At 36.0% G+C, this 144,179-nt stretch overlaps 6 protein-coding genes and 1 long non-coding RNA gene across 12 annotated transcripts in view; 4 read left to right on the top strand and 3 right to left on the bottom strand.

Annotated features, from left to right (window-relative positions):
* The first annotated feature begins 30,646 nt into the window (after positions 1–30,646).
* On the top strand, positions 30,647–50,283 carry LOC112050818 (uncharacterized). 5 transcript variants are annotated; one of them, XR_002887187.2, is made up of 5 exons: positions 30,647–30,990; positions 46,062–46,165; positions 46,987–47,040; positions 48,240–48,389; positions 49,499–50,283. It is a non-coding gene; the product is annotated as an uncharacterized LOC112050818 (long non-coding RNA). The 5 variants fall into 5 exon arrangements; XR_008250963.1 differs by lacking the exon at positions 30,647–30,990 and adding an exon at positions 45,526–45,547; XR_008250962.1 differs by lacking the exon at positions 30,647–30,990 and adding an exon at positions 45,743–45,766.
* A 13,141-nt stretch (positions 50,284–63,424) lies between these two features.
* LOC112050815 (zinc finger protein 426-like) lies at positions 63,425–66,691 on the top strand. The gene is made up of 4 exons (XM_024089170.2): positions 63,425–63,781; positions 64,315–64,398; positions 65,003–65,088; positions 66,431–66,691. The coding sequence occupies exons 1-4, from the start codon at positions 63,532–63,534 to the stop codon at positions 66,689–66,691; spliced, it is 681 nt and encodes a 226-aa protein (XP_023944938.2). The 5' UTR covers positions 63,425–63,531.
* Positions 66,692–67,651: 960 nt separating this feature from the next.
* LOC112050817 (pseudouridylate synthase 7 homolog) lies at positions 67,652–76,252 on the bottom strand. Its single transcript, XM_024089174.2, has 11 exons — positions 75,742–76,252; positions 75,168–75,384; positions 74,714–74,855; positions 74,314–74,434; positions 71,526–71,714; positions 71,286–71,460; positions 70,404–70,583; positions 69,775–69,913; positions 69,104–69,422; positions 68,404–68,555; positions 67,652–68,046 (listed from the first exon to the last, which is right to left on the bottom strand). Exons 1-11 carry the CDS (start codon positions 75,993–75,995, stop codon positions 67,673–67,675), a joined length of 2,262 nt encoding a protein of 753 aa, XP_023944942.2. The 5' UTR covers positions 75,996–76,252; the 3' UTR covers positions 67,652–67,672.
* A 669-nt stretch (positions 76,253–76,921) lies between these two features.
* On the bottom strand, positions 76,922–78,986 carry LOC112050816 (late histone H2A.2.2). 2 transcript variants are annotated; one of them, XM_024089172.2, is made up of 3 exons: positions 78,834–78,986; positions 78,554–78,761; positions 76,922–78,004 (listed from the first exon to the last, which is right to left on the bottom strand). In XM_024089172.2, exons 1-3 carry the CDS (start codon positions 78,853–78,855, stop codon positions 77,815–77,817), a joined length of 420 nt encoding a protein of 139 aa, XP_023944940.2. In that variant the 5' UTR covers positions 78,856–78,986; the 3' UTR covers positions 76,922–77,814. The 2 variants fall into 2 exon arrangements, with proteins under 2 accessions (XP_023944940.2, XP_052738390.1); XM_052882430.1 differs by having other exon boundaries at positions 78,843–78,986.
* Positions 78,987–79,986: 1,000 nt separating this feature from the next.
* LOC112045766 (uncharacterized) lies at positions 79,987–91,507 on the bottom strand. Its single transcript, XM_052882429.1, has 4 exons — positions 90,966–91,507; positions 88,735–88,845; positions 87,986–88,171; positions 79,987–87,613 (listed from the first exon to the last, which is right to left on the bottom strand). Exons 1-4 carry the CDS (start codon positions 91,182–91,184, stop codon positions 86,807–86,809), a joined length of 1,323 nt encoding a protein of 440 aa, XP_052738389.1. The 5' UTR covers positions 91,185–91,507; the 3' UTR covers positions 79,987–86,806.
* Positions 91,508–104,223: 12,716 nt separating this feature from the next.
* Positions 104,224–106,858, top strand: LOC112045755 (THAP domain-containing protein 5). The gene is made up of 3 exons (XM_024082065.2): positions 104,224–104,405; positions 104,914–105,094; positions 106,134–106,858. The coding sequence occupies exons 1-3, from the start codon at positions 104,326–104,328 to the stop codon at positions 106,389–106,391; spliced, it is 519 nt and encodes a 172-aa protein (XP_023937833.1). The 5' UTR covers positions 104,224–104,325; the 3' UTR covers positions 106,392–106,858.
* Positions 106,859–108,295: 1,437 nt separating this feature from the next.
* Positions 108,296–144,179, top strand: part of LOC112045770 (uncharacterized) — a 128,821-nt gene continuing 92,937 nt past the window's right edge. The window contains exon 1 of the mRNA XM_024082086.2: positions 108,296–108,794. Coding sequence (XP_023937854.2) covers positions 108,650–108,794 — 145 coding nt within the window. The 5' untranslated portion in view covers positions 108,296–108,649. The remainder of the gene's footprint in view (positions 108,795–144,179) is intronic.

Below are 144,179 nucleotides of genomic sequence, written 5' to 3'. Positions count from 1 at the left end.
ATAGTCGATCTCGGTATCTTGGTGACCGTCGGTTCTACCGTGAAATTTGGGTTAAAATCTTTATACAAAACACGTTACATGGATAAGGATGACTGGACAGATGTACCTATTGTATAAAAGCAGCTTCATGTTCCAGTTTTCATCAAACTAATGGTTACATTATTTGGCTACATCTCATGGAGTCCAAGCTTATGTTTACAAGTCAGGCTCAAAAACAAAAAGATATTGAGGTTTTCTCCCTAAGTGTTTTCAAGCATCAGTCATGTAGTTGAAAGAAGTGGAGTATTTAGTAGAGACTTGAAATAATGCTGTGTCGAGACAATTATAAAGCCGTCGGCCTAAGCTGTCAAGGTCTATGTCATGTAATAAATCTATTAAACATTGAAAAGATAGTATTGTTTGGTACTTGTGTTTGGATACATTCTAGTGCATTAAAAAGCTCATTCCAAAGACGAAATTACCGCGTATAACCAAACTGTTGTCATATTCAGACATTGTCATAAATACGAAAGAGAAATTAATTTTTTGCTTATTATACCTACATAAATATAAAAATATTCACAATTCTGAAAACTTGCTTCAAATCCTGTTTTCCCAAAAAAAAAAGAGTTTGCACAAGCTTTATGAAACATATTACATATTGGCTTATTAAAAGCCGTATTCGTAGTTGTCTATCATCAAACGAAGTTCATTCGGGAATATCCTATCAATTGAATTTTTTATGTTTTGTTCACCTGTTAATCGAATATTTTTTATCAGGAAAACCCGCATAAATATTACGTAACTACTTAATAGAGAACATCCTCCTTCCTCGAAGTGGGTTGAAAATAAAGAGACATTCGAATCACCAATTCGTCAGGCCCACGTAACCTATAAAGCACATAAAGTTTGAAGAAAACCACAATGATAATAAATCTAAAGCCGCACGTACAACACGCTACCGGGTACCGAGTACTGAGTACCAGCACATCACCAGAGGCCGCTCATCGCGCATTTTAAGTATCTGCAATTGTTTCGGTTGGGAACCGTTAAAGTGACCACTTGCTACGTGACGCTATCTTGATTTGTATTTACCGACGGTTACTGGATCGCTGTTTGTGTATCATTTTAGCGAATACACAGTTCTTAACTGTACACATGGCATTTGTCTGCAACCATGCCTTAAAAGTTCACGGTGCAGTCTATAGTGGAACGCGTTTACCTAAAAATTCATTCATATAGTTATGATTTAAATGTTTTTCTTATTTAATTATAAGTTATCCCTTGACTGACATCTAATAAAAGTATTAAATGACTATGCAGTATGATTAGGTAATAGGTACTTACTTACTAAGTGTTAAATAGCTTCGAATTATTTTGTTGAAGTGTTTTGGTCAGGAATTGCTAAAAATGGTAGAGATGTTACGTTATTCTGTTTAGATATATTATAGTTAAGATCCGACGGCTCATTCGCCAATAATGGAATGTACCTACAACAGGAGATCACTTCACTCGTAATTTCTTTCTTTTGGTGACAACCTTTTATGGTTAATAAAATAACATAAAAACAATAGGTAATTATATTTTTTATATGTTTAAAAAAAATATATTTAATAAAACAACGCTTGACGACCAATTTTAATTTGGTATAAGTATCTCCAGCTTTTCATCGCTTATTTTCAAATATTCAAATGAGGGTAGAAATAAAATCCGTGTCGGTGGACACTCGGAAACTTTTCAATTTACCAACGGACACGGAATATATTACGAGGCGTCAAGATGGATATTAATAAATGCGAAATTAAAAACAAACCGGGGGAAGGCGAGCGGAAACTTTTAAAAAATTACCGCAATATATTCAAAAAAAATTGTTAAAACGATGCATCGAGCCGTCAGTTATAATGACGACGGAAATATAATTAAAAATTTTTTTCGAAAACTTGGACAGTGTTTTATTTTCGGTATTTCTTTATAAAAAAATTGTGCAGAAGTTACTGTAAGTTCTTAAAAATGGAGATGTGTATATTTATATAAAATATTAATACGTTTATTATACTTTATAATCCATACATAAGAAAGTTGTGTTAGTTACACTATTTATAACTCAAGAACGGCTGTACTGATTTTGCTGAAAATTTATAGGTAGCTTAGAACCAGGAGTCGAACATGGGATACTTGGGTTAGGGGAAGGGTTTCACGCGGGCGTCCGCTAGTATTTTTATAATTAAAAGTATATCAGCCAAATTCATTAATCAGTTTGATTTTCACATCACAATATTGGGTACATTACAGGAGTACCGAGCATCTAAGTATTTACAATTTATTAAAATAACTACATACAGAGAGCAGTAGGTTTTTAGTAGTAAAAATGTGTAAATTACAAAACTTTGCAAACATTTCCAGTTTCACGTCGCAACCTCAAAAGCAACTACTATTTAAAAACACCGAAAAGTTATCAGTTCATCCTCTCGTCGAGAGAGGTCGCTACTAATTACCGAGGCGACCCCAACGCAATTAGCATAGCCTTTGATTCTGGCTTAAGTAAGCTTTTTTGTTAAATCTCCTTAATTTCCTCGGCGAATTTACGAGACACGAAATTTTCCTCTTTGCGAACGGTTCAGAAATCATGAATATGTACATTAGTTTAGTGCGGTTTCAAAGCAACTTCGCTGTGACACCAACCCGCCTAAACACGCTCCGTAGGTGCTGTTTAACTTTAACAACAAACCTAATATATGTACCATTTTATCATTATTTGTTACGTTAGGAATTTTCAGTCTTATTATTATGTTTTATTATATTTTTTAGATATCTAATTTTTTGTCGCTTTGTATTTTGACCTTTTACAAGGAAGATCATTAGTCGCAAATAACAGAAATAGTAGATAATTAATAAAAATAAGAAATGTGGCAGCACAAAAAATGTCGGAATGTGTCTATCTTAGACTTGGTCTCATGTTTTATGAGAACAAGACGTTGGCGACACTAGCCTTGCATACTTCACTCAAAGTACCAATTTTTTTTAGTCTTTACAGGTTAGCCCTTGACTACAATCTCATCTAATGGTAAGTGATGATGCAATCTAAAATGAAAGGGGGCCAACTTGTTAGGAAGGATGGAAGGAGGATGAAAATCCACACTCCTTTCGATTTCTACACGACATCGTACCGAAATGCAAATCGCTTGGCGGTAGATCTTTGCCAGTAAGGTGGTAAAAAAAAAAAAATTGTTTTTATTTGGCCCGAAAACTTGAATGTATAACATATCCTTTCCCGTTTTTATAGAAAGAAAATCTATAGTTAGCCATTAATATCAGGCTGATGATGATTTTAAATTGAATTTACATAAAAAACTACGCAATCTCAAATTCACCCAAAAAGCAAACGCAATGCAAATCTAAAGACATTAGCGCGTAAGATAAGAAACGGGATTAAACGTCTTCTTTGTACGGTTGTATGCAAATCATTCCGTTAACTGTTGCCAGCTCTTTGATGCTTCTAATTTCTACATTTCCTTATCCCTTCTAACGTTTTGGTAATTTGCGGTATCAGATACGTAATGTTCTTTTTATGGTTCTGTTGATGAGCAATCTAATATGAATAGGATTAATTTATTTTCCGTCTATGTCACCGTTGTGACCATGTGTTTAAAGTATTACATTTTTATAATAATGAAAGAAGTTGAAATACTCTCTTCGAAACTGCGACAAAATTCAAAATTCTATTGTTACATTTTTAACACTCGCAAGAGCTACATCTCCAACATGGTTAAATTTTAATGAAACGACGTTACAGGTTATGTTAAATTAATAACCTTATTAGATAATAAGGTTATTAATTTAACATTATCGTAAAAATGCACAAGCAGAAATGTAACATCACTGCCAGTTGATGTCTCGTAGTAACTCATGATTTAAATCGTTCACATATTCGTATGTAGGTATACCTTGCAGGAGAAAGAAGAATCCTCGCGTTGATTGTTTGCCGTTTCATCATCATTAGTCTAATTTTGACAGTCTCCGTAGCGCAGTGGTATACGCGGTGCATTTACAAGAAGGAAGTCCTGGGCTCGATCCCCGACTGGGCCGATTTAGGTTTTCTTAATTAGTCCAGGTCTGGCTAGTGGAAGACTTCAGCCGTGGCTAGTTACTACCCAAAGACGTATCGCCAAGCGATTTAGCGTTCCGGTACGATGTCCTGTAGAAACCGAAATGGTTGTGGATTTTCATCCTACGCCTAATAAGTTAGCTCGCTGTCATCTAAGATTGCATTATCAGATACCATCCGGTGAGATTGTAGTCAAGGGCTAACATGTAAAGAATAAAAAAAAAAGTTTGATAACCAGGTATTCCTTCTTGGGTACAAAACGGTGATTTGGAGTTTAGACCCACTGTATCCCTGCAATTCGAGTTTAAGATGTTAATATTTTACTCTGTACTGAATACTCTCAGATGTTAATGATAATGCCGGGACCGACGGCTTAACTTCCTTTGCGTGACGAGCTGCTACTAATAATTTATATTGACAACCTGACTCAAGACTCAAACCCAGAACCTGATAATCCAAAACGAGCATAAAACAGCACTGGCCAAACGAGGTAAATGTTTTTAAGTGATCGAAAAACTACGTAGCTGACTACACATCAGGTGCAAAGCTAAACATCTACTTATATTATTGGCCACAATCGATTTTATCTTATCATCGGGAAAAAACGTTCAACTTATTCATACAATGCAGCAGTAGCCCGCGCACAATGGTTCGCCACCCTCGCACATTTTATCAATAACCGCGACCAGAAAAACGAACGCATTGATAATAATATAACTTGTCAAGTGGCTTTAACAGCGTGTGTGATAGGGTTCCGTACACGCGATTATAAAAATATTTATTAACATAACAAAGCCGCATTTGTAGAATTTGAATTCATTTGTTAAATGCTATTTAAAACTTGAAATACCGAAATTAATATTTCGCGCTGTTTTAGCCCAGCCGTGATAGCCCAGTGGACCTCTGCCTCCGATTCCGGAGGGTGTGGGTTCGAATCCGGCCCGGGGCATGCACCTCCAACTTTTCAGTTGTGTGCATATTAAGAAATTAAACATCACGTGTCTTAAACGGTGAAGGAAAACATCGTGAGGAAACCTGCATACCAGAGAATTTTCTTATTTCTCTGTGTTTGTGAAGTCTGCCTATTCGCATTGGGCCAGCGTGGTGGACTATTGGCTTAACCCCTCTCACTTTGAGAGGAGACTCGAGCTCAGCAGTGAGGTTGATAACGAACGAAAGCTGTTTTAGGACTAACGAAGTAGGTACGGAAGTAAACACAATTAGATGATTTATTCGATTTAAATTATTTTTTCATAATAGGTAGGTATTATTTTTTTGTATTTTTAGTAATATTATTGTTTAATTCTGCCATAAAGCAACATTGCTGCGTTTAGATTTGAAGAGTATAGTTCTGTATACGATAAAGGCACAAAATGCGTTAACAACCAAAAGACGGGTACCGGGCAGCACATTATTGAATATGTCTCATATCAAATGCTGCTTCTTGTTTACACTGTTAAAAGATGATTTTCCCACTTAAAATCAGGTGAACTAATTCCTTAATTCTTCATGTAGGTACTAGTCGCATGAACAGCTAATTATATATGACATAACAAAGAACACAAACCTGTAAGTGATTGTTTGACAAAGGAACCCTAAACAAACCGGCAATAACAATAAAACATAACGGGCATTGAAGTCGCCGGGACTCTATAAATTTCCTTTATTTTCTTACCCTGGCCAATGTCCAGGGCAAAGTATCCAGGGTGCATATCAAGCAGCTGTCTAATTCTGGACCAAGATGGATTGGGCGCGTAATTTATCACGCATCCGCTAGTTTTGTTTGGGAGCCTGTTTATTGAATAACATATTATATCTACTATTCTCCGTTAACCACGCCGAGTGCTACCTTATTGAAAACTTCCCGAATCATCCTTAATATTATTACGGACTGCTGTTTCTTGTCAAGTGGTTTTTTATTCATATGTTTTGGGTCATGTTCGGGCTATTCGATATTTTATCGCCACCCGCGTGTGCTTTTATAGAAATGTAATCCTAATGGGCGATCACTTTAGTTTTTCTCATCGTTGTAGTGCCAAACCTAAGAATTTTGTCATTTTAATTAGATATTATGCAAGCACAATAGGTAATCGAACATTACTTATAGTAAGACGAATTTTAATTTGAAAGTAGGTACTAATTTTGAAAAAATGTAGGTATTAAAATTCAACTTGATTTTTTTTCCATAAAAGAAGTTCCCATAAAATGTTTCTAATTTAATACTCCTAGTTTCTGAAGTATATATAATAATATAACTTATATCTCATACAACGGGAAACTTGATGAAAAGCTCGCTAATGTGCATTCTGTGTAAACAAAGAAAGTTACGATTATAAAAATAAAACTAACGCCATGTATGGTAGTAGGTACCTACTACTATACATAGCGTTAGTAAATATATATATTCGTAGTAAATAGTACTCAGATAGGTACATTACACATACATACATTACATACATACAGTATATATTGGAAATATCAAATAACGTTATAATATTAACAAAACAACGTCCGGAAAATGACGCTAGATATTTAAAAGGCCATAAACAAACTGCTTTGATCAATGTACCGTGCGCTGCCCCCCAAGCTCAGCGCTGTATAAATAACCGTCGGATCCCTCCGAACTAGTCGTTTGAAGTCTTCTCACTTTTGCACTTTTATTGGAATTTTAAAGTGCTGGAACAACATCGCAATTTCCTACCTACGGGGCTATTTATTTACCTTTAAACATTTTGGGGATGTTTATGTATGTAGTACTATAATGTATGTAAAGGTAATGTTTATGTATGTAGTACTATAATGTATGTAAAGGTAAATAATGTAGTAAAACTTTAATTAATTTCTCGGTAATTTATATTTTAGTATCTAGATTTATAAATAGTAGATTCGTTCGCTTTACATTGCTAAGTAGATTGACATCAATTTATTATTTTATCATTTGGATATATGTAGGAACCTCGCGTTTATTAGTAGGTAGTAGTTGTAATGATCGATGATACATTTATACACCACAATTTATTTCATTGGGAAAATATTACTTTACACATTATTTTTCGAACATACTTTACAATTATTTTATTATTATATCTATTTGCGATAAACCTCAAAAGCTGAAAAAAAATAAGGTGAAAATATACATATGAGTAATGAAATTTTACATACAAGCAATATACCTCGTTAGGTCTGATACAGTAGGCAGTAATTGTTGAGATGGTGCGTATTTTGAGGAGGCTCCTATTCTGGAGCTTAAACTTTAGCTCAAGCTCCGTGACTGAAAAGCAGGTTTTTTTTAATATTTTCTTTAGTAGGTAGTTATATGTAATATGTTTTATTTTGTAATAAAAAGAAAGAAAGAGTAGATTTATATTTAACGTAGATAATATTTTTAAATCATGAATATCAGCTCATCTTACAATTTCATAATATTTATTAAAATATGCACAAAATCTGCAGCTAGAACAACCGTTTAATTAAAGCAAACGACGTGCAAACTGTAGCCGCGCAAAATACCGCTGTATTTTCCTTTATCAAACCATTCTTTCTTTAATCTGCGCGCACTGTTGCCAAATTTTCCTAAGAAAACCCCGCCGAAGCCTCATTACTGCAGGTCATCAGTATGCATAATGAATGAGGTGAGCGCCATCTAGCGGCGCGAGGCGGAACTAAATAATGGTAAAGAAAATAGCCAAGATTGATTACTGCGCGCCGGTGAATGATGGCCGATCCAATGAGACGAGAGATTTGGGTTTAATAATATTTTGTTTGCTGATTGTTTATTGATAATAAGGCTTATTTTGGATCTACATATCAGCTTACATACCTATATTAAAGGCTATGTCATTCAAAAAGCTTAAAGCTTTTTTACCCGGCAAGAATTTTAACTGTTTAACCTTTTTTTACAAACAGAATTTTAAATTTTAAAAATATTAATCAGTTATTTTAAAATCTAAGCGGTTGCGGAGCCAAAAAATAAATTCAATTTGGCTGATGCCCTTGTAAGTCTGTTTTCGTCCGAAAGAAACTTAATATTGTTATATTAAGTGCGTAACGAATTATAAAACAAACAAAACATTTACAGATTTACTCCCTTGTCCCCAAGAAAACATAATTAAATCGCAAATTTATCATAACGACGACATAACCGCGGCCATTACTGCGATGTCGCTACAGTGTCTCCCTTCGTCTTCACCAAAAATAACAATTGAATGCACTTGAAAAACAACACCTTACACCCAATTTCTAGCACATAAGGTTTAATTTACATTGGCAGTAGTAAAACTGAGGGTATTTTGTTTGTCGGGTTATACATAAGGGGACTATAAGTAACAGGCGAGAGATGTCGCTAGTAGTCGATTTATCACCGCTCTCGTGACAAGTGGCCTGACTGCGACAGACGCCAAGAAGATGCTTTTTACTGCCCACCTACAAGTTTCGGGGCTTGGGCGCGCATAATTTTAGAGGTCGCGACTGTATAAAGCAATGCCGGATTGTCGAGGGGATAAAATAGTTTCTGACGTCTGTTTCTTGATTTTATAAATCTAACTCGCACAAAATAAAACTGTTATAAAAATCTTAAGCCTTAAATTTTTTACTCGTACATACGATCTGGCCTGTTTAAATCGGAATAGATCCAAAGGAGATGGTCCAAAATTGTATGGAGCCCAAGATCAGTCATTGTACCCAGGCGGAAATAAAAGAAAATGTTTTTTTAACTATTTTTAGTTATACGAATTTACTTTAATTCTTTCGAAATAATATTCATTATCTTCCAAGAAATGCAGCACTATTAAGGATAATAATGGCGGATTGATGACGTTTTCAATGCAGTAGTCGATTTGACGTTTGCTTTCAATTGTCATGTCATAGTTGCTGTATGGGCGCCATCTTGATATAACTAAAAAACTTGGGTATTAATTTTATTTATTTCTTTTTATTTAGTTAGATTTATTCACTTAATTCGATTTTAATAACAACCTTGTATTTTTTAAATTTTAATTATACGGAGTACAGTTAGAGTGGACCTAAAATGGACCATCTCCTTTGTTCAGAAGTAGCTAAAGGTTCCTACCTACTAACTTAATATTTCTTGTAACAAACTTTCAAAATTAGTCAAAAATATGTTTATAAACGTGGGCAGGTAGACCCAAATAAGGAGGAGTAGAAAGACAGTAGATACCTATACTGACAGACAGTAGAAAATGTAACAATTGCAAGGCACTTTTTTCATTGTAATGTCAATTTAAAAATACAAACAAAATCATCGGAGGATACAACAGTGTGAAACGTATGTTGAAGGCCCGAGTGGCGGATTCGCCGATTTTACGCGGAGAAAAGCAAAATACTTAAATTAACAAGTCAGTATCGCAATGTCTAATCAATATTGCAAGTTAAAGGAAAGCTTGTAAAAGACGAAACATTTGTACGCTTCCATAGCTATTTCCACAGGCACAGATCTCACATCGGCCTCGGTCTCGTCTCATTGAGATACAGTGACCTGGGGAAAATCGCGCCACCCACATTATCATTTCCCTCCCCTCCACTCCCCTCCATTAATGTAATTGCGCCACCGGCCGCACTTTTGTCGGGAAATTAATTAACTTTATCTGACTGGTCGTGCGGAAAGATTTTATTGCAGTTTTACTTAATAAATTGGCGGCTGTTGTTATCATATGTTGTTGTGATACCCACTTACAGGCATACCATAAGGGCACACAGGGATCTTGGCAAAAGCCCTGACGAGACCCTAAAGGCCAATACGACGATGCTTATTTATTTTCTGCAGTCAAGTTGGTATTGAAATTGTTTCCACGACAATGATCTTGACAACACAATTATCTGTACACAGTATCTTCGCTGACTTTGAGGAGCTCTCGATACCTTCATCTGCTGGTCGTTGATTATAAGTACAAGCGTCACCCCTCTATAGAGATGGTCCATCCCAATGTTCTTTTAAGTCTAGGACTTTCCTCTGAGAGAGCTAGCTCAAAACCCTGTCAATAATACGTTCCTATCTTACATCGTTGCAGTTACTTGACTATCGAAGTAGAAAAATAAAACCTGTGTTAATTAAAGTGCTCAGAAGTCAAACAAACCTTATTTTTTAAGGGATCCTAATAGTTAATTTAGAAGTTATTTTAGTGAGCGATGAGAATGAGGTTTCAACGAAAACTTGTAAAGCCGAGCCATGAATCTGTTCAGCTGGAGGCAGCCGAGGCATGAATAATCATGGAAAACCGCGGACTTTCATTAGCTGTCGCTGGGCCGCAGATATTTGTGTTACCGCCACTTTTACCGTCGCACGGAATATTAATGTTCTGAAAAGGTTATCGTTTAAGCAAAGGGTACCTATCTACCTATTCCTTCATTTAAATTTGATTTTGACTTACGATTCCGGTACTGTAAGTAAACTTCTGCATCTTTGGACCAATGGTTAGGCAAGCGGCTTCAAATAATGAGGACCTGAGAAGTTGTGTAATAATAGTAATAGGTAATTTAACGTTGTTCATAAAAGTGTCCATCCAATAGCCATTTTAGGAGACATGCAAATTTTGCCGCGTCTGTAATTTATTTCCTATTTGTAAATAAAATTATTTTTTTTCTTTATTTTAAGAGATTTCAGTCTAACCGACACAATCCCGCCAACCCACATGGGAACAGCGTGGTGCATCTAAACTTGTAATGCTTTAGGTACACTATTTTTTTTATTAACTATAAGAAGGGAGGCGTGCCGCCTGACCCATTCAAAAGGGTTTGACAATTAAGAATAACAAAGTCAAGGTGCTGTTTGAGATGAGAATTTTCTAGCAATTCTGATTTCAGGATATCCAATATAAGGAAATTATTTTAGAAAGTCATTCCAATTAAGACTATAAATAAAAATATTTAAAAAAATATTAGGGAAGTACCATATTAGGGAAGTATTGTATTAGGAGAGTCCATGCGGTTGCATTTCATGAGGTAGGTATAGTTTATGGTCACATTTTGTAATTTATTTTAACCTCCGATGCAAAAAGTGGGGTGCTATAAATTTGACGTGTCTGTCTGTCAGTCTGTCTGTGGCACCATAGATCTCGAACGAATGAAGCGATTTCAATTTAGTTTCTTTTGTATAAAATGTGACTTATGGGCGAGTGTTCTTAAATATGTTTGGAGAAAATCACTTGAGCCGTTTACAAGTAAAGGGAGTTGAAAGTGGGGAAGAATAACCGATTGTCTGCAAATACTCGAGTGGAGTCTCAAATGAAAGCGCACTGAAAAAAAATATTGATGACTTGATCGAGAGTGTAATTAATAATTTCAAGACTTTCGAAGGGTTTTCAAAATTATCAATTTTATATTATCATATTGTCACTGTATAATCATTAAAAACAGTTATGTTAATATTAAATCCCGGGCACCATCCAATTGTTCCGTATTTCAGTAAGTAGGTATAAAATGGCGAGAGAAAGAAAGGTTTTATTAGCTTTTGGTTTCAGTTTCAGGAAGTATGTGCACATAGCTCGCTGTATACCGCACCGCGAGCGGGGGCGGATACGACCCGGCACTTCGTAGCTAACGGCCAGGGACAAGTCGAGAAACATTACTCGCAACCTACCTACCTAGTAAGGTACCCAATGGCGTGCATCAAGTTGTTGATCAGGGTATGCACAAGTAAGACCATTTAACCAAACTGGGAAAATTTGCATTGAATGAACTTTAACGAAACATTTTTTAGGGTATTAATTCTTGTATGAAGTGCACGCCTCTGAAGGTACCTACACCAGAATGTGACTTATTTCAGTATTTTACATGCCTATTTGATTTGATTGAAGAACCCTGACTGAGTTTCAACAAACTAAGCTCTTCTCAGTCGCGTTTGGAACCCTCGTAGCTATAAGTTTTCGGCTTCGCTTATCACTGTAACAACATACTTACACTGGCATTTTAAAATTTGGCATATGAATTTCAAAATTATTAGAAAACAGATTAACAGAAAATGATCAGTTGCAAATACTGAAAAATGTTCTTGTTCAGATTTAGTTTGTTTCAAGTGTGGATGTGAGACATTAATTAATTAGTCTACATAGTCTAATCAGTTAAATAGTCTGATGACATACGGATACGAGACTTGGTCGCTAACTATGGGCCTAATAAGAAGGCTCAAAGTCACTCAGCGGGCGATGGAGCGAGCTATGCTTGGGGTTTCTACCTATCGAATCAGAAATGAGGAGATCCGCAGACGAACTAAAGTCAGTGATATAGCTCAGGCAGTGGGCAGGCCACACAGTTCGAAGAGCCGATGGACGTTGGGGTCCCAAGGTGCTGGAATGGCGACCCAGAACCGGAAAGCGCAGTGTTGGTCGACCCCTAGGTGGACCGAAGACATCAAGCGAGTCGCAGGGAGCCGTTGGATGCTGGCGGCTCGAGACCTTTTTGTTTGGAAGTCCATGCAAGAGGCCTATATCCAGCAGTGGACGTCCATCGGCCTACAATGATGATGAATTAGTCTATAGACTGGGAATCGGATCTCAGAACCTAGACCAGGAGAATTTCAGTCATGTCTTTCGTAACAAAACTTTGAAAACCATGGAGCTTTTGATAACTTTTAATAAGTAATTACCATCATTATTAAAAAATAATTGAAAAGCAGTATTTACTTTTTTATTAGGTACCTACTTACTACATTTCCAGGTTCTCTAATTTTAAATATTATTATTTTTTAATAGCTTGTTGCAAAAATGACGATTAAATGAAATATAAAAGAAATATTTTCTTTTGATCAGCAGAAAACTACCTATAAAAGGTACTTAATCTAAAATCTCGTTTTAAGATTTCTATGAAATACATAAATTAGGTACCTAAGTAAGTAAATACCTACACGACAACGTGAAAAGTGTCAAATAATTCAATTCCTATCACTGTATAAAATATTATATAGAAAATAATTTAAAAAGCACAAGAAATTAAAAACACCCTTCGATTTTAAAATTAATTCAACATCTACACAAACCTAAAAAAAACATTTAAGTTTCTATTTAAAAAATAAATTCTATCCATTTTCTTCAATTTTTATCTCAAAAATAACACATCGCAACACAAAGTACACAGAGCCCCTACCCACGGACACCTCCCACGCAATCGTAACCCCCCCCCCCCCCCCCCACCTCTCCCACCCCCGGCCGAGAACACTCCAGATCCCAATTGTTCATGTATGAATTCACCACATTAGGAGTCAAGTAGGATAAAAACAGGACGCGGGGAGAAAGCTTTGAAAAATATCCGAGCATTGAGCGATATTCTTAAGTTCCTTTTTATTTCTGCCACTGAAATAAAGGGCGGATGTAAAAATAAAGGACAGATGTCCGTCAGCCTTCGCCAGCAGGCGGATAAGATCAGCTGACGCGATGGATGCGGTGGTTGCGGCGATGCTTGCGACGAGCGGTTATCGCGATCGCTGGCGCAAAAACTATAAACTAAGTAGGTGAAGCCTGATTACGACCACGAAGGCTATTTTTAGAAATGCGCGTCTTTAGAGTTCCGTGCCTCAAAAGATAAAAAATGGAACTCTTGATCGTATTTGTTGTTTGTTCGTCTGGCTGTCTGTCCGTCCGTCTGCCTGTCTGTTAAGATCGAGAACCTTTATCTCGGGAACGCGTGATGGTTGAAATTAAAACCTATATCATATATAACCACTGATATGTATAATTATACAACTCACACAGCGTTAAATCGAGGTCCCACACCTAAATAAGTACGAGAGTGTATGTTTTTTCCTAATTTAATGTAATACTTAGAATCGGATAGCTCTAGGTATGCCTATTTAACCCAACCTATCATGATTACGTGTTTTTAAATATATTTTAAAAAGGAACTATGGAACGAAAAGCACTTGCAAGTTGTTTCGACTTATAAAATACACAATTATAAACTATCATTGCCACTTCAGTTGTGGAACTGATGTATAAAATAACAACAAAAAACACTTCTTTACTTTAAATTAACGTTATGACCAAAACTAGAAAAAAAAGCAAAAATAAATTTTGAACAAAGAGCTATATTCTTTTTGCCCCGTAAAAACCCATACGTTTTCCATACCAACCCACTTGAAGTCCGCTCAGAATAAGGATAAAGACATAAACCCTACAATAAAGCCTTATTACACCTTCCAACCTAATTAAATTGAATATCTCATATTCACTCCGCAGGAGTGTATTATGGTAATTCTCCCTTTTACGTGTTTTTCCTTTTATACATTGATATAAACCATCTCAAAGATACTTAGTTACTGTTCTCATTTTCAAATCCAGTTTATTACATTAGTAACAAAAACCTTAAATTATTTGTTAAATATAATTTGATTTTGACTCGAATTACGTAGTGTAGTGTATTAAACTAAATATTATTAAGTGAAATTTTGATAGGTAACGATTGTGTAACGAAGTGTTTGAAAAAATAATCTTTGGAATCCCCATTAAACGTACATGTTTTTAAGCCAGATTTACAACATTGCAATAGTTTTCAATGTGAAAAATGTTCCGTTAAAAGTACATACAAAAAAAAACGCTAGACATAAAAAAAGTAATTAGTCCCGTTCTTTTAGAAAAAAAATAGTTTTCAGTAGAAAATTTGAAAGAATTGAACTTTGATTACTTGATACAACTATTCAAAAATAATAACCAAGTATAAAATCAACGCCTAAGTAATTTTTCAGCACATGTTATGACTAACCTGCATCGAAGGCAAGGATTTTTGAATTTTGTACAAAAATCAATATTGCGTTATATTAATAGACCTTGATGTTAGCTATCACCTTGCAAATATATCGTAAAGTTTACGGGACATCCTGTATATATTGGGTAATATAGTCCGGTAAGACGAGTTGGGCAACTGTAATGTCTAAGGTAAAGTTTCTGTAAATAAATAAAAAAAAATATTTGAGAGATACCTTCATAAACATCTAGAAAATTTATAAAAAGAAATTCCTTTAAATTTATTGAAATTCTAGATGAAATTAAATAAATAATTAAGAACAGTCGACATTTCATTTGTGACTGCAAATCTTGGCAATAATATATCAACGGCCACTCTATTTATCTGGGATCGTGAAGAATAGATTTCACGAAGTGTATATTTATTGTATTGAAATCGATCCAAAAATGCATAAAACACTAGGGTTTTTTCCCAAAATAGAAGGTTACTGACTGGGTAAACAATATGTATGAGCTCTTTGCTCCTGACACGTGATATATGCTTCTTATAAACCTTGTTGGTTTCCTATTTAAAATTGAAATTTTGAAATCTGTCAACGCTTGAAAAACAACAGCTGTATCGCTGCATAATTTCGATGAATTCATTGATTTTGTTGTGTAACTAAGTTCAAACTTCTTATTCAATTATTCACCTAAGGATTTGACGTTTCTTTTTTCACGTTTTTTTTTTCTTCTGTTAAATCTGATAAATATATATTCAGATTATTTTAACAATGTATTATTTTAACAATTAATTTGCAGTTCATAGATGCAAAAAATGTACTGCCTAGCAGGAGAACTCATTCATCATTATCAACCCATATTCAGCTCACTGCTGAGCTCGAGTCTCCTCTCTCAGAATGAGAGGGGCTAGGCCAATAGTCCACAATGCGGATTGACAGACTTGACACTCACAGAGAATTAAGAAAATTCTCAGGTATGCAGGTTTCCTCATGATGTTTTCCTTCACCGTTTGAGACACGTGTTATTTACTTCTTAAAATGCACACAACTGAAAAGTTGGAGGTGCATGCCCCGGACCGGATCCAAACCCACACCTTCCGGAATCGGATGCAGAGGTCATATTCACTGGGCTATCACGGGATCACATGGGAGAACTCATTAGAAAACCTAAATTGGAAAAGCTTTATCCATTTTGTGTAATTCAAAATCAAAAAAATCAAAAATCATTTATTTCAAGTAGGCTCAGTTTACAAGCACTTTTGACACGCCAGTTGACTATTTGTAAAGATTTTACCATGAATGAAAAATTTGCAGGATGGATACCCACAGCGTCAATCGGCCGTCAAATTTCGAACAGCACCTGCTACTGCTACATACAAGTCAGTTGGGTCGGATAAGCCACTTGGAAAATTCCCTTGCGGCCGGGTGTCAGATGTCACACCTGGTTTTCCAGTTTTCCAGTTTCCCGGCCGCGGCCGTCAGCCGAATAAAATTGAAATGCAAATCCCGCTCTGTCCGATATAAGCCGCGGGCCCCCGTCGTTGTTTTGATTGTATTAATTAAAACTCGGCGCTCAACTTTCAAGATTAACACCTCTTCTTTTCTTTCATTAACAGCCTCCATATTCATGCCCTCCGACACTGAAATAACCGCGGGGAAGGATTACACACCTCTGTTGTTCTAATACTTTGGAAGTTTGTCAAAAATTATCTTCTTTACGAAAGGTGTAAGAGAATTACGCCTTTTCTAGGGCACTTTTGAAGGTATACATTGTTGCTAACCGAATATGTCCTACAGTCGATTTTTGAATGAATTTAAATGTTTATTATATCTTAGAAGATTGAGTGATTGACCAGATGAGAGGAAGGTCTGAAAAATATATTCAAATCTATGAACGGCAAAGCATGAAAGCGGCTACCCAAGATTCAATAGCCAAGTGCTATCCCGCAATGCTATCAACCAACAAAAGTGTTGATACATCGCATCATACATCATAGTAACCACGACCACTTCACCACGAGTGCACGGCTAAGGCTAAGGCTAAGAATATTTAACATCGACAATGGCCTATAGTTACTCGTATATCTTGTCAGTAAAGTTCCCCAAGTGATTGAACGTTTCGATACAAACCTGTCAGAAATACATGACATGTATCAGACCCCTTATGAAAAGAGTCCATCTTTAAAATGAGAAAATCTTTGCGTGAAAATAATGTTAAATTTATTGTTTTTAGGCAAAACAAACCGAGCCGAATTTTGCAAATAAAAATCTCTTACAAAAAGACCAAGTTGGGAACTAAAAGTCCTCCATGAATACCAAATTCGGCAGCCAGACAGTTTAACTCCTGAAATATAACCGCGCAACGGCTGAAATTTACATGAAACATTTTAATATCGCTCACCTGGTCTTTCTCTCACGCAATAAAACCACCAGAAACGTTGAATTTGATGCCTCAGGAAACCAGTTTACGGAACAACTTCCAAAACTGAGTAAGCGCCGTAGTTTATGATGATACTTTAGAAGAGAAGCCATGTATCGTTGGGATGTAACTGGCATATACCTAAAACGAATGACGCCATAAATATGAATCAAGAAAAAGTAAAATTACCTTCTACAGCCACAGAATATACTTACATTACATAATTTCTGGATATTCTTATGTATTGTAATCGTATAGTCGTTATGTGCCACAAAAAGTAGGCATAAGCACATACTATAATGACTTTTTAATTTTGAAGGAATTCATTTTGATAATGAGGATGTATTTTTAAATAACTTTTAAGGCTCCCTTAAAGTGTGATAATATAATGTAATTAATTTTAATAAATGGTAAATAAATATAAAATTTATTCTGTTTCTGTTATAAGTACTGATGAATAAGCATTGAATGAATAAATATTCTTTTCTTTACATTGAATTCTATTGTCGATATACTCGTATTTCATTAACAGCTTTGTAATATTACTTAACTGATTTAAAACAGATTTTAAGTATTTTTTGTTAAAACGCTTTTCCTGATGAGTGAAAACCTCATATAAGTTTGATTTGATGATAAATATGAAATGATCATAATTATCTCTAGATAAATCATGAGTTAAAACTTAAAAAAAAATGGTATTTCTGATTTACCCTGAAACAATTAATCGTTGTCACCATCTTATCCTTACCTTTTACTTTTATGTATTCTGTCCATAAATAAATAATTTATTGGATGATGCTAAAAACCAAATTTGAATGAAGGATATTTTAATTTTATTATTTCCTTCTTCATACCGTTGGATATTACGATTTAGTGCAGGGACAAGGTTGGAAGTGCAAAGATATGAACAGATTGAAGCAACTCATTGTCATGTATTGCTGCACGCGCTGTGATCCCTGCTCAACCTCACATTATGGTGCCCGGGCGTGATGGCTCGTCGATACCATTACATATCTATAAATATCGTGCTAATGTTCGCTTCACTGAAACAAGCTATAATTTGATAAATACATATTTATTAAGGTTATACATGTAGCAACCTTAATAAAAATAGAAAAGAAGTACTTCTATATTAGAAGGACTTCTTTTCTAAATCGGCTGTAATGTTTTTTTGTCTTGTCAACAACAGGTGAAATCGTAGTCAAGCATTATTATTAGTTACTTTTGTTGTTTGATTGACAAATGACAAAAGAAAATAAATGATAAAACCGAAACCAGCTAAGGTTTTAACAAAACAACCCCAAGCACCTTGCATTATAATATACCGAATTTTAGCAGGAGATATAATGCAAAACTGTGTGCATGAAAATATACTTCTCATTAATATAAATATATTACCTATTCCTTCACATAGTCTGATGGGACGACAGACCAACTCGACTGAAAAGAAATCAGACTCAGTAGCATATAACTTCGTCATTTCGTTGAGAGAAAAACAAAATGCACGGATCGGGTCGTACGTCCACATTTGCCGGCGTCACCCGCGTCAGCTCCTGTCACATCTCGGCTCTCGACTCAATGTATGCACATAGCTTACGACGAGGACACTCCGGACACACTCGTGTCCAAAATGTGCCAACACTATTATTTCAGCTTCTTGATTTTTCCCCCACAACATAACAGGAATAATAATGATATAAACCTCATGTGATATGAGTTACAAAACTAGTAAAAACTGTAGTAGATATTACTTCTGGCAATGTTCTAAATGATACATACAGTCTATTTAAATATTTTGTAATACTTTTTGTCGTTGATTTGAGAATTCACTCAGCCTATTTTAACGACGCACTGCAGGGCCAAGCCCTTCACTGAACATTTCTTAGAAAGAAAGAAAGCTCAGTACTAGTTCCATGACCCGACCCAATCCTTTATAGCGGATGAAAGGTAATCAATCAACTGACACCTGCGATCCTTGCTAAGGCGGGAAGGGTTATAGAGTACGGATTTACGAGTAGGTACTTAACGGATGGAAATCTTGGAGTTCGTTTGCAGTTTCTAATATGTACTAGCATAGAATGCAATGTATGAAGAACTAGTGGACAACAAAAAGTTTTCAGAACAAATATTATTTCAAACAATCTGTTTTAAATTATTTAAGTGCATCATCAATATCAACCAATTTTAACTGACTACAGAGCCAGGTCTTCTTCCTTAAAGGAGAGGAAATATAGAGCTTAGACCCAAAACACTGTACCAATACAGGTTGGCACGGTTAGGGTATATGTGACGCTAATGATTTTATCAGAATTTTTCAGACTCCGAGGTAACAGGGGTGTAACAATACAAGCTTCCCAACTCCAAGTACACAATTGAACTTATTAAACCTAAAAAAGCACCACAACATTATTAAATCAATTCAATTTGCTACAAGTCAAAGATTCGGCAAAAATATTTGCTCATCTTTTTGCCAAGTTCGGCGACTTCGGCAAACCTTTGCTCGGAATTAAAATACTTGTAGAACAAACGCTTAAGCTAACAGACGCAATTAGATCAAACAAGGAACGAACGGCAGAAGACGGGCAAATCAAATAGAAACAATATCCCTATCGAGTCCTCCGCACGTCCCGCATCGGGCATTACTTATGCATGCAGCAGAGAAAATATTACAAGGTTTTAATGAAAGAAATATTAATTTCGAGGTAAGTTTTCTTTCGGTCGCTGCGGGGTCGAAATTAAGTTGGCTCCGTAAATACTTCGGAGTTTGCAGCGCTTCGCGTCGCTGGCTTTTGTAATATTTTACGGTTCAAACTCGTTAGTTTTAAAATCTTGTGCCGTGGTTAGGAGATACTGAAACTTTGCCAGCAAGACGTACAATCTAATCAAGTTATAGAACGAGAGCTGGGATAGCCAGACATACCGTGTTTACCTACAACAAATGGTAAGGAATTACGAGTAGGTATGGGCCTATGGAGGAGCATTGACAAACTTTCTGCATTCACAAAATGAGGTATCGGAGGCTTGCAGTCCATTACGTCTATATTTATTTACTAACTGATCCGGAAAATGTAATACTGCTATATATTTTTTTCATACAAAAATACTAAAATTGCGACTATATATTCTCATATCTACTTTACCACAAGGATCTTTACTTGGAAAATTCCTCAGTGACTGTTTGAAAGTCTTCGAACAGTGCATGTTGCCAGCGAACCTACCGATCTGTGACTTGCTAACGATGAGTCTCTTATAAAGGTTCAGACTCAGAGTCACTCAACGGGCAATTGAGCGAGCTATGCTCACAGTATCTCTGAGTGATCGAGTCTGAAATTAAGAAAACCGAAGAAGAACTAAATTCACCGACATAGCTCAACGAGTCGTGAAGCAATAAAGCACATAGTTCGGAGAGTCGATAGATCATGAGGTCCCAATGTGCTGGAATGCGACCCTGCATTAGATTGCTCGCTGATGATCGACCCCTATTAGGTAGACCGTGGACACAGTAGATATATAAGTGTGCCGTGGAGTTTCAAAGCCGTTACAGGACCTTTGTTCAGGAGTGGACGTACGTCGGATGATATGATGATGATCGAAACTTAGCATACCTGGAACAAGGAAGTGTGATGTCAGAAGAGCTATTATTATGTAGCACTATAAATATAAATAAGTAAGGAAAACTGCAATAAGTAGACACATAAATATTAATCTAGTTGCGAGGCAAGCAGCGCTGTTAACAAGGCATCAAACGGAGGTAATCTAAAAGAGAATAATGTCGACGCACTTTATTCAAATTCAGCGTCGGGAAGCAGTTCAAGTGGAAAAAATATGAATATGATTTCCGCGTTTACTCGCTGCGAGGAACTTTGCGCCAAATGAAGCATATTTCGAGCCATAACACTCGCATTATTCAAAAAACTTCTTAAAGCCGCCCATTCGATGACTGCGAGTTTGTTATTTTCGAGACACGACTGTCTAAGAATTGCATTTGTTATATCACACTAAAATGTTTTTTTGTCGCTATTTTTATTTTAACGGCAGAATGAACTTAAATAAAAGAAAAATAGCATACCAATAGGTAGAGATTAAAAAAAATGGAGAGATGTAGGGGTAATCGTCCCAGATCTTAAAACGAGGTTTTCTTGCAGTAAATTTAATTGCCACGTTAGATACCTGTGACCTAGTGATCTAGGTATCTAGGATAGGATAGATAGGTAGGTATCTAGGATAGAACAAAATGTTAAAAAATAATAAAGAAAAATAACCGTATCGTATAAAAACTTATATAATCTTACAGTATTAAGTTGGAAAGAGTATGGTACAACAGCTCAGTAAAGCTCAAACAATAGTCTTATTTTCCTGCTGCCTGCCTGCTAAATACTATTATTTTCTAACTAATATGGCATTTCTGTTACCATGACTTTAACATTATTTATACACCAATTATTCAGAACACTGTTAATACACTAAAATTAAAATAGATTTTTTTAGATTTTTAAATTTAATCGTATTGTAACATTTTTTTAAAAATTTTGTCCGCAAAGTCGCACGGTGAATGCGAGGTTTTATTCAAAGTATTTCTTAAGAACACTCCGAGAGGGAAGCACCTCAACTTTTATATACATTTGGAGCTAAATGAAGTGAAACTGTCTTGCAGATGTTGAAAAAAGTTATTTTTTACGCTCGCGGGGCGAAAGATTTGCATAAGGGCCGGTCGGCGCTGGATTACCATTTACTATGGCTTTTATTACATTTACGGGTATTTTGTTATTTCTATTGTTTATTCTTCTACTTGAAGAACAAGAAGAGTAACCACGTACTTGTGGCAAAGGTGATAAGCATAGAAACGAAGTGCCAGCAATGTTACATTATATTGGTTTTTTGACGGTAATCCATAATTTATTTTAGGAATATTTTCAAATTGTTGGAGTTTTGTACGGTGTGTGCGACACACCGAAAGATCATGGTTTTTTTCCTACTTAAGACTCAAGGTAGACAGCAAAAAAAGTTGATTTGCATTTTACTCAAAAAAGTATAGGCTTCTTCTACGTAAACGCGCCTCAATCCTGACCTTTTTGATCTTCATATCTAGCGTAAAAAGAAAGGATACATATGCTATTTTTTAACGGAGACAAATTGCTATTCCTCTGTATAGCATTCTCACTTAGCACGACTAAAGTCAAGCCATACATAGACTACGCGACAATACCTTCAAAGAGTTAAAACAACTCCTTAATAACAGACGCACTTACAAGTACCTCCTTCGTATAAAATATCGCGCCCCCCGCGCGGAAATGATGTATTTGAGAGGAAAACACTCAAATTATTCAAATGAATGCGCCGCGGACGCGAACCAGCGTCGCTCGCGCCGCGCGTCTCGACGAGTCTCCCATTACGCCATACGTACCTATTGTATTGATCAAGGACGTGCATTTTAATGGACGCCGCTTGTTTAATAAATAACTTTGATTACTTTTGAGGAGTCAGTAATGCCACGTAATTCTGTAGTTTCAATAGAGAGGCGATGATTTCATTTCAAGCTTGGGCTAAATTTTTAGCTCATGACTGGTCTGCCGGTACAAATCATTTGTAGCTTGTTTTGTTACCATCATATGAGTTAAGACGTAAGTGGTTTAATGACCGGTATGATGCCGCGTAGTACTTTTTTCAAGTTTCTGGCTATCGTTTTGAACTGCATCGTCACAAGACAACAATCAAAGGCTCACCTGTAATTGAATAAAAGAAAACATTTAATAAATTGAAGTCTCAATAGCTCCAAGGTTAAATATCACCTAAAGTAATAGCTTCCAGTACGTAGGTACAGTAGACGAATATTTTGGGGGTGCTTTATAAGACGTCGTTCGGTATCTAGTCAAATATAGATCCGTGGTCTCGATCGTTTCAATCAATTCCACGTTTTTATTCGTCGTTTTGACTTTGAAATAATACGCGGTGTTAGCTCATTTGTAAATGGTAATTTTGTGACATTGGTTTTTTATATCGTCTACAGCACAACCTCGCTGAAACCCTGAAAATGGTTTGTTTATCAACCGACTTTCAAAAAGTAAGATTTATTCGACCAAAGTTTGTTTCCATGTCCATGACAATGTAGATAATATCACATCAATCAGCCAATGGAGTCCACTGCAGGACTTGGGCCTTCTGTAGGGGCTTCCAGTCATCACGGTCGTCAATACATACAGTAGGGGTGGACCAACAGTCAACACTCCGCTATCTCATGTGTGCATCTCTAATAGATTGATTCACTACAATTATACATTCTTAACTCTATTAAACACATAAAAAATCTTTTTTTTTTGGAAAAATATGTATTTTATCCGATAAATATGAAGCAAAATCTATGTGTTGTTCAAGACTTAACTTAAACTAAATCTGAAAATTGCGTTAAAAGGTCGTTAATGAGATCAAAAGAATAACGCTAAAATAATAGACAGCCAAGATGTTTTTGCTAAAAGCTTGATTTAAAAATATCTTGGATTCCATTCCAAATTGGGTCAAATTAGAATTATGCAATTACTGTAATTGATCTAGTCTAATTCTAGGGTTTGACCGTTGCTACTCTTTAACCACTGGTAAGAGACGTAGGTACTCTTATCTTTGTAGAAACGGTCCATGCCGTACTCTTTCCAAGTTCTTTGCGACTATCTTAGACTGCATCATCACTTAACATCAGGTGATGCCAAGAGTTCACTTGTCAATGACACTCGCCACTCGCGCCTCACCTCGCAAGACGGTTTGAATCTGTGTTCCAATTTGTCTGCGAGCCTCTCCACACAGAATACGTCACAAAGGTAATGATCTCGTTAGTGTATCACCTCTCCGAAGAAGCTGTAACGCCACGAGTCCCGACCTGTGGGGAGGGACCCCATAGACATTTACATACCGACGGCGAACGAGATTAAGTGAGAGGAAAAAATGGTAACGAGCTTTAGAAAACAAAGCTTACAAACTGTTAATTAATTAACAATTTAAATGAAAAACATTTACGTTTCATAAAAAAAAATGCGGTCTGGGACGGAGACTCCGCGTCAACTTCATATTCCAAATTAAATATAAAATTATCATTAATCAATTCAAATAAACAAACAATCAAATGTTTGTTTGTTTGAGTTGAATAGGCTCTGAAACTACTGGACCGATTTGAAAAATTCTTTCACCATGAGCATTCTACATTAGGCCTGATGAACATAGGCTACAAGTATTTTATCCCCGTATTCCCACGGGAAAGGGGATAACGCCAGTAAAACCGCTAGTGTTTTAAATAAATACTTTGTAAACAATCCTTACTGGTACATAGACATTGAAGATTCTTTCAAGAAAATATATAAAACCTCCAAACAGTTTCTTTTGCTTCTTCTCTTACACTACCACCTACTTGGTACCTACGGTGTATATACTATAGATATACGATATATATAGAGTACGTAAATAACCGCAAAAAGTGATCCAAATTTAGCAACTCCACTGATCACACACATGCACAATTTTGTGTTTACTTACATTACATATTCATGTATATATACTTTTTACACTTCTTATGCTCGACATTATAGACGATATTTAGGTATTATGTGTTTAAATAGCTTTCGTTGTTTAATAAGCGACTAAATGAAATTAAGACAATTAAGCACATTTGTCCGCCTCAGTTTTGATGCGCTAGTGCCCTATCTCTAGTATAAAATATCGTTGGTCTTGAACCTCAAAACCTGCAAGCTTACAAAGCACGCTTAATGCAAACTATAATTGTCAATTTTATAAAAGCTGTCAATTCTATAATAAAGCTCATGTAACACGGTAATAACTAGTACAGGAGGCAGAGCTTCAACCATAATTGTGATGTGAAGTTTTGATAAATAAAGATTTATTATTATTTATAAAAAAAAAGTTAAAGCTTGTCAGTCTATGCCTCTAGCATAGATATTAAGTATCTACCTACCTATGGCTGACATATTTTAAGCCTTCATAAAATGAGGAATGCCTAGCGATCGTAGGTCTTAGCCCATTGTTAAGCCTTTAAAATGTAGGGAATTATTAGAATTGGGAATTTTGTATACGTTTTAAGGCTTACTTACTGATATTCCTCATTATACGAAATCTGCGGCCTCCTCTCACGGAGGTTCGTTCCGCTTTATTTGGCGGCGATATTTTCCGCCAACATCCATCATTCGCGATAAGCTGCGACCTACACAATATAAAGGTAACAGACCACCTACGATACTGTATATACGCAAGAAAGAAGATAACAGAAAATATTAATATTACTTTGGTATCGTTTTTAAAGCCTAGTTATAATTAACAGATCTCGATTATAACACAAATGATCCACTTGATGGGAAGTGTAAAACCATCGCATACAAACCCAACACTTTGAAAGGCCTACATAGAGCACAACTTAAGTACAAAGTGCTGCCGTCCATCAACTTAGGTGTAGGTGTTGTAGGTGTTAATACCTTGCCGTCAGTTGATAATGTAGTAAGGAGCGGAGCACATCAGCAATGAACTTTGGGGCAGGGATGTACTTCCCTGAAAAGTCATGGTACCTAATTAGATAGGTCTAGTATGTATGAAAACTTAAAATTCTGTAAGTTGTAGTAAGCAATAAAAAATATTATTTTATGGTAGTTTTAAATCAAAATTGGTACGGACAGTCTTGAGCTTTTTAATTGATTTAACTAACTAACAAACATCTTCTTAAGCAGTTGTTTCAGTCTTGGGAACGATACCTACTATTCAAAAATAACTAAGTTCTTAAACCACATCTTGATGGCATAAATGAATTATAAGAAGCCTAATTAATAAGGTATAATTAAAGTTTACTTATTCGAAGACCACATTACAGGTAAGTAATACAGCAATAAAAATAAGTGGACGTAATAACACAAAAGCGAATGGCCGTCATTCCACATACGAGTACCTAAAACCACAATATCCACGAGAGCCGCGTATTTATCCAGTTTATGGACAGAGTAAACTGGAATAGACAACAATAAAATTATTCCAATAACAACCAGCCAATTCCATTAAACGAGACGAAATCAATTCGGACGGACAATTCAATTTGGTGGGTTTTATCTTAATCAGGGAGTTGGTAAAAATGGCGGGACAAACAAGACGGTGTAGTTAATTCCCCCGCGCATACATTAGACGTTATTTGTTTTTGCTACATTAACATTTTTATGACTAAAGTGAGGTATCGCCCGCTTGCCACGCCGAGTGCGTCGCCAATAAATGCTTCGTTGTTGTGCGTGGTGGCATTTTAATGGCTGTAATGGGATGGCAGTCGATAAGCTTATGTACACCGGTGTGTAACAAAGGTGCCAAACTATATGGTAACTTGTCATCAGATCAAATGGCTCTCTTGGACTTTTTTTTACTAAGTAAGCGTGAAATAACAGCCTTGTAGGTCTTGTGGTTAACCTCTTCATCTCCAGATTCCATTAAGATCCAAATCTCTAGTCCTGCTAGTGCTTTGAAATATTGGAATTTTCGATCTAAATATAAGGCCGAAGTTGGGAAGTCGGTGGTGGAATTCATTACATCATCATCATCCCCCCGTTGCGGAAGGCACCGAAATCATCCGTCAAAATCATTAGGTAGGTACAAATATATTATCTAATAGCGATCGCCACATTATCAAACTTAAACTTAAAATCCACCCAAAGAAAAAAGACCAGCTAGTGTACCCACAAAATAAGCTGATTGATGATTATGATTGAAATAAAACTTATACATACCTTAATGATATGATGATAATGATATGACGTATTATATCATGTGACTGTCTTAATATTGATTGTTGAATGCAAATATTAATTGATGCGTAATAGCTGCAAGATAAAAAAGTCCGATTCATATCCGCGAAGACTAGTGTTCAATCCGCGCGCATGAATCATGATTCCTGGCCCTGACAGCTTAGTTTAAAGTGGTCTAAAGGAAAATAAATTAATATTTTTGTACTACAAAATATACTTTATATTTATTATCTACGTATCATAAAAAAATATCTAATATGAATTCATAAAAAGCACGTAATATTTATAATATAAATTATCATAAACACTATCTATTTTAAAACAGGATTAAGCTTTTCATAGAAAGTCAAAAGTTTTGGACGTTTGTGTACAACGAGAAGTGAAGGTGATCTTATAAAATGTACATAAAATATGAGCACACACACAAAGGGGTCCACTGCATAAGCTCCAGCACCGAAAATGTCCGTAAAATTGAGTTTCTGAAAGCATTTAAGTCCCAAAAATCACGTTACGAACTTAGCGCCTTTGCAATCTTCCGCATACATTAGTGAGGTGTGGCGGAACTAAAGCGAGCGCTCGGAGAGCTGCCGGAGCAAACTGTGGAGAAATTGTTCTCCATGTGGAGAATGTGGATGAAGATATTGGAGAAAATATTACTTCGGTTTATCTCCAAATAAATGATTTCATTAGGTAATTATTAAACGTTTCATATTTAAATTGCTGAATGTATTATGTAAACGCATAACTTTAGGACGTTTAAATTAAAAATTAAAATCGTTGTGATCAGGTTATATAAGAATTCAAAAATGTTTTCTTTTTTCATATCTTCACTGCATAACTAATAATTCCCATTCTTTCAGCTCACCACTACTACTACTACTTCTAAAAATAATATAAAAAAATCATTCTTGAATAATTTTAAGCTAACATTCAGACTTCAGACAGACAGACATCTGACGGGTCCGTTAATTTAATTCAAACAGAACCTACTTTTTGTTTTGATATAAGATAAATAAAGAAACTCAGAAAACCACAAAATATATTTATGTATTTATGTACCTCATTGAAGAAGGTACGTCATGAAATTTCCCACCAGCTCCGCAGGTAAGGAGACTAAAACAAAATCATTATTCAAATCCCCTGAATAATGTTTTCAGAAATCGGGACAGAGTTTCCAGTCGTTTTTGAATTTTAATATGGCACAGTAACAAGTTCCGAGTTGTCAAAGGAAATCAGCGCGCTGTGCTCGCGAGTGAAACGGACTTCAGGTAATTGCGTTTCTTTACACCGTCTCTTACAGGTAGACTTGATGTTCCATTTATAACTAGCGACCGATCCCGGCTTCTAACGCGCTTTTTACTAGTCCATGTTAAAACCTTTACATTGTACACGGATGTGTAACATCCTACCAAAACTTCATATATATACGTATAAAAGTGGCTAAAAACTCTGTATGTTCTGTATAACCTGCGATTGGTTTCCGTAACTGTCAAAGCGTAACTTGACTGGGTCCGCCAGTAAGATCGTACACTATAATAGATACATTTAAAATAAGCAGAGCATATGACGCGCCTCATTTTCTTCTGAAGTCCTATTTAAAATGCAGGAAATAAATATTTTTGTCAATGTCACGTTTGTTGCTCTATCGCGTACGACAAAACCTTTTTATTAAATATTAGTTCGATTAGATGACATTCGGAGTTAAAAAAGACTTTCTAACGGGGGTCCCCCGACTACGTGTTTATTTTCAAAAAATGATGAAATACGAAATACAAAATGTTGTATTGTATTTATACTATTTATACCGACCTTAGGTCCAATGTCCGGTCCGCTCTTGTGTTAGGCACCGATCAGCGGCGCGTGATCAAAGGACGGCTAGTGGCCGCCGTAATTAGCACCTTCACTGACGATCGATATCTATTGGAGCCGCTCGCTTTCTAAGGAAAATATTGAAAAGTTGGAAAACTTGCTCCTCTAATGAATTACTGATTCAACGGAAAAACTTCTACAGAATACTGAGGAATGTGTCCTGGATTTGTTATATTCTGTTTCGGTTGGTGAAATTCTTTTTCACGGACCTATATTTAACTAGATGCCCCACACCATCCATCGAAGCGTTTCTTAAATGTTTGAGCCACCCTTTTTCGCTCTTCTTCCTTTCCGTCCTTTTAAAGGTGTTCAATCGAATGAAGTAACGATAGGTTTTTTTCATACATATCAATAATAAGTATTTTGTATTATGGGTCAATTGAAATGGTTTTTATTATGTACTTTGAAATTACTAAACAAATCTCGTAACATCATCATAGATAAATAGCATGAAAATTAATTCCAAATCATGTGTGGGTCCAATTTGGTTTAGCAAAGCTTTTAATTTCCTTATGATAAGAGAGAAAATATAGGCTTTTAATGAGCTGATGATTAACTTTTATGTTTTAAGTGAACCACTTATTTGAATTACATTTGTTTTTATTTTAACAGTAAGTAGAAATACTACTCTGCGAACGAGCGACATTGTAATTTCTTCGAGGAATGGTAATTTCTCGCTCTTTTGATAATAAAAAGAGGAAACTTCGTAAACGAATACAGTGCGCAGCTGATTGACTTTACTTCTTAGAGTATCGAGGGAGAAGTTTAACAAATATAAAACTGAAAACTCAGGGAAGATTTGGAGCATTTACAATATGCTAAATGTGGTAGTAGGTACACTGGTAGGTGTAATATTAAAGGTGGTGGCTCCCCAGGTGAGGGACCCGTGTAGTTCCCATTCCCGCAGTAACACAAAAATATAATTATAGGCAATGTTACTCGCTGTTAATGTAATTTTTAAATCGTGAAACGTGAAAGCCTAACAAAGTCACTTTTGCATATGTTACGAGTAGGTTATCTATAATGGAAGATCTATAATGGAGATGGAGAATGGAGACAGTTACTTATGTTGGTCAAAGAAAATTACATCTTGAAATTTTTTTTTTACCAACGAATGGTATCAGACTTTGGATCGAAACCAACAAGAGGGTATATGGGGCTCAGGAAGAGATTACGATTTCGTTGTAAGAGAGATGTGTCGACAGATCATTTCGCAGCTAAGTAGCAGCCGAGAAAGACCACCCGACGAGCAGCGGCCGGCGGTCACTCGGTCATTACTGCCCTCGCTCTATGAAATATTTATGACGACTCCCATAATAACGCCGGCGACGATATCATTATACTTTGTGATGGGGGTGTCGGGAGGGGCGGAATTTGTGAGCGCTCCTTACCATTGCAAAATCGCAATCTCGAACGCTTCAACGCAGGAGCGCTCTCGCCCGAAACTTTCAAAGATTTCCGGCGCAGGTAAATTGTAAATATCTAAATGTGATCCACTCGCGGATGTTTGCCTGATGCGGATTTCAAATTTAAAATCGCTCTGGAGCCATCGGCGGGGCTGTGCGCAGACGCGGCCCCCCGGATCGCCCATATTAACTTGTTAATTAGGTCCATAATACGACTTGCAGATGAGCTACAGAGTTGTGAAGTTGAATACATAAAAAGCCCTTTTTCAGCGAAGGCATGCATCGCGGCGCGGCAGTATCGCCGGGAGCCCGGGCGGCGAGCCTATATCGTATTTCGTGCGTCCCACCATCCACCAGAAGTTTGCCTGTTCATAAATAAACGCGAACGGTATTCAACAGCCCTTGGTGCTGTATGCATAACGAATTTGAAGGAGGCAAACTTGGAGGCTCTGCTGACTGGGATGGAGTATAAAATTCAGTAACAACATGGTGGAGGTTTTCATTCGACGGCTCGCTGTCGGTGAAGACATAGCTCCGTCATGCTAATTAGTACGCGCTAATTAACGAGTGACGCGTCGACTGCCGGTCAGTGGTCCACTGAGACTCGTCCGCGAGTGCTTGGAGGATAGTTATGGAAATGAGTTGCGAATTTGTGGCCGCGAGTGGCGAATGAAGTGCAATTTTGTTGAGTGCTTTGTGCAATGGAGCGCTCGCGAGATGGAGTTGCGGTGTGGGCGGCCATCTTGCGACGTGTGAGTACAACAAGCCGCTAGGTGGCGTGCGTGGCGTCGTAACAATAACATGGCGGATTCGACTGCTTACTTTTGAATATTTTTGCATTTCATTTCATTTTCCTTACTGAAAACGAACTGTAATATACAATGTAAGATTAAAATAAATTATAGGACTTGATTGCTTAATTTATTTGCCTTACGCACTTTGTTCATAAGAAGTGTTTCTTTTTTAATTATTCTTTATAATCGTTGGCACCATAATGCTTTGGTTTGAAATATTTTTTGTGATACTTCAGTACAAGCTTTTCTACAGATAGTCAAAGACTTTTCTTGGAATTGTGTTTTTTTTGTGGATAATCTAAACAAAGAATGAATCACAAGAGTACTTACTGCCGCATCTTTTGCCTGTTACTCATCACTGCTACCATCGCTACATGTATTCTGTGCCATTGCTACCCAGAGAACTTCTAACGTTATAACAATAGAGGAAAATAATAAGCAGTGTTTTAATATTGTTCAGATAAATTATACATAATTTATTTTTACTGTCCATTTACTTATGAACTAGGACTTGTTCTGAACTATTAGGTTTAGGTAGGTAAATAAGTCTTTCACGTTCGAGAACCACCATAGTAGACCTACTGATTTTTTCAAGTTTACATTAGTTACTTATTATCTACTTAAACCTATTTTTAAGTTTACTTGAATTTTTTCGATGAAAATGTTAAGTAAGTTGAAACAATCAATATCTATTGTGCATATCACTATTGTGCGGCTAACATTACCGAACCCCTCTTAACGTGTGTTCAACTTACACTGCCATCTCACCTGCATATGTATCTCGGTGTACCATTCATATATTAATCAATCACTATATCGTTTTACATCGTATTTTTGTTTTTGCAACATGTATTTTCAACGAAAACATAATTACCGTCCTTTACGTAAAATTACATCAGTATAGTAGTAGTGGAAGTAGCAAGTATAACCTAACGTTATTTTTACAAAAAAAAACTGGCTTTGTTGAAATATTTATGTCAGATGATTGTTAAAACAAAACATCATTACCATTTGATGTCAAATGGCATAGTCAAGGTATTTCGTCGAAATAACTGTGTTAGATGATAACAAAAACGAAAATAATTACGACGAAAATCGATGTAGTGACTCATTGTTTGAATGGTACACTGAGATACGTAATAAGGCCGCTGATGCTAAGTGACGATGCTATCTAAGATGGAAGCGAGCTTACTTGTGCAAGCATCGGCTAAATCCCTTAGCGGTACGTCTTTGCCGGTAGGGTGGTTATCTACTAACCACGACGGATGCCTACCACCAAACCAGATCAGAGTCAAATTGGAAATTGGAAATTAAGTATAAAATCCTAAAGTGACTCATGCTGGGAATCGTACCCATGACCACTCTGTTGAGAACCGTATCACTACCAACTAAATGCTTTCGGTCGAAAATAATGTCACAGTGTTAGTTGCCATACTCCTCTAGCCGGTCGGACAAAAATCGCACAAGCCGTTTCATCGACTTTTAGATTTTATTTTGTATATCTATCTATCTAGTTTTCATATCTTTAACGGCCGTTTTCAATAACCTATCTATCTGTCATTCGAATACTAAAGTTAAGAAAATCTATCTTTTTATTCTTATCCTGCTTTTCAATAACCTACTGACAGATAGTTTGACTATGTAAAGATATTAGTTTGACTGTTACTGATAATCAAGGATAGCTATCTATCTGTAATCTTGGGTAGGTTATTGAAAACGGCCGTAAGTCATAAAGGTGGATACCCAAATTTTTTAAATAGCTACTTAAGGCAAAAAACAACGTTTACTCGGTTACACATTGTTCGTATAAATATAGGTAAGTACATATTTCAATCCCTATGACGTACGTACTCGTAGTTAAGTTATTTATATCGGCATATTTATGAAAATCTGTGTGACACGGCTCGCGCTGACACTCGCGTTGACACGTCATTTTCTGCGCCGCTGACGCCATACACGAATTTGGTTATCGTTCGCTTCAAGTAGGGACGTCACACACAGCACTCCGCACTCCGCACTCCGCACTCCCGCACTGTGAACAGCGCTTCAACTGGGAATACGAGATTATTTAGATAAAACAACCTGTACTCGTAGTTCGAAGGTAGTTCTAGTTCTGACGTGTGTTTTGCTTATGGACGTATAATTTTAGGAGTAAACGTGACTGTTCTTAGTAGACATTAAAGATTTTGCAGACAGTCAGTAAGCTGCAATTACGACTTTTGTGCCGGAAAATTCTTTCAATGTAATAATAGTACGAGCATCTTCCGATTGGGTTACAGGACTATAAAGAAATTTATCCAGAGTGACTGGTTTGTTTTGAGCATAATCTTTTCGATTCACAGATAATTTAAATATTTAACAGAGCTGAAACACACGTTAAGTTTATTAAAACCCTCTTTGGGTCAAAATAAACAACCTTAATAAGACGATCCAAAAGTTGCATCCTAAGATACTATATGAAAACTTGTAACAAAGTCATACCTTACAAGGTTTTTTTATAATTTTAAGTATATTTTTGTTTGAAAAGGCGTTCTGTATCAAGCTGCATGAGTTGAGCCGTTTATTATAGCTGCTACAGTAAGAAATACTGCGTTAGGTTAATACACCAAAGCTTCCAATCTGAGGCATCAACTGTGCCACGGATTGAAAACCTTACGTGTAGATGTGTAGTATACGTATATAATTTCACCGACAACCATGCCCTTCAACCGAAACACATCATCTACATACTTATAACAAACGTCATCTATTCCACTGAAACAAAAACACAAACAATTCAAATTATCTCTCGCTATAGGTAAACACCAGTAACACATAAATAACTTTTCATTTCAGTGTTCAACGCAAGGCAATTTATCTTAATAATGATTTATATTCATCTCTTATTATTTCACACGATTTTGTATTTATCTTTAATAATAAAAAATGTATTTATGTGCGAATCTTATTACATACTCGAACTAGTTCTAGTCGCTACCGCATAAATTGTCTACTTTTTCAAAGACAATACACAGTTTCAGAAACAATGATCAATGATCTAAAAATATTGATAAAAAAATTAGTAATATTTTAATTTCTTTTTATAGTTCAAACTAAATAGAAAACCATTCAAATTCTCAGGGCTTATAAAGAATACTGTTGTCTTGATGGTCCAGTGGTTTTGGATCATGAGGTACTGGGTTCGAATCCTGGGTCTGGGTTTTGAGATACTTCTTTCTTCTAAGTAATTTTCAGTTTATATTCTCAACTCGGAGTTGAGAAGTTGGTGGTGCTAAATACACGCCTCGAAGAACACGTTAAGCCGTCGGTCCCGGTCATTATCATGCCGGCGTTAGAATCGGCTAATAATGATGATGGTGATAAAGAATACATAACGCATAACTCTTAAGGTGATATTGTAGTCAAGGGCTAACTTGTAGAGAATAAAAAAAATCTAATGTGCTAGAAATTTAACCATGAAAGTTTAGTAGATATGCAAACAAAATCAAAATACAAAATCTACTTGAAAATCGACCCATTAATTTTGAATCCCACCCATCATAAAACCTCAATTAACAAACAGGTAAAACATTTTAAAATTTATGTTTTTGCTTTATGTTCTACTAATGTAAACAATGTTTAATCGATTGAAAACTTAAACAGCAATTATCTGCAGTCGTTGTTATTTTGATCAGACTTTCAGAAAGCGAACCGATTAACATTCGTTACGATCTAATCGTTTGTATCTTACTAGTTATAAGTTGTAACTAAATGTCTTTACTGGTATTTAACCGGATGGAAATTATCTTTATGATTTAATACTATGTAGCTACAATGTTTGAATTGGGTATACCTTACATACTCGTAAATAAAACAAAGTCGGCGAGTTAGTTACGTCATTTAGATATAACTCATGAACGACTAATAAACGTAATTGCACAACAATTTTGCGATAATTTTGTGACATTTGTGCACATAAACAAATTTAATTCTGGAATAGCATAGGTATGAGCAACTTTTTTCGTTTTATCACAGAATACATTGGTTTTATCCCAAAATTTTTTCGGGGAATGCAATTAAGCTGGTGTAGTCGTGTAGTAAAAAATATCTACCCGTAGTTATTAACAAAACCTTAACTATCCAGCAGGCTAATTCACTATCTTTGAAATTGATATTCTATGTAACAAATGTCATCAGGTGCCTACTGGTGGATATCATACATTTCTCAATTGATTTGATGTTTGTTTTAATAGTTTGATAATAAAGATCAAAACAGTATCATCATGTCATTATTATCAATAGGTCATCATGTCATTATACCAGGCTTGTTAGAAATTATGATAGGAGTATATTTTAAAAAGTTAGCTTCATTTAGTTAAGGAAAAAAATATATTATGAAGTAATGTTGAAAGTCGAGATAAACACAACAAAAGAGTCCAAACAAATGCTAATTCGCTAACAACTAAACATTTTGGTAGAGGTTCTTACAAATACAAAATGGGGTACACTCATTTACAAATAAATGTTAAACGTACATTTTGAGAACGTACGTTATTAATTGAAAAATCTAAAGTTATTATGGGATTATCTAGTGGAACACGGCTGTTATATAAATATGTACTTATAAAAGTGTGGGCGTTGGGTTTAGAAATATACAGCCGTCAAAAAATATAGCAGTTACTATATACATACCGAATAATTATCAAATAGGTAATTACTGTCAAATGTCTCATATATATTATTTTGTATGTATATAAGACACTTAAAAATCACAACCCTCCCGTTCCCAGGGAAATACCGGGATGAAAAATATTTACTCCTTATAAAACTACTACTACTACTACTAAAGATGAGGTTTTCAGAAAATACAACGTGATGTACCCGAGTATTTTTGGCTCGCGATTCGAACTACAAATCCTCAAATGTAGATAGCATATAGGTACATAAGTATTAATAAAATTAATACAATAATATTTCTAAACTAAATTATTTCGTGAATTTTTGTCGTGAAAACTAAATCAAAGAAAAGTGCGCCCCTAAATTGTCCGCGCGTATATTTTCATTTGTCCCGACGCATCTGCGTTTCACGAGTTTTGAAAAAACACAAAAAGGAGGAAACTCGGCGGAAGGGATCGTACCCACCCCGGGGATGTTTATTGTTTTAGATACGGACATATTTTATTTACTAAGTGGCTACTTTGAATAAAAATGCGGTTCGGTGTCGTTAAAAAGTACAAAATGCGAAAGTAGCGTAACCTACCTATTGCTGGAGATTTATACGCCAGCGCCGTGGATACGTTCCAACGAGATACATTTAAAAAAAATCTACTTTATTGATTTCTTCAAAACTTGTAATTGTAGTGAAGTGGACCTTTGCTTTATATATAGGTATATATTTATAGTTGCGAGAAGTACACTAATAACCCATGATCATCATCACTAACAGCCGATGGACGTCCAGTGCTGGACATAGGCTTCTTGCATGGACTTCCAAACACAACAGTCATGCAACCCGTTTAATTTCGTCAATCCAGCCCAGCTAGTGGGAGGTTGACCAACACTTTCCGATGTGGGGTCGCCAATCCAGCACTTTGGAACCCCAACGTTCATAGAAGAACTATGTACACTTATAACCCGCGCAAACAAAAAAAGTTCTGAGTTCTGCATTCCGCTGTCCAAGATCTATGTAATGTTCTTAACTTTCTAGCACCGCACGGGCAAAAAGGTGTGTACAAGAACTGTAATTAGTACAAGACAAAATTATGTCAATTAACGATCAATCAATCAAAAAGAATAACTTTACTACTTGCTATTTCCACTACCATTTTACTAATGCCAGTTATTTATTTGATGACTACGCAGCTGACATAATATTTCGATTGTTCTACACTTTGCCTCAGTCCTGCGAGCTGATGGTATGAAAAATCTTGAAGTAGACAATTGGTTGCATCTAGTTGATTATTGTTATCATAATATCTCATCAACCAGCATATTTTTGCTGGTCCGTGTGAAACCACAATAATATTATTTTTGAAATATAAAATCAGTATTTCAAATTAATCGAACTTCAGCTGTTGATTTGGGTTTTTTCAAATTTTCTTTTTTTCTTAACCGCTTCAAAACGAAGCAAACCAAATCATTATCGACTTTTATAGAGTAACAGACATTAATTACCTAATTATAACACAAAAACTGACTGCCTTAAAGACATGGCCGTCAAACTACTGGAAAATGAAAAATTAGCATACTCGTACCTCCTTTCCACTTAATTAGCACTTAAGATAAAGAAATTAAAATCGCTTAACTCAGATGAAGTCATATGGACATCCATTACTTTTTATATTTGAAAAGGTTCTTGAGTTTTTTATGTCAACGTGGAGTGAGGTTAAAAAGCACAAAATGGTAAAGTGGCGTACTCAGTGAAGATTTATTTGGGCAGAACCTTTATCTCGAGTCTGCGCTGCGGAGCGCTCCTCGCATGCTAATGTAGGCGCGGGTACACGCTTCTGTTTATCTCGGTACAAATTGTGTTCAACTACTTACTTCAAGTCTGGAACTGGAAAGTCGGTGGTGGTCAGACCTCCTACCTTAGGAAATTACGATAAGCAGTCATGCAGTTGAGACCATGGCGGCTTTATAAAGTATTAGGTTCATATTCAAGTAGGTACCTACCTTCTCACTACAGCCGACGCCCAGCGGATAGTGTTGCCTGGTGTCTGGATAAAGCCGGACACAGTTAGGTTTTTCTATTCCGTGACCGGCCAAATAAACGGTGTCCTGTTTGTACGGCTTTTGTTAGGCGTTGCATTTAACAAACGAGCGAACGACAAGCGGTAACGTAACGTAACGTATGGGAACGGTAATAATCATAAATGCTTGATTTTACATGAAAAAAATGTCATCCCTATTATTAGTGGTGTACACAAAATCCTCATTAATGTAGGCTGTCTGGCCTTTTTACCCAAATGTCAAGCCAAAGTGACTGGACTGTCTGACTGACTGATTTTAATTTCGGCGACCTGGCAACCCTACCCGCGGATCTTATCCGCGTAGTTTCCGTTTGTGTGGGGATAAATGGCGTGGGAAAATGTGGGAATTCGGCATACGACATTCACAAATAACGATACTTTCTAGTGGAAAAATAATTTTTCAAAATCGATTTTGACTCCCCCCCCCCCCCCCATTTAACTTAACTTAATCACTTAAAAGAGGCCTATGTCCAGCAGTGGCCATCAGCCATCGTACATATCACACCAGCAGTGGATGTACATCCACTGCTGGTGTGATATGTACCATGGCTGATGATGATGAAGTACCTATAGATAAAGCGTATTATTTCACTATTTACTTTAGAATAATTAGAGAAATCATGTTCCAAGTCACCAGATAGCTTTAAATCAACCCTTCGAAGATCTCCGTTGATTGAATTATAAAGGTCTCCATAATGACATACGTATGAGCTGTACGTACCTGTGGTAGGACCATGGGCTGACAACTTTTACAGCTTTGATAAAATCACGAAAGTCTGACAGTTACAGGCTCTCAGACCATTCATTTTGTGGAATCTGCTACCGTAGTTGTCGTTGGCAACCTTTACGACTAATTGTTGGTATACTTCATTAGGTACTTAACAGGAGATCAGCGTATCTTCGCATGGTTATCGACATTTTTGGATGGTTGTTACCACCGTACATGTTCAATTTCAACTAAATAAAGCCCTTATTTGGGCTTCAGACTTAAATTAATTTATCAGAACAAAAAGTCTTCACCAGGCGTTTCTGGATTATCGGACAACGTATTTCCCAATGTTCAACCTTAACAAAACCATGTATGCGACAAAACAGGTCCTAGGCTTTGCTTTGTCAGCGAAACCCGTATGAATTTCTGTAGGTAGGTACCTACATATAGTAAAGCGGTAAAGTTTATGGGCTTATGAATTGGAAGGGGTACCAAATTCTGGATCTACTGAACCAATTTGGAAAATTCTATTACCAACAGAAAACCACGTTATTTTTGAGTTTAAAGTTACGAGAATATTATATCTCCTTGTTTCCACGGGAACGTGAACTATGCTAATAAAACCACGGGTGTCACCCATAACCATAGAATACATAGATAATAGTACAAGTAACGTAATTTGTGTGTGTGAAAACATGACCAGTGACCATAGATTAGTGATCCTTGACATATCTTCTTAAAGTCGTGTGTAAAAATCTAACATTCTAATTATTATTATTTGTGGTAACGGGTAGGTACCAGTCCTTCAGTGTTGTGGGAATCGGGTTTTTTTTTGTTTTCAGTTACATCTATCAGTAATCAGTCGTTTGACTATAAACTGTATTTTTCATAGAGAGATGATGATTCATTCAGAGAATGTTTCAAGTTAAAGGTCATTAAGCGACTCTTCGTGTTATGGTCCTTTTATCTGGCGGAAGTATTGTGTGGTGGACAGTACCACCACACAATTCTTCCACAGTGGATCGATCTAGCCCTTTTGGTCTTACCAGGCGTGATTAGCAAGAAAGACTATTTGTGTGTTCTTGCAGTCTGTGTTTGTATTTTATGGCGTTTTCTGTTATTTCTTCTGTGACACTCGGCATTTCAAGATACTTATGCATGTCTTCTTTTTTGGTGAACCAGGGGGCGTTTAGTATGTGCGGAATACTAGGTTCTGGTATCTCTAGAGTATTTAAATATTGGATTGACTGTGCCCCACAGCTCCAAGCCACACGTCGGTGTTTTTTTAATAGCAAACAATGCTCAAGTTTTAAAAGCTTGAACATGAAAATAGCTCGAAACAGCAGCAAGTTATTGGACAATTGCATCACTTAGACTATCTGGAGGATAGTGGCAACAATTGCACAAGTCGGGCGACATGGCCATCAGCATCACACAAATAGTATCGTCGGGCGATAGCGGCGTCGTGAGCCGATCGCACGATAGTCACGGCCACGCGGCGGTTTTGCAAACAATTGATACAGGCGGCGCACATTTCAATATTTAAATCGCCTCTCATATGAGATAAAAACGCCGTGCGCTGTAAAATATTTGTACGTTTTAATATACGTTGGCGGCTTAACTGAAGTCGATGAAAATAAAATATTTATCTGGATATTTTTTTACTCTTTTAAAAAGACGCGCTAATACAATAAATATAATATTTAATCTCTCCAGTCCTTTCCTCATGACTGGGGATCGTGATCAATCCTTGACCAATCCGTGAATAATCTATTGCTGTACCATGTTCCTCCATTCTGATAGCACTATAGGCGCGAGTTTCCTTTAAAGTAGATTCGACCTGGTTGGAGATCTGGTCATTGGACGTTTATCGTAATCAATACTAATATTATAAAGCTGAAGAGTTTGTTTGTTTGAACGCGCAAATCTCAGGAACTACTGGTCAGATTTGAAAAATTCTTTCAGTGTTAGTTAGCCGATTTATCGAGGACCTGGACTTTGCTCGGTGTTTTTCTCTCTACCACGCGATGGACCCGGTACCTGCACGGTGAATCCATGGAATGCTAAGATATTCGTCTCATTAAATAATGGCTACTATGAAGAGAGCTAGACCTAAAGTCTACCACCTTGGCCCAATGCGTAAAGGCGTAGCTAGATAACCAAGGGCCCTGGTGCTATAGGCTATATTTTATCCCCGTATTCTTAAAGGAACACGACCGCGGGACGTCAGCTAGTCGTTATAATATGCCTATTGCTTCAAAATTTGCTATAAGTTAGGAAATCCGATAATGAACAGACGCTTGTATCGTTTATAATATAGATGTAGATCTCGGCTAGTAAAACAAACATCGTCCTGTAAGTGGCGCACCGTGGGAGCGCGCCCGCGGCGGCGCATTACGTGCCGACTGCTACGAGCAGTTGCTCACTGACAGATCACCGACAATCAGCCTGACGATCGTTCCCACTGTGGAGCAGTGGCGTGCACAAGGCTTGTAACTAGGGTAGGCTCCGTACAAATCGTACAAAATGAGAAATTCCTCCTCCAATACAGGTACGAAATGAATTCTCAGGGTATACATTGCGTTTATGCATCTATGCACTCCACTCCACTGCTGAGGAGCTCCTTATTTAATCTTTACAACTTAGTATATTAGGTACCAGTATATACCACTCTAAAGGTTTGTATTATTTATATATAAACGCAGTCTCTTTGTCTGCAAGTGGCGCGGCCATCTTGTTGGGGCCAGCGAGATAAATTTAATAATCCTGTCTTAAGACAAACTTCTCCCGCCCCCTCCCCTCCCGCGAAAATGTTACTACTTGCTGAAATGTTGCAACACCATCCACAGATGAGCCAACACAGACACAAACCACCTTTATTGTAGTTTCATAAATATACTAGCAGACCCCCGCAGTTACTCGCTGGTAATGAAGGTTTCCATTTTTATAATCGTTCCAATATTTTGGGAACTTATTCTTGACAAAAAGTAATAGTAGTTTAGAATAGCAACAGACGTGCGACGGTTTTCTTAATTGGTCCAGGTCTGGCTGGTGGGAATCTTCGGCCGTGGCTAGTTTTACTAGGATTCCGGTACGATGTCGTGTAGAAACCGCCCGTTTTCATCTTTAATTGCATCATCACTTACCATCAGGTGAGATTGTAGTCAAGAGCTGACTTGTAAAAAATATAGAAAACTGCCAATAAGGCTCATCGTTATTGGCAGTTTTCTATATTTTTGTACAATAAATCTCATTATTATACATTTTAAATTTGAAATCATTGAAAGGGATGCATTTTTAACACTACATGCGTAAGATGATACTATTAAAGTAATATTTTTTAACTATTATTTAAGCCTATTCAGGTCAGGTTTGTTGCAAGCTTGTGCAGTAGGAAAATTGGAAATGGGGTTACGTAGCAAATGAGGCTTTGTAAAAAGAAGTTACAAAAAGTGAGGTCTGAGCACTCTGTAGATGCAAACATCCACTGCCTAGCCTGACGACTCATTAGTTTACGAGCGATTACGAACCTGTGTTCGAGAAGGAATTTTCTATTTTGTACAATTCATTAAATAAATAGGTGTCTACTCGTATGATTTGATTTTGGTAAGACTTCAGAAGCTACTAGACCTTCTTATTCTTTCTCTAATGGGAAGCTACATTATCAGCGAGTACCATCAGCTACATATCTTCTTATTCCCACGGGAATAGGAATAACACAAGCACAACCACGGGGAGTCTACTAGTATGTAGGTACATATAATCTTTATATAGGTTCATAAATGGTATGCGAAAGGTTACTCATCACTAAATCTCGAAAACCACTTGACGCACAAAGATGAAATTTGGCAGGGAGGTAGTTTACTGTTACTAAATGACCACTAAGAACGGATTTTGCAAGAAGGCTAGACTAAGGACACAGTCGCGGGCGTCCGCCAGTATGTATGTTCAGATTGACTGGAACCATGTTAAAGTAATGCGACAAGTTGGCACGTCTGTAGGCGCTTATCGCAAAGAAGTATTACAAACGTCCACCCTCCCTTTTACCACCCGGGAAGGTGTTATATAACAGGGTAGTCTCCCCGGGGCGTGGTGCGAACAAGGCGTGGCCTGCCCCTGTGGGCGTGGCTTGAAATAAGTAACTTTTCTAGTTTGCCGTATTTGATAAAATAAATTGCTTTTCAAGTTAATGTTGCTGATAGCCAGGAGTGCCCATCTATCTATATAGGTATGTTATGTCTATATATATATTATAGAACTGTAAGGGGTCTATGAAGGTACCTACATATTGCACACAATGTCGAGTTGTGTGTTCAGGAACTGTAAAAACTGTATATGAATATAATATAATGGAATTAAACATAAAATTGTGCATGTAAGCACTCGCTCAATGGAGTAACTAGGTACATTCTGATCACTTTTTGCGATGATTTTATAGGCACGTAACATATCTATATTATAAAATATCGTTGCGTTAAACCATCATTACCTTCCATAGATGGGTCCTATAATAAGGGGAAAAATTTTCAACTTTATTATACAACCATCAAAATTTTACCTATTTTTAATTCGAATTACCTACCTACGTATAAGTGAAAACTAACATTCAATTCATTGTAACTAGCCTAAATTTACAGGATAGAAAAAAAATTAACATGAAAATTTTATTACAGAGTAGGAATTTTGGGCTGAAAGAAACGGGTTCATTATTTAATTGTTTAATATTGTGTTAAAAGTAATTTCTGGAATGATTTAAATGTACCTAACTAATATAATATTTTGCATGCCGATCGGGCGTGATACATAACAGATTGTATTTATTTGTTAAGACCTTGTAAACTTTATCAGCAAATAAAGGATTTGATTTGATTTGATTTGGGTCAGATTTGGTTAGCGACTTTTCTTTTTGCCTATTGTGATATGTCGTGGATTCCCGTTTTTGAGGTAGGTACCAATTGGACGGGAGGATGCTATCTGTCATCATAACTGGATCCCTAGTTCTTAGTCTCAGGTACTTATTTTTGTTGTTCGCAAATCTTCATGCAACCTTTCTCCGCACCAAGATTGCCCTGAAAAAGTCTAAACAGATTTTGAGTTTTGAGTAAAACTCTGCATACCTACAATGTTTTAGTAGGTTTATTTTTTTTTGTGTATTAATAATGGATTAAATGCAAATACATCACCTAATTATCTAAAACAATCAAATTAATATAATCAATTTGACGAAACGAAACGAAACAGGTCCAGGTCTGGCTGGTGGAAGACTCGGCCGTGGCTAGTTACCACCATACCGATAAAGACTTACGGACAAGCGATTTAGCGTTCCGGTACGATGTCGGTAAAAACCGAAATGGCTGTGGATGTTCAATGTTCATCCTACCTACCTACGAGTATAACAAGTTAGCCCACTTCCATCTTATATCATGATCTCATCATGACTTACCACCAGGTGAGATTGCAGTCAAGGGATAACTTGTACCAAGAACCAAGGAATAAAAAATTGTCTTTAAATCACACCAAACCACTGGACGGATCAGGCTGAAATTTGGCATGCAGATAGATGTTATGACGTAGGCATCCGCTAAGAAATGATTTTGATCAATTCTATCCCAAAGGGATAAAATAGGGGATGAAAGTTTGTATGAAACTGTCAATTTTGCGGCGATTTGTCTGAAATTTGGAATGAAAATAGATTTTACTCTGGATTAACACATAGGCTACTTTTCATCCAGGAAAACTCCATGGTTCCCGCGGGGTTTGTGAAAAACTGAATTCCAAGCGGACGAAGTCGCCATCTGGTATTTAACTAACCTTGACCCCTATCTCATCCAATATTTAGTGAACATGCAATTTATGATGGAAACGGGCCTACTTGGTACAAGTTTATTGTACCCAATAGGTAGGTACCTCTACGCGGCATCGTACCGGAACGCTAAATCACTTGGCGATACGTCTTTGCTGGTACGGTGCCACAGCTGATGCCTACCACCAGATCGGGACCTCAGTCAATTTAGGAAATATAAAATCCTAAATAACCAGAGTTGTGAATCGAACCCAGGACTTTTCCTGTCTGTGGACTCTGTTGAGATCCACAGAACTGCCATCTGCGACAGAATACTAACAAATAGAATAACATAACTGCGTCTAAAATAGATTTTAAATAGAAAATATTAAAATTGTGGGTAATTTGAAATAAGTTTACATATGTAATTGATGCCTGTGTCCTAATTCGCGATAAATTAGTGATTTTTCTTAGAAGTTAAAGATTTTCGAAGTTAAAGCTTGAGTTTTCAAACGCCTGTATCTCGTTTACACAATGATACGAGCATTGGCAACTTCATATTTAAAAAAAAAATTGGTAAATGTGGGTAGTTTCTACAAGTTTCGCGTCGACGTGCGTTTGTAAAGATCAAAACAATCGCTCTAAAATTAAAATGTGGTAAGTGGCATTGATGAACAATTAATTATTAACTTTAAATTATTCACAACAGTTAGTAAATAAGAATTCAGTAGTGGTCATAGCTTCTATTGTTAACTATGGCTAAATAATAATAACAAAATAATATGTTATCAATACGATCCGAATATATGTAATATAATTGAAGGGGAACGGGAACAGTATATTTTAAACGTAAAAAAAATTAAAGAGTAGTATGTGCTATATTGTTTATTGCTGCAGTTCATTGAATATTATTAGTGATTGGTTTAAACTAATATTGTAAATAAGTAAGATTTAATTGGTTGTTTATTTATTACGAATCAACTCAAAAACTAGTGGACCAATTTTTCAAATTTATTTTACCATTAGATAGCCGACCGCCTATCTTGACCCAAGTAATATAGGCTGTATTTTATCCCTTTATTCCCACGGGACCTACAGTGAAAAAGCGGGAGGAGCGCGAGCTAATTATATCATAAATGACACTTAAGTTTAAGAAATTATTGTCATACTTTACTTTAATTCATAATTTACTTTTAATTCAAATCAGTTACATCGTTTTTGTCTAACGTAGACCTATCTATTGGTATAAAAATCGCGGAGAGGCCGCGCTCGGCGTATTCTGCGATAGATGCGAGGGTGAGTTCTTCTCATTACACTTCTTACTGTTCCTCTCTCCGCCATTTTGTCTTCAAATATTAGTTTCCACCACGTGTTTCCATTTTTGACTGTTTTCAAATTACTTTGTCAATTGCGTTGACTATGTTTTTACATTACTTATCTCTTTTTGTTCATTTTTTGGAATTATCAAGTGAATTTGAAATTTGAAATTGAAAACTTTCCGCCATTTTGTAAAATGTTTGTGTGCCACGTGTCTTCATTGAGTTTTTAGTAGATTTTTACAGATATTTTGCTGTTTTTATTAAATATTAAATTTAATGAACTCGGTTAAAGCAAAAAATTTTAAACGACAATACTTTTTAAATTATTTTTTTATATTATTATCGTGTAATGGTGATTCCTGTTGGTTTCATTGTTTGTAAATGTTTTGTAGATACGTTTTTAATTTATCGTTTTTTCTTCTTATAACGCAGGCTTTTAATTTCTTTTAGGGTTTTAAAGCATGGTATAAATATACATTTGAACTTCGTAGGTGGCGACTGGCGATCCACTGGCGGTATTGTTCTTGCTGACGTAGATGAGTGAAAACATCAAGAAGAAGCCACTCCTAGCGTGATTTGCTGTCGGACGCGGGGGGTAAGTTTCTTTCAAGACTTCAGCTACTGTTCTTCTCTCCGCCATTTTGTCTTCAAATATTAGTATCCACTAAACACGTGTTTCAGTTTTTGACTGTTTCAATTGCGTTGACTAGGTTTTCATCGGTTTTTTGATTACTTATCTCTTAGAATTATGAAATGTTTCATTCGCTCATCCGCCATTTTGTCATAACCTCCACTAGCCACGTGTTTCAATTTGCGTTTTAACTGTTTTATTTGTTTTTATAATTTAATTTCACATAATGCTTTAATAGATCCCCTACTTATTGTACATTCTTTTTCTTTTTTTAATTTATTGTTCGCGTTTGCACTTGCGTCGTCCCGCCATTTTGTAAAGTGTGAGTGCCACGTGGTTTTTTTATCGTTCAGTAGAAGTTAGTTGTTATTTTGTATTTTTATTATCTAATATAAGATTCTATTAACTCCGCTAAAATGCATATTTTAAATCGGCAATAATTTCTTAATAGATTTTATTTTATAAAATAAAAAAAAGCTAGAAGTATCACTATAGTGTATAAGTATCACCATAAATTGTGTTTTATTATTTTTAGTAGATGCGTATTTATAATTTTACTTATAGTTTTTTTCTACTATACAAATCAAATCATACTGGGTACGCGCATCATTTCATCTTAGCTAAACGATATTAGTATTTTTTTAATTTTGAATTTCAACCTATTGAGATCTCATTTTGTTTAGTTTAGGTTAAGAAATTACCTGGCGTATATTGTTTTTCGGAATTCCCACTACTTTTAACGTTATCTTGTATCTTTAGTTTTTAATTATTATTTTCTATTACAGTGAACCATCGCCCCCGCGTCCCGTGAACAATTCTGCACTGTACTTCAGTTTAGAGTAAGTTTTTATTTTTGCTAATTATTACGCCTTTATAATTTTCTTATTTATAATAATTAATATTTTTTAAACGGACGTTGTTGATAGGATTTAACTTTTTTCATGTTTTTTTTTAATTTCCGACTTCAATCAAACAAGCTTTTTATTTAATGGAACATAATCTTCTAATATTACTAATATTATAAAGCTGAAGAGTTTGTTTGTTTGTTTGTTTGTTTGTTTGATTGATCGCGCTAATCAGGAATTACTGGTCCGATTAGAAAAATTCTTTCAGTGTTAGATAGCCCATTTATCGAGGAAGGCTATAGGCTATATATTATTTCCGTATTCCTACAGGAATCGCGCGGGTGAAACCGCACGGCGTCAACTAGTCCTCTAATAATCATAATCATTATGGATCTAATAGTATAATTGCTTAGTGTCCTAGCATACAGACCACAGCTACAAAACACCGCCACCTACCTCATATCTATAATTTTTATAAATTTTTTATTGTCTTGCCGCGCACTGCCGGTGACGCCGGTGGGCGCCACACACTACAAAACGCCGCTTCTAGCTTTAGTTTGACTCCTGTGTACAGTCACACTAAGCGGTACGTCTTTGGTTAGGATTCTTTTTTTAAATTCTTTACAGGTTAGTCCTTGACTACAATCTCACCTGATAAGTGATGATGCAGTCTAAGATGGAAGCGGGCTAACTTGTTAGGAGGAGGAAAAATGACGTATCATCTACAACATTAAGTTTGGGGACACCTCTACTCGTACTCCCATCAATCGCATGCTTATTACTTACTGGTGTTCTGCAGCTTTACTGTGTCCAGCATTTTTTTATTCTTATAAGTTGACTTGGCCACAGTCTCACCTGATAGTAAGTGATGATGCAATCTAAGATGGAAGCAGGCTAACTTGTTAGGAGGAGGATGAAAATCCACACTTCTTTTGGTTTCTACACGGCATCGTACCGGAACGCTAAATCGCTTAGCGGTACGTCTTTGCCAGTAGGGTGGTAACTAGCCACGGCCGCAGCCACTAGCCAGACCTGGACCAATTAAGAAAAACTCAATCTGCCCAGCGGAACCCAGGACCTCCGTTTTGTAAATCCACCGCGCATACAACTGCGCCACGGAGGTTGTTAAGGATGGTAGGATAGGATGGTGAGGAGCCACAACCGATGCCTAGCAAACAATGGTGTTGTTGCAGGATGCCTCACGCGATGTTTTCTCCACCTCATGCCGCCCTGGCCGCCGGCGTAGCGTCCGCCACGCCGCTCGGTCGCACCGGCATCGTCAGCTGCCGCTGGCTCCGCTCCCAGCGAGCGGCGCACAGAGGGCCCGCTTCATTTATACTTAGGTGAGTATTCCACTTCACTGTTTGTGACTGCCATTTCTATCTCAGAACAGCAGTTACTGTGTACTATTCAAATAAAAAATCAATCACTAAGTACTTCGATTTTAGGGTTTAGTGGGAGGGGGGGAGGTTGTTAGGATACCTTCCAAACCCCCATTCGCACGAGAGTTTTAAACGAACGTTAAAAAAAAGTTTAAATATGCAATGCATTCCCGAGTATATGTTCACACGACAGCGTTTTTTAAAACACGGACGCTATTTTTCGAGGAGTGTTCCATTTTCAAGTTTGGGCATTGGAAATGGACCTTCATTTAACTTCATACTATTTGAATATATATATTTGAACGCTTTTTTAACGTCCGTTTAAAAAGCTCTCGTGCGAATGAGGGCTTTATAATTTTGCCATGTCTATCCATGAGTCTGTCCATGCTTAGCTTCAAACTGTTACTACTTGGAAGCTGTTGTTTAGCATGAGTATGAACTATGAACATCAAAAATGTCGACAAAGACAAATAAAATGTTGAAAAATATTTTTAGGGTACCTCACCTACAGCTTTTTGTATGTGGCGACTTCAATGCAGACATCTTAGAAAATAGTGTATAAACCTATTGGTTAATACATCCTATTGGTTACTAAATCTATTTAAAACGTATAATTTATTAAATATTTATCAAATGCATGTAGTGGAGATGATTTTTGCTGTGTCCAGTTTTTTTTTTTCTTATAAGTTGACTTGACCACATTCTCACCTGATAATAAGTGATGATGCAATCTAAGATGGAAGCGGGCTTACCTGTTAGGTGTAGGATAAAAATCCACACAACTTTCGATATCTACACTACATCATACCGGAACGCTTAATCGCTTAATACGCCTATGCCGATAGGGTGGTAACTAGGCACAGCCGAAGCCTCCCGCCAGCCAGACCTGGGCCAATTGAGAAAACCTCAATCAGCCCAGCCGGGGATCGAACCCAGGACCTCCGTCTTGTAAATCCACCGCGTGCACCACTGCGCCATGGGAGCAGCGTGGTGGGTCAAAGCTCTAATCCCTTTTAAACACTGATGACGATGATTATATGGTATATTAATTTGTATTTATTTTGTTCCAGATATTAACACTTTTTCCTGAACATGATAAAATTAGTTATACCTAACATAATGCACCTACATCACATTATGTTAAATACTTGTTACACTTAATAATATAGTTTAATTACGAATTCACTTCATTAAAAACTTTTTTAAAACGTACACATAAACCCGAACATGATGCATAATATTAAGTTTAGTAAAATAGTTTTTAATTTTTTTATTTTTATATTTAGGAACAAAGTAACTTTTGTTGTTTAGTTATACGTATAACTGTACTACACGCTGTTACTGAAAATTACACTTTGATATTGCTGTTACTTATTCATTTGGTGAATGATTGTTTGCGACAATAAATTGCGATAACTTCTTCATTCATAACTCTTCAATCACATCCATGGTTAAAATGATATTGTTGGTTCATTTTGATGCTACGAAACACATTGAATGTTTCGTTCGAGATAGTAGCGTAGAATAAGTTTTTGTTTTTGTGTTACAGATTGCACACTTTTGCTTATATTTTTGTTTTTTTTTTATAGTTCTACAAGTTTTTTTTTGCCCAGCTACTGGTATATTATGTTAGTTGTTAGTTTCTACTAGTTTTAATTTTACTTTTTGTTTTTTTGTAGGACGTTCGCATCTTTGAATAGCAACGGATTACTTTTTTGTGTGACAAATTTTATTAAGTTAATTTTTGTTATACTTATTATAGATCGTAAGTGCCTTTCGCAATTAGCTTATACCCAACACAGCTAATTGTTCACTCATTTTTTTTCAAGCCGCTAATAAACTTTTCATATATTAATCTGATATTTTATTTTCTACACTTCATACTCAGACCAATTACAGAAGGACCTATATCGCACGTCACGAACAAAATTGTCTGTCATATTCTGAAGAAAACGAGCATAGATTTAGTATATATCTTATACTAAACTAGAAATTTTTGCCCGTTTTTTACACAATTCAATTACACAAAAAGGTATTTTTACGAAGCTCTTTAACCGACGAACACGATTACAACTATTTAACATCAATACTATAGAGACAGTTTCTATAATCGTATTAGATCGTTGATCATATACTTTGACAGAAAAGTAACGTCTAGCGAGGCAGGTCCTATACAATAATTGGTCTGAGACTTCATACAATGGTCAACGAGCCATTATTTGAACCCTTTACTTTTCAGTCGTAGAGAGCTGTGATAGCCCGGTGGATATGACCTCTGCCTCCGATTCCGGTGGGTGTGGGTTCGAATCCGGTCCGGGTCATGCACCTCCAACTTTTCAGTTGTGTGCATTTTAAGAAATTAAATATCACGTGTCTCAATCGGTGAAGGAAAACATCGTGAGGAAACCTGCATACCAAAGAATTATCTCAATTCTCTGCGTGTGTGAAGTCTGCCAATCCGCAGTGGGCCAGCGTGGTGGACTATTGGCCTAACCCCTCTCATTCTGAGAGGAGACTCGAGCTCAGCAGTGAGCCGAATATGGGTTGATGACGACTTTTCAGTCCAGAGATTTTAGTTTTTTTTGACAGTTACCTAAATACTACCCAAGTTAAGCCGAATTTACATTTGTCTGATGTGTGGTGTCGTGACGCATCAGAACATAATCGGTATTAATCATTTTATATAGCAGCGTTTATACCTACAGATATGTGTTGTGACATGTCGTGATGGCTTCTGATGTGCCACATACAAAACGTATGATAGCGATTCCATTCTGACGTGTACACGACACGTCAGACAAATATAAATCCAGCTTTAGTTAGGTGCATAAGTTAACTATATCGCTTGACAATTAGCGAGCGAAGGTGCCTCCACTTCAGTTTCAAGAAGTTGATAACTTCTAAGTTATTTGTCTGTTGTTGTAATTGTTCTGTTAGACCTTAGTTAGATTAGTCGGTAAGTACATCACGTGACAGTGGTTTTTCCTTTCTGCATCCAATTAGCTCAATATTGTCAACGAAATAACGATAATTAACGTCGTTTCATTGAAATAGCCATGTTATATGATCGCAGAAACAAAAATCACTGCCACTTGATACAATGGCATAAAAATTGTACACCGAGATAACTTAATTACATGTTGGTCCGAGACGAATTCAAAACAAACTCGGTCCAGGTAAGTTTAATTTTTGTAATCACTATTACATTTTTTTTTTAATCCAAGTACCAGCCTAGTCATATAGTCCATTTAATTTCCAAGGTTTTTCATTGTTACATTCTTTACAAAGGAAAGTAAATTTCCTTCCTTACTTTTACATTACTTACTAAAAATGTTCCATTAGTTTGTTGTGACAAAATCCTTGAACTTATTGTTAGTCTAACGGGCGGGGATCGAACTCACAACCTCTAGGTGTTGAGTCCTTTCACCTTGGACCTATTAAGGCTTCATTATCATTTAGGTACATCATGTTTTTTTTATGTTTGCCACGAAAGTTTCACATTCGAGCAGCGTCCGTATCCTCACTCCTACAACATAATATATCTAGTTATTAATAACGAGACCTGATACACTACTCGTAGGTAATGCTATTACTTATATTCTGTGCCTTTACCTAATCATTAAAATTAGCTAGCAATGATGATAAAATAACTCATGTGACGTGATACAGGAATCGAACCTGGTTCACATCGAACCACAACGCTTATGCGCGCTCCAAAGTAAGCTCCACGGGCACTTTGATCCCGATTCCCGGATATTGAGTCCCTTTTGATCGCTTCACACTGCCTGCTTTTATGTATTATCTGACGCCCAGCGGTTTCACCCGCGTAGATCCCGTTCCCGTGAGAATACAGGGATAAAATATAGCCTATGACTATCACGAATAACAAGGCTTTCTAGAGGTATAAGTGTTTTTAAATCGGTTCAGTTAATTCAGAGATTACCCTCTACAAGACCACGATCTTTACTGCTTTACCTCTATAACTATGCAATATTTGTCTACCTAGATATAGATTATAATAGGTATTATACTTACAGAATTAGGTATCTATTTATGATCATTAAAGACAAGAGTGGCTACAAAATGCCTATTTTGTAGCCAAAGTACACAGCCAACGTGTATTGCTTTCCATGAGGCATTCTAACTAGCATAAAAATATCTTCAGAAACTGTAGTCTCATTGTTATCAACCTACACTTAACGGCCTACCACAGGGCCAGGTCCCCTCCTTATAGAAGAGATGATATATTTATAGCTTGGCAAGTTCGTTCATGACACTCCTTTGATATGCGGGCGACGAGGGGAAAGACTGAGCGGGTGTGAAATCGTGCGTGCGGGGAAGTGAGGTGCATCAGTCGTGGGTTTTTTATTCATCGCTACACGCCCCCAGCCCGCGCGGACCATCGGAAGTTCTACAAACGAAATTGCCAAGCTTTAAAAAACCACCGCACTCCAAAGCAACTTTTAACGACACATCAGATATTTATACGATCTTTTTATACTAATCTATTCCTTCAAGGTACAACACGATTAAATTACCTTCCTATTTAATCCTAACCTAAAACCACGTAGTGCGGGCCGATCCTTATTCTACTAACTCCTAAACACGGCCGCTGTCCCTCGCAGATATTTAAATGAGGATCATCTGTTACTTTACGCTTTTTGCGCCATCTTGCCGCCCGCCCCCCCAGATCACGCGCGCGTGGCGGGCGCCACCTAGCACAGGGTGCCTCCACTTCAGTTTCAAGATGTTTTAGATAACTTCTAACTCTTAAGTGGCACTTATATGCTAATTTGCTATGCTAATTTCTTACTTTATCGTTATTAACGCCATCTATGAAATTTTTAGCCAAGTATTCGTAAGCAATAGGTATGACGTAGCATAGGTACGAAGATAAAAAAATAGACAATCAAATCCTGAATTTATTGAACAACTTATTGTCGTTATTTAATTTGACAATCTGCGTACGAGCGAACGAAATTTTTAAAAAACAAATTGTTAATTTTAAATCACCTATGTTGTAGGTAACTTTAAAGTCAGAAATAAAAAACACTGAATAGGTTGTAAGCTTACCTAATTAATTAATTCAACAAAAATACTTAGCAGCGAGTAAAGTTTTGAATTGTACTTCGATCAAAATATCTGGCAACACTCAAACAGAACATAAACAGGTAGCTACGGGACACGATTAGAATAAAACATTAGCATAGAGACAAGTTTAGACAGGACAGGTACAAATGCGGAGCCGATGTAAATTGAAATGAGCTGGTGAATTAAAAAATAAATCAAAAGAGGATTTTTCCCGACGCGTCGACGGCGCGAAATTGGAAAATGTACCGCGCGGCGGTGAGCTGGCACCGACTCCATTGTCGCGCACGATACGAGATAATCCCAAAGTCACTGAGCTGTCAAAGTGAATGGATTGGGAATCATAAATCCCAAAACCCAAGTAAAAATGGTTACCTAACAAATAAATAGTTGAATTTACATTGTTCATAGAACCGTTCACACGACGTTAAAACTTACTGCAAAAAAAGGAAAAATATAAATGTGGACAAGACCTTGCAAAGTAAGCCTTATTGCTAAAAGCAATCAACAGACAAACTCTGATGTCTGGAGAGAGAAACTTGGAAAAAGTAAGCGGAACGTTACAACAATCTTAATCAGGTATACTTATCTTGAAAATAAAATGAAAATATACTTACAACACCGAAAACGCTACCTAATACGATATTCAAGATCTAATAAAACAGTAGGTACATTATGGGTTATTCCTAGTTTCTACAACAATATTAAACACTATAAACAGACAGAAAATGGTCGTGTACAATGAAACTTTAAACGGAATTTCTCGCGGACGAAATCACGGACATCCGCTGTCAATTTGAATGAAAATCTCGCAGTATAACGAGCACGCGCCGCCGACAAGATAATAAGAATGTCCCCGTACATATTAAAGCGTCGTACAGACTGTAATACAAACCTCATTTAAATAAACATGATGAAATTGAAAGAAATGCGCGGGGAGAGTTCTACTGGTATAAAACAACGAAATATTATATGAGGCGAAGTTATGATTAATATTAAATTTTTTGCTAGTAAAGTTACGTTATCAACTGTCTTAAAACATGCAATTTTGTCTTCTATCAATATAGGTACATTATACATAAAAACCAGCCAAGTGCAAGTAGGACTTGTTAACAGAGGGTTTTTATGTTTTTATACAAAGTGGGTAATTCAAATAATTCCGACTATTCATGTAACATACGCCTTTATCGATCTTTGCATTTTAAAATACGTAATCGTAGTGTTAAGACTGTCGATATCGACGAGATATCGCTTCTGGCACCCCGCACTTCACTAGTAAGCGACTTCATGATATTTATCAATGTGTAAGTTTGGCTAGATCATAATATAAGGATGCGATTTATGGGACACAATTTAAGATCTATTTACAAAAGAAATATTTATAAGAAATATATCATATTTTAGAATTTTAAAACACAATATGTTCCTTTTCCTTAAAGAATATAACTCTTATGAGTTATGGGAAATACTTCCGAGCACCCATTATAATAATTTTGTCTTAAACCGAAAACTATTGATCATAAATATTAATGTAGGTACAGTTTTCAGATATTATTTTGTTAGTAGGTACTTGTAGTACCTAAGCACTGCAAAGTATAACACTGTCATCGGTACCTACCTACCTATTTTTTTTTATTTTATAGTTATTTTGTTTGTTATTTTTTAGGTTTCTCCTAATTTTCGCACAATACTTCAGCAGTGCAAAGAATGATCTATCTAATTAAGATCTATCTTTTAATAAAAATAATAATCTTACTTAGATAGATACCTCTGCTTTTCACCAAGTATGATTTCGAGTTGAATAATTGGGTTAATTTAGCAAAGCAACAAGCAGGTAGAACCTAATGGCCTAAGATTCTTTGTGGCCAGACCTTCGTCATTAAGGTTTTTTTTTATTAAATGACAATGACCTAATAACCTAAGGGATCTCACCTAATGTTAAGTGACGATGCAATCTAAGATGGAAGCGAGCTAACGTGGAAGAGTTATAAGTTTATTCTACCCATATTATCTACATCTCACAGTTTCTTCGCAGCCTCATACTGGAATGCTAAATCTCTTGGTGGTACGTCTTTAGGGTGGTAGCTAGCCACGGCCAATTTCTACTACCAGACCGAACCTGAGATAGTAAAATCCTAAGCTGACCCGAGTTGGGAATCGAACCCAGGATCTTTCTGTTGAGAACCACTACCAAGTGCAGAGAGGTAGTCAAATTATAGATCAAAAAAAGAGATTAGGTGAGAGATCCACCCTTGATTTGACTATAAGATGTTAATGATTATGACCATGCATTCTAATTCACTGTCTTTGACGTATGCTAGTTGACATATACGAAATTGAGATATAGGTCGAAATTCTATCTAAGAGTGTCATCCGGTGGATATCACACAGTAGGTAAATGACATATAAAATGATATATCAATTGATTTGATGTTTTTTTGAATAGGTTGATACTAAAGACTAAAATGGTGAATAGGCCCGCTGGATCGTACTTTTCGAACACAGGGAGTAACAACAACTACCCACAAATCCGGGCTAATATTGAATGTTTCTTGAAAGTAACAATAGCTCAATGATTCAAAGCCACATGGGCTAAAGATTGGACGAAGGAGGCAGTATACCTACAAGAAACAATATCGAGAAAACCTCTTTTAATTAAAAACCGGAGCGGTGGAAAACTAAAACTCATTTCGAAATGACAATCTTGAAACATCAAAGTAACTTCGAGGGAGACCATAGTAGTTACGTGGAGGCAATAAAAGTGGATAAAAACGAGCTGGGTGGGCGTGGCCTGCGGTGGGCGGGGCCGGTGGGCGGCGCGCGGGGCGGGCTGAGGAAACCATGTCAAGAGGCTTTTAGCGATATTTGTTTTTCATTCCGATTGTATTTACTGGACTCCGTTCGAGATAAAATTTTGCGGACATATTATTTGCTTTTGCTCGGTTTTATTTTGCTGGTGGATTGTTTTTGTTACCTACTCGAATGTCGTTTCTTTCAATTTATATTTTCAGTTTGAAGATTGTGTGTCGACGGTTTTGGGAGAAGTTATTAGCGAGGACATACATGTCTAACAGATTTAGTTAATTACATTTTTACCCGATTACGGATGGTAGATACTTATACACACTTAGGTACACACCCACAAAAGAACACAGAACATCCCTGCTGGCCCAGTGCTTTCTAGCTAAGATAGCTTGCAGGTCCTAAGTTCGAGTTTTAGATCGGGCTATAAATATTGAGCTTTTATATTTATAAGGAAATACGTACTCTTGCAGTATTAGCCTGAAGTTGGGAACTTGGTGATGTTACAACTCCGTGCCTTGAAGAACACGTTTAGCTGTCAGTAACGATCATTATCATTCTCAAAGTCCGGCCGCTCAGTGATTTTTTGAATCACCCCAATTCCGCCAACCCGCATTGGAGTAGCGTGCAGGGTCCAATCTTCAACTTCCTTCCCCTGTGGAAAGAGGCTTGACTCTGTAGTGGGCTTTAAAAAGACGCTGATGATAAGGTACTTACCGAAATAAAAAACAAATTTAAAAGGTAAAAGATTTGAACTGAAATATTGAGCTTTTCTTATTTCAAATATTGTAACTGAACTTACACGGAGCCAGTGTGTCAACTAAACATAAGTAGGTAGGTACTCGTTTCTCAATAAAAAAGTCCATTTGAAATTTATTGTAATAGGTTTATAGACCAAAATAGTCAATAGGCCAGCAGGTTATAATTATTAATATAGGTAGGTACATAAATGTTGCAGAATAAAAATGGTCAGCTGATGTATCGGTGAAGATGTAAAAAATTAAAACACATTTCAGTTAATGATAAAGAACTTTTATTGAGTGATTTGTTTTCAATTGAGTGATTTGTTTCATTTTGCCCATGCTAAGTTAAATATTTTAGCCTTCATAAAATGAGGTAGACTGACTATCGCAGGCAGGTTCTACATCAAAAAACAGTTCTAAATATGAATAGCCAGTGAAGGCAATATCGTCGGCAAATTGGTCCGTTCGACCCCCGCGTCCGCCGATAGCGCCGAGCGTCCACAAAGCGTCCCCCCCCCCCTGGACGCCTCGCGCTGAGATATCAAAAAATACATCCGGCCGGCCCCGCCGCTTTATTAAGAATACATTTACGGATCCACCATGATTTTGTGTTATGAGCGATATGCGGTTTTATGTTGTTTGATCCTTGATTAATTTTTGACTTGATTCCTTATTTTATTGGAATTCATGCTAGTTTTATGTAGACTATGTACTAAATTTTTACATAATTGGATGTCAATATTCACCATCATGCGTGATAGCCCGTTGGATATGACCTCTGCCTTCGATTCCGGAAGGTGTGGGTTCGAATCCGGTCCGGGGCATGCACCTCCAACTTTTCAGTTGTCTGCATTTTAAGAAATTAAATATCACGTGTCTCAAACGGTGAAGGAAAACATCGTGAGGAAACCTGCATACCAGACAATTTTCTTAATTCTCTGCGTGTGTGAAGTCTGCCAATCCGCATTATAGGCCAGCGTGGGTGGACTATTGGCCTAACCCCTCTCATTCTGAGAGGAGACTCGTGCTCAGCAGTGAGCAGAATATGGGTTGATAACGAACGCTCCACCATCAACATCATCATAATTATCAACCGATGGACGTCAGCAAACAACAAGGTTTTGAGCTACCTGCGAGTGAGCGGCTTGCTGGGAGCCATAGCTAGCTCATTTTTGTTGTGACGTTCGATCCGTCCACACCTCTTGTTGGATAATCCTTCATGGATTATTTTTGGATGGACAGGGAGAATGACTTGAGTGGAGAAGGGGAGTGTTAAAAGTCTTTAACCCTACATCCTTCTGTCACAAGTCCGTCACATCACTCAAGGTGATTCTCTGCCATTCGAGGGTTCATTGGTAATATTCTTGGTGGGAATTGTTTGACCTGACAGAATTTCATACAATAATAGTGTTTTGCTTTAAACCCGCTTCTGAAGTCAACCCGTTTTCCGACAAAAGTGTTTCAACTAGCGGACGTCCGCGATCTTGTCCGCAATAGATTCAGTTTTTATAAATTCGAAATACAAAGTATAGTTATAAATAATGCATGTATCTGCAAAGAAATAAATTGATTGATTGATTGATTGATTGATTGATTGATTGATTGATTGCTTGATTGATTGATAGTTTTTTAGGATAAAATCCCATAATCTGCTAGGTTCTATTTCAATTCATGTACCAAAATTCATCTAAATTGGTTCAACGGCTTAGTCATGAAAAGTAACAGATAAACGGACGAACATTTATAATGCTTATATGAAGAATCGCTTCAGCGTGTGTGTTGCGCCGCGCCAATGGTGCTTGGCGCCTATCTTCAGGCTAATGCATTAATGCAGGAGGCGCGCGATCGATGGCGTAATTCCGCCAAATATTGAAAAAGAACTGTTTATTTTATACCGAGGCCCTTTGTTGGAGCGCTTCAAAAGACCTTCGACTTTTATAAAACTTAAATCGTTTTTTGTTTCGGTAAAACTACGAAAACAAATGGTGCTAACTGCTAACAAAAAAACCTCTGGACTGTTACAAGATTCTTAGTATTGAGTTTCGGTAAACTTCGTCCTTTTAGTTATTATTTTAAGTGTATACTCGTATATTACCTTACCTATGCTTTTTTTATTTGACCTATTTATATTTTTATTCGTGTAACAGTGGGAACGACATTAGCCCAACAAAATGGAATCGAACCCAAGGCGCTATAAGTTCGGCCCCGTATCAAACCATTTTATTTTTCTTCTTCTTTCCTATTAATATATAGCAGTCTCTGAGCCCAAAAGTGTATAGTGTCCAGGTCGAGACATGATGGGACGGAGCGACTACTTGTTGGCGTTGCATGTGACTTCTGCTTCGGCAGTGCACTGCAGTCGCCGATCTCTCGGCAGCACTCAACGGCAGTGTCGCCGACGTCTCCGCGGCAGTTGACGGCGGTCGCCGACTGCAGTCGTCGGTAGCAGTTGCCAGCTGCCGTTGGCAACGTGCTGCTCGTGTAAATGTACCCTAAGGCCCAGTGATGGCTCGACAAAGGTCTATTAGAAATCTGTACTCCCGAGTCGCCAGACACTTAGCGTCGTAGCAGATCTTCTCTAGAGATCCTTAATTTTTCGAAAAGTTGCCACGATGTTGTGACTGGTGATTGAGGACATCATTTCTCGTATATTTCCGAAGGAAAATATACTAAGAATAAATACTTAAATACGCTTTGAACGAATTCAATAGTTTTTCGTCGTAGGTACTTACCAGGTAAGTCTTACCTAATAGTAGTTAGGCACGGGTTGACGTTTGTCAGTTGTTTGTCAAGCTTTTATAAAATTACGAAGGTCCGACTGTGACAGGCTCTCCACAGATTCGCATCGTACGTATCGGACGCATCGCATCAAACGGATTTTAATATTCTTAGTATAGAAAGTCACACAAGTGCGTCCACTGATCCGCATCGAACGGATTTTATCTACCGTAAAATTAAAAATCCGTTTGATGCGATGCATCCGATACGTACGATGCTGATTAGTGGACGCCTGCCAGTACCTAAAGAGTATGTTTAGTACCTACCTAACCGTGTTTCGAATACACGGCTGACTAACGTAAGAAGTCATTGACTGTATGGAGCAGCGTCCTAAATTTTTTTGTTAAAAAAATTAGCTCGAAGAACTTTTATCTTAGTTCCCAACCAAACAATAGGTAGTACAAGTAGATACGGAAAATAAATAAAAGTGCAGAAGCGAGGTAAAGTTAAACAAGCTCTCTTAACAAGAGGAAAGAAAAGTAAATCCGATTTGCGAACGCATTTGAATAAGACGGAATTTCAATCGGAAGCACTTTTTGTTTTTATTTTTTTGTTCTCGCTACGCTTTACAATTTGCATCCTACATTGCAGTTCTTTGCAGAGAATTCGTTCGTATAGGATCTTATCTAGGTACATGTTTTTATAAGTTTTTAGCTAGTGGGAGGCTTCGGCCGTGGCTACCGTGGTTACCTACCACCGGCAAAGACGTCCCGTCAAGCGATTTAGCGTTCCGGTACGATGGCGTGTAGATTCCGAAAGAGGTGTGGATCTTCATCCTACTACTACCAAGTAACCAACTAGGTACCAAGCCCGCTTCAATTTTAGGTTGACCCACTTTCATCTTAGGTTTATCATTGTAGTCAAGGGCTAACTTGTAAAAAAACAAAAGGTATAGGCAATATACCAACTGCCTCATTTGTCCAGTGACACTTACTCGTATATGATCGAATCACGATGTCGAGGAATCAATTCTCAGCAAAGAGTTGGTAGGTAAATGGCGACTGGTACAACACACCCGTGTCTTGAAGAGCACGTTAAGTTGTAGTGGTTATTACAAAGTCATTATCATCCTAGAGTCCACCAACGCCTATTGGAACAGCGTGAAACTGGAACAGCATGGTGGGTCTAAACTCCTCTCCTATACCTACCTACCTCAGGATATGGATATGATAAGGGCCTAGTTGATTAGTGGGCCATATATAATAATATCCATATATCATAATAGGCTGTATACTAAAATATGCTGTTCGGGTAGGGCGGTACAGAGTAATGACGGTCGTTCATCACCGGCACCACAATGAAACTGCGACGTCATCGCCGAAAGCGACCGCAATTTCTGAAATTACTCCATCGTTACTTTTAGTGAAATGAAAGTCGTTACTAAAGTATCAACCAATATACTCAGGATCATAGATCATATACCTACTAATATTTCTTCAGGATTAGCGCTTTTACTCATGAGTAAAACATTAAAACTGACGTATCGGGCCTCGCGCAGTGTAGGGTTCCGCAGATCAATGCTGACCTGGTGGTTTTGCTTGGTCGACTAAAAAAAATATATAATTAAATTTCTATCGATAACTCTTACATTTTTTTAGAAATTTTATAAGTAACTATAGGTACTTCATTTTAATTAGGTAGGTAATACAAAAGTAAAGTTTCCGATGCAAAGACCTCGAATGCTATTTCAAATTCCCTTCACATCACTAACGAGCCAACGCCCCCCAGTTCCACCTTCGTAGTTTTTGTTACGAATACTGTGTTAAAATATGTGAAATCCACATAATATAACGTGGTTTTTTATTGTTGAAAGAATTTTAAAAATCGGTACAGTAGTTCCAGAGATTACCACCTTACAAATTTTACCTACTTTATTTTGACCCTACAGATCACCTTCGTGGGTATCATCAAAACAAGAAGTTGTAAGCATCTAGTAGGCAACATTGCAGCCTGTTACTTAGGAATATAAATCTATAGCAACAATGTAGGTAGCCTAAGTAGGTACCTACTCATTACGAACTTGAGTATGTCAGAAAAGAAGTTTTCGGCTTCAGATTTGAGGTGCAACACCATCAACTCAACTCCAGACTGAATTTATTTTTCTTGATATAAATAAGTACCTACTGAATATTAGTTTCACCCAGGACTCGAACCCCGGAAATCCTAATCCGAAGCTAACTACTGGACCAACGAGGCAAATTTTCCATTTTACACAGCAATACTCCAATAACCATAAGTAAACAACACAACACCATGAGCTTTCAGGGGGTAGGTAATCGGAAATTTGTCCCATTGTATCGCCACAATACCGGCGGTACAATACAAAATACAACATAGATATCGCCGCCTATCTGTTCACAAAGCTTCAATACAAACATTTTGATGCCTCGTCACCTCTATAACCGATTACGTTTTCTTGAATACAGCACAACGAATACGGAATCTTATGGATGTGCCGCCTCTTTTCTTCGAATGTTCTAACTACTATTGCAGTGTTATTTAGCCAGACTCAACACGGTTTGTACTATAAATCTGTGAGTACTTACAAGGTATACCTAATATGTACTTATCAATTTTAAAAAACTTGTAAAGTATAGTAGGTAGGTAGTCTGCGTTAAAAACGACAAATACTGAGTTCTGAAATCCTTCAAAACTATCGGATCATATGCGGCTTCGTATCGAAAGTCCCTAGGTTTGAGTCCTTAGTCGGGCTTTGAAAAATTGACCCTTCAAGTAATTCTCAGTAGTCCTGACCAGAGTTGGGGAGTTAGTGGTATTAAATAGGTACCTACATTGACTCGGAGAACAATAATTATTATCATGAAGGTTAAACGGTCCCGCTCATTATTATCATTAACGTTTGATAATGGACAAATTATTACCCTAGGTCCGCAAAACGTGGTAGGACCATATCGCTTATCTGACCTATTTTATCGAAGAAGGCTTGTATAGTCAACAAATAGAATAATGGTGATGAAACTGAATGAAGAATATTATAGCTGATAATGGAGATGAACAACTTTGTTTTGCTACTTTCAGTATTTACAAAATGTACCGTTTCTTTCTTACATCCGTGTAATTTACGCAAAAAATTGTCAAATCACGTCGATTAGTGGCCGGTGCTCTACATAACTCATTGTTACCTGCCCACAATGCTCCAAACGATGCTCGACATCGCGTTACACAATTCAATACTGGGCGATATAACATCGTCATTTGTACGCGTCAACCCTTGGCGCTATTTAAGGGCGAATACGAAAAAAACTGATCAGTTATTTATGGAAATTCGGAAGGAAATCACATTTTCCTAAGGAGGAATATATTGTGTTCGAATTTTAGGTTCAATTCTATCAGAACAGCGAACTGAAACCGTCTCTGAATCTCAAAAATCTAAATTTCAAACTTCTTAAAATATTGACTAAGATAAATAGCATCACACTATTTTTCCAAAAAGATTTCCAAGATACTAAAGTGTTTAAGTGTTACAATAAAACTGGGAATAAATCATAATCTTTCAGTGGATAGTGGAAATTATTTCAGTCAAACTTTTATTATTTAGAAAAACTAAAAATAATCTAAAAAAACAAGGATCCTAGACACTAAAGCTGCCTTTGGTACATAAGAATCCACAACAAACGAATTCCAACTTTAATGAAATTCGCGTAACATTTATTTAGACAAATAACTCAAATATGAATCCACAAATAGAACCTTTAGATCTCTCAATCAAGAACAAATCCAAAAAAATGGTAAATGTAATAGATTTCAACTTCCTCGCCGGTCTGAACGATCATCTAGTGAAGCTGTACGAACGCACCAACCAAGTCGACAGTAAAGTGTGTGTGCCGCGGGCGAGTGTGAAGACTGTCCTGCCTTGCCAAGTCTGTTTGAAAACCTTCGACCGGCCTTCCTTGTTGAAGCGACACATGAGAACCCATACAGGTATTTCATGTTCGAGAAGTATGCACGACTTCTCTAATGTAGATTTGACCGTAACGGACAATCCCCAAGTTAGGAATACGTCCTACAAGGTCACCCTTGCCAACTATACCGCACCAGCAACGATATCAACAAAGCAGCTGCTTAAAGACCTAAATGACGTTGGTGGTACCACATAAACTCATAATATAAACTCCTTCACAAAGTGTTTTTATTATCATTTTAATTTTTTAACGGTTCACAACGCTAGGCATCTCAACATATAAGAGAAGTGATATAGAACTTATATCCACCAACCACCACATACCTACACGACACGTAACTCAAAAGCTGGTAGGCGGACTTAACGTGGTAATCTTTGACACTATCAGAATCAGAAGATATTATTAAGCTGACAGATTCTTACAAGATAAAAGCACAACATTATATAGCCTGACCCAGGATCCGATCCCACATCTGTTAGCAATTGAACCAAGGAAGCAGTTCCGACTCAGTTCCAAGAGTTTGACTGTACCTACAAAAACAATTGGTTCCAGGTGAGAAGCCCCACATCTGCAACGTGTGCAGCAAAGGCTTCAGCACTTCCAGCTCGCTCAACACGCACCGCAGGATACACACAGGTACGAATAGGTTACCCAAGTAACTTAGCTTTGTGACCTAAAAGGTTTATTGACAAAGATTAGCATCATTATCAGCCGATGCTGGACATCGTGTAAAGGCTTCCTAACACCACGGTCTTCTGTCAGAATCCAGCGGCTGACAAAGATGCTTAGAAGAAATGGCCAATTGTCAGCCAAAAGATAGCAGAATCTTTTGCGTCTTTCCATCCAAATATAAGATTCCCATAGAAACATGATAAAAGACCGTCTCTTGACAAGCGGTTGGTAGTTGGCACCCTCAAACTAGAACGACGACTTCAGGGTGCCTAGAGGGAGTTTTCAATATTTTCATACTGTTACTATCGCGTTAACATAAACGCGAATTTATATAGAATTGGAACAGTTGTGCAGTAGTAGTTGTGCAATAGATGGCGCTGTTTCAATTCCTTAGAAAATCGCGTTACGTCAACGCAATCGTCACAGTATCAAACTGCCACTAGGCCCTCTGGAAAGTGGCTGACATCGATTGGATATAAAAAGCCAATAATACAAAATATAGTAAAATATGGATGAATGATGATGAAACTGAGCTATTAGAAGTGGATTAAGTAATGAATATTTGCAGGTGAAAAGCCGCACAAGTGTCCCGAATGCGGGAAGTGCTTCACGGCCAGCTCCAACCTGTACTACCACCGCATGACGCACACCAAGGTACACTTTACTTCAAACCGTTATACAAGGTGCTGGGAAGTATTTCCCATAACTTCAAGGTTTTCACGAGTCCACTTACAGGAGCCGAACTGTATAGCTAACTAATATTTTATTAACTAAAAAATAAAAACCTTTTATGTTTTCACATAAAGTAATTCGAATAATTCTGACTATTCATGTAACACACGCCTATACCTAATAAAGAAGGAATGCATTGCATTATAAATACGTAAAACGTCATAATTATAAGGATGCGTATATGAAACATATTATTTTAAGACACATCTACACAATATATTCCTTGAACTTTTTAATTAATTTTAATTTTTAATTAATAACCCCAAGTAATGGGAAATACTCCTTAGCACCCTGTATACACTGCTGGACGCCCGCGACTACGTCCGAGAAAAAATCGATGTTTAACGTATGTTTTAATTTAAAATACGCCAGCACTTCAGAAACGCATTGTTAAATTATTTAGAGCGATATACTATGTGACTGAGCATCTTAAACCGACGGTCTCGGTTATTATCAATAGCATCTGATAGTGATCGTTAATGAATTTAACATTTAATTAGGGTACGCATTATACATACATAGAAATTGTACAAAAAGGAAAATTCCTTCTTTATTACAGGTTCTTAAGGATAAGCAGGGCATTTTTACATCTATAATGTGCACGCCACTCCTAACTTTTAAGCCCGCCAACCTGCATTGGAGCAGCGTGGTGGGTCTAAGAACCACATCCAGTCTCCTATAAGGAAAGAGGCCCACTTTTTATAATGGGCCGTTAAAATAGGCTGATAATGATGATATGTATGTATGTTATTGAAGCAAAACTTCTTCATGCAAGCTTGACTTGGGGAGCAAGTTGATGAATGCTTTACGAAAAGTGTGATCGGGCGCTGTGAACAGGTTTTCAATGTTTTCATACTGTGACGATCGCGTAACCGTAAACGCAAATTTCTACGGAATTGTAATTACGCCATCTATCAGCACTACTGCATAACTGTTTAAATTCTTAAGAAATTCGCGTTAATGGTTACGCGATAGTCACATTATGAAAACATTAAAACCTGCCACCCAGACGTTGAGAGGGAGAGCCAAAGAACTTTTACTTCAGTCGTATTGTCTAAAGCGTACTCGTTTATAAACTAGCTGACGCCGCGCGGTAATATCTAGCCCATAGCCTTCCTCGATAAATGGATATCTAACTCTGAAAGAATTTTTCAAATCGGACCAGTAGTTCCTGAGATTAACGCGTACAATCAAACAAACTCTTCAGCTTTATAATATTAGGTATATATATATAGAGATTTCATAATAGTGTATCATATTCCAGAACAAGCCCCACAAATGCTCGTGGTGCCCACGTTCCTTCCCCACTCCGGGCGAACTTCGCGCGCACACCGCCGCGCACGCTCGACCACTCGACGGATTACTCGCCCGACCGCTCGACGGTTTAATCGCCCGACCGCTCGACGGACGGATCGCTCGACCGCTCGACGGAATGGTCGCGCACGGCCGAGAACTGTGGCCGAATCCGCCCGTGTGTCCGAGGATTAGGTTCAGACAACCGCGTCATTATGTTAGCTATGATTGATAACACATTGTAGATAAGATTGGTATTCTATTTTTAACCGACTTCGAAAGGAGAAGGTTCTCAATTCGATGCGTATGTTTATTTTTAATGTTTGTTACTTCATATGATAAAGGTTTGCTTTTGTTAAGGAGTGCGGACACCTTTTTGTGTAATAGTAAAGGAGCGTCAGCAAATATAGATTCACGGTTAAAGGATCCAATGCCGAAAGGTCATGGGTTCGACCCTCGCCCGTGGAACTATTGGGACTATTGTTGTATTGTGAAACAACGGTTTGTAAGCATTTTAAAGTCTGCATCTTCTTTGTATAACTCCAATAACTTTAACATGCGTTGGTTTGCTGACCCTCTTTTCGTTTCACAATCGTGCAAAAATATAAATTATTATTATTTGCAGTTCACAATTTGTGTTAAATTTTGTCGCTTTGCATATTTGCATTCAAATCATGTACCATCTTAAACTGCATCACTTACCATCAGGTGAGATTCCAGTTATGATATTTTAATATGCACAATTTACATGTTGAAGCCACCAACCATATTTGTATATTTTTTATAACTATTCCTGATTGACCTCCTATAATAAAAGGACGCACAATCATGTAGAAAATTTCACTTAAAAACTGGCCAATTTTGCTTTGACAGTTTTAGAATTATTGGTAAAGAAAATAATACCTTTAAATATAGTCCAATATTCAATAAAATCCAAAATTCAGAGCAAATTCAACCTTAAAGATTGAGTTTAAGGTTGAATTTGCAAATGCGACTACTTGAATTGAGTGCCAAGAAGTTGTGTTTGGCACTTATTAAGTGGGGACGTTTTTTGGTCGCTGATTGTGCATCCACTTTTTAATAGGAGATCGATGCTATTCCTCCTAAAATAATCTCTCAAATTCTAATAATTCATGCTCAAATATGTACAGAAAAAAATAATGAAAACTAGACTAATACAAAAACAATGAAATAAATAAAAACTTGTTTTATTCTAACTATCATTCTGTTTAGTTCTCTTAACCTCTACTCCTTCATCTTCTTCATCTAACTTTCTTTTCTCCACTCCACTGTCTTCTTCATTAGCCTCTTCTTCGCACGGCTCTTCGTTGACATCTACCGAAGCACTTTGGTCATCATTTTGATCAGATTGATCATGATCTTTGTCAGGTTGGTCATGATTTTGGTCAGCTTGGTCATTGCTTTTTGCGGGCGTGTTTTTGTCGTCCTTCTTTTTCTTGTAGTAGTTGTTTTGCAAGGCTTGGCTGTCGCCGGAGGTGTCGACCTTCAGCAGTTCCCGCAGCGCCATGGTGGCGTACGAGCTGGGCCGGAGGGACATCGTGAGGAGGACGGCCTTGTACTCGCCATCTGGGAACAACATATTTATGATAGTAGATAAAAATCGTAACATTTTCCATAGTTATATATCCAGGGTAACGTATAGCGATTCCTTTAAAAGGTCATTAGCTATCAAATCGTACTATATATATCGTATCTGGGGCAAAAATGTACAGATTTAAAAAAAAAGAGGCTTTTCTTTTTTTTTAAGAAATATGGGTTACTCTACTTCAAAGTAGATTATAAAATAAAACTTAATAAGGAGAGGAGACTCGTGCCAATTCGCATTGGGCCAGCATGGTAAACTGTTAGCCTAATCGCTCTCATTCTGAGAGGAGATTCGTGCTCAATAGCGAGCAGCCGATTATGGTTTGTGAATGATGATACCTTGTCTGATGCCGGTAGTAGTTCTCCCCTCCAGCTCGTCCACGTCGGACAGCAGCAGGTCGGCGAAGGGCTCGGAGTAGCGCACGCTCCGCCACTGCATGTCGGCGGGGCGCGCCGCTATGTGCCGGTACCCTCCGCACATGCTGTAGCTCCTGCAACACACACCGTGTACACGGACAGCTAGAGCAGGCGATGGCAGCTGTCACCGGCCGGATCGACAGGATCACAGCGCGAATCGTAAAGCAAGTGTGGTGGGCGGCATCCGTGGAGTTCCACAGGGTGTGCGCCGCCTGCGTGGAAAAGGGGGTTTTCCCCGACGTGTGAAAGGATGTCAGGCTTATTCCTCCCAATGTTCGGGAAGATTTTAGAACGCGTCATGCTCATTTGCGCGCCGCAGATCACTAGTATCTTCCTGGATATACCTCGTCTCGTCGGAAGCAAACGGGGTTCAAGAAGGCAGCCCGGGAACACGCGAAGAGGAAGTACCGAGCCCCCCAATCCCACTGATTCGGCCCGAATGATTGTGAATTCGGAGGGGCCATGAGAGGTGGTGGGTTGTACCAATAAAAGCCCAACGCGGCTAAAAAAGTTTTGACTTTCATAAATGTAAATATTCAGAAAAGGCCTCAGATGCTATAATTACGCCACTGACTGATTTACTCGCTATAGTATTAGTTTTATATAAACAACTTTTACTCACTTGTATTTATGTTTCATGTCTAACTTGAGTTCATCTTTCGTCAGCAGCTGTTTGTAGTAGTCCTCCATGTTGGGCGGGTACTGCACGCTGTACCCCGGCAGCGGCAGCACCACGTCGAAGATACTGTATCTGCCGCTGTCGCAATCCTCTTGGGTTAAAACTTTTACCGGGATCATCGTTTTGGATTTGGGTCTCTTGTCTGTGGCTTTGACTTCTTTCTTGTCCGTGTCCGGTTTATCCTCTGTGGTTTTCTTTTCGGCGTCATTTTGGTCTGCGTTGCTCTGATTCTCTTCGTCGTCCGAATCTTCTTGTAAACTATCTGGAAAATTTTATCAAGTCATTATCGTTACTAATATAGCCTATTTATCTGCACTATTATATATTTTTAGCAGACTCAGAAGTGGATTGCAAAAACAAGAAAACCAATGTCGAACAAAGGAAATAAGACCCAAGAATGGCAGAGAATGACCTTGAGTGGAGTCACGAACTTGTGATCGTTGTATGTAGGGTTAAGGGGCCCCTTGACAGTTAACTAACACTCTCCTTTTCCACACACGTCACTCTCTCCACTTATCCCAAAATCACCTATGAAGGATTATCCAACAAAAGGTGTGGACGGTATGGACAGATCAGGGACTGGTACGAGTGCACGTACAGTCAGAGCTGCGTACCGTCCTCGACGTCGGCGAGCGGCACGAGGTCGCCGGGCGCGGGCTGGCGGGCGAACCGCTTGAGGCGCTCGGACGCCACGCGGTTCCAGATCAGGGACTGGTACGAGTGCACGTACAACAGGCGAGCGTTGCGCGCCACCTGCAATATCAGTCAAAATAATGAACCTCTTCGTATATAACTTAGTTTATATGGGATATGAAACGGTTATAAACATACATGCACACGTCGCGCCGCCGAGAGCTCATTCAAGCCTACGCGCACAGACGCAATCTTTAATTAAAAATTTAAAATGCTTATTTATGGTCATCATTTGTTGCCGTTCGCATTACCACTGAGGTCAGTTAGGGCGAGAACATAATGTATATGCTGTATCTGTTGGTTCACCTTGTGGTTCATATAGATAAAGTCAGTTTATTTCATACAAAATTAGATAGTAAAGCTTAATATGTTTATAGTTAAAGTAAATATTCTTAAAATTTGACACATATTAATTGTATGTTTTAGTACATTTATTACATGTCAAAATGAAGAATATGTACTCTAAAAAAATAGTTTATTAACACTCTTAAAATATGGACGGCAATATATGTTGACTGCACCTCTGCCTATAGAATAAAGAATCGCGAACCTGGTCCATGGCGCCGATGAGGTCGTTCTCGTTCTGCGCCAGCGCCCGCAGCAGGCGCGCCTCGGTGGGCGGCGCGTCTCTCGGCAAGGCGTGCGCCGCGGCGTACGCGTTCACCGTGTGGAACAGGTGCAGCGCGTGCGCCATGGGGCCCGGCCGCTTGCTCAGGATAAACCTTATTGCCTGAAAAATATAATCTTTCATATGAAAAATATAAATAACTAACTGGGACTAAGTATGACGTGACGGGTAGCAGCGACAGTGATTGTACTATCATTTTGTGGTAGAAGAACACCTCGAGCAGGTCCCAGAACTTGTGACCTTGGGTGTAGGTTCAAGGGACCCCTTTAGAGTGCATCAACACACACCTCCTGTATCCGGCATGTTCTCCATGCCCACACTAAACAACATATGACATTATCAATAATTACAACACAAAACAATATTGCACAAAATCACTAATGCGACTAGCAGCATGACGGTGTTCACGCTGCCTAACAAAGAACTGAACTCAAGTCATCAAGCCTTTTATTTATACTATCACTGTTGCAACAACTTCGTACAAATACCTCCTTTTTATAATAATAATGAATGTTAATACCACCCGTACTCGAGCAACTCGTAACATCAAGTTGCCTTGGTCACTTATCGCGACAATATTTGCAAAGTTTGCATAACATGTCACTTCTTCGTTCGAAGTATTTGCCGTTTGGCCATACACATCGCTATATTAGTGAATTATCGCGATTCCAAAGGACCAGGAATTCATGCATTATTTTCCTTGAGACATTTATAAAAAGGCAACAAGACAGTTGAATTGGAATTTGTCGCCAAACATTAAGGATAAGATTTCCCCTGCAAAAGTGCATGCACATATCAACTCACTTCCCTAAAGTTCCCCTGCAGTAGTTTCCTCCCGATGACGTAAGTGGGCACGTCGACGCGCGTGCCGAAGCGCTGCAGGCCGTAGTAGTTGATGTAGCCGCGCTCGCGCAGCAGCTCGCACGCCGCGTCCACGCACTCGTCGGCTGCCGTCACGTTGCGCAGGCAGATGCGGAACCTGACACCACAATCGTAACATTTATTGAAGCCTCAGTTTCAGGCTGGCTTCTGTTCAATACTCACTGGTTGCCCTTCAGCATGCCGAGCGACAGGTTGGTGTCGCTGAAGCTGTAGTTGCCCACTCGTATGTCGCGCAAGTCGGAGCATGCGGCGGATATCTTGCGCGGGTCGAACTTGCGGAGGCTGAACCACTGCGTTGTTTTCGCTCGACGATCCTTCGTGCCCGCGTAGCCGAGTAGAGAAGGCCTTACACTGTGGTGAACAAAACTTTTAAAAGAATGTTGAGTCGATTTTACCTGGCAGATGTATATAGGTTATTATTTCCAGCTTTGATATATTACTAAGCTGCAATATCGCAATAATTAAAGTAATTTTTTTCAGTTATTTGTATGTATTATTCTTTGTCATGCTCATTGGGCGTGTATAAACCATGAGATGAAGTGTACGAAACCTGCCAGCTCAACGAGAACTCCGCCACTCTTGAAGAAGAGAGTCTAGCTTTTGGCGCAGACTAAGTCGCATAAACACGATCTTCCACCTTTAGTGCCTCATGAATCTCGTTATTCTTTATAAACCACGGAACACCACAGATCCTTCTCAAAATTAGGTTTTGGGTCCTTTGCAGGATGGATATGTTAGAGTTACTGGAACTTCCCCAGAGCTCGATCCCATACATCCAGACCGGCTTCAATAGTACCTTATATAGCAAGAGTTTGTTATCAATGGATAGTTTGCTATTCCGGCCTGCTATCCAGTGTATGTTCTTGTATCGTAAGTTAACCTCTTGTCTCTTTGTTTTGATATGGTGGTGCCAAGTCAAACGCCTATCAAGGTGCAATCCCAGGTATTTGACACTCTCTTTATGTGGAAGCTCAATTCCATTTAGGAATACAGGAGGACAGTTTTCTTTACGCAGCGTAAAAGTGACTTGCACAGACTTGGAAGTGCTGACATTTATTTTATTTGCATGAAGCCATTTGGATATTGCTTCTAAGCCTTTTTGAAGTGACCTTGAAGCAATTGCAGGGTCTTTGTCGCTAGATAGAACCGCAGTGTCGTCGGCAAATGTAGCAGTTGTAACCCCTTTCACCTCTGGAAGATCTGATGTGTATAAGGTATACAACACAGGCCCTAAAACTGAACCCTGCGGAACTCCAGCCTTTATTTCATAAAATTTAGATGTTACATCTATTTCCTTTACCTGGAACAATCGCTCTGATAGATAGGACTTCAGTAACAAGTAATAACTATGAGGGATATGTGTTTTTATTTTATACTAGCGGACGCCCGCGACTTCGTCCGCGTAAATTTCGATGTTAACTTTACTACTACCCCTACCCTACCCTACCCCTACCGTACCCTACAACTACCCTATCACTACCCCAACACTACCCTACCCAACCCCTACATCTACCCTACCCCTACCCTACCCTAACCCTACCCCTACCTTACCTACACCCTACCCCCATCCTACCCCTACCCTCCCCGTACCCTATCCCTTTCCTACCCCTATCCCACCCGTACCCCTATCTCACGCCTATCCTACCCCTACCCTACCACTTCCCTATCCTACCCGTACCTCTACCCTACCACTACCCTACTTCTACCCCTACCCTACCACTACCCTAAACCCGGCCCTAAACCTACCCTACCCGTACACTATGACCAAGAGAAATAGAGACTTCTATGCTAATAATATAAAGAGGTAAAGTTCGTGTGGTTGTAGGAGGTAATCTCTGGATCTACTGGACCGATTTGAAAGTTTGTTTTACCAATAGAAAGCTACGTTATTTGCGAGTGTCATAGGCTATGTTTGATTCCCATATTCACACAGGAACGGGAACTACGTAATTGAAAGCGCGGGGCGTCATGTAGCGGGATTTCTGCGTCTTTTAGAAATTTTGTATTATCTCCGAAACTATTTAACTAATTAACATACTATAAAGGGCAAATCTTATCTCCATAATATCCTTGTGATTATTAAATAATTTATTTTGATAAGGATTTAAGTTAAGTAGCATAAATAATGACGCAAACCTAAGTATATAAAATTAATAATTTTTAAAAAACAAAAGGTACTATATCTGCTAATATATAGAAGATAGATATATGGTGTCGCGAACTTTTTTGTAGAACTTTTAAAGATACATAAAGCCTCCAAACATTAATTTCAATTTTACACAATAGTTAAGGCAGCGCATGCGAATAAGTCTGTTTAAGAAGATTTTCAGTCCGACCTGTATGACAAAAACTGTGATAACTCGGCTAATATATATGATACCAATATAAAATATAGCCTATAGCACTCCCCGATAATGTAGCATTCTACTGGTGAAAGAATTTTTAAAATCGGACCAGTACTTCCGAAGATTACCCCATTTAAAAAATGTGACAAACTTACAAACTTACAAACTTTACCTCTTTATAATATTAGTATAGATATAGATAACAGACCATCATGCCAGACTCGATCAAAGGCTTGTTGGACATCGAGAAAAACTGATGAGCAATATTCTTTATTTTCTAATGTTTCTCTTACTTTATTGCAAACCCTATGTACCTGTTCAACAGTAGAGTGTTGCTGCCGAAATCCGAATTGATGGTTTGGTATTGCATCATTGGCATTTAATATTGGTAAAATTCTTCGCAAGAGAAGTTTCTCAAATAATTTTGAAAGAATCGGCAGCAAACTGATTGGTCTGTAGGAAGTGATTTCAGTAGGCTGTTTTCCAGGTTTTGGTATCATTAGTATTTGTGATACTTTCCATAGTTTCCAACACTAAATTATTGCAGAATAAATTGGAACAAAAAATAAAAAAATTATAATATTAGTATAGATTTGAATACTTACTGCATTCTTAACCGCTCGCCGATGCGTGACGCTGCCTCCATAGTGTCACAGTTCTCTTTGTAAACTATAAAGTAGACATACTCTGCCGGCCACACCCACTTCACCCTATTATCTATGCGAACTAAAAATGTAAAACAATATTTCATTATTTAAGTTAAAGGATGCAGGGCCACAGAACACCACTGCACTTTATTTAATTTTTAATATGTGGTATTCTAACATCTAGTTTTGCAACTTGGTCTGCTTTTTCTGTATTAGAAGTGGATAGCCTATTGCGTGTGTCATCAACCCATGACCTCGAGAGTATAGAGACAGGCTCCTTTTACCATGGAGTCATTGAGGCTTAATTAATTTAATATAATTTACAGCATGAGCTAAATAGAACCATAACAATTGTTACCTCCTTTCCGATATTTGTCAAAAGTGACATACTTCTTGTCTTCTACGGTGATAGTGCTACCAACAATGCTGCCACCAAATGCTTTCTTGACAGCGTCATGTATTTTGGTTCTCTGTTCTTTCGTCATTCCTGTCACATCAACCTGAAAAGGCAAGTTATAAAGAGATAATAAAAACCTTGTAAAGAGCTTAAAAGTGAATGTTAAGTCTGTATGTTAAGTCAAAGATAATGGAAATTCTAGAATAGTGTCCAAAAGGTTTTATTTTAATGATGGTTAATTTGAACATTCAATACAAATTTTAACTGATTTTTTTGGAGTTTCGTCAACAAACTTGCCAAGCTATAATATAGAATTTGCTGCAGTTCTAGTGAGGCCAAGGTCTTTAGTGCTAGGCCTACAGATGTGCTCAGTGACCTAATTTAAAAACAAATTAAACATTTTTTTAAAACCTACTTGTACTTTCTCCACATGTTCAGCATTTGTAGATATAGCAACTTTGTTGATTCTGTCCCAGGTCTCCATGGGCAAAATCTCTGGGTTATACTTGTTGAGCAACAGATCCTCATCGTCCACTGCATCATCAACAGTTGGCACTTCAGGTGTTGAGAGATCAGTCAATTTTGCCACCTTGCCTTTTTCATTTATTTCTGACACTTGGAAATCTGAAAATCTAAGGGTTTTTACTCATTAGACTATGATACGAAATATCAGTGAAGATAGATAATTATAAAATACTGTAGGATGGTTTAATGACATAAATGCTATATACTATATTATTTTTGAGAAAAACACAGTCCTCAAAAACCACACAATAAAAATTAAAAGGTCTAATAAACAAAGTACACAATTAGTTTTACATGTAGAAGAAATAGATCTATATGTGGTAAAAAGGCATGGTGGTTTTCCTCTGACCACCATTTGATTGATCCATCTTTCGAAACATAAACAGTCAGGTGAGTCTTGCTGACAATAACAACTTATTGCCACTCCTAAGCCAATCCATCCATCAGTCCAGTTATTCACATACCTGGCCTTTATGATTCCATTGAAACCTTCATGGTCGTTAATATACTCGGTGACTCCTATGGCTTGCTCAGAGAGACGCTTACTGGGAGCATTGACATTCACTCGTTTTCGCTGAAGCCACTGTTGATTTTGCTCCGGTCTCCCGAAGATCGGTCTGTTCCAAGGACCCTCAAAACCGCGGGAATTACCGCCGCGAGGCCAAAATCCCCGCCCACGATTTCCACGACCACGTCCTCCTCGGAATTTACCGCGCATATCTTGGCTTTTCTTTACTTTAAAGCTTTACGTGTTCAAAACACTAACCTAACCTATAAAGTCACGGCGGCTTGCTACGATTGCAATTAATTGGTTAAAAAATTAATTTATTTATTAAGAAAAACACTATGATCTAAATTTAAATTATTAATGAAATCTTACAAGATTTATGTGCTTTTCTGCTAATTTATATTCAAATAAAAATATTAAATTTAATTTAAAATTTAAACTTTTGACAGTTGACAGTTGACATGACACTGACACCTCAAGTTGTGTTTCAACTTTCAATTATTTTAGAATTTACGGTCTTGGACACCAGTCTTACTATATAAGATTTTTTTTCAAAAATGTTTTTTGAATGTGACATGACCAATATAGTCAGGGATCCGTAGATCATTTTGTACAACTGCTATCAAGTTAATTTTTCTCAAGTTTCATCTCGTTAATAACAGTAAGAGTGGTCGGACTCATCACCGAGGGGTGGTGGTTCGATCCTCGTCGCGTTGGTCTATCGTCGTACCCACTCCTAATATAGTTTTTCCCCCCGACTGGTTGGAGGGGAATGGGAGTATTAGTCCGGGATCCGTAGAACATTTTTTACAACTGATTACTATCAAGTAAATTTTTCGTGAATAGCTTCATCTCTATGAGACAATCAACAATTTGGTTACGAAAATTCTTGACTCTGGTAGCTGAGTTTCCAGGAAAAAAAAAATTCTGAGCGTCGGAACGAGATAATGTACCACGCAAGTACTCGAACGAGCCTCTGGGTTATAGATTAACAATCTATCTTAACAAAATGTTTTCTAATTTATTGACTTTCCTTCCGTTTTTACTTACAAGTGATTCTGCTGTCAGATATCACTTCATCCAAAGCCAAACTGTCTTCCCAAGATAGAATACTTACAACTAATAAAATAAAACACTTTTTATTGTAAAACTCAAGTATTATAATAATAATAATAATCATTGTAATGAATGCAATACAAAAGTTTATAATAAGGTACATAAAAAAATATTTTAATGGAAAAACCATTTTAAACACAATACATATTACAGTTTAATATACACTTAAAAAGAAATAAATCAATAGTAAACAAAAAAGTATTGTAATTCTATAATCAAATGCTTAATCTTAACTGACCTAATTTTGCAGTAAATTGGTACTACTATTTACTTAAAAATTTATATTAAAAATCACATACAAGTTATGTACTAAAATCTTCATAATTTCATAAATAACAACTATAGTGTTTTTCAGACAGCATGGGTACAGTGACATTTTGTTTCACTCATGAAAGTTTGCCGCTTCACTATAATAGTACCCATGTTATCTGAAAAGTACTTCAAAAAATGCAGATCCCCTTTTTTTAAGAAGAATTATTCAGATGATAACTTACTTCTTAATATAAACTGTAAACTAATTTAAATATGTAAACATTAGAACCAGGTTTGAATAGTAAGCCTAAGATCTGCAACACAACACAACCATAAATTATTATATTGATATGAGAAAAAGATAATATTTAATGTTGAACAATTGAAAACTGCTACAAAACCTAAAAAATTGCTCTTTTGTAGCATTGGGAGCTCTATTTCAACTCTGTCTCTGTAACACATGTGGTAGACTTTTAGTAAAAATGCTTAATTTAGCCATGGTTTCTTCTTTTCCTTCTTTTTTTGCTCTTTATTACATATTGATATTTTCAAAAACTTAGTGATGAATCTCGATAGATTGTGATTGACCTTAATATAGAATAAGGCATTTCTCTCAAAATAACTGGCACTTAATATGTATACAAAAGAAAATATATTCTATTCAGTATTCTTGACTTAAAGTATTTGAACTACCTTTGGCGGGCTCCTTACCACTGTTCTTAGTTTTTTTCGGCAAAAGTTGTGCATGAATCTTAGGCATGACTCCACCTTGAGGTATGGTGACACTGCCGAGCATTTTGTCCAGTTCATCATCATTTCCCACTGCCAACATTATATGCCTTGGTAATATCCTAGAAATAGAGTGTTATTATTTAATTGTATTATCCTAAATTGCTGGTTTACAAGCATAATGTACTTCAGACATTTTTATATTTAAGTAGTAAAAATAAAAAAATAGTAAACCTTGAAAAAAAAATTTTATTTTTAATCTTTTTTTAAATTTCAATTTGAATCTCTTATTATCAAGAGGTAAACCATACAGTTTGTTGTATTGTAGGTAATCTCTGGATTTAACTGATTTTGAATATTCTTGACTAGAAAGCCACATTATTCGTGAGTGTCATAAGCGTATTGGGATATTTTTTCCCCATATTTTCACAGGCAATGGGTAAAACAGTAGGCCGTTAGCTAGTAATTATTAAAGCCTTAAAGTCGAAAAGTTAGTAATGAATATACATAATATACTTGAAATTTATAATAGGTTGACTAACTTATGTACACATAAAATAAGAAGTCGCTAAGCTATTGATAAAAGAAAAAATAAAATAATAATAATAATAATTTCAGTTCTGTAGTGATATAGACAAGTTAAACTGAATTCAATTAGGAAACAAACTAACCTGGATCTACCATTATCTGTAGCAGCCTTCGCAGCAAGTTCTAGTATTTCGGCAGACAAGTACTCCAGTACAGCAGTCAAATATACAGCAGAACCGCCTCCGACGCGAGGCGCATATTTCCCTTTACGAAGGAACCTGTGCACCCTTCCAACAGGAAAAGTAAGTCCAGCGCGAGTACTGCGTGTTTTAGATTTACTTTTGTTCTTCGCTGCAAGCAAGAAGAAACTTTTAAAATGTGCACAGGTTTAGTAGGTACTCAATTAGGTAACTAAATCTTTACCTGTATTACCTCGACCAGGCATTTTCCAGAAACAATATTTTTCCAACAATTATGATAAAACACAGGTCAAAAATTTCACAATATCGAATAAAAACTCAAATTCAAAATCAAAGTTATTTGTGTTTATCGTTTGAGTTTTGACACTTCTTGCCGACTGCCGAGTGACAGAAAAAAACGCGGCAAAGCAAAACCACAGATAAATAAGATTTCGTTTGAGTATGAGTTCATATTCGTGTACGAATTACTCGACGAGTTATTCGCCGAATCACTCGGCAAGCATCTATTCTACGATATAGAAGAGTAGAAGTTATAAATTACAAAAAAAATATATGTAACATATTTCAATACTATCCGCCCATGACTTAACTACCTACATAATAAATGTCTTCCGGCTGTGATTTCGCTTTTCCGGGCTTTGGTCTTGGCTTTCGGCCGCGGATTTGTATTCTAACCTCCGGACGTGAGAGGGCAGTATTAGTATATTCTATGGAGAGGCCGTACAGACTACTATAATATTTTAGTTGGCGGTAAATCCAAAAATTGTTCGTACTCGACTAAAATACTAAAGTAGTACAAACTAGGCCTCAGCCTCACAGCATATTTGTGAACTAGTAGGAACCTGTGAAATGTGAAGTAAAGAATGTCCCACACGAGAGATGGCGCTATATTTCAAGTTTCCTAATTTAAGTAACTGGTCATCATCATTATCAACCCATATTCGGCTCACTGTTGAGCTCGAGTCTCCTCTCAGAATGAAAGGGCTTAGGCCAATAGTCCAATGCGCTTTGGCAGACTTCAAACACGTAGTTTATTAAGAAAATTCTCTGGTATGCAGGTTTCCTCACGATGTTTTTCCTTCACCGTTTAAGACACGTGATATTTAATTTCTTAAAACGCACACAACTGAAAAGTTTGAGGTGCACGCCTCGGACAGAATTCGAACACACACCCTCCGGAATCGGAGGCAGAGGTTACATCCACTGGGCTATCACGGCTCTATTTAAGTACCTATAGGGTATTTAGTACCTATTCATTTTTAAAAGAAGTCGTGTGGTGATGTAGTCTAAAGTACACCCGCTTTTTATTCAAAGCTTTGTATTCGTTGATAAAGCTTCTGTGGTCTGTGAACAATGAAATAAAACAACCGAACCAGTCTTGTAAATGACATGTAATTTTAAATACTGTAAACAAGAGATCCGATATTTTAATTCCTTTATATTAATAAAACTTTACTGACATGTTCTAGGGGCCTCAGATTAGCACAGACACTAATTATTACATTTCCGACAACTTTAAAATTGCGTTCAAATAATACGTATATTTCATTACATGGGCTACATTACACGCACGTCGCGATTCTTATTAAAACCGCGACAATAGCGTTTACTATATTCATAAACGAATAAATGCTATTGTCATAATATAATATTGCAAATATAAGACTAGCTACATGGTTATATCAGCTAAAAATGATAAAAATAGTAAATCTATAGTTACAAAAAAGCTTTTAATAGCAAAAGGAACATAATTACTGCTTTTATGGCTACGCTGATGAACATCTAAAACTAGCTATAAATCAGATAATATTTTTGTTCTATAAAATTTAATACGCAACTAATGTTAATGTTAACTTAATGTTAAAGTACCGTTTCAACAAATATGCACAAAATAATATAACAAATATTTAAAATAAATGCTGAGGAAGTAAGTTATGTTAAAATAAATATTATTAAAAAATTGTTCTCATTCTAATCTCTTTTTAATTCCAGTGACGAGAAATGTAAGTATCTCTATTCTCTATATTGAAACTCCCATGATGTGACTTCTTAAAAACTTAACCATGGCATTTTATTCCTCATTAAAATATATTTACTATAGATTCAAAGTCTGTGACAGCCATACCTTCGTGATTTTAGAAAAGTTAAAGTGTGTGAGCCCATTGTCTTACTATAGTTATGTAGATATGGTGCGCAACTATGGAGTTTGGGCCGCGGAGGCTTTGGGAAGTAGCAGGTTTCCAATTGACCAGACTTTCAACCTTCCCAAGCATAGTTTACTTATATTTCCCTGGTATTACATGAGAAATCAAATCCCCAGTTTCCAGATAACGCTCAATGGAAACCCTTTGAAAAGCATTGTAAAATATCATACTAAAGGTTTCTTCGAAACCAAGTGTCTGGCGTACATGGGAACATTAGTTCTCGTGATATCCCGTGGTAAATATAAAAAACTACGTTCTATACTTGGACAATTGACGGTCTGGACATTTGAAACCTGTTAACTCCCAAACCCACTATCGTCCAAACTCCACATTGTTAACATACCTACTTATGGCAAGAGCATATTTATTTACAATGTTTCAGCTTTTATAAAATGATGAATATCTGACCTTCACAGACTGTTGGTCCACTATCATCAATAAATTGACATCAACATGTTACAACGTCCATATTGATGACATCGTTGTCACGTGGAGTTTACAACCTAATAATAAATATTATTTTATGTTACCGCTTTTGGTTTTTTTAACCATCTTCCAAAAGTGACGGTAAATCTGTCACCATGGAAAGTAAAAACATTTTAAAAACACTTTTAGTGTTAAATTAACAGGGACTGTGCTAAAACATGACAACTAAAACAAAACTGAACAATCTGCAACAGTTTGTCATTCGAGGTAAAAACGTTCATTATAACTTTGGAATAGTTAGTTTATAGAAATGACATAACAATAGAAGCTCTATAAGTTTCACCAAAGTTGTCGTTGTTTTTGTAATATTTTGATTATAACTTTAAAAATATGCCGCATTAATTTTTTCAGGACTTCTATTGTTATGCCGTTAGTTATTATTATAATCAACATTTATAATATATTCGTTGATTTTATTTTAAATAGATAACATTTTAATTCCTAGCTACTTCTTCAAAAGATGAACGTTATGTTAGAGTACCAATAAAATGTATATCATAAAACTGAATTAATTACAATGAAAAATTGTTAAAAAATATATTATTTCATATTCGATTTTACAATAATTATAAAAGCCTGAGCCAAAATTACATCCAACTGAAAATACAATTACTGCAAATAACTGAAGCACTGGTTATATTATTATAGATATATATTAAATAATATTTGAGTGTTTTCCAATTAATTTCATAAAAAAAAAATTAAATAAATGCGATGACGTATTCATTCCAAGTCAAAGTGCGTCAGACGCATTTGAAACGCGCTGCTAACGCAGCTGTCGCAAAATGTTTAAATGGATGAAAATATCGCTGATCTTTCATTTTAATTAAGGTCAGAATACGTATACATATACCTATTGTGCAATACCTACTGACTGAAAAAATAATGCCTTATATGATTATTATATTACAATACAGTACTTAAATTGGACATAATCTTGGCTCAAATAAAAAAAAATTGCACGTTTAGAAAAAAAACATCTGTAGGTATATAGCTTTATGTAAACTATATCTATAATCTATATAACAAACATTTAATAATACTATGTTTTATAAAGTTAAAAGCACTCCCAGACGTGCGAGATCTCGGTCAAAACGTAAACCGATTGCGGGCCATTTTGTTTTATCATTCCTCCATCTTATTCTCATGTGACAGCATGTTACATACAAGGCTCAGACGTCGTTGTTGCAGACATTTTGAAGGAAATTCCGCATAAGGCTAATGCTACATTAAATGCCAAGCTTCTGTTATTGCCGTCAAATTTATTTATTTCTAAATTAAATTATGTAGCCTTGGCCTTCGTTTGGGAGTTTTAATAGCTCCTATATATTATAAGAATTTCATAACATCTCATAAAGTTACAGTACCAATTACTTAATATGGGAGTCGCTACAGAAATGTCATTGCTGGAGTGGACTAGGCACGTACCTAATATTTTCGTTTTTACCGATTTGCTAGGTTGACAGGGGATGACACTTTTCATTTTGTACCGTTGTTTAAAAACATGCGTTTATATAAAGAAGTAGTGATGTAGTAATGTTTGCTTTACGGGTAGATAAATTATTTAAATTACGTGCGTTTCATTCACATTCTAAATTCATTCAGAATGATTCATGTCACATTCTGACATTGCTCCTAATTTTGAAAAACATGAAATCGTTATTTTCAGTGTTTCGTCAGGTCAATCGCATATTAGTGACACTGCTCACGTTGGTATATATGTACAAGCCTAATTAAAATGCAATACATTTCATTTTTGATTTTTCACAACAACGTTGTCTAATTCCTACATTAGTGATGTCCTAAGATCCCTTTACAAATTCCTACAAAAAATTCACACAGTTTTCCGATTCTCTGTACTTTCGGCTTTTATTTTATATGTATAAGGAGTTGTTTATGAAGTTCTTATATGTTCAAGGAGCTTACGTAAGTGGAATTAAATAAAGTGTCACGATTAGAGGGAGAATGGGGAATGAAGCGTTATTTGGCAGTGTCGGGGCGGTGAAGGCAACATCGAATAGAATGAGGAATTCCATAACAACTATAATGTATGAAGAGATCATTTTATATACAATATAAATCTAAGCGACAAACTCTTTATAGTACGCAAAAAATATACTACAAATAAATGTTGAACACTTGGTCAATATTGTTAGCGGTATTCTTTGTTTAATTACGTCTATTCTACTAAGTTGTGATTATATATTAAGTACTAATAAATTAATTAATCTTAAATGATTTATACCGTAACAAAAATATAAACAGGCGAAATTATTAATACTTAATTTTTAGGTTCAACATTTTAAACAGTTAAGTATACGTGTATTTCAACATTTATCCGTAGTAACGTAACCAATAGTTACATTTCAAAAAGGGTAAACAATTTTTCAAAATTTTACAATATAATGAGCAATAGTGTTAATGCTTATTCGAGTGTTTTAGGCGGAGACCACACACCGATACAATCCTGCGACCGCAGTGACGTGTTGAGCCACGTGAGTACAACTAACTTGAACGCATCGATTTGAGCAAGTCTACTTTTTGTTTAAAAAAATTCTATACGACATTATATATATTAGACATGACCAATAATCGCTTTCTGCTGTAAAAACTTGCGCTAGGAATCGTAGCACACATCGGAGAAACAGGCAGCTTCGCGAATTTCGTCGAATAGTATGGAGATTGGATATTTATTATCGGTCGAATGCTGGCAGTGGCAAGCATAAGTAAGCATTAATTTATACAAAATGGAAAAATAGTCGAGGCACCAAGTACTCACAATAATACTGCCAATAAAGTAGGATAATGTTTCTTAAATCATATCCCCTAAGGGAAGAATACTGTAGTATTACATACACTGTGGTATGGTTTAAGGCAACCATACCCTATTTCATTGACAATACATATAATATCGCTAAATCGATGTTTTATTACTAAGCAGTGCTTATATGAAGTGGACACCACTGGACGCAGGACACAAGCTAGTTCGGTGCCGTGGACGCACTAGCGAATAGGCTAGTTGACATTTTTTTAAAATGGCCTTAAATTATTTATTACCGTTGTACGAGTACTAGATTGGACAAAAATATTTTTTTGAGCAACTATCAATTTTAATTTTTAAATATTTTTGAATTCTCTTTTTTTATTTGGCCATGATGAGTATATTTTAACTGTTTCATGACGTCAAGTTAACACTAAATCTTAACCAAACGGAGTATTTGACAAAATTATTAGTTTGACCAGTAACATTGTGACGTTAGGTTTGGAAAATTGAATAAATACATAATTTTTAAATTAAGTTTTCTATGAGATCCTTAACTGCTATTTATTGATATCGATATATTTCTTATTCTACTATTCGAAATTAATATTGTTTATGTTAAATTTGACGAGTCAACTACCCTATTCCGTCCACGGTTGGTCTCCGCTACAGCGTGCTCACAGACGCAGCGGCGATCGCCGAAGTCAAAATGTTTCTGCGTCTATACACCACGCCTATTTTTTTTTATATTTTCCTTATAAAATTGGCAACAATGAAAAATATAGCAATGTACAAAATTACATTCACTTAATATAGCGCAAGAGCCCACGAAGTAAAGCGGTGTAGAATACTTATACCATTACAATTATTTCAAATACATAATGAAAAATACCGGAATCTGTCGCCGTTGAATCCTTTTCATGAAAGAAGTCCCGCGGCTACAACCTGAACTAAAATTGACAGCGCCATACACATATGACAATAAGACCTCCATTACCATTGACAATGAGCGCCATTAAGACATTAGCGCCGCGCGCATTTTCTTTCATAAAAAGGACTATACCAGAAGCCGCGGCATGTTAGATGTAGGTACAACAAACTCATGTAAATTATATACACATTACATCATGTATTTGTAAATCGTATTGATCTGAATTGCAACAGCGATTTATCAGCGACAGACTTTGGGCTCTTGGACTATAAAGAACAGTCGGCATTCCGGCCGCATTTGGCCACCGTTTACAAAACACTAAAGAACACACAACCATTGTCTTTAACAATCACGCAGCACAAAAAAATATATATATAATTTGCAGACAATCCAACTTCATTTTACATTTTACACCCTGATATTAATTTAATACTTTATACTGTGTGTTTTATTTGTTTGAGACTGTTTGGAGACATTTGAATACGTAGAATTCGCATTACATTACATGGTGGCAGTGGCATTACACGTTACACACTAGTCCACGTCTAGACCCGGCTTAATCTTCATCAGAAACATACAGGGGTGATTATGATAGTCTGTTCTAACCCCAGACTGCCTGTGTCTGTAATATTGTTGCAATGTTAACTAGATGTTTGAGGCTTAGTTCGGATTACTTTAGTATTTTAGCCGAGTACAAGCGATTTTTGGGAGGTAGATCCAAAAATTGTTTGTACTCAACTAATATACTAAAGTAGTCCGATCTTGGCATAGCAGTGAAGGTCCAATAAGCCAGTCTGAAGATATCAGTGTTTTGTTTATTGCAATGCAAGGAGTTTCTGAGTTGTGATACTAAATAAATTCACTTAAGATTATTTGAAACTTATTCACCCCTGAATATTATCTACTTGTTCCAACATCTAGCAATCATGTATAACAATATATACATGTTCCACACAGTCTAAAATAAATAAAACCTTCAGTATATATGCAAATATCATTATGAACTCATCACACTACATCTAATATATAATAATCAAGCGTACTGTGGTACGCACAATAATATTGTTCCTCCTACAGCATGCTAACAAACTTTGATTTACAAAAAAAACTAATTTTGTATCATCTATAATTGTTCTCGTTTATACTTTATACCAAAACTAAACCAAAACATCCTATGTAAATTATTTTTAATAAACTTTTTCATCTTTCTCTCTATAGTACAGGAAATCTAGAAAAAATCGTATAAGATTTGTACAAGAATTACATGACTCGAGATTTTATTTTGATAACCATTGGTAGGGAGCAAACTAACAAACTTAACTTGAGTACATGGACCTACGAAAAAAAATTTTTTAAATAAATGTTGTAGGTTTTTTGAGAGGAACAACTTTCTCATTTGTACTTTAGTTGTAAAATAAATCTTTATACACTAAATGCTGAAAAAACACATTTCATATTTCCTAGATTTCCTGTACTACTACTTCTGAAAAACATCATTGTAGTAATAACTGGCTGAGTTTGTAATTACTACAATGTTAATTTGTAGTACTATGTAGTAAAATGTTTTGATTTAGTTTTGTGTGTCCGAATCTAAATAGTTTTGTTCTATATTGTAATCCATACGAACTTGACTAGCCGTCACATTCCAATGCTACATGCAGACATTTTTCAATACATTCTCTTATAGTAGCTATTAATAACTTTATCTTTATTGAAAATGGTCTAAATCATTAAATGTATTAAAAAATCTCTTATCATAAACAAATGTAAGCACAATACATACCTGCTATACAAAAAGTGTAAAAGCTATGAGATTACGAGCTATACGAACTGAGAGCACTTGACTTATTATCACATATTTTGTTATCAGTCGAATGCAGAACTAACTTCTGCATTGGGTCTACAATTATTTTAGAATTGTCATCGTCACTTATGTCTTTATTCTGTTCCTTTAGTTTTCCCGTCGCATTGTCCGGACTTTCTGTTCCAACTGTCTTATTGTCGAAAACAGGGAAAAAGTCAAAATGTGGCTTTCCATTCGTAACAGGCTTCGTTTTGTCTGTTTTAGATTTATGTTTTTTTGTTTCACTCTCATTGTGTTTTAGATTAATATTTCGTACACCATAGTCATCTCGGTTTGTTTTTATTTCACCGTCAGGTTTCGACGGTGCATCCTTCTTGGTGATCTCGTCCCACACTTCGTCCAAGACCCCTTGCGCCTGTTTGCACGGTTGCCAGTCTTTTCTGTATGAACTAGACGGTTTGACGTTGTCGTTCGTTGCAAATTTCTGTTGTATATCGTTTATTTGATTGTGGTTTTCTCTGGTGGACACTATCTGACCGTACACTGGTGTACAATACGTAGTGTCCTGGTCAGTATTGCCACAACGGTTGTCCCGGTTTAAATTGTTCTGGTTCAGCTGACAGTTGTTCATCCCAGAGTCAAATTCTGACTTTTGTCCAGCATTTTTGAGTATCTGCTTAGAAGATTTCACTGGGTATTTTCGCTTTTCACAATTCTGTGTTCTGTTTGGTGAGTTATTGTCATATTGTTTGTTTCTGCTGTTTGTTTGCTCTTCTTCATTGGGGTCTTCACAACCTATGCCGTCAATGTCGTAAACCTGCAAATCAATCAATAACAAATAGAATCTAATGTTTGCCTGATGAAATATTATCAAATGTTAAACACACTAACCTATTTTATTGTTAAGTGAACAAGTAAACTATAATCTTGAGTACACAATAAACATTACAAACCAAGTTGTTGTTAAAGTTGAATGTAACAATGCCTATATTAAACAAATAAATCAATTAATATTGAAAAAAATATATTTTCTAACATAATTTTTTATATAAACTATATCTAATAAGAAAATTTGCTTTTAATAATAAATACATGTGTTAGGTTACTCAAACTTATATCAAAAATAAATTTAAAAAAGAGCACAGAAACTAATTTCAACAACAAACAATCTACTGGTATGATGGCTTACCTTATACATAACCTCCTGGTTGAGTCCTTTCTCCCGTTCTCTCTTGGCCTGCACAGCAAGCCAGACATCCTTCAGTTCCCCGGCCAGGTCGCGATCTTTGAGTATGATGGGACTCCTTGTTAAAGCCAGTCCAGGGTTCATAGCCTCTACAAAGTCACACAGCAAGCTTACTAGGGCTTCCCGATCCTGTAACATTACATTTGCCAAATAGATATAAACAATAATTAATTAATTATTTGATTGATTGTAATAATTACAGATTATAATTCTATGGTTTGTTGAAATAATTTCATTTATTTATTTATTTAAACACTAGCAGACCCGGTCAAGCTTCAGTTTGACTTATGTGCACTTCTTCCCTATCCCTACTCTACACTACTCAACCCCTACCCTACCCCTCCCTACCCTACCCCTATCTATCAGCCGTCCTTGAATTTTAGCGACACTAATGAACAGCAATTTATTTTTATATTTATGGATTTAAAGTCAGTAAATTCATCACAAAGTATTGAGTTATCCTTAGAAAGTTACAACCATAGAAAGACAGCTAGAGAATACAATAGGTATTATATTTTTGTTGTGCTGTGTAATCCAATTAATGTTATATTATGTTATAGCTGAAAAATCAATTTTAATTTGTTTTATTTAAATTCATCTATAATTGTGAAAATAGAGAGCCATAACCACAATGTCATTTTACAAGTGAGATAGTATACTAAAACTATAGTATCTCACTTGTACACACTTACCGTTGGGTTTGTAGCATTCTTGCCATTTGCCTTCAGTATATCAGGATTGACCATCACAGCGAACACCAACAACGGTGGACGATTACTATTGGGACCACATGCTTGGTGCACCTGAAAAGAAATACTTTTCATAAATACACTAATAGAACCGACAAAATGTTGTTCTTCAATATCAATTTCACCTGCAACTTCCAACTATTTAACCCAGCCCTATCGCAAAATCAGTTCTTAGTGGATACCTCCTAACTATAATCTACCTCCCTGCCAAATTTCAGCTTTGTACATCTAGCGGTTTTCGAGATTTCGTGATGAATGACCTTTCGCATTTATATATTAAGATTAACATTCGGCAAGAAAGTTCCAATGCTATTTACTTAGTATTTACTTGTTTAATTTTATATAGTGAATAAAATAGCTGAGCACAGTTAGTTACTAATAAGGAGCTTATATTTTGCTGATATTGATCCTTACGAACCGAACTTAGTCTCACTAATTCAGCTCTAATAGGATGATGGAAGCCATTAGCAAACGTAAAAACAATGTACACTAATCTATCCAATAGTTATTCGTTTACATAATATGTATTACTGCATTTACTTACTTATGTTTAAGTTTTACTTTTTATACTTTAAACAGCTTCTATTTACAAAATTCAAAATTCATATAATTTAGTTTACAAGAATGTGTCACTTTAAGAGTCCTGTTATTACATTTTACTATATAAAATGATTGCACATCACGTATTATTATCTTTACATGAGATGAAGAGAAATATTGACAAAAAATGGCATAATCCAAAGTATCACTCTTTCTTTCTTAGCAAAGGAACAATGATGTTTCCTATGATGCACACCAAGACATCATCATCACGGGCCTACTAGTACTCATATTAGTGGAAAGCAGAAAAGGTAAGATAAAGGCTATCTTTAAGCAGAAAGTGTTACAAAAAGTAATTATGTAAGTATATTAGTTTTAAATTTTTGTTAGTAACATTTCACTTTTAAATTCTGTGTCCTTTAAATTTTACAAGATACAGAACATAAAGTGAAATGTTATTAACAAAATGGAACAAAATCATGTTAGTGAAAATTTTTGTTTTCATATAAAATCTTTTCTTCCTATATTTTTTTTAGATTATATCTAAACCATTTTAGCAGACATGAAAAATGCACTACAATGCACTGCCCTGTATCAGTGAACCTGAAGTATGATTGTTAAATAGCCCATATTCAGTTCCCTGCTGAGCAGTGTTTGAGTCTCCTCTCAGAAAGAGAGCGGTTAGGCCAATAGTCCACCATGCTGGCCCAATGTGGATTGGCAGACTTCACACACATTTTATTGACACAGAAAATTTTATCCAGGTTTCCTCACTGCATTTCCTTCACCGTTTGAGACAAGTGATATTTAATATCTTAAAATACACCTAACTGAAGAGTCGGAGGGGCATGCCCCAGACCGGAGTTAAACCTACGACCTCCAGGATTAGAGGCAGAAGTCATATCCACTGGGCTATCACATATATTATTATTAAGTTAATGATGTTAAGTGACAATGCAGTCTAAGATGGAAGAGGGCATACTTAGAGATACAAGTTTGTTCTACCTCCACCTTCACCTTCACCACAGTCTCTATCAGAGTAATCAGTTACAACATACCAGAACACTAAATCTCTTGGCAGTATATCTTTGCTGGTATCAAACCCACAACCTCATGTTGAGCACCACAACACTACCAAATGTGTCAGAGAGCTCATCAAAATTGAATTACACCAGCTAGCAAAACCTTCAAACTGACACATCATACACAGCCTCAGACCAGTTATAGAAGAACCTGTATCACACTCATAGTCAAGAACAAAATTGTCTGTCATTTTCTGAGAAAAACAAGCTTAGATTTTGTATATATCTTATACTAAACCAGAAGTTTTCCTGTTTTTTACACAGCTCAATTACACAAAAAGGTATTTTTACAGAGCTCTTTAACCAACAAACATGATTACAACTATTTTACTTTGACAGAAAAGTAACGTCTAGCGAGGCAGGTCCTATACAATAATTGGTCTGAGTACACAGCAATACTGTTTGATATCTCTAGCTACTAGCACCAAGTTCTACTGCAAAAACTTTATATATACAACCAGTTCAGTACTTGATGCGTGAAAACTTAACAATATAAGAAACTCAGTTTTGTATCTAAGAGTTTTAATAATAGACTGTTCATTGTTGATTTACCTGCATGCCGCCATACAAGGGTATTGGGTCCGAATACTGTTTAGGGTTCGCAATTTTCTGCCATCCTAGCACATTAATGTAGAGTTTTTCAGTAGTATCCTTGATAGTATCCTGTATACACATATGCGGCTGCGGAGGATTCTTAAATTGTCGAAAGGCTCGCGATGCGCGGACATACTGTATAGGTACACTCCGTTCGGGAGAATTTTGGTTTTCCATAGCACCCGCACTAACACTTAGAACACAAAGTTAGCTAAAATCTAACATTCGAATTAACACCAATAACCAATAATGACATTTTCTGTGAAGCCCGTCCTGAGGAAGTTTATTGAACTCCAGGCCGCCGCTACCGAAACTAACTGTATAAACAAATCCGCTGGTCACACGATGGTCGATGATACACAGGTAAGGTAATCTTTCTGTTGACTTGGTCACGGTTAAATATTTCTATTAAAATAATAAACTTGCAGCTAGAAATAAAATAAAAATTGGGTAAAATACGATACAAAGGTGTCAAAAAAGGCGAGCTGAACTACAGAGTAATATTCGGCACAGACAAGATAGATAGACTACAAATTAAATGAATATAAATTCTGTATACAAACTACACTATACAATTTCTCAGTTTTCCACGTAGTCGTAGTCTGTGGACTGTATGGGGTTAGTCCGGTTCTTAGACCATTATAGTCATTATAGTTAATAAATAATAATTTTCAATTTTTCCATACAAAATACAAATAAATAAACCCAGCACCAGCGAGCAAAACGCCACTTTGATTTGACAGTTGCCACTTGCCAGCCCCATTTACATCTTAATTTTTCGTCTGTGGTTTACATCGTATCTGTGGTTTACGCCAGTGTGCCTTCGGCCAAAAGATTCGTCAATTTAACGGATTCTCCATCCTTTACGCACACATTGTGGTGTTTATGGAAAATGCCTTTTCCATCCCTTTTTAATTATCCGATCATTTTCGGAACCGAAGCCAGTCTATGCTCTGTTGTGATTGGCTGAACCTTTTTATTAAAGTTTTATTTTTGCCTTGTAAAAAAACATGGCTGCAATTATAGTGAAATGTAAATATGTTCCTTGAGTGAAACTGTGAAACCAGTGGAACTACAGGAAACTACAAATCAATTTATCAAGGATTTTATTTCTATTTATTTATTTTCTGTATATTATTGTATAGTATTGTTAATAAAGAGTTATAGTTTGATTTGTGCTCGGTTAATTTCAGTGTTCGATAGTAAAAGTGCAAAAGTGTTTTTGTTTTTCGTTCAAAATGAAGCGCTGTTGCGTGCCTAAGTGTAAAACAGCTATTAATTTACGTGCTGTACCATATACTGATGTTACTAGATGGAAGGTATGGTTGATCAATTGCCTGTTTTTGCGTAAATATTCCTGTTTACCTTGCTATGTTATTAATCATAGGTTAAGGTTAACTAAGTCTGCGATACTTACTTTTGTTAGATTTTTAATTATTTAAATAATTATAAATACATAAGACAACATATAAAAACTCCTTCTTCCAGATAAATGTTTTAATCTGTACTGTTTATTAATGATAATGGTTTTATTCTGAGGTTGGTAGGGTATTGTGATATATACTCTATGTAAAAGAGGCGAACATGCGATTATGTGGCGTGAAGTTTATTTAATTAATGTATTATCCATCTACCAAAGTAACGATTTGTTTAAGAATGAGTAATAAGTTATTTGAAATACAGTTTATACATTCCAGCTTGTGTTATTTTATTCCATTGCTTTTATCAGAAGTGAGAGTACCTACGAACACGATGTCATTACCTACATTAAAGTCGATCTACAGAAAGAAATGTAACGGCATTTAAATGAAGTGTGAATTTGGGAAACAGTGGTTTACATTACGAGAAATGCGATAAAAATCATACGTGTGTACAACCATTAAGTATGTATACCACTGACGGCTATGGGACGCACGCCGCACTGGTCCCGGTAAAAGTATTTATGCGATGTCGGTTGTCGATGCTTACAATATCTAACAAGAATGAAGAAACGTAAACGTAACACACTTATACCATGTTGACGATATTTATGAGCAAAACAGTCAAACAGTCCAACAGCACTCATAAGAGGATATTATTTGAAAAACTGCGAGAGAACAGAGAAGAACGTGTAAATTAATAACAAAATACAAAGATGCATGTGTGGTGTTAGCTGCAGAGTTATATGAGATGGAATCCTGTTGGTTTGACGGATGAGAAATACCAATGATGTCTAAATATATTAAACTAGGTGTCTGGTGAGTTTTATTAGTTTGATTAAACAGCCTCATAAATTATTCAGTTGTGACTAATATGAAATAAAATTACAAAGAATAAATAATCACTAGGTGAAACTAAGTATGGTTGATAGGTTGTCAGTTTGTCTGGCTTATTGTCAAAACATTTTTGTTAGATGACTATATCTAGGAAACCAAAATCATTTAAGTGAAAAGTACACACACACACACACATACACACTGCTCAAGAAATTAACGTATGAAGACAGACCACTCTAGGGTTGTTAGGATGTAGGACACTGGCATAATGTAATATTGAGAAGTCTTAATTATAGAACTACATTACATCCGTTGCTGACATGGGACTAAAATGAATTAACTAAAATATTGTTTTTTTTTGTGCCTGTAACTTCAAACTATACATTTGTTATATGTGAGTTTTTATGACTGAATAACATAAAAATTAAAAATATATGAAGTTTTATGTAATGGTTCAAGTATTATTTTAGGCCTTGATGTAGGTACCTGATAACAAGTTTTGAGACAGCTATTACAATATTTTCAGATAGGATTTGCTTAGATATATCATTATGTAGATTACTGTATGTACTTAATATAAATTTTTTTAAATCTTTTAAGAAATTGGATTGATAGATTTCTTGAAAAATAAATTTGTAGTTATGTTTGAAAACCTATTTAACTATTCAAGCGTTGACAACATGCCTTCAGCCTATTTAGTATAGAACAGTTATTAACAATCTGCAGCAACACAGTAAATGATTCTTATCCATGAATATTATTATATTCGGCTTATCTACAAGAGTACTAAGAGATATTATGATATTCATCTTAATGAAATCTTATAATTAATTAAATTGGAGATTTTTTTTTAGGGTGATATTAAAAAGTTACTTGTGTGACAATTGAGTAATAAATAATTAATTATAATAATATCATTGATCACAAATTGTCTTAGAGCCCAGTCTGTATGGACTTCAAGTAAAGAGACACAGATTGCCATAAATAGGTTGTAAAATATTTGTCTAAGACATATTTTGACAGTTTTGTGGGTGGGTGACGTTGGGCTCTCTTTTCATTAATGGTCATGTGCAGATGTATAGATTCTACATACAAGTAAATTAACCATACTATTGCTGTTGTTTTAGATTCAATCAATCAGTTTATTATTTGCAGATACACTAGTGTATTTAATCCATGTCTCATTTGTTTATTTCTAGCATTTTATTAGATTGCAACATTTTGTATAATTATGAAAATTAGTAATTATTATGGGGTTGTGGTTAGAATTATATATTCGGATGGTTACAATGATATGTGCATAAGGTTTTAACTAGGGTATACTAGTACACTAAAGGTAAAAAAAAAAAAATTAGAAAATTCCTTGGCCAACATATTAAGTGGTATAGGTTTTGAATATAGATTTGTATTGGGTCCTTAGGTAGTCAGTACATTTGTGCATCTACAAAGTGCACGCCACCGAGTTGTTGGTACCTGCATGCAACTGATGGGTGGTCTGCATCAAGTATGAATCAATATAGAGACTTAAATCATTACATCAGTAAAATAATTAATGGATATAGCCAAAAAAAAAAAAAAAAAAGAAATTTAACAGAATTAAAAAAAAAAGAATATACTAAAATTAATGAATAGGTAAAACCTCTGATAGCAAACTAGAGGTATATAACAAAGGGGGTGGTCTGGTCTAAGACAGGTTTATGCTACTATTATTACAAAAAAGGGGGTAGTCTGAAGATAATTATACAATACATAGTCAAATATCATCTTTTCTTATCTAGTGATAACTACTAGGATTGGATTACATACTAAAATTATTACAATCATAAATCGCAATATTTTCAAGAAGTCTTTATTATCATTAAAAAAAAAAAGCATTTCTTTAAGAGAAAGAGTCTTTTGTCTGAATTAAAGTAAATTGATAGATTAACACATGTTTAACATTTTATTTCATTTTATGTACCAGGTCTAAGGTTCATTCAATTATAGACTGATTTTCTCTTGGATGCTAGGTATGCTAGTTATGTTAAATTAAATTATTTGTCAAACAAGTATGATATTTATCTGAACGATTAAGTGATTGAGCTATGTGATACTGTGTGAAAATATTTGATTACAGATCCGAGATGCATGGATATTGATTGATGAATATGGGATATATGAGATTCTCATGATAATCATTGGGTTGAACACAGCCCTATTCGACAGTTGACCCAAATCACAAAGATGAGAGAAGTTACACTATGTATTGATAACACACGATTTAAATTTAGTATTTTTATTTATGATATGATGATATTATAATTATGTATTATATTGAGAGTTATTAGTTTTGATATCATATATACATATATTTTAAATATTTGCTCACATCCATGATGTTATTCATTAATTATGACTTACTGATGACGATTTGTGTTTTGGTAAAATTTTAATATAAGGATAGATGTATTACACAGGCCGACACGATTTTCGTTGTCCAAGATATAATTATTTTTTTTCTACTGATTTTGTAGTGCTGATTACGAAATCAGACCTAATTTTATCATATCACATCAGATTTTTAGTAAAATTAATATATTCGCTAGTTTTGATTTTTCAGTGAAATTTTCGAGTTTTGGCACTCTTTCTTTGAATTAAGCGACCTCTCATGAGAAATTACTTCAGTTATAACAACGACACACCTATTTGTAACGCGTTTCGTGGAAATAAGCTGTTATAGTGCCTTTGTTAAAAAAAATATATATATATTTTAGTTAATGGTTTTTTTTTGTTGTTGGAAAACGTCTGATAAACATAACGTCTTCTATAAAGTGTCACAATAGTCCAGATATATTTTGTTACATTTGTTGAAACTTTATGATTCTAAGCAAAAACTGAAAAATTTGTGGAAAATATGTATAATAAATATGTAGCTTATTTTGACTTCAAAATACAAATAAAATCGTGGACTCTGCAGTTTGTACTAATCGTGTTGAACAATTAAGGCAGTGGACACTGGACATACAGCAAAAGACAATCTCTACCTTTTGGTACTACCTATGATATAGTGAAAGCAAGACAATCATACAGATATTGTTATTTTTGCTGTATGTTAGAAGCTTTTAAAGTAAAATTTGTTTTCCTTTTTGTAAAAAAAATTGATGTGATAGAGTAATTGTGCAGGTATTTTTGTGTTCAAAATACTATAAATTACTGATAATTTTTACTGAAATCAAAACAACGTTCAAAAAGTATTCATTTGTCGGCCGGTGTTATCGATAATATTTTAGATAGTATTATAGTATAGTAGTGTTATGACGACTAATATACCGTTATTTGTTTTGTGAATGATTATGGATATATTTGTTGTATAATAATTTCTCTATTGATTATTACACAGCAAAATAAAATAAATAAATAAATATAAAAAGATTCCAACGAATTGATAAACTCCTTTTTTTTTGAAGTCGTTTAAAAATGTATGTATATGTATTTATATCTGATTTTATATTTTGATTATCTTCTATCACATGTCATCTGGAAGTCTAACACGATCATGAAGTCCTGTAACTATATTAGTTCTGAACTTGATGGTGAGGGGTTCGGTGCAGATGCAACACATCATCTGGAAGTCTAACACGATCACAAAGTCCTGTAACTTTACTAGTTCTTGACTTGGTGGTGAGGGGTTCGGTGCAGATGTCACACATCATCTGGAAGTCTAACACGATCACAAAGTCCTGTAACTTTACTAGTTCTTGACTTGGTGGTGAGGGGTTCGGTGCAGATGTCACACATCATCTGGAAGTCTAACACGATCACAAAGTCCTGTAATTTTACTAGTTCTGGACTTGGTGGTGAGGGGTTCGGTGCAGATGTCACACATCATCTGGAAGTCTAACACGATCACAAAGTCCTGTAACTTTACTAGTTCTGGACTGGGTGGTGAGGGGTTCGGTGCAGATGCCATTAATCGATGATGACGAATTTGACAAATATAAATAATGTTTTGAAATGATGAAAATAGATAAGTTGATTGACAAAAGCTTCACATGAACATTATGTTTATTTATAATATGTATCACTCTTATTCTTATTTAACATTTTTATGATAAAAGTATATAGAAGAAATCAAGAATTTCATTATAGTTTCATTGGATTCTTTTAAATAACTTATGGGATGCTGTGTGATAATTAATTATAAAATTTTATTGTTAACATTGTTCTATTTATAGTTGATATTATAGTAATGTCATAATTTCATGATATTCTTGTGTTGTTTGGGGACAAACTTTTAGTAAGGATGGCCGAATATTAGAAGATAAAGACATTACATTTGTAAATATTACATATCGTCTATGTACTTAATGCTTTAAATTAATCTACTACTCTGTCTAAGTTAATTACAATATTTAATAAGTCTCTGTCTAGAGTAAAGCTCCCTCTTGTCATCTGGAAGCTCAGACAAATATTAGAAGATAAAGACATTACATTTGTAAATATTACATATCGTCTATGTACTTAATGCTTTAAATTAATCTACTACTCTGTCTAAGTTAATTACAATATTTAATAAGTCTCTGTCTAGAGTAAAGCTCCCTCTTGTCATCTGGAAGCTCAGACAAATATTAGAAGATAAAGACATTACATTTGTAAATATTACATATCGTCTATGTACTTAATGCTTTAAATTAATCTACTACTCTGTCTAAGTTAATTACAATATTTAATAAGTCTCTGTCTAGAGTAAAGCTCCCTCTTGTCATCTGGAAGCTCAGACAAATATTAGAAGATAAAGACATTACATTTGTAAATATTACATATCGTCTATGTACTTAATGCTTTAAATTAATCTACTACTCTGTCTAAGTTAATTACAATATTTAATAAGTCTCTGTCTAGAGTAAAGCTCCCTCTTGTCATCTGGAAGCTCAGACATACATAAGACCTACCTCGCTAGATGTTGTTTTTCGTCAAAGTACATGATTTACTTGTATGATCTAATGCGATTATAAGAACTGTCTCTGTAGAATCGAGGTTTCATAGTTATAACTTTATATTAACATAACTTTTAGTTTAGTTTAGGAATGACAAAATGACAGACAATTTTGTCATGAATTTGGGTAATTGGACTGAATCTGGAAGTGATTAAAGATTGAATTTATTTCAAATTTGTAAAAACAAGAATTAACATACCAGTTTAACTGAATTTAAGTGTTTGGATTTTTATCAATAGAATCACTATCAAAATCTGTATAGGTCTGTATTCACAATTTGTAAATATTGAATGAGAAATCTGTTAAACTATAATTATATAATTCTTAAAGAATAATTAAATGTATTGTAGGGTGTTTCAACATATTGTTAAATCAAGGTTTAAAATTAGAAAATATCTGTAATGACAAAATTGAATTTTACTACTTGTAAATCAGTGAATTTAGCAAGTAGTAATAATAATAGATTAATTGGGACTCACTTTTGTTATAATTAGAAATTATTGGAGAATTAATGAGTTGTGGTAATAAACATAAATTAAAATTTTAAATACTATGAGACATAGTTCAGTGAATCTTTATAATAATGTAATGTTAGAATTTATTTGTGTTTACAAAGTTTGAGGACAAACTTGTAGTCAGTATGGCCGAATGTTAGATTTTTAATTATTTAAATAATTATAAATACATAAGACAACATATAAAAACTCCTTCTTCCAGATAAATGTTTTAATCTGTACTGTTTATTAATGATAATGGTTTTATTCTGAGGTTGGTAGGGTATTGTGATATATACTCTATGTAAAAGAGGCGAACATGCGATTATGTGGCGTGAAGTTTATTTAATTAATGTATTATCCATCTACCAAAGTAACGATTTGTTTAAGAATGAGTAATAAGTTATTTGAAATACAGTTTATACATTCCAGCTTGTGTTATTTTATTCCATTGCTTTTACTTTGAATTTGGAAATTAGTGATTTAAACCAAAACGCTGTTCTAGCACCTACAAATTCCAAGTTCCTAGAGGTATCTTTCATCGGGCCTAATAAATACGAATAAACGATAGTTGACCATGTAACTACTACTTCACAAACAAACAAATAGCCTGAAATGCAGACTAACGCATTAAATGTCAATATTAACGAACAATCAATTATATTTCTACAAATAGTGTCTGTCTAGGCTCACAATCCCAGTCCGAATATTTACAATTACAGTTCAATTTTACCTGATCCCCTGCCTTCTGCTTCACAGAATCCCTTTGTGCATGTTAGGCCTCATTTTAGACACAAGCCTCATAGAAAGTCTGACATAATTCCTAGAGTTCGATCAGCTAAGTTTGAAACTCCTAGGAAGCAAAAGTTACGTCAGAATATTAGAACATTAAAACAAATGTTGCGCAATGAGACTTACAAATGCTAACAATTATAGTCAAAACTTTGTGCTAGTAAGGACAATATTTTATTTCAAATTATCCTTTGTTAACTCAGTTTGGGAAATTATTAGTGGATTCACAGTTAAGATTATCTGATTCTAAAGTCAAATCTCCTAGATACACTAATGATGAGAAAATCTTTGCACTTACATTATTTAAGTTGACCCTTAATTTTTACAAATTCTTACAGAAATATTTAATATTCCTATCCAAATCAACTACAAACTCTCTATTAACTAAAATACCTGTGAGACCAGGTATTAATGAATTTATTTTCCAGCATTTGGCTGATTGTGCTAAGAACACACAGACTATGGGTTTGCAGTGTATATTGTTGTTTGATGAAATGGCTGTCAACAAAAATTTATTTTTTAATATTCATTCTGGGGTTATTGAGGGTTTTGAAGACCTAGGAACATAGGTGGTGAATGAGCAAATAATGTTGCAGATAAAGTTTTAGTTTTTATGTTACGTGGCTTATTTCCATCTTGGAAAATACCTTTAGCTTATTATTTTCTCTGTGATGGAATAGAGACTTTAAATTTAAAAAGAATTCTTAGAGAAATAATTGAGGCAATATTTAAATCTGGATTTATTTTAAGAGCTACGATCTGTGATTAAGGTTCTGCAAATGTAGCTGCAATAAATTCATTAATAACTGATACACACAGAGAATGCCTTCATAATAGTAATGAAGACGCTGAAAATATATTTTATTATATGATTAATAACAACAAGGTATATCATATTCATGATGTTCCTCATTTGTTAAAATGCTTCCGTAATAATTTTCAGAAGAAGGACTTGATCATTGGAAATCAGCATGCTCAATGGGCTTTCATTGAACGGACTTATGCTACTGATGGTGCAGGAGGACGTGCCAGAACCATAGATTTAAACGATAAACATATAAACCCAAGTTCCTACGATAAGATGAAGGTAATTATGCATTACATTATATTAGGAAATGCTTTCTGAGGGTAGGGAGTGTAACAACTTCAGCTTCCCCACTCCAGACTGAGAATTAATATGAACTGTAGATTATAACTCCATACCATTTTTCGGGGTTTATGGGGGTGACAAGCGCAATATAAGAGTTACAAATGAAGTGTAACTCTCTAGCCTCTGCACCTCAACTCCACTCTCACTTTCATGCGGTGGACCCCGTTACTTCAAGCAACTTTGTGGAAGACTAGGAGAAATCCCAGTGGGAAACGGAGTCGACAAACAGACGAGAGTACAGGAGGGATTACTGGCGCAAATATTTTGGTCCAATAATCTGGTGATCTTAAAGCAAGGGAAGAATCACGTAAGGCTTTATTAATTAACAAGAACAAGCCATATCATCACACGAATGTGTGTGTCTGTGTAAGTATGTTTGTACCTCCTTTACGCGGCGGCTTGCATACCGATTTGACTGAAATTTGGAACAGTTTACTCTGTATTAACACGGCTACTTTTATTGCGAAGAAAATCACAGTGGGATTTGTGTTAAGTAGCAAGCGTCTGTTAGTATATCATAATATCACATGGTGTTCCATATTTTGTTAAAATGCTTATCTAATATTTTTCAGAATACCTGGATCACTGGGCATCTGCGTGCTCAATATGCTTCCATCAATGTTAAGAATATGCTACTGTTGGTGTAGGAGGAGGGTGTCCGAGAACATAAAAAATTACTTAAGATGAAGGTAATTACGTATTGATTTAACTAATTAACTATCAGCCCACTACAGCACCAGACTTGTCTCCATACAGGAGATAGATATGGATGTCAAATATTTAAATAAGGCTACACTAGAAGATTCGCTCTGATAATCCTTTTGACTAATTTTGTCATTTGTGGGGTGGGAATATTATGAGTGGTATATAATAGTATAATTTTTGTAACTAATATGTCTGAGAAATCTATAAATATAAAAGAAAGTCAGGTTTGTTACAACACTTATACCTCAAGAACAGCTGGACCGATTAGGCTAAAAATTGGTGGAGAGGAGCTTAGATCTAGGAGAAGAACATAGGATACTTATGGTAGAGGTAGAGTTGAGTAGAGTATGGTAGAGTAGGTGTTGGGTGGGAGTATGGTAGGGTAGCTGTTACTCTTTAACGCCGCAACTACTGAACCGATTTGGCTGAAATTTATAACGAAGATAGATATTACCCTGGATTAATTTAGGAATATCCCGGAAAATCTATGGTTCCCGCGGGATTTGTGAAAAACTGAACTTTCCATGTGGACGAAGTCGTGGGCATCCGCTAGTTTAATATAATTTTGGTAAAAATTGTTTACGATTTTGACGAAGGTAAATCAAAAAATCATGATAATTAATTTTACTTTACAGGTCAAATATGCTTCAGATGTCTTCAGTTTTAGAGGTGTACACTGCCTTACTTTGGAAAATGAAGTCATATTATAAAGAACTTCGTTATAGTGTTCCATATGTCAACATGACTGCCTCTGTGGTCCAGTGGTTAGTCTATGTGTTCACAAGGTCCTGGGTTCAAATCCTGGGTAGAGCTAAATGAGATACTGAGTTTTTCCTTCTTTTAAGATATTTTTAGTTATAATTATCAGCCGTGAGTTGGAAAGTTGGTGGCATTACACCCCATTAGTTCTAGTTCACAAACGCCATTTAGATTAAAACTTTTTCTCCTTCTCCTAGAACTATGATTGAGGTGTCATTTTTTCGGAAACACATTTGAAAAGCTTTTGAAAAAATTAAAGGGCTGCTTGCAAAAATTGCAAAGTTATAAACAATTAACTAAAATATAAGGGGTTTGTTTTTTTAATATCAAAAACTATTTAAGATATTTCCAATTTGCCAAAAGATTCAAAAAGAAGAGGAAATTTGCTAACAAAAACTATAACCTTTAGAAGTCTGGCTTAATATTTATTGAACTAAATAACCTCTGGATCTACTGATTGACTTCCAAATTCTTTTACCATGTTATTTGTGAGTTTCAAAGGCATATTTTTATCCTCCTATTCTCACCAAAACGAGAACTACGCGGGTGAAACCGGGGGGCGTCAGCTAGTTATGTATATAAATTCTGTAGGATTTTAAATAATTTTAACAGTTGTAAACTATTTCCAGGAGAAATACTTTATACTTATATACATAATACTAATTTACTTAATTTTACCTTACAGGTCAATTATTATGCTTCGGACGTCTTCAGTTACAGAGGTACACTGTACACTGCCTTTTACTTGGGAAAATGAAGTCATACGAAGATCTTAGATATAGTGTTCCACAATTATGTTAACATAACTCTCTTACATACTTATAACATAAGCCTCTCTGGTTCAGTGGTTACCCTATGTGGTCACGAGGTCCGGGGTTATATAAGATACTGAGCTTTTCATCTAAGAAATTTTGACTTATAATTCTCAGTCCTTAGTTGGGAATTTAGTGGTGTTACACCCTGTGCCTCAGAGTGCATGTTAACTTGTCCCGGACAAGGCCACGTCCCGTAAATAATGGATAAAACGCAAATGGTAGATACGCCACCTAATTCTACAATTCTACGTTTTATACTAATTTACTACCCTCTATAAGTGTACAAGTTTTTAAAATAATGGTTTTTTCGATTCAAAATTAGATTTCATCATTTTTTACCGGACAATGTGTTTTAAATCGGGTCCTAATGAAAGAAAAATAATTATTACACAAAAAATAGTCAAATTAGTTATAGATAATAAGGTGGTGTATCTATCATATTAGTCTGATCTACATGTGCTCTTTAGTATAAAAAAAGTTCTCCATCTCCTATAAAAATGGTTGAGGTGTCATTCGATTCGGAATTGAATATACATAGTTTTTGAAAAATTTGAAGGCCCGCTCACTAAAATTGCAAAAGTTATAAATAATTCACTAAAAATTAAAAAGGGGTTCAAGCATTTTTATAGGAGACAGAACTTTTTTTACTAAAGAGCAGTGACCACATTCCATCCAGTTTAAATGCGTTATATCCATTAATTACGCGACATCTGTCATATATTTTGTGAAGTAGTCATATAATTTTGTAACTGTACAATTTGGTATTTTACTGCATGGAAATGTTTACATTTTTATTAAAGAAATAAATAAAAGATTTTGCCTTTTTTTTATCATACAAAAGAAAAAGTCTAGTAACAAAATAAATAATCGAGATAAACGAAACCGGCATATCAGAAGACCGGTAACATTTTGCGGTTATATGGGATAACCACAAATAGTACGGCATAACCTACTTTCACAAATCAATTTAACTACGGACTAAACCTACGACCCCTTCCAACCATTTTCAAATTACTACAAGCATTTCCGTTTCCGCCGTGTAGGCACATTCTACATATACATAGAATAGAAAGAGAGGGCAAAGGGATTTTTAATGAAGATTTGCCTTGTATGAGAGAGATAAAGGATAAATTTATGAATGAAATTTGTGGTTATATGATTTTAAAATTATGAATGAAATTCAAATTTCTCAAATGTGCTAAGCAGTTTCTATGAAGTAAGCTGTCTGTATCTTTTTAGCCGTTTGTGGTTTACAATAAATCAAAACAAAACAATATTCATGAATTTAAATTTAGCGTAATTTTAAAATTTAGAGAAACTAAACTAATGATCCAACTTTCTATTTAAGTGAACTAACTGTGGGTACAGAAAAATGGTTCATTGTGCCGTTGAAAGGTGTAAAAACAATTCAGTTAAAATAAAAAAGGACATAGACGGCATTACTTTTCACAGGTGACTATGGAGAATAACCATATTATTTAGAACTAGCGGATGCCCGCGACTTCGTCGGTCCTTAGATCTTCTTATTCCGCCTCTGTCTCAAATTTCGTTCTTATGGGATGTCTGCTAGCTGTAATAAGGCGTAAACTACCTCCCTGCCAAATTTCACCTTAATTAGTATGTCAAGCGGATTGCCTTTGGTATAAGGTATCTTGGTATTTTGGTATTTAGTAACCTTTCGCTTTGATATTAAGATTCATTCAAGATATATCTAAGGGTAAACTTCAGTTTCAATTTTACTCTCTCAAAACTGATTAAAATTCAGGTTTTAGTGTTTCATAGTCAACAAGGAACACTTATAGTTGAGCCATGTCTGAGCTAAACCGCAGACCGTCGGCTTAGCTCAAGGACTAGGTACTATTATACAAAGCTATAAATTCGTTTGAGTATATTCAAGAAGGTATACAATAATGATTTATTACATTTGTGAAAATAAATTTATTAGAGTAAGTTATTTCAGATTTCCTTGTGATCCTGATAGAAAACGTCAGTGGGAGATATCTTTGAACCGAGATAAGAAATGGTCGGCAACACCATCTAGTGTGGTCTGCTCTGAACATTTTAATGCCCAGGACTTCTACTTGACAGAGAGTGGACTACGGAGACTGTGCATAGCTGCTGTACCTACTATTAATATATCTGTGAGTTTCACTTCATTAGCAGCCTATTTTAACATACTTGCCAATTCAGATCCTACTTCCATTTATGGAAGGGATATGGTACCCGGTCCCATGACACTTCTCCATTATGGGATATGGAGTATTATATAACTAATCAAGAATATATCTATGAACAATGAAAGATACAATACTATCACATATTTCTCATTGATAGTCATTATAATGATACTAGTGGACGCGGGGGGGAAAATTTAGTTTTTCACAAATCCCTCGGGAACCATGGATTTTTCCGAGATGAAAAGTAGGTAGCTTATGTATAAATCCAGAGTAAAATCAATTCCATTTCAAATTTCAGCCAAATTGGTGCAGTAGTGGCTGCGTTAAAGAGTAACAAACATCCAAACATCCATACAAACTTTCGCGTTTATAATATTAGTAGGATTCACGAGATCCCCATGTATGTATGCCAGCTTTATTAATTATTTCATACAAAATAACCCTTAAATAATGATGAAAACATGGGGTTGCAGTTAATTGTAAGCATTTAAGTGATTTTGTAAGCATTGATTTGGCATTACCTACAATATGAAAATTACACCACTTACAAAAGCTTTTTTTTTATAAAAATTCATAGATACATAGCTTGTTAATATTTTATCCATAAGTAATTAAAATAAAGCACAAATAGCTCCACAATATACCAGACAATAGCTCAAGGAGTTATGAAGCTGACAATGAGTAGGCACATAATTCGTCGAGCCCATATAAACATTGGGGTCCCAAAGTGCTGGAACGGCAACCCTGCACTAGAAAACGCAGTGTCGGTTGACCCCCCACCAGATGAACAGAGAGAGCTACAGATTGCGATGTTAAGAAGTCCCTTTAGAAGACCTGTGACCTGCGGTGGACGTCCATAGGCTGATGTGGTGATAATGATGAAAGAAGACAGAGATGAATTTGAAATTATTTGATTCCTGCACAATAGACTATTGTTATTCTGCATTTTAGACTAATATCAAAATAAATAAATAAATAAAAAAAAAATTTCCTTCTATTGTAGATATGTCAGACTCCAACACCAACAATATCCAACACACCAATAGTGGACATAAAACCTACAGACACTGAAGAAGTTGTTAGATTAAAACTCAAAGTGCGCAGGTTAGAAGTTATTGCAGACAATAGAAAGAGGAGACTCATTCACATGTGGCAAGGGAAAAAGAGAATGAAAAAGAAAATTCAGTATATGAAGAGTATAATCAAAGATTTAATTAGATATAAACAGGATGAATTGAGGGAAGGTGATAATTTATTGTAGCTTTGTAATATAGTTAGAATCACAGTTTATTGCTGTTTAGTCAAAATCAAGATCTCAACACCATAATGCCAGGCCATTTTGGGATAATGTCAGGGTAAAAAGTCCAGGCTGCTTGACTTTTTCCGACTCGACAATTATTGTTGTATTTAAACTAAACAATACCATGACATTTTATATACTTGAACCTGCCTTATGAATCACCCTATATATTGCTGAAAACTATATCAAAATCTGTTCATTCTGTATTGTAGTCTTTGAATTTATCGCGACCAGACAGACAGTCCTGGCTGATGACTGACAACTGATTATTGCAGCTGTTTTGTGTAATATAAATCTATGTTGTACATTAGTGTACACGAAATTTTCAACGATAAAACAAAGGAAGGTTCTCAATTCAATGTGTATATTTTTATGTATGAACACGCATAACTTTTTACTGAGTAAATAGATTTAGATAATTCTTTTTTTAAGAAGAAATAATTTTTACGCTTATTATGTTTACACAAAAAATTTAAATAATAGAAAAATTATATTAAATAAAAAATAGTTTTTTTTTAATACAACCGCCTTCAAAAACAAACGTACGCAGATAACTAAAAAGCGAAAAATAACATTATAAGATTTTCTACTTATTGATCAGTTTGAAGGCGGTGCCAAGCTGGTGTATTAATTCAAGTTCTCGATGTTAATACTCAAATGATTTCGTTTTCTCGGAAAGTGTTCTTTCATGTGGTTCTTTTAGAAACGACTTAAGTCATCAAACACATCCCAATTAGTGTTTTAAGATAAGATAATATAATATTATGTTGTGATAAACTATTTCATTGTAAAATAATTTAACTATAATATTATACGAATATTATAATGAGGAAAGATTTGAATTTTTGTATATAACGAATAACCTACTGAGCTGATTTGAAAAATTCTTTCACCAATAAAAAGCTACATTATAAGGAAGTAGCATAGGCCCTATTATAGTTAACATCTAACACGCTATGACTTCCACATCAATGGCTATGACGAATAGGGGCGGGGCTTCAGTATTAGTAAAAACGGGAAAATAAATTTCCTTCATTGAGTTACCACTTACCATCAAGTGAGATTGTAGTCAAGGCCTAACTAGTAATAATAATAAAAATGGTGTTTTTTTTATACTACCTACCTACTACTAAAATCGAACACACATACAGATCAGCCTCCTTTTAAAAGTCGGTTAAAAAAAGAAAAATTAAACATAAGAAGAACAGCGACTGATTAGGATCGTCCCGCGCTATCGAAGACGCTAACAGTACATTATCAGAAGCTTAATGACTAGCCGCAGGTTATGATAGCTTATCTGGTCATTAGAAACTAAGAGGTCATTTTGTTAGGAGTTTACAGACGTGCCAACTCGTTGATTTTTGAGAATAGAGAGCCAAACGATATGGATAGAATATATCTATTCCCTTTTTGTATGAAATTCAATAATTATAAAACAGAAACCTTCATAATTTCTACTATAGATTTTTAACGAGATTAGTTTCAATTTCCTTTTTCAACTAACATAAATGCCTGGTAATGGTACTACGTAAACTATTAGGTAATAAGAAGTAATATTTTCCTTAGGGTTATATTTATGAAAATTCTAATAAATCGAAATTGATAGTAGAAACGGGCTTTTAATTGATTTGGCAATTGTTCGACTCAAAGGTACAGGTCATCGCAACATATATTCGTTGTTATAATCACAAGAATACAGCTCTAATAAAGACTAGACTGGAAATCTCTTGAAAAGCGCGTAAACTGCCGTTAATGTTGAAAAGTCGGCAAGTCTGTAGATGTTGTGTAGCGGTGCATCGCGCGTCCATTGAAGGCTTGCGCGCGCGCAGCGGTGGGAAATCGCCTCCCCTCCATCCGACTAGTACCTTCGCGACTACGACGGGTGACGCGCGTCCACACGCTCCGACTTCATCCAAAAAATCGATCGAAAAACATTCCGTGCAAACGTTATCCCCGAAACTATTCCTATATTTCAACCCGTTTCTATTCCTACCCTCGAAGTATTGTGTTATTTACAGTGCGAGTGATACATACGTGGTGATTGTTGTGTGTTTTCTAAACAATGTCTGCGTGTATATAACTACATATGTCATTGAAGGAAACGCGTAGCGAGTTGCAATAAGCGAAAATGTGACTGCTGTGCTCGGTTCGTACGTGTTATCGGTAAATGTAGTTGGTGATACAGAAACATGGCTGTTGTTGAGCACAAATAGTTGCGTATGTTGACAATGCGGGAGTTACTGAGGATCACGTTCGTGTGTGTGTGCGTTGTCCTGCTGGTGAGGTGCGATGGCTCCTCTGAGGATGTGGATGTCAAAGCGGAGGACCTGGCCGAGAGGAAGGATGGCAAAAGTCTTTTAGCCGGTAAGTTGTTGCATTGTTGTTGTATGTAAGTCGTCCACAGATGAACATGGGTCTTTCATAGGGACTTCCAAATACAAAGGACCTGAGCGGCCTACCATGTAACCCTTTCGAAGTCGTCGTCTATCGGGGGTCGATTAACACTGCGTTGCCCATTGTAAGGTTAGACCTCTTATAGGAAAGGTTAGGAGCTTCTACAACGCAGCTGCTGCTTGCAGGCTTAAAGTAATAAATAACGTTAATGTTTGATGATTCCAAGATCAAGGACCTACGTTAAAGGATGAATGACTCCTAGACACGGAGTTTGACACCATTAAATGGTCACTTTGGGCTCATATTGTGAATTTCTGGAAAATAAGAAAATCCAATGTTTTCCTAGATCGACCTGGGATTCAAACATAGGAGCTTTATAGCTCATCAGGAGGGCTATAAAGGATCAAAGGATTTATAGCTGATCAGGAGCACTGATATCTGAACAACGAGGCGGTTAATAAATAGTAACTAGGAACGAAAGCTATGTAATGTCAGCCACTGACGATCAAGTAAGCTCACATGCCGATCGCGACCAACACACGATAGGTTTTATCGGATGTCAAGCTGTTAGCGCTGCAGGCATGTGAGATTACTTGATCGTCAGTGCCTGACATAAGTACCTGTTGAATGTGTTGCCTTTGAGAGTTCTTAGAGTAGGTACTTGCTAAATGCCTAACTGGTTAGTCTATTTTCTTTCTTCTAAGAGTAGAAAACCCTGGAAAGCTATCCAGTCGACAAGGAAAGCAATACCGCCATGGTTATTTCAACCACCTAGCAGCATTGCTATTTCCCGGTCTAAGAAGTATGGTTGTCGGTGTAAATACGAGTATATATACCTACACATGACCATGAGGTTTAACACATACACCATTACATTGATGGACACAGGGCGGAGTTTTATAGGACGTCCCTTGCATACCTTGCGAAATGATGGTCAATAGTCTTCCGCATACCATCAGGATAATAATTCGGTAGTAGAACAACGTAGATAACGAGTTGTCAGAAAGGCAATTAGAAGACCATAATTCATTCAATAGCTCAACGGTAAGAGCGGTCGGACTCCTCACCAAGGAGTGGTGGTGGTGGTTCGATCCCCGCCCTGTTGGTCTATTGTCGTACTCACTTCTAATACAGTTTTTCCCGACTAGTTGTATTAGTCATACTTAAAAGATATGGCAAAAAAATCCAATCCTAACTAATGTTATAAATGCTTTGGTTTCACGCTAAACTCTAAATCTATTTTTAAAATCCGTTACCCAGTGAAAAGTTACATTATCAGCGATCAACACAGGCTATATTTTATCCTCGTGTTCACTCGGGAACGGGAAACACGTGGGTGAAGCCGCGTGGCGTCCACTAGTGTAACATACTTTGTTTACACCTCTGATTAGGATGCGCACATCTCGATCGTCACAAATCATTCGGCAGGTAGGATGTTTTGTCGAGTAGGTTGAGTATTTGTGTGCGGTGAGGTATTTCAAGGTAATTAACGTTTGTATTATGTGTTTTTTATGACATATTTGAGTCGATATCGAGAATTATGCGTAGTTAAAAGATTTATAGAGTGTTTATGGTACGACGTTTGCACCAGAACCGTTAGTACAAAAAAAAAACTCTCTTAAATCGTTTAATTAAGCTTTTGTTGTTAATACAGTAAATACAAAAAATAGAGCGAGGATTAATAATTTTGTTATTCCAAGTTCTCTTGTTTCCTGGAATGTTCATCATGAAATCGAAAATCGTCCCAGCTTCTTCTATCTGTTAGTGCCATCGTCTATCGGAGGTTAGCAATCATTAATCTGGTTGTAGACGTACATCTTGGCTCAAGAACTTACGCCAATGGTTTAATATGAGTAGGTACCAGATCATTGTTTCGGGCAGCAGGAAATATAGTAAAATAGCCTTAATGAAATCTACCTTTAAGTATTTGAATTGCCTTAATGGTGAATCTTCTTTAAAATTATTTATATTAAAATTATTATTAATATTGTAACTGTCTGAAAATGTTACTCGTATATTTAACAAACTACTGTACTGACTTACTTATTTTTTTAAGATTATAGAGGAGGAGATATTCTAGATAAAATATTTCATGAACTTCAATTTTTATTTTCGCGACAAAAAGTAGCCTATGTTCTTCCAGGCGGGCCCATTTAACTCTCTACCAAAATCCTTCAAAATCGGTTCAGCGGTTTATTTGTGAGAAGGTAACACAGACAGACAAACTTAGTTGCTCATTAAACTATTAGTTTTGAAGTAAAATAGGTTGATGAATAATTGTACGCCTACAGGTTGATCTTTGATCTTGTTTACATCCCATGTTAATGTTAATTCTGGTGATTTTATAAATCATCATCAACAAATGTATTCGGATATCAATAATGTTTGGCGTTTGTCATCTAACCTGTTTTTGTTTGTTTTCTCTGTTTGTACATGTTCTTAAAAATAACGTGCTACAACAATTTTTTTGGTAAAAAGTATTGCTTAAGGTGAATTATGTTATCTTTTAAGGTATTCATGTTAATCTTGAATTAATTAAAAAGCCTGTGCTTGGTTTTTGGGACCTTTCACATTTTTAAGCTCAATCTCTTGTCATGTAAAACTTTTAAATAACTATTAAAGTTTAGTAGTTAGATAAGTAAGTTAGATGACGATAAAAAAAATTAGCGAAACCATTAGCGAAGGCTCATTTTGGTGTTTGCAGAGTGAATCATGTTATCAATATTGCCTTTTTATCAGATTTCTTGATAATATTTGTGGTACTGTATAAAACCACACGAATCGTGAAAATTCCTCAAAATATACCTAGTTACAATAATTCTAATAAGTATGTACTTGCAATTTGCATACATGCCTAAAGTATATTGTAAAAAAATAGATTTATAATAGATAAGCAATATTTAAATTGGCGGACTTTTAATAAATTACCTTTTTAATCAACTTCGAGAAAGGAGAAGATTCTCGATTTGCCTATCTACATTAAAAAATCTCAGCTTTGAGTTACGGGTGTTACATCCCCATGCCTGGGAAAGCACGTTAAGCAGACGACCCAGTTACAACATCTGATCCGTGATCGTTACAATATTAAACACTAGCAGACACGCCACGGTTTTACCCTCGTAGTTCCCGTTCCCTTGAGAATAGGGGGCTAAAATATAGCCACGACACTAACAAGTAACTTGGCTTTCTAGTGGTGCTTAAAAGAATTTTCAAAATCGATTCATCCAGAGATTACCCCCTGCAACGAATTACATCTTTGTCATATTATCATGGGTATAGATTATTATCCTAAGTCCCTCCTAGGTGCATTGGAACAGCGTAGTGAGGTCAAGCTCTATAACCAATGGATAGTGATAACCCATAGGACTGTTCAAGGGGTTATAGGTATAGCGATAGGATAGATTGTGTAATGACGGTTTTTCAAAATGCTTAGTATATACAGTAACTAGCTGACGCCGCTTGGTTTCGTCCGCTGGGTTCCCGTTCCCGTAGGAATACCGGGAACGGGAAAATAATATATATAGCCTATAGCCTTCCTCGATAAATGGGCTATCTAACACTGAAAGAATTTTTCAAATCGGATCAGTAGTTCCTGAGATTAGCGCGTTCAAACAAACAAACTTTTCAGCTTTTTAATATTAAGTAGATATAGATTGCCAAGGCGGTAGGCATTGTTAAGCCTAGGCCAGCTAGCAGTCTAGAACTCAGGCCCTGTCTATATTTAGCGGTCGACGTCCATCGGTGCAGACAAATACAGCAATATGTCCATTCCAAGTTTCCTTTACAAAACATCAAGACTTTCACTTACTTCATACTGTTCCTAATACTAAAGTAATAAAAACTAAACAGGAATCGACGTGGAAGCATGTTAAACGTTTTTAGGCGATTGTGAAAACGAAGCGTCGACCTTACTGGTAGTGTGTTACGCGTTGCTTGTGTAATGGCTGCTCGGCGTGCTGGTGTGGGAACATTAGCATTTTTGGTGCTGTGACGTTTTGTAAATAGACGAGTCATACGGCACCGCTACTCATTTACCTACCCACGTATTATAATTGCAATAGTAGTTAACTTTGTTTGTTTGTAACGCTAAGTCTGAAGCACTAAAATGATTTTAATAGTTATCTACTTCACCAATAGAAACCTACAGCGAGAAACAGGCTATATTTTATCGCCGTATTCTCACGGGAAAGGGAACTTTCCAGGGTAAAAACTAGCCCGTTTGGCTAGACAGTTTGGTTTGAATCATATATTTGTATACATTTTTATTGAATTCATTTACCTCCCTTCCATTGAGAACTACCCCAGAATCAATAAACGAGGGAAACATATTTTATACTTATTTTAATTGTAACGCCACCTTGTTACACACATAACCTTTGATTAACTATTATCTCATATGTCTTCTTAAAATTCTTCGTATGGCTGTATAGAAGTTGTGAAAAACTTATATTGAACTATTTTAAATGAGATGGCGTTACATGATATGATACCATTTTTCAAGCATCTTTGATGCATCAACATGCAAATCTGTATATACCACGAACGCCAGGCAATTACTTTGTTTAATATCAATAATAAACAAGCACGCAACACTTCTATACTTATTAAAAAATCTCGGTGTCATAGACGGTAAAGTAACGCACTTGCGTATCGCGAACAATGCGTGCCTATTGTATAAAAGTGACTGAAATATAATTTAGATCTTAAATATATTGGAATAGAATATATATTGCATTAATTGAAATAATTGTAAAGCTGTAATGTGTTGCGTAGAGCAAGAGACATCGTAACATGTCTGAAACATTGAGTACATAGGTAGGAAGTTGCTAGTATTAGTAAATTAATAATAGAAATGTTGCCTTTGCAAAACAAAATACATTTGATGCGATCCGTCTGATACGTACGATGCGGATTAGTGGACTTCTACGTTGAGGCACTGTGGTTGGAAGAGAAGTGCGCGCGGAGTAATGCCCTTACGTTACCGCTGATTTCTAAAATCTTCTATTGTCCAGCTTGACGCACGATGTTCCGGAACGTCATAAAATCTGCAGGCTATTACATGAATTTCATCGAATCAACAATCACGCAGCATTTTGGCTATATTTAACACTAGCGGACGCCCGCAAATTCGTCCGCCCTTAGACCTCTTTAATCCAGCCCTTATAGTAGTATCGCTCTAAAAATGGAGTAACTACTCCCGTTATCCCAACATTTCACTGCTCTGCTTCTATTGATATTCTATACTATAACCTGCCCAGGAGTATGAACAATAATTGTACCAAGTTTCGTTAAAATCCGTCGAGTAGTTTTTGTTTCTTTATCGATCATACAGACAGACAGACAAACAATTTCACTGATTGCATTTTTGGCGTCAGTATCGATCACCAATCACCCCCTGATATTTATTTTGGAAATATATTTCATGTTCAGATTTGACCTCTCTACAGATCCTACTAATATTATAAACGCGAAAGTTTATATGGATGTTTGTTACTCTTTAACTCCTCTACCACTGAAGCTATTAGGCTGAAATTTGGAATGGATATAGATTTTACTCTGGATTAGTAACAAAGGACAAGGGCTACTTTTTATCCCGAAAAAATCCATGGTGTCCTGAGATTTGCGATATCAATGTTTGTTACTCTTTCACGCCTCGACTACTGAACCTGAACGATTAGCTGAAATTTGGTATTGAGCTATATTTTAGCATGGATTAACACATATGCTACTTTCTAGCCCGGAAAAATCCATGGTTCCCGAGGGATTTGTGAAAAACTAAATTCCACGTGGACGAAATTGCGGGCGTCCGCTTGTTTATTATAAGTATAGATGACATGCTTTTTAGCAACATTTACTTGCTACGGCTCTTCGACTATGCTATAACTACAAGCAGCGACCGTGTAAAATATGGACAACGCTGAATACGGAATGTCAACTTTCTGATGCATGTTGTAGGCAAACTAGACTTTACTACTAACGCAGTTTGTTAGCTCAACTTGTTCTAGGAAGTGCTCCGTAATGATATGCTGGCAAGTTGAGATACTATCTTGTGGACTCGGTTTGATCAGATTTCCTTGACTTGTGTTTTCGCACTACTTTGCTCTTACCGACCTCGCTGGCACAGTGGTTAGCGTATTTGGCTTTGGATCACGAGGTCCTAGGAGAAGGGTTAGGCTATGTAATACTGAGCTTTTCTTTTTTCTAAATTTTCAGTAAAAATTCTCAGTTGGTTACATACTCGCATGAAAGTGGCTATTATTAGTGGTTATTATTAATATTACATTAACCCCGGCAGCCCCTATTGGAGCAGTGTGGTCGGTCTAGCTTCATAATATCCCCTATACCTAATATCATATAGGAACAACTGGGCCTGTAGCCAAGTGATACATCGATTATCTTTCTACAAATGCTAACGCTTTAAAAACTAAAAAAAATGTATGGAAATGATAGATCTGTTCGATGACTTGGTCACGTATCGATAACGATTGTAGAAAGAGAATCGACGGGTCACTTGACTAGGCCCTTTAGTGGGTCATTGTAAAAGGCTGCTACTGATGATAATTATTTAAAATTAACGCCAATGCAACGATATTATCGTCAAGAATATTTCTAGTCAGAGGTAGGTACAAAAAATCTTTCGTGACTAATAAAAAATATGTTATGAAACACCTATACAACCTACTACACAATAGGTATGTTTTCTAGAATTTTCTTCGCTTTATGCCAGTTTTATTATGATAATGCGAAAATACATAAAAAAATCCATAAAATTTGCACTTCATTTGCATGAGGAAAATTCGCTATACCAACTGAAAACAAATCCATTGTAATATATTGCTTTTTTCCTATACTTACAATTCTATTGTTATCGTACTAGTGAGTTACATAATGCGTTATGTCGCTGACTGTACCCACATATGTCACATTTGTCATATTCCGCGGTTTTGCGGTTAGCATTGCATATTGCTTGGATTTTGCGCGGAAAAAGTGTCCAAATCAGTGTAATATTTTTTTTTACACTAATTGTTATCCTGATTAAGATTTGTTGTTAATTACAACAGTGTAATACCTAATAGATCAACAACCTAGATCCTCCAGTGGGTTAGTCCTTGACTACAATCTCACCTGCTGGTAAGTGATGATGCAATCTTAGATGGAAGCGGGCTAACTAGGAGGAGGATAAAAATCCCTTTAGATTTCTACACGACACCGTACCGGAACGTTAAATCGCTTGGCGGTACGTCTTTGTCGGTAGGGTGGTAACTAGCCACGGCCGAAGCCTCCCACTCGTCAAACCTGGACCAATTAAGAAAACCTCAATCGGTACCGTCAAAGTTCTGGGTTGGAGTTTTCGGTCGGTTTATAATAAGATCCTTTCTTTTTCTAAGAAATTCTCAACACAAATACCGGAGTTGGTTAGTTGGTGAAGATACACAGTGGGGTGAAATTCATAAATTCACTGTCTACCCTGAGGATTCATTGCGAACCTGGGCCTATAGCCATGCCTCTTTACAATAGAGGAGAGATTGATAGACGAATTTTAAAAATAAATGTATAGGAGTTAACGACAGGTCGCGTGATCAAGTTATCGTATCTGTCATTCCCATAGTTTATTTTAGTTTTCGAGGCGTTAGCGTTTGTAGAAAGAGAATCGACCTGTCACTTAGCTACAGGCCCTAGATTGGAGAAGGAATTTATTATTTTATAAAATCGGTACGTGCAGTCTTTAGTTAACAATCTTATTACACCCCCTTGTCTCGGAATCAGTATCATTAATAACTGATAGTGATCGTTCTAAAAACAAACATTGTTCGCCCAAGTTGAAATATTTTACGTTTCCAAGCTATCAATCATCAAGTTCGCATCGTGAAGGGAGTCCGCGGCCTTCCTACGAAGCCTTAAACGATTTGTTACGCCTGTCAGAAGAAAGTTGCGTCAAACTCGAGAGCGCGTCCGTTACTAATGTATGCCCTTGAATTTTAGCGCAAAAACACAATCACATGTGCTAGAGCTAAGATAGCCAGATATTTGCCATTTTATAAAAACTGAAACTTTCCACTATAAGTAAGGAGGTACGTTCGGTAGGCAACTACTGAGTTTGATTCATGGAGGTTTTGAAAGTTGACTTTCAAGAGGCTAGACTAGATCCTTCAACCGTTCGAGTATAAATCTCTTCTAAATATATGTCTTACTCATAAAATTTTCATGTCAGAAGGTTTGTAACCTTGATTTTTATGAATGTAGGCACCCGCTATTTTGTAATCGATTTTTGTTTTTTTTTTAAAGAAATATAAATGGCAGAACAACGTTTGCCGAGTCAACCAGTTATTTTGTACCTATTGTCTTTGAGATGAAGCTGTGAATTTTTTTTATCATCAGTCGCTATATTTACTTCTCATAGCTACCTGGAACTTATAAAGCCCAGGGCCTGATTTTCCTACCTCTAATTTTAGTGTGTTGTTCACTACTCTTAATATTAGGTATAACTTTTACTTCTAGTACTCCTACTTCTTTTCTATTTTTTTATATTATTAGCCTCTTTTTACATCCCTACTACAGAAGCAGGCTTTCCACATCATAGCAGGGATATATGGAGTTTAGACCCACCACGCTGGTCTTTTACGCATTCAGCTAGATGAGAGCGCTATTAGCAAAATGTACCTCGATATTTTTTTACAATAATAGTAACGTTTTCAAAGCTACTCGTAGTAGTACAATATTTCACTGACCTTGTTGATTAGTAGTGCTCTATGAATGTAAATTTTTCATTACTTGTTTTTGCATCGAATTCTTATTAGATTAGTAACAGTGCAAGATACGTTGTTTTTTGTTACTATAGAATACTGGTCTGCTTTTAATACATGAATTTGATGTTGAGTCAGTAGGTACACTCGGGTACAGAAATATTTGCACACGCTTCATACGCGCTTCCAAGTTCATCGCCCACATCTGTGTAACAATAGCCACTCAAGGCGAGCGGGCACTGGGGGCGTTGCTAGTATATTCGTGTTAAAAATGCGTCAAAAGTAACTACTAGTATCTAAAAGTGGTGTGGATTGTATTGGTGTGGAAAACCTCGGTAAATTACAATTTACCATTGAAATAGATTCAATGAGTATTTAATTAATGTTCTGTGTTATTTACCTACTTTATTGGTGCATACATTTTTGAAATCGGTTGAGGAATTGTGAATATAACAATTTATAACAATAATTATGTTTAGATTATATTTAATTTGATTAAGTTATTATTTTAAGTAGGTATACGCTTTGTAACCTGCTTTATCCTAATCCTTAAACCGCCATAGTGCCTTGTACATAATATGCATTCTGTGTCCAAACTTGATACTTGCCAACCGTACTTACCTATGGTAGAAACATTGGGCTAACAATCTTTCAGCTTTTATAAAAATTGTGTGACCTTCACAGGCTCTTACTGTAAAACGTCATAAAAGTAATTTAAAAATGTTGTAACATCTCATCTCCGATAAACATAAAACATGCATTTGTACGAAGCTGCAGTATCTGAGGGTCAACACGCTCTCTTCGGCTCAGGGACGCGTGTGTATAATGTGTGTATAATAAAGGATATTACCAAATAACAATACGCGCCGTAATCGAAACCTTACTAATTACAAAAGCGTAGGCTCATGTAACCGCCGCTCGTAACTGAACACGCCGGGCGCGTACACACTTATACGCACGGAGTGTATGACGTCTTAGCATGAACAATCAGCTGTTATTATCTTTATTTTCTCTCTTTTAAACATATAAAAATGATTTCGTTAGTAATTGTAAATCTCGATAACGTGACCATGTTAAAAAAAATACTAGACAATTTAAATGGAAAGCGGTTTTGGACCGTTTGATGTTGGATCTATGAATTTTCTGACGAAAAGACAAATGATGTTCTAATAATAAATTAATAACACAAAGTTTCACCTCCCCGCCACCCAATGTTTCTAAAAGCTGCTGGTAAATAAAGTACCTATTACTTTAGAAAAATACCTAACAATCAATAATACTTTTATTAGAAATTCTTATTATAAATATTTTAATATCTCCGGATTGCCTTAACAGATCTTCTTCGTACCTATATAGCTAAAAACTCTCTCCTTTAAATCAAGTTTCTATAAAAACCGCCTCTGCATTTTTGTGTATGTAAATTATGTGGTCTTAGTTAAGGTATAAAGAGTAAGAATGAGATTGTGGGAGATAATAACTTCCCTATAATGCATTCCGAATAAGTGTGGATGCTCCCAGAGAATCCTTAACAAAACATTATAATATTTTAGAGCCCTTATCCAATGGTAACAAAGGCTAGTTTTGATTGCGATGCGATACGTTCATTTACGCAACATGCTGTTTTTAAGCCGAAACGGTGGCCGAGCAGCGGAACGGTATGTATCTCTTTTTGTAAGATATTATAATGTGGAATGAAAATGAAAATGGATTGATGTATTGTACACATTATCGCCTACCTGTCTTAAGTAAGCTTGAAGCTCTTAGCCCCTTAGTATAATTCACATAATATAAAGCTCAAGCAGGATTCACCTAAACCTCAAATTTCTTTAAATTGAACTTTAAACAGTTGTGATTAGATCCACTTTATTCTAAAGAAAATTGAGATTTAAATCTTTATCAATGTTTATGAATATGGGGTGGTATTACTCGCCAAATTTCATAGTTCTAGCTTCTAGGTTAACGGGAAGTGAATAAATTTAGATTTCCTTGAGAGTGTCGAAATGTATGTTTTTTATGGCACAAACGGCTATATCATTTTCTTACGTTAACTTAGAAGTTTGGTTTTTCACTGTTTCAAGAGACCGTAGACCGAGGTTATAATTCTAATTTCCACTCCTCCACGTATTTCCGAGATATACCTACATGTATGTCTTATGTCAGACTGACAGACAGACAACAAATGATCCTTTAAGGGTTCCATTTTTTACCTTTTGAGGTATGGAGCCCTAAAAAGGATACAAAAGAGACAACAAGGATACAAAATTGAACCAAAGTGGCTTAGCTTACAGAAAAGTAAACGTACTCAATTCAAGTTATTAACCTTGGAGTGAAAGTAGAAATCAAAAGGTTGTTTCGTGTTACATAACGAGCCTCCGCTTAACTTAGGCGAGAATAAATGTTATGCCATTTGTAGTCATATACCCGCCTACTTAGTCAGGCATTTGGAACGGTGTAATCAAATTAAACTGTTTAACGTCGAAAATTAATTAACACCACACTAAATCCACAAGAGACATCGAGTGACGATGAAAGCATAGATGTTAATTAATTTACTATGTACTTTTTTTTACGACATTTTACTACAGAACAGCGAGACGCCGTGAAAGGTACCTATCCTTTGTTGTCGACGTCCAGGCAACCCGCACGAAACGTTTTACATCAATGAGAACTCCTAAGATGTGGAATGCCCTTCTGGCGTCTGACACCCTACAATTTGAGCACCTTCAAGGCAAGACTGAATAGGCATCTTCTAGGCAAGTTCGCTTCATATAAGACCTCATCATTGCTTTCCATCAGACATGATTGTAGTCAAGCGCAAGCCAAACAATATAAAAAAATAAAACTAAATTAAATAATATAAAAAAAAACTGTATTCTCAACAATAATAGTTAACAGTAGGTACCTATATCGTCATTATATGTAGAGGTACTCTAAAATTTTAAAAGTATGTTGGTACTCTCTATTCCCTCACTCTTATGGGATGGTACATCGACGAAGCGAAATATTTTACATTATTAGCTCGTGACGTGGTACTCGAACTCTAGATCTCAACAATCGTAGTCGAACCACGAATTATAGATTTTGTACAAGGTAGCCCTTGGCTGTGATCTCGTGAAGATGCAGTCTACGATGCTAGCAGGCTTATTTGAAAGAGATGATAGTTTATTCTACCCACACCTCTGACGGTTTCTATACGGCAACATACCGGAACGCTATCGTGGCACTTCTTTGCCTGGTGGTAACTAGCCACGGTCTATAACACTTTAGGAAATATAATATCCTAAATTGACTCGAACTGGGAATCTAATAAAGAACCTCCATATTGAAGCATTGCCAACTAAAAAGGTAATCAAGCATAATAATGAATCTACTAAATAATTACTTAGGCTACTTACACGAGATATAATTAGTCAGTGTCGTATGGTATCACTTGGCTATCACAATACAATGCACGAGTGTACAGTGGATACGGTATTTCCTCCGCAGAACAATACCTCACATGGGAACGTTTTCACTGGCCTTAGCGTGCGCGAGATTAGGTAAAGCCGCATTGACGATTTTGTCAACTAGTTGAACAATTGCTTATTTACACAGTTGCTTGTTTCGAAATTTTCATAATGTAGGTAATTATTGTAACGTAATCATATACTTGATGCATTGATAATGTGTGCCTTGTAAGATTGTTTATTTCATTACAATTTAATTACAGATCGAATACGTACAAAATGTATGAGATAAGTGTACTTTATTATGCGAACGCCCGCGGCTTCGTTTTACCACTTTAGGGGTTGAATTTTAAAAATTCTTGAATCATATTATATTTCGTATTTTTTTATGATTTACGAACAAATTTTTAAAACTGTACTCTAAAAATGAAGGTCTTTCCATACAAACTTTCAACTCCTATTTCACCCCCTTTTATTTTTATTTTAGGGTCAAAAGTACCTATGTTTTGCTCCAAGGTACCATTTATCATTATACGAAAATTCATCTTAATTGGTATTGCCGTGAAAAGGTAACAGACAGATTTACTTTCGCGTTCCTAATCTATACTAATATTATAAAGCTGAAGAGTTTGTTTGTTTGTTTATTTGATTGAACGCGCTGCTCTCAGGAACTACTGGTCCGATTTGAAAAATTCTTTCAGTGTTAGATAGCCCATTTATCGAGCTATATATTATCCCCGTTTTAAAATGAAAATAACGAAGTTGCCCGCACTGTCGCGCTTTCGTTCACTATGTTTACAGAAAAATAAAATCTTTTAACAAAAAATTCAACCGACTTCAATCTCAAAAATAAACTAAAAAGCAAAAAATAACATCGTATGTGTTACCTACTGATCACTTTGAAGTCGGTGGCAACACTGATGCATTAACGCAAGCCGTTTATATCATAAAGATTTAGCATTCTCAGTCTTTCACGTGGTTCTTTCAGAAACGGCTTTAATAAATACGCCTCCAGCCTTAGTACACGATGTTATTTTTCACTTTTTAGTTTATTTTTGTGATTTTGAAGGCAGTTGAATTTTTTTGTTAAAAAGATTTTATTATTAAATTAACCTTAAACTCTAGACAATCCGACCAACGGATTAACAAGCTCTCCGGAGCACGGGGTGGTCCAGCACTACGACAAGATTTATAAAATAAAAATTCAATACAGATATCAAAGTTGAATTTAATACTTAGTAGAAAAAAATATTACGTGCTGTATCCGGCGAGTAAAAAATTTTTGTAGCAACTTGTAATGGCGGCAAAAAGTAGTTTTCGAGTCACGTAGCGGCACATGATACTATTTCCATTGTGCGCACGGTACGTGGAAAGTTATAAAAACACAATTACGGTTCGATATGAATCACGACTCATAACTTGGAACGGGAAGATGATGCAATTTTTATTTAACACAGGACTACAGAATAATAGGTATGCGATTTTTTTCGTCATGTTGAGATTAATATTAGGGGAGTCTTGAATCATTCCATGTCTGAAAACTGGATTAAAATCCGTTGGATAAAATGAAGCGACTACATTTTAATACTATGTAATCATGATGTCGCTAGACTACCTTTATCTTTATCTATATTAATATTACAAGCGGACGCCCGCGAATTCGTCCGCGTGATTCGCGTCCCTTCTACTACCCTACCCTACTCTACAGCTACCGTACCATACAGGGGATGAGTAGGAACTCAACCCTACCCTACCCCTACCCTTACCCTACCCTATCCCTAATCTACCCTTACTCTTAGAAGAGTAGGTAAGGGTTTACCAAGCGGAAGGATCCACAGGTGTCTGCTAGTATTAAACATTATTTTCTTCCTTAATGTTTAATAATGTTTAATTTCTAATGTTTAATTAATTCATAATAAATAAATAAATTAAAAATTATTTTCTTCCTTTTAAGTGGTATCTGTCGTACCTATACGTGAAGGCAATATGTGTACCTGAAACGTATGTTTTTTTGGAGGTTTATTGTAAAAGTAGGTACCTATACTGATAAACGACCTAATGGATTTTATGCGGTTACGCAGGTAAATTAAACTAACCTTAGGACAGCCTTTATTTAATTAAATGATCGGGCCATCACAGCCCGTCAACTCCTAATATTCAAATCGGAGTTGATGCATTAACTCGACACAAAATCTCATGTTACTCCGTCAGTCTGTTTGAAAACTTACTCCGGCTAAAGTGTCACAGCTTCCCGTGACAACGAGATAATGTGATCTATGTTGTAAATGTGCAACAAAAAACATGGAAACTTGTTAAGTTAGATTCCTACAGCGGCCAGCGTGGTAGACATAACTTGTTTCGAGTTATGAAATGTGTAGGCATTCGGGTTACCTTTTTGCAATTCAAAAATATTTGGTTTAAATGAACGGTTTAATATGCTGCATATTACCTACTGCGTAGCTTAATTTTATATCAGATACAAAAAATATATAAAATAATAAACTTTAGATAGTAGGTAGTTCTGTCGATTGACTATCTTCATTTTGGTCGCCTCAATATTCGTACATCTAGTTTGTTTAGGGAAAACTTAACTTTGCCGTCGGGAAACTTTTGTCTCCGTAAATCAACCAAGAGTACGATCAATTTACCAGCTGCATGTATTTTTTTTCAAGTTATTGTATAAGTGATTTTGGATTATGGAATTTTTGTTTAGATACTAGTAGGTACCTACTCTAAGAATGTCTTATAGTTTTTTAACAAATATTGTATTATAGATCCAAATACTTATCTACGAGTGGGTAGGTACTATACACATATAGAAACAAAAGCTCTTTTGTATTCTGTAACCCTAGCCTTTTCTACTCTGTTCTTTCACATCTTTAGTGGTACATATGGCGGAAACTAATGTTTTCTGACATGATCTATACCGGGCTGCAGACTTTAGCGTGTTTCAAGATACATCGTCATACTTCATGTCAGCTTCAACGGATAGAATGGACTGCTTTCAAGTTGCCTTTAACACAGAATAAAGAGCTGCTAATAATTCTATATATTATAGCTTCTTTACTACGGCATAAAGGCCAGTGTATTGTGTGTAGGCCACGTGTTTGTCCCTGAGAAAAGAGACTGATAACAGGCAGATATAGATGGACGGAATGGTGACGACAGATGGTGATCCTATAAGGGTTCTGTTTTACATTTTAGGGTACGAAGTCCTAAAAAAAAAAAAAATACCGACCGAATTGAGAACCTCTTCCTTTTTCAAGTCGGTTAAAAAGTTATCCTGATGATGGGCTTCGGTCGTGGTCAGTTGTACATTTGAATTAATTTTACAAATGTACACAAAAAATTAAGATTATATATTAAATTATTATTAATGTACATGTTTCTTTTACCGATATATTTGTAATTTCATAAATGTTTACTATCACTTTCTGTTTACAAAAACCAAGGTGACTAAATCAACAAACAAGATATAGAGAGGACGAGATGTCGGTATTGATGACTCATTGCCCCACATTTTGTGTTACTACACGACAAACACTTTCGCGAGTTCAATGACCTAAGTCGTTTGCTAATTAGTATTATTCACAAGTCAATTAATCGATCAGTTATAATTACGTCTCAATTCATTAATTAACAGTTTCTGTTAACGAACTAATGCGAAACCTTTAGTTAACGGTCACGCTCGGTTCCTAAAACAATTATGCTGATTTTGAATAGTTTAAATATATCCTATCTTTAGGAAAAAACGTAAAGTGTCTGTATTGAATATATTTTCCACTTTTGATGAAAAATATATTTCTTATTAATTTTTATTCACCTACGAAAGTACTTATATACTTAAAGTAAGTAAAACGACGAAAAACTAAGACTACCAATATTTTCATATGTGTTCTCGAGAAGTTACTTACCTACTTATGTATTCAAATAAGCATTACCTACTAATAATGTTGGAGACGTTTGTTGAGGATTTCTTGGACAACGTTCAGAACCAACATTTCCATTCTCAAGGAACTAAAGATAAATAAAGACGTGGCGTGTGATTTTCGACTGTGCTTTTACGGAAACTTTCTTTGGCCATATCTCCAGAAATCAGAATTCTGGTAGTGCAGGACCAAGTCGAAGGCAATCCAGAAACCAATCTTCATCCTACGACGGACGGATATAGTCAAGGCTGCTACACAATCATACATGGTAGAGCGTTCCCATAGCCAATAGCCAAAAGTGGAGGAGGAGCATTGCACAGAAAGCGTCGCTCATCGCATATCACGTAAAGAGTCCTGCATTTCATTTAAAAATCTATTTGAAACGGTTTTGTTGATAAATTTTACCGTATCCACATCCTCAAGGTTTTCTTGTACTAGGCTATTTACTTTGCGGTATAAATCGGCGATTATAAGGAAATCTACGCATGCTAGCAGTAGGTATACCTACCTGCTTCATTAGAATTTGTAAAGGTCAATATAACGGTAGGGGGCACTTGTTTTTTAGATTGATGCTACGATTCGTGGTGGAAAATAAGGTCTTAAGGAAAAATCTATACAAAATGGTAATTATTGTTACGTATTTTTGAGAAAATCTGGCTATCATCGCATAATAAATTAAACAGTAGTTATTTGTAATTCATAAAATCATCAGTAAAATAATAAATTTTCCCTTAAAGGAAAAATATTTTAAGGAAAGTTGAAACTGTTGAGATTTTTGAATACGCAGAAAACCGCCGGAAAACTAAACATTCCGCCCGCGAAGGCTAAGGTGAATTATTAAGATGTTGTTTTCAATTTATCTGTTTTAATGACTAAGTTCTCTGGACTTAGACACACTTATTACGGAAAAATATAACATTTTATATTATATTTCCGGAGATTATTACATATTTTATAGTTTAAAGTATTCAATGGTTATTTTATACAGTAATTAAACATTAAATTAAATGTAATTTTTCTGTTAGTGTATTACATTACATAACTAACAGGTACTACGTCGGTTGCAATACCAAACAGACTGCGTTTATGTCTTCCTTCGAATAACCTCGAAGATACAATCTGTGTTGGAACTACAAGGTGCAATTATGTATAAACTCTTATTACAATTAAAATAAGGTTCATTATTGATTATTTTTTATGGTTTTAAAAAGGTTAGCTGGTCCGTGATATACCTTTACGAGGTTTAGTTTTAACATTAGGTATAACTGCTTAGATGCCGTGATAGTTAAGTTGACATTTTCGAATAGGATATTGTTTGAAGAAATACTTATGGACTGAGACCTTGTGATAGACAACCTTTGTTGTTTTATATAAACTGACCATATTTAGCTGCTACCTCTTCCAAAGAACCTTTGGGAACTACATAGTTGCCTTTCGTAGGCAAAGACCTACCGCAGGAACTTTAGGACCAAAGGCTATCTTTTAGTTTTTATAAAATTGGGAAGGACAAAGGTGTATACATCGCAGCCTTATGAACTTCAAAGTAGTAGTGGTCTTTGGTTAAATGTAATATTTGTATGAAAATACTTTAAAAGTACCTATTACTAAAGTCAAAGCCCCTTAGTACCCACAGACAGACAGGCGGGTGAAACAATTCCGTCTTAGTGGAACAGTTGAAATTGATAATCAGTTGAATCTATCAATAGAATCGAATGCAATTGTTATTGTATCACGATAAAGAATTTTAAACAATTGTATAATAAAAGTTGCATTATAAACATTTTATTGTAACACTTAGTAAAAATTACACAAAAATTGTAATCAAATTCTGCGCTTACAGAAACAACTGTTGGAAACACTACGTTTAGCAATTTGTCTGACAGCCTCCTTATCTGTAATTAAAAATCTTTGTTATCAGTGTCATAGATATTATTGCTTAAAGTTAAAATCTGTAACTGTACCGCCAAAAATTGAGGTTAATTTTTTTACCGTGCACAGTATTACTTCATGTCTTTGTTTAATTTAACTTGATAATTTACGAGTAAACGTTTACTTGTATGGTTTAGTTTCAGATAAATACATTTTTAGTTCTCTTAAATTTTGATGCTTGAAAACTGAATAATTCTGTTTCATGGTTCAAAATAAATCAAGGGAAATTGGGATTGACAAAAACTATTGTCTTTTTTAATTAATCTAAACTAATTATGGTAGGTGGCTTTTATAGTGGAATACCCACTTATAATTTGGAGCAACGTATGTACGCAATACGTTGTTTCATTTATTTGTATTAAACGAAAACCAAAATGAAAATGAAACAAAAATATCAATGTAAAAAAAATATCTCTTATTTGATGAAAAACAAACGTTTTAATAAAATTTAGGTTTTGGGGATTGGATGCTAGTGTGATTTAATGAAAAGATGAGAAAGTTTTCGAAGAGAAAAGTGAAAATCCCACCCTAGCTACTATTAGAGTTAGCTTCTCTGGTTCGTTTACTAAGTAAGTCTAGTGGTAGGTATAGTCGCAGGACAGACGATAGTTGCACAGTATTAAGTTCCACCTACAGCTGTTCTCACATTACCCCGACTCGTCACGCACGGGCCGGCGCTGGAGAAAGCGCAGGGAAAACCGTCTAATTGACTCGTGTAATGCTCTTTTATTTACTACAAAACAATTAAATAACAACCTTATTTACACTAAGTTAGAGTCCGAATTAAAATATTACAGCGTACTGTTTCTTGCATGTACATTAACAAGCGATTATGAATTTTAAGTCTTGAGTTGTTAAGTTGAATTTACGTTGCATTGTTGGATACAATTTTATGGATCATATAGCCCGATAATGAAAATAATACTTGAGATTAGAGATTTCGTGTTGGTTTCTTTATTAAAAAATTGCAATAAAAAATATGTATACCTACAATCTACATGATAAAAAACAAACTTTATAGTAAGTACATCAATCTTCAGTCAAATTCAGCTATCTATTAAAAACCGCGTCCTCAAAAACTTCCCTCTGAATACTAGTCTACTCGTAATTCTGTTATTATACAACTCCTGTATAAAAATGTACGTTACACAGTTAACTTGTAATTACAGACATGTGTCAAGTTTTTTTTTGGAAAGAAAGTGACAAAGCTTATGATCAAATAATAATAATAATGACAAACTGTCCGAAACTTATCAAAAGATGCTGAAACTGGCCCTAAGTCCCCCCCCCCCCCCTGACGCAGCTGAGGTTCCATTAAGGAGCCTCTATCACTTCATCATTAGCAACCCATTTTCGGCTCACGCCACCACGCCTAGCCCAATGCGGATTGGCAGACTTCATATACGTAGAGAATTATGAAAATTTTCAGGTATGCAGGTTTCCTCACGATGTTCTTTCTTTACCGTTTGAGACGCCCTCCGATTCGGATTCGGATACAGATGTCATATCCACTGGGCTATCACGGCTGAAATAAATGTATAAAAATTTGTCTTTGTGAAGTAAACACTTTAAGCAATGGTTACTGACATACGTACCTCGTGCTTGGGTCAAGGTGTGCCCAATGTCGGCCCATTGTCCCGCCGCGCGCCTGCATACCACTAATTGTTAAACGCAACAATGGCTTTACCACAACACTGTTCAACGATCACTTATGGTGAGATTAATCTTTAATTATAAATAAGTACTTGCCACATGCCTCGACTTCACACTGGTAGCAAGGGATATCATCATACGTAAGTTAACACATACTTACAATTTTCTTAACATTATGTCGTATGAAACACGACGTTGTGTTGATATAGTAGTTTGAAAAGTTATGGTGTTGATTTATACAGGGCGTCCCATAAATTGTACGACATACTCTACATACACAAATTACTACCTTCAGTGCAATTTAGCCGTACTATGTGCCTACAAAATTACTTAAATAAGTATTGTAAAGTAAGTTTTTTCCAAATAAACGGGACTAATTACTTTTTTAAAGTTTAACGATTTTTTTGTACTTATTTTTAACGGTCACATTGAAAAAAAAATGTATTATTCAAAGTGGTACATAATAATTTATTTTTTCAGCATATAGTACGACTAAATGGAACTGAAGGTAGCGATTTTTCTATTTTATAGAAAAAATAATATAACTTAGAAACCGTAAAATTTTGGGAAAAAAAAAACATATATTGCGTTATTTTAGTTGGCTATCATCCTGCAGAATATGTCGTAATATTTATTTATTTATTTACGTACACTTACAATATACATATAGAGACATACACAAATAATATATAACTAGCTCACATTGACTTATACGTACATCTATGACAATATTTACGGTACACCATGTATATCGTCACAGTATTCTGTGATATCGTTTTGAAGAGCACGTAATACCTACCGTCGGATACGTTCTTCCCTTCTTCTCTACTCAACAGTGTAAAGTGGTCTAATATCGGATACTATTACAGACGTGATAGTATTTTTGAAGTTTAGGAAACAACCGGATGATCTTGATGTTGAGTAGAAATCATCGTTTCACAATTAATTTATGATTATAACAAAGCCCAATACCCGTTAACATGATGTAAGTATAGCTTCAAATAGCTGTAATTTTACCAATAACAATATCCTTCTGATCGGACCACAGTAATGCTTCATACACGCACAACTATGAATATATAAAAAGTCTGTACAATTGTGAAATAATTTTTACAATACCAGATCATCAGACCATTGATAGATAACGTAATTATATTTTTGAGGAAGCGCAATTACCCGGAATATTATTAGCATAATTACATTATTGAATTGTTTAATGAAGTCATGATCGTGACGTTCAGCTCAACCAGTAGATGAAGAGATCACGATGATTGTTCGTTATCCACTTTTTGCGTTGATTACGAAGACCAAATTTGTATAAACCAAAAACGTGATGGTACGATTTGAAGGAATACAAAATTGCTTTTGATGTTTTATTCCACTGATAATAATACTAGGAATATTAAAAATAATACAGCCAGCTTAGAAGGAAACATTTGGCTTCCGTAAAATTTACCATATTAATATATATACATATAAAATTCTAATCATAACATTCTTTAGTTTGATTTCGTTTAAAAAAAGCTAAATCAGAATGATGATAATCCTAAAAATCGTAGAATGTTTGCAGAGGACTAAATAATTGAAATCTACTGCAATCAACATAACATTAGATACCGCCAGTAGAAAGTTTTGGCGAAGATAAAAACTTACGAAAGGTTGGTTATATGTGAAAATCTGCTTGACTTTAATTATCCGTTCTTTAGCGAACGTCTTGGGAATTTTGTCTGAATCCTAGATACATGAGGTATCGATCAATATATCACACAAGATGCTCAATGTTATTTCCAGCGTGTCTTCATGGTAGGATTATCTAATTGAAGATTTATTGTTATCGGTTTTGAATGTGTTATGTGCTACCAGTATGGAAGTCGCGGAAGTTTGCGATTTGGTTCCAAATTAGCGATGACCTCGTTAATTCTTATTTATGTTATCTATAGTATCTATTCCTACTTAAGCCGATTACTGAGCACTGAGCAGTCTATATAATTAAACATGTAGATTGTAGGTGTATTTGATAATAGTGGAAGCCCGCGACATCGTCCGTATGCAATTTAGTTTTACATACCCGCAAGAACCATGGATTTTTCCAAGATAAAAAGTAGCTTATATGATGCTTATTACCTTTCCTCTCTTTCAGTGAAAGCCCCATTAAAATCGGTTGATCAGTTATAGAGATAGCCCGGTCAAACAAGATAGCCAAACAAAAATTTTAATTAAAGTTGTGTGTAGTGTCGGTAAATAAAAAAGCACTTGAAAAAACAGTTAATTACAAATTACAGACACTTACATTATATTCATATGTAGTTCGGCAACCCGAGCTTCACCAGCAGGCTTATTCACTATCTTTAGCATACGCTAATTGACATATAATTACGAAATTGAGATTTTATGAAACAAATGTCATCCTGCATACTGGTGGAAATCATCAGTAGGTAAATGACGTTTCGTGTTTTGATGTTTATTTTATTATTTTGATTATTATGTTATGAAATACCAAAAAAGTGAATACACTACCTGATGTAAAGTAATCACCACCGCTCTTAGATATTACCGCCATTGAGGGATAGGTATTAATCCTATACGGTATACGAGCACGTTTGAAAAGTCAAGTCCACCATCGAACGGACAACAAACTCAACAGTAGTATTTAAAAAAAAATTAAAATCAGTAATTTATAATTTACAGCTCAAGTTATATTACCCTAGCGCAGCAGAAATCAAAGCAAATTGTAAATATAATATTAAATAATATAAAACTTTGTCATACTATTCGGAAACATCGCAGCAGGAAATAACAATAGTTGCAATGTACGACACTGCAATTCTTTCCACTTGTTTTGGTAGTATAAATCTGTACACTCAACGTAAAGTAGGGAAATAGAGTAGCACAAGAGCTTTTGTCAACCTACCCAAAAACTACATACCTACTACCAGCTTCCGCTTTACCGGCCATACTTCCAATATTCGCCAAGTAGGTATGATCCCCTAGTATGAGGTTATACATCTCGTTCTAGATCTCGTTTATCGTATGAGGTTTTTTGTGTTTTAATGTATTCTAATTTTGAACTTGAAAATCATCGATTTGATTACTTGGTAAGTATAGAATTATGTAAGCAGGAGTTACCTCCTGTGTGCGAGTTAAGACTGTGTCATCTACAGCGGAACGTGAAACATTGTTGAGTATAAATCTCCCGAGAATGATCCAAATTTCGAAGGAAAACTGTGTAGAGCGATTCTTTCTCGAGTTTGGCTACGAGGTTGTCGTTTAGGTTTCTTGGTTTTTCACAGACAATAAATCAATTAATTTTGATGTTTAACCTGGACCAGCTAGCCTATTCACTAACTTTGGTCTATTAGCCACCTAATATAATTAACATCAAATCAATAACAACCTCATTTTTCTAGCCTAAGCCTAGTTAACGAAAGTATAGTTAACGAAAATCACACTGGTTGGTAATTTTGATCAGTTAGCAATAACTGAATAGTGAATACGAAAACATGTAACTTAAGAATCAGTGACAATAGCTAGTTGGTAAATTTCGTGTGTATCCACTAAAGTTACTCCAAGTTAGTGAATAGGCCAGCTGGAAGTCTATTGAAATCGTATTTGTAGCGTTATTTATTTTTCACTAAGTGTGTGATGGCTGGTTGTACATTGCAGGAATTCAATTAATTTCGACTTTATCTCGATATTTAAAAGTCTTCGACGTATGACTTTTATAAGTAAATCTTCTAGCTTTACAAACCAACAGTTTCGCAAACTATGAAAGTTTTCGTGAAGTGTAAACTCGCACTAGGAGTAGGTATAGATATAGCCAAGGAGGTCAACAATTTGCACGCATAATGCCGTGATGGAGACGAGAAATTGAGGTAACGGTGCCGACGGTCTGCGCTGATCCTATTGCATTTTAAGCAGATGACTAGTCGACTCGGTTGTTTATTCAAACTTTATATCCGCAATTTATTATTACTAATCGCGATTTTGATAATCTGAAACCTGTTGTATTTTAGAAATGTTTCTATCATTTGAGTTGGTAGTGTCAAAATACCAGGAGTGACAAGATTGGTGAGTGTTATATCTAAGTAAAATTGTGATTTTTTCCAAATTATAAATAAAATTAGGAAAATAAAGTGTGTGAATTTTTTTTTTTTTCTTTGTTACTTTTTTTTTTTTTTTATTGAGAAAGAATACAATAGGGAACTTAAGCTAACTTATCCTAATAACTATACAAATCATGCCCACGTGGAATGGTGGCAAGAATACTGGCTGCATTTCCGCGCTGGACAGCCAGGCTGATCCTTTGCGCAAAAAATTTTAATAAAAAAAATTCAACCGACTTCCAACTAAAAAATTAACCTAAACTAAAAAGCAAAAAATAACATCTTACTTATGTGGTACCTTCTGATCAGTTTGAAGGCGGTGCCAAGCCAGTGATGTTTTAATTTAAGCCGTTTAAATTACAAAATTTCTGTGGTTCTTTCAGAAACGGCTTTAATTAAAACATGACACTGGATTGGCACCGCCTTCAAACTGATCAGAAGGTAGCACATAAGTAAGATGTTATTTTTTGCTTTTTAGTTTAGGTTAGTTTTTTAGTTGGAAGTCGGTTGAATTTTTTTTATTAAAATTTTTATTTTTTAATTTTTAGTGTTAGCACACCCACTGAGTGTGAACAAAAATTAATAAGCAATTAGTTGAAACGTTATTTTCTTATGATAAGTATCTAAGTCCTACAATCCCAATTTTAAAAATACTACCTTAACTCATATACAAAATTTCACTCCCCCTTTATCCACACGTAATATGAATATTCATAAAATCGTGAAAGGTGACTGTCCTCCGTCTTCATCACCAGACCCCCTATGCAGTCACATTCTCATCAATATAAAATTTATCAAGTCCAAACACAAGGTAGCTACTGTGAACCGTCGAGGAGTTCCCTTAACTCTCCTTAATCTTCGTCACCAGACCTCTAATACAGTCACAACCATCTAGGTGGAAAGTTCTCATCAATACAAAATTATCAAGTCAAAACACAAGGTAGCTACTGTGAACCGTTGAGGAGTTCCCTTAACTATCCTTCGTCTTCATCACCAGACCCCTAATACAGTCACAACCCATCTAGGTGGAAAGTTCTCATCAATACAAATTTATCAAGTCCAAACACATGATAGCTACTGTGAACCGTTGAGGAGTTCTCTTAACTGTCATTCGTCTTCATCATCAGACCCTTAATACAGCCACAACCCATCTAGGTGGAAAGTTCTCATCAATACAAATAAATCAAGCCCAAACAAAAGGTACCTGCTGTAAATCGTTGACGAGTTCCATCGTCTGTGTTTCGGCTCCATCATCAGACCAACTCCAGACCTTCATAAAAGTGTAGTGGTTTAAAATACGTTATGGAAACACTAACAAACGCATCTGCCGTCCCTATAATTTTCGAAAGTTTCCCTCGATTTCTCCAGGATGCCATCATCAGATCCTGACATGAAAAAAATGGGACCACCCGGGAATAGAACCCTTCAAAACAAAAAAAGAATTTTCAAAATCGGTCTACAAATGACGGAATTATCGCTGGACATACATAAAAAAAAAAAAAAAAAACATACATACAGCCGAACGTAGAACCTCCTCCTTTTTGGAAGTCGGTTAAAAAATGAGCCAGCCCTTCTGTCACCAGTCGAGGCAACTAGCCGCGGTGAAATGGTACAGAAAAATTTTTTGGCACTGCGACTCCATGACCCAAGGGTCTCCACGGCAAGAGGTACAAATATGTAACTCTCTGTCAGAGAGGCATACTTGAGCCACTTACCGGTTTCAGCTTTTTCTGCTGCGGCTCCCGGTCTTGATTCTGTCTCCCTGATATGACACGGTGCTAATATGTCGACGCATGTAGCGTCCCACATTAGGGCCCGCCCCATTTCCCAGGGAACCAGCGTCAATCCATCAGGTCTCTTACCATCATCCCGACTGATTCCTAACGGCTCGATTAGCGCAGGAATATTTATGGTGGCAAGAGCCCTTTTTATTATTATGTCATTAAGAGAGCCATGCCGAAATAGCCTACCGCCACTCCTTTGGCATGAAAGCCCGTGGATTCCAAATTTACTAACCTCTTTCAAGTGAATTGTAACTTTTATTGTGTTTAACTGTTTGTTGTAGGTAATTACTCAACTTAACCCAGATAAGCCTGAAACTATTTTTGTCTTAGAAAGTTGTGATTTTTTTATATATTCTTAATTATTGGATCAGTATTTCAGGAAAAATAATAAAAAAAATTTGTGTCCCTCGGAAAAGCTGGAAAATGACATCCCATATATGGGTCGGTCGGCAAAACATATACTATTTACTATTAAGTGTTGAACAACGTATGGTGGCATAAATAAAATACTTTTTATTGCATAAAAGTATTATTTATTATTGTTTTAGTAAGATTTAAGTTTTTGCGACAATTTTATACTGAATGGTAACTAAAAAAACACTCTTTAGGATGCAAACGTATATTACACTTCACGCAAATTGCAGTTTCTTTTACATACTTTGCATTTCAGAATCTTGCTATCATAGCTTATTAGGTGACCGATGTTATCATGTCGAACATTTTCAAGGTGACCTTTAGGTGCAGGACAAGGTCCACGTTTTTCACACCTTCTGTATGTTTCCAATAAGGCTCTTGTAACAGATCTGCGATAACCCAGGTGATCAAGTTCTCCACCATCAATACGAAACATTTACCAAGAATTATGCAGCGCCATATCAATACTATGACAAAATAAAGGGAAATACCATTTTTTACCCCTGATGCTGGTTCTGTATAGGCCTATATTCTGGTCGAAGCGATCAACCCCTCCCATATTTTCATTGTATATTTTGACAATATGTGGCTGGTCAACATATACATATTTTGTCACTGTTATCGTTTGCAAACAAGTATCTGTTCTTCTAAATTTGCCTTGTAAGCAAAACTTACACGGTCAGTTTTTTTTAATGCCTGGTTGGATGGCAAGGGGCACTTGGAGACTCGATTTTCACGAACTGTACCGGTCGCTTTCAAGTTTCTATTTTTCAGTTCGTGTAAAAGAGGGATAGATGTGAAATAATTATCAAAGAAAAGATGAAAAGTATTGTTAGGGTACATGTTTTGAAGAGTATTTGCATACTGTAGTATTACACTGCCACCAAGTCCAAATTTCTTGTAAACAGCTGGTAGTTGTGTGGACTGCCCTTGGTAAGGATCAAACCAAATTACATACCCTAAACGAGTAGCCCCAATCCAATATTTGTATCCCCATCTCATTGGCTTACCCCTGATGAACTGTTTACAACTATGACCGCCGTAGTAAGGAATCATAGCCTCGTCAATACTATGCATCTCTTCAACGGGTGCGTTTTATTGAAAAACAGCGTTTAGCAAGCTAAATAAAGGCCGCATTTTAGCATATTTATCACTTTCAGTCAGAATCAATGAGTTGTCACAACAGTGCAAATGGTTCATGATGTATGTAAATCTGTCACGAGATAGATATTGGTTCACAAGAGAAAATTCACAATCGGACGAGTTTTCTCAATACATTCGACGTCTTGGCAAGCATACGTATCCACTATAAAGTAATATTCCAATAAAAGATTTCATTTCACTGGTGGTCACATTGCCTGGTTTGTTTTTTTGGGAAGCATACAAATTGGTATATTCCACAAGCATATTTATAACTTCGTCATTGAATAATTGGTCAAAAATTTGGACGATGTCGATTCCTCCATTCGTACGTTTTGTTTTGCACTGATGGGGGACGAATTACTGTGTCTTCTAGTTCGGCAGATGTAGATGGCCTTGGCTGTTGAAGTGGCTGTTCAATGCGAGATCTTTTCTGTAAACTAGCCAAAGAAATCTCATCTTCACTCTCCGATTCAGAATCAGTCTGATTGGCATAAATAGCTTCAGCAGGTGCACGTAAAATTGAACCAGGCAGGTTATGTATAACAATATCATCCTCTTCTCCTGAATCTTCATCAGTAACCGCAGTATTAGCGTTATCTGGTGGTTCAAATGTTATGAATTCTGGGACCGGGCTATCATCATTCTCTAACTCGTTCAAAATTTCGTGTACTGATAAAGGTTTTGATCTAAAATAGGAAAAAACAAAATATTCAGTCAAAACTTTCAATGTATTATGGTTGTGCCGACAGACCCATACATGGGTTCATAAAATTTGCGGCCATATAAAATTGACAAAAAGTTAGGTTTTTATTATTTTATTTTCAACGTAAATACTGAAATGTTACTTAGTTTCTATTTTTACTTCTATATTTTTAAAATTATAACAATTAGTATATTATAAACTTACCTTTTTGAGGACATGTTTTACAATATCCAATAAAAGTATATTCAATCACGTGAAACACCAAGAAAATAATTAATTCACTGCGTTACTTGTCACTACAATTAACAGGTATCTACTAATGGTTCTAAAAAAATGTGTAATTTGGTTTAAATAAATCAAATAATGAGGGTAGATTTTCTTATTCTTACGAACCCATGTATGGGTCGGTCGGTTTATCTGGGTTAACTCTAATTTAGCATATTATAAATGTTGCACTTACTCTTATTTTTTTAAGAGAAGAGATTTTTGGTATTTGTAGTAGTAATTTTTGTATCGAACCAATTTAGCTGACATTTGTAATGGTAAGAAATTCTACTCTCGTTCCTGTGGAATTTGTAAATAACAGAATTATACACTGGGAGTTACAGGAATTAACTTTATAAAATTTTGAGAGTTCTAACAGTCTTGCTCAGAGAATGTATAAAAGTTGTATAAACATTTTTATTTCAATTCAATTTACCAACTATAAAAATGTTTGATTGTCTATAAACTAAATAAAAACTACCAACGTAAGTTGATAGTAGGTACTTTACGACAATTAAAATTGTAACAATATTAATGTAGTATTTTTTATGAATGGCCCATTTCCGAGGTAAAGAATGTATCTTGGAATTTCAGTTTAAGGATATTATTTATTATCATTTTGTAAGTAATGATTTTTGGTAAACATTTTTTTTACACACAAACGCTTATGTGCTGTCACCAGTGGCGTGGCGTGCCTTGTAGAGGCCCTGTATCAGGATTAGTTAGGGGCCCAATAGACGAGCAACAAATCTGGAAAAACTTCTTTAGTTACCATTTTTACTTTGTGGTGATGGTGAAAGAGTTGAGGTTAAGGTTTAGATTTAGCTTGCTAACCGCTTCAGTCTAAATGAAGGGTAAAGATTTCTCACAAAAGAAACACAATATCACTTGTATATTTTTTTTTGTTTCACACATAAGGGGCCCCTGTAATCCGGGGGCCCCGTATCATTGATACGGCTGATACGCCAGTAGCTACGCCCCTGGCCTACCTACCTTAATTAAAGAAATCTGTACATTAAGAAAACAATTTTACATAATACACCAAGATCGAATATATATAGCTTAAAAAAACAACTAGTTTATTGCAGAAATCAGTTCAAAATTAATAATAAAACTTTGTTATCAACCCATATTCGCCTCACTGCTGAGCTCGAGTCTTCTCTAAGAATGAGAGGGGTTAGGCCTTAGTCCACCACGCTGGCCCAATGCGGATTGGCAGACTTCAAACACGCAGAGAATCAAGAAAATTGTCTGGTATGCAGGTTTGCTCACGATGTTTTCCTTCACCGTTTCAGACACGTGATATTTAATTATTAAAATGCAGAAATCAGTTAAAATTAAAAAAAAACTTCGACTAGTTCAATAAAACGCAGAAATCAGGAATTTCGCGAAACAATACACCTACAACTTACAAATCGAGTACTCAGTAAGAGTAAGCGGCAAAAGGACAATCACGGAATGCCGTCAATGCAAACCGGTCGAGCGCTCGGTGTGATGGAAACTTGAACCGATTGACACCCGGAAATCGAACTCGAGCTTTATGCTCTTTTGTATTCATTCAACGGTACAATAGAGCCAAATGTAAATAGATGACCATCGGATCGTAACAACTAGATATACAAACATTTATTTAATTTGCTGTTAGAATGAAATATTGGTTCAGTTCTGGTTCTGACAATGCATTTAATTATATGATGGCTTCATCCGCGTATTTCCCGGGGATAAAGTACTCGTATAATCTATGTTACACTCACACATAACGTGGCTTTCTATTGGTAAATTGACTTTTAAAATCGTTTCAGTTGATCCTGAAATCACCCTTACAATCTCGCAAACATTACTTCTTTATAATATTACTATGTACATTTAAACCAAAAATGGTAGAATGCAATCCAAACATAGGCCTCTAATAGGTCTATGAATCCAAAGTTGGATGATTGATTCGAGCGAAAATACATAAACGGATCCAGTTTTGCGTAATTTGCTCTGATAATTTTACTTACTCTCTGTTTCTACGTGTTGGAGCATTTATTCTTGGCTTGTTTTAAAAATATTTTACGTGGTCACCTTATGAGAAACATATTATTGTAGCATAATAAATGTTCACAAAAGGCAAAACCAATTTCACACTTGAAGAGTTTGAATAACTAAAATAGATCGACTTGTCTACATATTCTATTTATAATTATTAAAATGAAGATAGCCTTGGGTCAGTAAAATTTTTGGTGGTTCTCTATTATTTAAAGCCTATTTTAGGTTTTAGGAAACCTAATAGGCTACTTTAATTTTATAATGTAAAACGAACTGCCTTTGATTTAAGTAAACTAAACTAAAATCTTTCCTGATTGGTGAATAAAAATAAAGAAACTATTAAATTGGTATCACTAGTTCCTGAGAAAATTAAAGCCAAACAAACATTCTATAGAAACACAATAAATGTGAATGTCCTCCTTTTTGAAGAGGATTAATCAAGTTATATAGACTGCACCATTTATGGTTATAGCTATTTATACCGTTTACAATATATTTATAATAATATTTCGCCTCTATCTGACTCATAAAGCTGTCACTATGTATTAATTCAGAAAAATAAATGACCGTTCTTCCGAATTTAATGATTGATAAACAGTTTGCTCGTATGATGTATTATAGAAAATAATAAAACATAATGGGACATAAACACCGTGTGTTGCATTTAATAAACGATCTAAACAAACTTGCACACGACTTTTTAAAAGTTTTATCTTAATTATATGAAAACAAGTGTCAATGTGCTTTTGGTTTCACCAGATGGTTTTTTTTTGATTCATACGATGTGCTGTGGTTTGAAAAAAGGAATATTCAAAATTGGTTAAGAATACGCGTCGAATTGATTTTAAGTCGGTTAATAAATAGGAGTGGAACATCAACGAAGAATGGGACAAAAACGGGAAGAAATTGTCGCTTTTGAGAGCTTCCGTTGCGTGCGCTACATAAACGGTTAAAGTTACAAGAAAATTATGTAGGTATGACAAAATTGTTTTTCAAAATTGACCTCCAACTTTTCACTTGTGTGCATTTTAAGAAATAAAATATCACGTGTCTCAAACGGTGAAGGGAAAACATCGTGAGGAAACCTGCATACCGGCGAATTTTCTTAATTCTCTGCATTTGTGAACTCTGCCAATCCGCATGGACTATTGGCCTAACCCCTCTCTTCTGAAAGGAGACTCGAAATCAGCAGTGAGCCGAATATGGGCTGATAATGATGACGATGATGATAAATAATTGTTTCCCTTTAAAAGTTCCAAAAAAAAACCGCGACAGCATATTATGTCTATCGTAGACATTTGCCAAGGGATTTCACACGGTCAGAGTCGCAGGGGCTGGTTATTGATAAAATAAAGATTTGATTCCTCCCAACAAGTAACATAACCGACAGTTCATAATATTCATAGCCCGAGGCGCATATTAGGTTTCAAGTAATCTTGTATAACAGCACAAGTGCAAGATAATCATTACGGCCGAACTGTAGCTAGCGGCTAGCGGCTAGCGGCTAGCCTGTAATACACGTAATCCACATAATGGCCGACCGGTCCGGCCGCTTTTACTTTCTCGAGAGAAAGTGCCGCGGACGGTTGCTCGCTCGGGTTGAGAGGTTCGCCTTTGTTTAGGACATCCTGAACTTGTTGCTGGCTTTTACACTATCAGAGCTATCGATATAATGTTCGTCTATTACAAGTTTTATTATTTTTATGTAATTACTAGCGGACCCGGTCAAGCTTCGTTTTGACATAAGTGCACTTATTCTCTATCCCTTCTCTACCCTTCTATACCTCTACCCCTACCCTACCCCTGCCCTACCCCTACCCTACCCCTACCCTACACCTACCCTACCCCTACCCTACCCCTACCCTACCCCTACCCTACCCCTATCCTACCCCTACCCTACCCCTACCCTACCCCTACCCTACCCCTACCCTACCCCTACCCTACCCCGATCCTACCCCGACCCTACCCCGACCCTACCCCTACCCTACCCCTACCCTACCCCTACCCTACCCCTACCCTACCCCTACCCTACCCCTACCCTACCCCTACCCTACCCCTACCCTACCCCTACCCTACCCCTACCCTACCCCTACCCTACCCCTACCCTACCCCTACCCTACCCCTACCCTACCCCTACCCTACCCCTACCCCTACCCTACCCCTACCCTACCCCTACCCTACCCCTACCCTACCCCTACCCTAAATATAGATAGATACAACTAGAATTTGAACTTTATTTCTATGCGCTGCCAAAAATTTAAATGTCACTAACAACGAAGTTGCCATGGAAACCAACGATGTCAGCGCTGTAACTGTACCTACAGAATGCGGCAGCAGGTTGTTGTAAAGAACTATCGGTTCAATTTCTTTGAATTTTGAGGAGTCTTTGGTGAGACTAATAGCCTGTTGTAACGGCTGTGATAGCCAGGATTTTCTTATTTTTTAAAGCCGAAAGTTTCTCCCCATGCTTCCACTAAGGGTAGATACCACTAAGGGTAAGTACGGTGGTGACTATGGTATTAGAACTGCTAAGGCGTTGTATAACAAACGAGAATGGACCAACAAAAATTTGATTAATTGGATGTTAATTGCCTTTATCATTAAAGTAGTTATAAGCTCTATTATGATGTTATCAAAAACTCTAGTAAAGCAGGTATGACAAACAAACGTAAGGAAAACAATAAAAACGCAATTTGTATCAATAGTGATTATGATTCTGGGTTTGAAGATTGTAATAATTGACGTAAATACATTCATACTTTAATTTTCTGTGGTAATATTTTGAAAAGATACAGAATTCTATAGGCTCATGAGACTTGAAATATACACCTAAGAATTAAGATTGGTGTACACGAGACGGCTCTTTGTAGGACGATTCCTTACGTACGGCCTTCGAAGTGTTGATCGAACAGATCAACAACAATTAAGCAAATATTTCCAAAATAATCGAGCCGTCCTGGTCTGTCAATTATTATTAGTATAAAAATCTGCCCTTTTGTCTTAGTATAGTAGATATATATAAATTACATGTCAAGTTGTTTGTCCTAGATATACTCCCAAACTACTTCATCACTAACAACCTATATTCGGCTCACTGATAAGCACGAGTCTCCTCCCAGAATGAGAGGTATGCAAGTTTCCTCACAATATGTTTCCTTCACCGTTTGAGACACGTGATATTTAAGTTCTTTAAATGCAATTAACTGAAATGTTGGGGGTGCGTGCCCCGGACCAGATTTGAGCCTACACCCTCCGAATCGAAGCCAGAGGTCATGTCAACTGGGCACTGCGCTATCTCGTCTCTTTCTAAAATGCTTAACCAATATTAATCTTTACACACCGCATGCAGTTTCATTCAACTTGAAAGATATTAGACAGGATCGTTTAGTTATCTCTAACTTTGTCTTTTAAAACAGAATATATTCTTATTGTGTAAGGAAGTATCACTTATCCGACCGATCGAGACATATTCCAAAGCACGAAACCTTTTGTAAGTATTGTTTTAGCTATTGCCCTTTGTGTCATCGGAAGGCATGTTGACCCAGATTGCCTTCTCTTTAGTTTACTATTGGTATTCGTGGATCTGTGCTAAGTCTACTATGTAGCTATTTAGAAACTGTTGGTGACAAATGCAGTCTGTGACCGAGTTTTGGAGGCAGCGACATAAGATATGCATTCATATTTGTCTAGATGGCTTCCCGCTTGTGTGTCATAGCACAAGTATCTTTGCTTTTAGAATAAGAAGCTGTATTTTGTTTGCTTAGAGCTAGGTTCGTTGGACTATGTGTTGCTACTGCTAGGTTTTTTAATACTGATCTACTTAATTTTGTAAGGTAAGTATTAAAAATATGACAAAAGAAAGTATTTTTGATTCGTTTTTAGTACCCGTAGCCAAGGTGGGGTACCTGGCGCTATAATCTTTCTGGATAACGTATTTTTTGTGTTCAGTTTAAGCACCAGTTCTTAGGTATGTCTATAAAACACATTCTTTTTTATATCTGATGCCAAAAGTTAGACGGCTTATCATGTAAATATTTCTTATAAAAAATGTGTAAGTACAAATATTTATTAATACTCTGTATATATAAATGTAATATTCGCGCGTCACGATGAAAGTTCCCAGCCGTTAACCGCTGGCTCGTCACGACATCGCGAGTGCTTCGTGAAATCGAACTGTCATGATGGATTTTAGCGACATACTGCATTTGTGTATTTAATAGTATTTTATTAAGCCAAACACACACAACCAAGTTTAGCTTCAAGTCTGCAGCGCGCTAATGCATGTGGGTAGTGAAAGAATATCGAAACCATACCCATATCGATATCTTGATATATTTTTACTAGTCACACCCTTATGCAATGTGTGGCTGGCTTAAGAAATACTGTGAGATAAGTGTGGTCTGTAACTACACAATCTAGTGCCTCTGTCTGTATTCACCAAAGGGTTGCGAGAGGAATCTATTAATTGATATACAGTAGACTTGTAACGAACGTTTTGTTTCAAAGTTTCTAAATCAAAATTTACTAGAAGTGAATGCTCTTCCAGTGCCATTCATGTTTTATGCACCATCAAGGTAAATAGAAGTAGTAAATAGGTACCTTTCTGACAAACGCGCTCCAAACTAGTCATAATGGTTGCTTTCCATTGGGCTTAACTCACACAGTATGAAACTAAGTCGCTTCCTACAGTACGCTTAAATCTACTATTTATTAGATAGAATTATTCAAATGAAAGGTAATTTAATATTTTTTTCCCCGACGACGTCGCTGGTGTCCGCCTGTCTAAAAGTCTTTCAGTAGAACTGGAGATGTGTGGATTAAACCTAGTTATATTAGATTCATACATTGAAATTAATAATTAAATCATTTAAGGTGTAAATATTAATTTGTACTTAAGTTGTATTTGTACTTGTAAATTAACAAAGGTTAATTTACTTAAACGTCTTTGTCGGTGATAGCCGAGGTCGCCTGTACTTCACGTATTGTCGCTATGAACGTGTTTGTTCCGATGACGGTAAACTCTTCGTGGAAACTCTCTGCGTATATTTGCGTTGAGCCTTCGTAAGAGACGATTCTGTGAAGACAAATAATGAGTATTGCAGAATGAGTGTTGTATTTATTATGTAGATACTCGACTATTTTTCTATCTGATCCGATCAAATGAAAAGTGTTTTTTTTTAATCGAAGGAATTTTATCCTTGTATTTCTCATG

The sequence above is a fragment of the Bicyclus anynana genome, chromosome 7 (genome assembly GCF_947172395.1).
Source record: "Bicyclus anynana chromosome 7, ilBicAnyn1.1, whole genome shotgun sequence".
Taxonomy (NCBI): Eukaryota; Metazoa; Arthropoda; class Insecta; order Lepidoptera; family Nymphalidae; genus Bicyclus; species Bicyclus anynana.
Note: the sequence above shows the minus strand (reverse complement) of the source record. Positions and strands in the feature narration are given on the sequence as shown.

Bases quoted from the DNA above. Each gene is read 5' to 3' on its own strand.
- LOC112050815 (XM_024089170.2), top strand. From the start codon at position 63,532: ATGAATCCACAAATAGAACCTTTAGATCTCTCAATCAAGAACAAATCC. The intron at 64,399-65,002 runs GTACGAATAGGT...GAATATTTGCAG, and splicing joins GCACCGCAGGATACACACAG to GTGAAAAGCCGCACAAGTGT. The intron at 65,089-66,430 runs GTACACTTTACT...ATCATATTCCAG, and splicing joins ACCGCATGACGCACACCAAG to AACAAGCCCCACAAATGCTC.
- LOC112050817 (XM_024089174.2), bottom strand. From the start codon at position 75,995: ATGCGCGGTAAATTCCGAGGAGGACGTGGTCGTGGAAATCGTGGGCGG. The intron at 75,385-75,741 runs GTATGTGAATAA...AAAAACCCTTAG, and splicing joins AATGGAATCATAAAGGCCAG to ATTTTCAGATTTCCAAGTGT. The intron at 71,715-74,313 runs GTAAGTATTCAA...TGTTCACCACAG, and splicing joins GGCGAGCGGTTAAGAATGCA to TGTAAGGCCTTCTCTACTCG.
- LOC112050816 (XM_024089172.2), bottom strand. From the start codon at position 78,855: ATGCCTGGTCGAGGTAATACAG. The intron at 78,762-78,833 runs GTAAAGATTTAG...TCTTGCTTGCAG, and splicing joins GCCTGGTCGAGGTAATACAG to CGAAGAACAAAAGTAAATCT. The intron at 78,005-78,553 runs GTTAGTTTGTTT...CTCTATTTCTAG, and splicing joins ACAGATAATGGTAGATCCAG to GATATTACCAAGGCATATAA.
- LOC112045766 (XM_052882429.1), bottom strand. From the start codon at position 91,184: ATGGAAAACCAAAATTCTCCCGAACGGAGTGTACCTATACAGTATGTC. The intron at 88,172-88,734 runs GTAAGTGTGTAC...GTAATGTTACAG, and splicing joins AGAATGCTACAAACCCAACG to GATCGGGAAGCCCTAGTAAG. The intron at 87,614-87,985 runs GTAAGCCATCAT...ATTGATTTGCAG, and splicing joins ACCAGGAGGTTATGTATAAG to GTTTACGACATTGACGGCAT.
- LOC112045755 (XM_024082065.2), top strand. From the start codon at position 104,326: ATGGTTCATTGTGCCGTTGAAAGGTGTAAAAACAATTCAGTTAAAATA. The intron at 104,406-104,913 runs GTGACTATGGAG...AAGTTATTTCAG, and splicing joins GACGGCATTACTTTTCACAG to ATTTCCTTGTGATCCTGATA. The intron at 105,095-106,133 runs GTGAGTTTCACT...CTTCTATTGTAG, and splicing joins TACCTACTATTAATATATCT to ATATGTCAGACTCCAACACC.